This window comes from Pomacea canaliculata, linkage group LG6, assembly GCF_003073045.1.
Source record: "Pomacea canaliculata isolate SZHN2017 linkage group LG6, ASM307304v1, whole genome shotgun sequence".
NCBI classification, from domain to species: Eukaryota; Metazoa; Mollusca; class Gastropoda; order Architaenioglossa; family Ampullariidae; genus Pomacea; species Pomacea canaliculata.
Genome location: NC_037595.1, coordinates 2,143,686 through 2,266,238, shown reverse-complemented (window position 1 = coordinate 2,266,238; position 122,553 = coordinate 2,143,686). Strand labels below are relative to the sequence as shown.

General features: G+C 39.7%; 4 protein-coding genes and 1 long non-coding RNA gene across 7 annotated transcripts; 4 read left to right on the top strand and 1 right to left on the bottom strand.

The window, feature by feature from the left end:
- The first annotated feature begins 12,603 nt into the window (after positions 1-12,603).
- LOC112566577 lies at positions 12,604-56,701 on the top strand. 2 transcript variants are annotated; one of them, XR_003099648.1, is made up of 4 exons: positions 12,604-12,795; positions 14,656-14,775; positions 37,967-38,039; positions 39,010-39,670. It is a non-coding gene; the product is annotated as an uncharacterized LOC112566577 (long non-coding RNA). The 2 variants fall into 2 exon arrangements; XR_003099649.1 differs by lacking the exons at positions 37,967-38,039; positions 39,010-39,670 and adding an exon at positions 55,791-56,701.
- On the top strand, positions 44,195-46,053 carry LOC112566574. The gene has a single exon (XM_025242802.1). The coding sequence runs from the start codon at positions 44,266-44,268 to the stop codon at positions 45,322-45,324; it is 1,059 nt and encodes a 352-aa protein (XP_025098587.1). The 5' UTR covers positions 44,195-44,265; the 3' UTR covers positions 45,325-46,053.
- Positions 49,053-60,196, bottom strand: LOC112566575 (tetraspanin-33-like). The gene is made up of 7 exons (XM_025242803.1): positions 59,639-60,196; positions 56,713-56,933; positions 51,567-51,752; positions 50,994-51,170; positions 50,476-50,625; positions 49,873-49,989; positions 49,053-49,726 (listed from the first exon to the last, which is right to left on the bottom strand). Exons 2-7 carry the CDS (start codon positions 56,878-56,880, stop codon positions 49,658-49,660), a joined length of 867 nt encoding a protein of 288 aa, XP_025098588.1. The 5' UTR covers positions 56,881-56,933; positions 59,639-60,196; the 3' UTR covers positions 49,053-49,657.
- A 2,349-nt stretch (positions 60,197-62,545) lies between these two features.
- On the top strand, positions 62,546-64,957 carry LOC112565939 (neuromedin-U receptor 2-like). The gene is made up of 2 exons (XM_025241842.1): positions 62,546-62,630; positions 63,544-64,957. The coding sequence occupies exon 2, from the start codon at positions 63,689-63,691 to the stop codon at positions 64,955-64,957; it is 1,269 nt and encodes a 422-aa protein (XP_025097627.1). The 5' UTR covers positions 62,546-62,630; positions 63,544-63,688.
- Positions 64,958-67,467: 2,510 nt separating this feature from the next.
- Positions 67,468-100,876, top strand: LOC112566038 (phospholipase D1-like). Of its 2 annotated transcripts, XM_025241963.1 has the most exons (26): positions 67,468-67,750; positions 74,348-74,510; positions 77,567-77,698; positions 78,743-78,854; positions 79,437-79,502; positions 80,212-80,369; positions 80,708-80,860; positions 81,147-81,296; positions 81,650-81,733; positions 84,462-84,543; positions 84,978-85,085; positions 85,323-85,465; positions 85,687-85,780; positions 86,004-86,890; positions 87,154-87,171; positions 89,281-89,407; positions 89,722-89,813; positions 90,017-90,180; positions 91,728-91,846; positions 92,606-92,827; positions 93,236-93,333; positions 93,682-93,848; positions 94,337-94,404; positions 94,552-94,769; positions 97,194-97,314; positions 97,647-100,876. In XM_025241963.1, exons 1-26 carry the CDS (start codon positions 67,582-67,584, stop codon positions 97,869-97,871), a joined length of 4,140 nt encoding a protein of 1,379 aa, XP_025097748.1. In that variant the 5' UTR covers positions 67,468-67,581; the 3' UTR covers positions 97,872-100,876. The 2 variants fall into 2 exon arrangements, with proteins under 2 accessions (XP_025097748.1, XP_025097749.1); XM_025241964.1 differs by lacking the exon at positions 87,154-87,171 and having other exon boundaries at positions 67,469-67,750.
- Positions 100,877-122,553: the final 21,677 nt, after the last annotated feature.

Sequence of the window (122,553 nt, the reverse complement as noted above, 5' to 3'; positions counted from 1 at the left end):
CGACTAAAGGTTTTTTGATATAAGAATTCTCCCTTTTCTCATATTGTGACATAGATACTCAGTCAATGTGAAGAGAGTTCGCGAAAGCCTTAAAACTTTGTTCCTAATCGAGATTATTTTGGTGGTTATATAATCGACAAAGAACTGGTATATATTATGCAACAAGTGGTTTTTACTGTGAATACCTGTATTGTATGTACACAAACGCTCATTTCACAAGATTTGATCTTCCACATCAACTGGTTCTGTGGATAGTGGATTTTTTTACTTGCAGACAGCAGAGGGTGTATGTAAATAGTAATTACTTTGATATTGTTGTTACAAGCACTGGGTCACCACAAGGCTGTTGTCTATCACCCATGTTGTTTATCATGTACACTGAAGCTGTAGAAGTACATAGGACAATAGCCCAGCCTATAAGATCTTTGGAATTTAAGTGAAAGAATTAAGTGAAAGAACTTTGTTTACAGAGGTGTGATTGTCTGACTGCGTGCGCGCGTGCATCCATGTGGATGACGTGCATATATGTGTGTACGTTTGTGGAATAAGAGGCTGGCATATGGTTGTACCTCACATACAAGTCGCAAAGACTCGCTGGTAGGTATATTGGTGCACACGATAAGGTCTGTCGTACGACATTCCGGAGTAGGCATCGCTCAATAATGTAAGTAAATTCTACTAATTTTATATGTTCAATGCCCGCTTGCATCTGCAAGGACCTGAGTATTGATCCTTCAATTAACCTGAAATCTCTGCAGCCAAGAATTTTCATTTTTGTTTTTTTTTTTATTTTATGCTTGGTAAAAATAAGCTAATACTTTTTTTTATTCAGGTTTACTATTATTATGAAAACTAAAACAATAGACATACTAATGGGAACTCTTTTTCTCAAAGATATTAACCATTTTAGAATTTTGCAAACTTCTGAAAACAACTTTATCAACTAAAGTACGAAGACCTATCTGCTCATCGTATCGTCAGGTATGACTGATATTTTGAAGAAAGACCGTGAGACCTCTTACAAATTTTGTGATTGTGCGAGCGAGCGTATCAATGTTTACAATTATAGTGGAGCAGAACCTGGAGATTGATGTCTGTACCTTTCAAATAGTAAAAGAATTTTTTTCTCTATAAGCAGAACATGTAGGTAAGGGGTATGTGATGAATTGGTATGTGTGAAAGACATAACACAAGATTACAAATTGACTGTAATCTCTGTTTATTGCAAACAAAGGTTTGTATTCTTTCCCAATGCACTTCAGTAAATCAAAGGTCAGATACTCCAAATCCTTTTTACCAGAACTGCCATGGTTATGATAACGAACGATACAGTCATCGAGATTTACTTACTGCCACCTATAACCAGCCATTTGTGTATGCAAACTGCCCTCGTTTGACGATCAAAATATTTTCTAGTATACCATACTTTTTTCTCTCCTAATATTAAGGACTGATTAATTTCTATGTCTGTACATGTGTGCAGCGCAGGACTGTACTTGTGTACTTTAAAGAGCACGTGTGTGTGTGTGTGTGTGGGTTGTGGTGTGTGTGGTGGTGGGTAGGTGGGTGGGTGTCTGTGTGGGTGAGTGTCGGGTGTATGTGGCTGGGTGGGCGTGGGTGTGGCGTGCGCGAGTGCTCGCGCCAAATAAAGTTACCTTCATTTGCAAAAATGTTTCTATTTGATATTTAAAAGATAAATCTGACACACGCACGTTTGCTGTAGTCCAGTGGTCCGTGTGTGCACGCAGTCCGTCTTTGCGTGGAATATATTCTCGCTTAATGAGCTCAATCTAAAAGTTATTATTGATTACTTGACTACAGACACTAAAACAAAACCAGGATTACTTGACAAAAGTAGGTTTTGTTTCACACAAAAATATTTTACTTCACAAAATACTTTTTTAAATAAGTAAATAAAATTGTTAACATTTTGTAAATTACTATAAGTTTTTACTTTTATATGAAAATTCTTTTCAGTGAAAACTAATCAAAGATGATCAAATAAGGGATGGTTAAAAAAAACTTTTTTGAAAATTGGATATCAGTTTTATAGAATAAAATGCGATGACATTTGTCGATCGACTATTCCGTAAAACTATAAAATCTTAAATCTCAAAGAACTACCACTCTAGCATCCTTTCAACAACAATAATGACCGGAAACTTCAGCTTGTCTTATTCTGACAGCGAAGTTAAGGTTTTCTTGCCATGGAACAGTCCGTACTATCTCATCAGTTATGACACGTTTAAACCAGTGAATCTGGTACTACAGTGTTTTGCTAAACCGCTCTTTACACTGGTGGGCATTCCGTCCAACATAGTCAACTGTGTGGTCTTCTGGCGCCAGGGTCTGAGAGACCGGATGAACTTCTGTCTCTTCTGTCTGGCACTAGCAGACATGTATTTTTTAATTTGTGTTCTTTGTGTATCACAGATTGGTTCGTTCGTCGAACTTGCAGACGAAGTGCTAGGAAAAGAAATTTATTACAAGTCTAACAGCAAAGGCTTGGCAATAACCGAGCAAGCGAGGACCATGACCAGTTGTATCAACCTCGTCATCTCCATCGAACGATGTGTGTGCGTTTATCTGCCCCTTCATGCAAATTCCTTCATGAAAACTAGCAGCATGGGGCTGCTTCTTGCTTCTGTCTTCATCATCACCCAGTTGGGCTTTGTCTACAATTTCTTTCATTACGAAGCAGTCTTCAAACAAAACAACATTACAAACCAAACAACATTTTTCGGTGGAGAAGTGTCAAAGACTTTCAAAGATAATTATTTGTTATTCCGAGGACTAGACGTTTTCTTTTTGACATTTTTACCTTTATGCATTATTGTAAGTATTTTGATTGCAACAATAGCGACTGTCGTAAAGCTACGGTCTGCCATAGCGTGGCGCCGAGAGACAAGTTCCAGCGGAAGTGACAGTCAGGGCCAACAGAGGGCGCTCATCAAGATGCTTGTGTTTGTGTCGTGTGTGTATATTATAACCTCATTACCGTATGTCGCGTATATTTTGACCCCAGTTTTCTTACACGACTTCGACATTGGAGGTAAATACCAGAACAGCTTTTTGATCATGGCTACTGTCGCGAGGATATGTACAGAGATTAACTGTTCTTTCAACTTTATTATCTATTATCGACACTCATCACGCTATAGACTAGAAATTAAAACCCTCTTCTGCTGTGAAAGTGCCAAACACAACAGCAAGTGAGAACGATGTAGTTTGTAAATTGTCAGTAGATTGAAGACGAGGCTTTGAGCTGTAGTATACATACTTCTCCGTTGTACAGAACCAGGTAATAAGTAACCTTTGATAAGAGAAACATCCCCTTCCACTCGCTTAATACACACACTCACATACTTAGTTTCGGCATCCAACAAAAAAAAAACAACAACATTTGTGTGTGTGCAGAAAGTGGATTTGCATTGGAAAAAATATAGATTTACAGAAAGGTATCATTTTCTCAGGTTCTGCGATTCTTTATTTAGCAACATTATTTAGTATTTGTGTGCAGACGGTACAAGTTAGCTTTGTTTTACATTTTTCCTTTTAAGACAAACAAGTGTTTCCCGTTCATGTATCTTCCATAAATGTTAGTTATTCAATTTTTTCCTCTAAATATTTTGCGTCCACTTTTCGATGGTTTTAAGGATAGATGGCTAGAGAAGGAAAGGAGGATTGAGAAGGTCCGCCATTCTACGATCTGTTTACACTTGTTTGCCAGCAATTTATTTCTTTTACGGCCTTTGTTACGGGGACCCTAAAGTATTATAGTAGAAGAAATTGTGTAGACACGTCTGCGCAATCTAAAGAACAGGCGGCTTCTTCTACTGAATGGGCGATACGTCTGTTAGTGTCAGGACAACCTGCTCTTGAAAGTTTGGCAATGGCTATTGTAAGCTCTCCATCTCGACTACAACTGGCTCAATCAAATTTCGTGTCGACCATCAGATTCGCGTTGTCGGTGAAGCCATTATCCACCAGATTTCTTTGCACTTTGAAGCGACGCCACAAGTGAATATCCAGCAAATTACTTACCTCCATCACTGAAACTAACGAGCAAACATAAGAAAACGAAAATCGCATTATTGCTTTCCAAGTGAAGAGATAAAGAAACGGCTGTAGGAGACTACAGGTACAATCGACTACCAGAAAGCAGTATCAGGTCAAAATACTGTTTAAAAAAAAAGAGAAAAGCCAGGAAAGGAATGTTGTATGTGCAGAAAATGTGGTCGGACTTCTAAATTGTCTGTTAGTATTCATAATGGCACACCGATGACACTAAGCGTGCACATCGCCCCAGGACCAGATGTTTCGCGTCCATGGCCTTTGATTGTGAGGTTTGAAAGATGGTGTCGTAGTCTTGTAGGTTATTAACTCAAAAGTTCCATCATAAACTCACTAATCCAGCAGCCAATCAAGTTTAAAAGAAAAATCCTTTCATCTATGGAAATACGTAGCTTTCGGAAAGATAAAGGCTTTATAAAATCTTAAAATGCATGCGTGCACGGGTACATACGTGTTTGTGTAGTCTAGTCAGCGAATATCTTTGTTCATAATCTAATTCAAGAACAGTTTTTGCAAAAGATATTTTTAGCAAGTTTGGGAGCTGTAATTCTTTCCACCTTAAGAGCTTTGCACAAGAGCATCACATCAGAAGAATCATGTAACCAAACCTAATTTTTCTGCTGGTGTCCGTATGTGAGGTCGTTGTCGCTGACGGCGTCGTGTCCAACAGCAACATGTTTGAACAAAAAAGCAACAACAACACAACACATACAAAAGCACAGAAAGAAATGGATGGAGGGAGGAGAACAGGAATGAAAAAGGGGCCACTAGTTAATGCAGCTACTGTTGAATGTGCAGTTAAATATAAAGTACTTGTGTTATCATTGTCTATTGATTTAAAGGGAGGATGCATCAAATGTTTTCTTGCTGACCCCTGATGTCTTATTGCGGCAAATGTTTCAGTAACCAAATCACACCCAGCAGGGTACCTCGCAGTCCTCAGAGTCAGTGTGTGGTGATTATGCTGGATGTGCGAAAGGAATGCTTTGTAGGCGTGCTTTGTCCCCTGATGTCTGTAATACATGTGTTTTGAACGAGGGCCAGTGTTCATCGGAGCTGTCATCATCATCTAAGTTTAATGTAAGCAAGCAAAAAAGAAAACGAGCAGGGACTGTACATAATGCAAAGGATATACATGAAGACATGGCTTATTTTGTCAAAGATGCTGAAAAATTATTATTTGAAGTAGCTACTGAAGAAGAAGGATCCGATGAAAAAAGTAGTTATCAAGAAAATGTCATATTGTAGAAGCCTGCATCACTCATTACGATTGATGTGCCTCATCCTACATAATACTTCAGTCAATTGTTCAGATTTTATTTAATTGAGAAGTACTGTAAAAGGCTAGGTAAAAGTAACTTAAATTGATATGACTTGCATATCAAATAACTTGGAAAAACACATCTATGGAATGATTGCCTATTCTATATAATGTGCCAAAAATGGTGCTTTCATAGCCTTAGCAGTTGAATCTTTTGATGCACAGTAAAAATGTAACTTGGCAAAAAAAGACCTAGATATTTATCAGTATTAACTACACTCATCCGGCCCTATGCTCCTCAAGGAGCAACAAAGAATAAACTAAACTACTAACCACATTCATCTGTACACTTTCATAGATCCACCTCTCATTTGTTGCTGAAAGTGCACCTTTTTCTAACAAAAACAATGTGACTTTTACTTAAATTCTTAAATTAACATTTAGTCAGACAGTGCAATATGTCATATAATCCTTTAATTTTGTAGTTCTATTACAGTTTGTGACATGAATACAATATCTTCTGCAAATAACAAGATAAATATTTTATGTGCAAAAGTTGCCACATCTTTTCCATTGTTTGTATTTTCTAAGGCCTGTTCATGAATAAGAATCAAGAAAATTATAAACACCAAATGTTTAATCCTGTTTTACACCTTTTGTACAATCAGAGTCTCCACATTTGACATGGACTCTAACTGTTTTTCATCACTGTGAATAATATTTATTTATTTCTACTTGATGTGTGATAATTTAAATCTACTGCCTGCAGAACATGGTTAGTAGGGATTGACAGACTAGAAACCTTTCTTTATAACATGCTTTATACTTATTTTAAGCCAATGGATGTGAGTGTGTGCCTGTGTGGATAAATGCCCATGAAATTGCAGGTTTTTATAGTAGCTATATATAACTGGCCGGTAAACACAGCTAAAAATGTTGATGATAATGATAAAATTTAAGCACAGATAAAACAATGAGACATAGGTTATCCACTGGTCATACATAAATTATGTGAGTTCCTTTCTACCATTGCTGTAGTTCTGTCACTAATAAAGAAACTGAGTAATCATGACCATGAAATTGGAATTAGCATTATAAACAAATAAGATATTTTTATCTCTTAGCACAGACTGCACTATAAGCAAATATACTAAGCTATATCTTGTATATAATGTGTGCTTATAGGTGTATAGTATATATCATACATAATCGTCTAATCTTTATCTGACAAATAATCTATGTCCTCTCTCCAGGTAGCCATAATGGCTGTTACCTGGTTTTAGCTGTTGTTACTATTTCCATGGAGACGACTTCCATATATGGAATACAGTCATGGTGGTGTCGCGGGAGCTGTCCCTCATGTGTTAACGGTTAACGTCGGTTAAATGCGGTTAACGGCGAATGCTAATAACTGGCAAAGTCTGGCGCTGATTCTGCTTCTGTCATGCTCGTGTGCGAAGCCCTTTAGTCTGTGTGACACTATATTCAGCTTCACAAGTCGTCAACTACTTGCTTTTGTCCTTCTATCTGATCGTAGATGTAATCTGATTTATGTGCCACATACGGCACAACACAATAGAGTCCTCAAGAAACAGTAATTCCATTAGCTGTCAGACATTTATTATTGATTTACATAGTAACCCATTGTTATTTTTATTTGTTTTTTAACATTGTGAAATGTTTATATTTGTTTGCAGTTGATAGATTACACGTTTTTGGACCCTTACGCATAATCATAAACAAGAAAAATACTAAAACAAAACATTTGCTACGTCCAACGTGAAAATCCTGAAAATTTTAACTTAAAGAAGAAATCTGTCGCAGGATGATAGACACAGTTTGAGCCTCTTTAATGAAATTTTGTATCGCATTGATTCATTAGTTTTCAGATGACCTTGAAGACACAGATTCCTGATCTTGCAGCCGCTGAATCGGGAAAGCATGTTGTATGGTCATTTTAATAATTGTAGTTTTAATCAAAACTTAAATGTCAATGGCTTATCGAAACGCAGGAAATTTCTTATTTTAAACAACCTGAATTTTTTTTAAACACATGATAATTTTTGCTTTTAGAACGGATGTTAGAAAAGCTTCGACTACAGGTCGCCGACTTGTATTTGAATAATGCAAAACAGTTCAACCGTTTAAACTTGAGATAACTCGTCCTTACTCCACATCCGATGGTGAGACCTCATGACACGGATCCTGATGTGCCAATCTGTCTGAGGATGTTGTCTTGCCTGACAATTGAGAAAACTTGACCGGTGTAGTAATTCGGTTGGGCAAGCTTACAGTTAAAAAGTGGAAGAAGGCAACACTGCCTCAAAGCTTATCTAAAAGATTTCGCATTACACTCGAGACAAGTTGCCCTAAAGATCACCGAGGTAGTCCATTACGCTTGTAACATTTCTAGGATGGTTCGGGTATTCTGTAGTTGTTTAGGGGAAGTGCAAACAAAATGTTTTAACTAAAAAGACCATTTCCTGTTGTATATAATGTGTCACCTACACTGCCTGTAGCGCTACAAGCCTGGATACTCAATTAACCTATAGTGGCACAGACAGCTAAACGCTCCTGTCGACGGTTAACGACGGGTGAAGTTAGTGAAACTCGACTGACAGAAACTCGAGAACAGCTGGTGAATAGATTATCGTAGCATTTATGTCACAGAAAGGTGATATGAGGCTAACAGCCCGCACATTGATGGTGACTGAGTCGTACCTGTCACATTACTAACATACTTATTTTCAGATAGTAGAATAAGAACGGGAGAAGACGATTTAAATTAACTGTTGCCGGCCATCACTTCACTTCCCAAGTAGACACGACAAGTGCCGGGAAACTACGTGTAGGGGAGTGAATGCTGCGTCTTCCAAGAGAAATGTGTTCGTATTTGTGTGCATCTAGGGTTGTGTTATGAATGTGGAATTTCTCATGTAGTTCTTTTTAAATATAAGGATATGTATGAGTAACTAGTCGGGATTTGTTGTAACCGCTATAGGCGGAGTTTATTGGTATCCTGGAGTATTTGCCCCATGAAAGTTGAGGTCACTCAAAAGAAAGCGCGTTAGTACAGCGTCTGATCTCACGAGGGAGCGTTTGAGATATAAGAAGGTGAGGTCACTCGTCCCTAGAGACAGCGTCATATAGTGTAGTGAGGTCACACGTCCCTAGAGACGGCGTCATATTGTGTAGTGAGGTCACACGTCCCTAGAGACAGCGTCATATAGTGAAGTGATGTCACACGTCCCTAGAGACGGCGTCATATTGTGTAGTGAGGTCACTCGTCCCTAGAGACAGCGTCATATAGTGTAGTGAGGTCACACGTCCCTAGAGACGGCGTCATATTGTGTAGTGAGGTCACACGTCCATAGAGACAGCGTCATATTGTGTAGTGAGGTCACACGTCCATAGAGACAGCGTCATATTGTGTAGTGAGGTCAATTAGTTCCCACCCACAGGATGAATGACCTTTGGCAAGAGAATGCAATGAAAAGATTATCAGCAGGAAAATTTTCTATGATTTGTATTGGTTAAATTTGGTGCATTATTTGTTATTGGCAGTTGTATGTGTTGTGTCGGTGAAATAGTTTTAAATAAAAGTATAAAATTTTTCAAATATATATTAAAGGCTTGAAAAACTTAATCAATATGTTTTGTTTACACTATGTCTAATTGTTTAAGATTATTTTATATTTTATGATCTAATACAAGCTGACGTTCTTGCCTTATCTTTCAATTTACATATGTCTTTATTTTGGTTTGCATGCCAGATAACACACATAAAAAATTAGACTATGCTTATTATTAAACAGCAACAATCGGACACAGTTCGAATGGTTTGAGAATATAATGGTTTGTCTAAAGATCGAGCAACGGACCGTCTGTAGATCGTGCCGACATTAAAGATAAGTAGGTCCCTGTCGACTGAGCTACTTCAACTATATCTAACGGCAAAAGCTCAACACACAGTGAAAATAGATGTGTCTTGACTGAATTAGCAAAATAAACACTTACCTTTGTTAAAAACTTGCATTCCTTTAGCGATTGATGTAGACGATAAAAATCTTTCCATCGTATTATGTTCGGAATAACTCGCCTATTTCGGAAAGTTTCTGCCCGAGTTGTGCCCCTTATAAAAGAAAGAAAATAGAACTGCTCTTCCAGGGGCAAAACAGTTTGCTGCTGGAGACGACGCCAACAACCTCACAACATTGTTTCTAGTATAATACTTTAGGATTACCCTGACGAAGGCCGGTAAAGAAATAAATTACTGGCAAACTTACAAGTGTAAACAAATCGTCGAATGGCGGACCTTCTCACTTTGTCTCCTTCCGTTCTTGAGCCATCTGTCATTAAAGCCATCTTTAAAAAAATAGATGCAAATGTAATTAGAGAAAACAATTAAATAACTAACATTTATGGAAGATATATGAACAGGAAACAATTGTTTGTCTGAAAAGGATAAATGTAAAACAAAGCAAATTTGTACCGACTGCACAAAAACAAGTGCCCTGCCTGCTGTTAGCACTGTAACAAACAACCCCTCTGGCATTACGGTACTAAATAATTTTGCTACATAAGTATCGCAAAACCTTAGAAAATGATACCTTTCTGTAAATCTGTATTTTTTCTCATCCAAATCAAGTTCCTGCCCCCACCAAAAAATGATTGTTGGATCAGAAAAGTAAGAATGTGTGTGTGCATGGTTTTTTTTTTAAATGTGCAGCTGTATCAAAGGTTACTTATCACGTGGTGTAATTTTTGGTACAGTGGGGGACTTTCTAGCTCAAAGCCTCGTCTTCAAACTACTGGCAGTTTACAACCTACATCGTTCTCACTTGCTGTTATGCTTGGCACTTTCACAGCTGAAGAGGGTTTTAATTTCTAGTCTATAGCGTGACGAGTGTAGATAATAGATAATAAAGTTGAAAGAACAGTTAATCTCTGTACATATCCTCGCGACAGTAGCCATGATCAAAAAGCTGTTCTGGTATTTACCGCCCACTTCGAATTCGTGTAAGAAAACTGGGGTCAAAATATAAGCAACATACGGTAATGAGGTTATAATATACACACACGACACAATCACGAGCATCTTGATGAGCGCCCTCTGTTGGCCCTGACTGACACTTCCGCTGGAACTTGTCTCTCGGCGCCACGCTATGGCAGACCGTAGTTTCACTACAGTCGCTATTGTTGCAATAAAAATACTTACAATAATGCATAAAGGTAAAAAAGTTAAAAAGAAAACATCAAGTCCTCTGAATAACAAATAATTATCTTTAAAGGTCTTTGACACTTCTCCTCCCCAGAAGATTGTTTGGTTTGTAATGTTGTTGTGTTTGAAGATTACTTCGTAATGAAAGAAATTGTAGACAAAGCCCAACTGGGTGATGATAAAGACAGAAGCAAGCAGCAACCCCATGCTGCTTGTTTTCATGAAGGAATTTGCATGAAGGGGCAGATAAACGCACACACATCGTTCGATGGAGATGACGAGGTTGATACAGCTGGTCATCGTCCTCGCTTGCTCGGTTATTGCCAAGCCTTTGCTGTTAGACTTGTAATAAATTTCTTTTCCCAACATTTCGTCTGCAAGCTCAACGAACGAACCGATCTGTGATACGCAAAGTACAGAAATTAAAAAAACCATGTCTGCTAGTGCCAGACAGAAGAGACAGAAGTTCATCCGGTCTCTCAGACCCTGGCGCCAGAAGACCACACAGTTGACTATGTTGGACGGAATGCCCACCAGTGTAAAGAGCGGTTTAGCAAAACACTGTAGTACCAGATTCACTGGTTTAAACGTGTCATAACTGATGAGATAGTACGGATTGTTCCATGGCAAGAAAACCTTATCTTCGCTGTCAGAAAAAGACAAGCTGAAGTTTCCGGTCATTATTGTTGTTGAAAAGATGTTAAACTGTTAGCTCTGTGAGCTTTAAGATTTTATAGTTTTATGGAACAGAGCAACAGAGAAACGTTTTAAGTCAGTTCATTTTATTCAATAAAGCTGAAATCCAATTTTTCCAGTTTTTTTTTTACTAGCCCTTATTTGATCATCTTTGATTAGTTTTAACTAGAAGATTTGTCATAAAAGTATAAACTTTTTTTTCTAATTTACAAAAATTTAAAAACTTTTATTTATTTAAAAAAGCATTTTGAGCAGTAATAATATTTTTGTGTGAAAATAAAGGTTACTTCTGTCAAGTAATTAGGGTTTTGTTTTAGTATCTGTAGTCAAGAAGTCAATAATAACTTTTAGATTGAGCTCATTAAGCGAGAATATATTCCACGCACAAACGGACTGCGTACACACACGGACCACTGGACTAAGGCAAACGTGCGTGTGTCGGATTAATCTTTTAAAAATCAAATAAAAATATTTTTGCAAATGAAGATAATATTTTTGGTACATGATTTATTAATTTACAGGGACACACACTCACCACACACCACTATACAACCTTACCCCACGCACACACACACACACACACACAGAGTTACATAGAGACATAATATGTGCTCTTTAAAGTACACAAGTACATTCCCGCGATATACACATGTACAGACACAGAAATCAATTAGTTATATTAGGAGAGAAAGAAGCGTGGTATACAAGTAAATCTCAGTTTGATCGTCAAACGAGGGCGGTTTGCGTACACGAATAATTGGTTACAGGAAAAAATCTATTATTATGAAATATATGCTTTGGGTTTCATAAATCTGTAATAAAATCTTAAATAAGTAGTAGTTTCATTCTTCTAACCATATGTTAACCGTATTTCGTGTGCGAGCATGCATGTATGCTCTCACTTCCTCGATCAGAATCAAAATTTTACTGCTTTTCCAAGCAGGACCAGCCGCTACACTTGTATACACTAAATGTTTGTAAACCCTGGTTCAGCTACATGTTAAACTTAATCAGGCATTGGACCTATGAAATTATAACAACACATTAATCATACACAAGGTAATAGGAATGTACCCGTGGTGAGCGTGTACGTTTGAGTGTGCGAGATTATTTGCTCTCATCTGCTCAAGACAGGACCGGGTGGAAAATTCTGTCTGTTGCTGCTGCCGGACGGTCCCCCCTACGCCCGGACCGGGCATGGGACTGACCTGACCTATTTTTCTTAATGATCTTCAGACATATGTTGTGCACGTGAAAAGCACTTGAACACACAGAGAAAGACAAGCTCTGATATTGCATTTGCAAAAAAACAAAAAACAAACCTGCAATTATCCTCTTTTAAGTTTGTCAAGAATGCAGTTGAGGTGCGTATACCAGTGAAAAGCGCGGGAGTCGAGATAAACATTAGCCAAGGGGAGCTCACTCTAGAGAAAAGTAGAAGACGCAGACGACATCGGTTGACATGACAATGGAAGGAAGCAGAAGGGTGTGTTTAGAGAAGTTCAGAAGTCAGCGTTTAGGAAGTAATTCATGTCTAGTCAAGGTAACTTTCGTAAACCTATTCGTTACTGAGTGTGTTCGGTTTTATTTCTGGCCTTGCTAAATGTGTGAATCGGTAAATAATAGTTGGCTGATCTAACTGGTGCGCGAGAGATAGTTGTGTTGAGCGAATGAGAAGGATATACATGTAGTATGTATAGAGAGTATAGTATTAAAGAGTATTAATTTGTTAGAAATTATTTAGGGGGAAGAATAACTAGATACTGCAACCTAAGCGTGGTAGACCTTGTGAGAGACGATGAAACCGTCTGAGGTGAACAACAGTAGATCAAGGCGTTGTCCTTAACCCTGGCAATACTGTCTGTCATGTTAACCATCATGTAGACTCCATCTTACACTGTTTATAGTATCTATATTCCTTCCTACCTTCATCCATCGCTTTACCTTCTACTCTTGTACCTCATCTTTATGTTGTTCAGTGTGTCTATAGCACCTCACTGTCCACTGGCTGTTATCTTTCATTTATTATTATTGGTCTGCGTATAGAGTGCGATATATCTTGGTTGTGATGATGTTCATTCTAAGTTCTCATTATTATTATTAAATACAACCTTGTAATATCTGACCGAATATATTTTAAGGTCTTTTACTTTTTTAACGTGTGGACCGTTTATAATAATGGTGCGTGTTTTTAAATAAGGTAAAAAGAGACTTAGGGGAGGTAATACGTCTACAGTGACAGATGGAGATTTCAGGTTGTTTCCCTTGCTTTTATTTTATAAAATGTGTACATATTGTGTTTTCTATGGAAATCAAGCCACATAAAATTACGACATGCTCAAGTCGGATGGCTGGCTGGTTGTTTGAATTTTATGCCGTGTCAGCAACCAAGGCTATATCACGGCGAGAGATAGTTATAGTACACAGAAAAGTTAAAAAAGACACCCAGATATACAATAGCAACACCACACAATATAAACAAATAAAAGAGGAATAGGGAAAGTAGTGTGTTGCGGTCTAATAGGTCATCCTTAAACCACAAGCTGTAAGTAAAACTAAATACTTAAATCCATTGGTTAAAGCCCAACCATTAAAAAAAAAAAAAGAAAAAAAAGAAAAAACAGCTGCCGGTGAGGTGGAACTAAAGAAAAACCAAAGAGCAAGTTGCGAAACGTGCTGGCAGACATTCTAGATGTCAGGACAAGTAATTAGAGCATAATGCAGCAATAAAATGTCCCTAACACCAGGAACAAACAGATCGCCTAGTAAAAGGTCGGGAAAAATGGATACTATCCTTTGTCTGCTGACTACCACATCCCGCCGGTAAGTGTATTGACGGATAAAAGCTAAAATTCGAATAAAGATTTCGTAGCGAAAGGCAACACTATATGCACACACACACACACACACACACACACACACACACACACACACACACACACCACACACACACACACACACACACACACACACAGAGAGAGAGAGAGAGACACACACACACACAGAGGAATATTAATGATTTGGAAGTGTGCGAGCGTGATCAAATACTTGAATAAATACTTGAATAAAGGGGGGTAAGTATTATATTTTTCATAACTATTTTTTTCTCTTATGCTAAAACCATTTAAAGAAATTCAGCCAATATTTAGTCACATAGTCTCAAAACGTAAAAGGAGAAGAACGAGGTGGAGCACTTTTCTGCAATATTTATAACCGCTCATTTCTTTTTGACATTGTATTAGTGTGTGTTTAGTGCACCCGATTGTGGTAAAGGTCATTTGTTAGAGAGCTCTGTCCAGTTGCTGAAAAACTTTTCTTTCTTTTATGCTAAAAACATTTAAAGTAATTCAGCGTTCAATTTATAGTGTAACAGCAAGAGTTCTCTTCTCCCTGTCCTACACAGCCAATCTGCCGGCCTCCAGATGCCGTCAGCGGAGACTACAGAAATTATTGATTGTGGACTCATAGGAAGATTCGAGTGGAGTATCAGGTACCAAGGTGTTGCTCCAGCGGACTACCTTCGGTGAGTAAGAGTCAGGACGGAAGGATACTCCTCTGGTGTAAACAAAGCTTAAGGGGGAAGTAACCCTAAGTAGTAAGATATTTTTTTAATTTTTCATGGGGACCTCTAGGCTGAATTAGGGGAGATAGATAACTTCTGCTCTAGGACTAGAGAAATATCCTAGTCCATCTGACGAAGATTCCAAAAGCCGCAGGAAACTTCTGTGAACTGGGTTCTAGGTCAACACTAAAACCTCGGATTCTTCTGCAGTTGGGGGCTACTCTGTTGCATAACTCTCATCCATCCTCATTCATGCAGCCAGGGGGGGGGACAACTCATGCAAACCCTAACACAGTCGGGGGAAATAATATTGCATGTGGTGTATCATCACCGTGCATAATAGGTACACATATTAAAAAGGAAAATTTTGATTTGTATGATTACAGAGTATAGTGTTCTTATTAAAGTTTTAACGCATTTTCTCGCTCACTCACTCGCTTTCTCTCATACGCGAAGACAAACTTGGTTAAAAACATGCAAAAAACTTATTTAATATATTACAAATTTAGCAAACCAGAAGCATCAGTTTACCTTTCATATAATAATAGAAAATGTAGGTCATTTTATTTGATGCATTGTCAAAGACTGGCATATCACAAAATTATAAATTGACTGTAATCTCTGTATTGGGATTTCCTGCAAAAAGGGGGGTTTGTATTCATTTCCAAGAATCTTCGGTAGACCTTGGGTCAGATACTCCAACTCCTCTTTACAAGAACTGCCATGCTTATGATGACGAGCGATACCGACATCACTATTGTTTCTTTTACTTACCGCCATCTCTAACCAGTTATTTGTGTATGTAAACCGCCCTCGTTTAACGATCGAACTGGTATTTACTTGTATACCACCCTTCTTTCTCCCCTAAAAAAAAACCTCATTATTTCTGTCTGTACATGTGTGTATCGCGTGAATGTACTTGTGCACTTTAAAGAGCACATATGTCTCTATGTGACTGCGTAAGTGTGTGTGTTTGTGCATGCGTGCGTTCGCTTGTGTGTTTATCGCGAGAACGTGTGTATGTCAAAGCGCTCATATGTAATTATGTGACTTCTTGGGCACATATGCTTCTTTGTCTCCTGATATAACGGACTGATTGATTTCTATGTCTGTACATGTGTGCAACGTGCGCATGTGTTTGTGTACATTAAAGCTCACATATCTCTCTAAGAGACTTCGTGTGGGTGTGTGTGTGCACGGGCGCGCACATCTGCGTGTATATCTGTCCTCAAGCATATATGTGATAATGAATAAATATAATCGTAAATTCGTGTCCCTGTGAAATAATATTTCATGCGCGTAGACCAAACGTCTTTATTTCCAAATACAATTATAATTGTTATCTAAAGTTTAAATCCGACACACGCACCTTTACTCTACTCCTATGGTCCGTGTGTGAAAGCAGTCCGTCTGTAGGTGGAATATCTTCTCGCTTAATAAGCTCAATCTAAAACTTATTATTGATTTCTTAACTATACACACTAAAACAAAAACCTAATAACTCGACAAAAGTAGGCTTTCTTTCACACAAAAAAAATTATTACAGCACAAAATACATTTTTAAATAAGTAAAGGAAGAAATTTTACTTTTGTAAATGATTATCAAGAAAATTTTACTTTAATATAAAAATTCTTTCCAAAAAACTTATCAAAGATAATTAAAGACTTATCGAAGAGAAAATGTTGTATAAAATTGGATTTTTGGTAGAAATAATAAAATAAAATGTATGTAAAACATTTATCGGTCGCTGTGTTCCATAAGACTATAAAATCTTAAACCTCACAGAGCTAACAGTTTAGCATCCTTTCAACAACAATAATGACCGGAAATTTTAGCTTATCTTTTTCTGACAGCGAAGATAAGGTTTTCTTGCCATGGAACAGTCCGTACTATCTCATCAGTTATGACACGTTTAAACCAGTGAATCTGGTACTACAGTGTTTTGCTAAACCGCTCTTTACACTGGTGGGCATTCCGTCCAACATAGTCAACTGTGTGGTCTTCTGGCGCCAGGGTCTCAGAGACCGGATGAACTTCTGTCTCTTCTGTCTGGCACTAGCAGACATGTATTTTTTAATTTCCGTCCTTTGCGTATCACAGATCGGTTCGTTCGTCGAACTTGCAGATGAGTTGTTAGGAAAAGAAATTTATGGCAAGTCCAACAGCAAAGGCTTGGCAATAACCGAGCAAGCGAGGACGATGACCAGCTGTATCAACCTCATCATCTCCATCGAACGATGTGTGTGCGTTCATCGGCCCCTTCATGCAAATTCCTTCATGAAAACTAGCAGCATGGGGCTGCTTCTTGCTTCTGTCTTCATCATCACCCAGTTGGGCTTTGTCTACAATTTCTTTCATTACGAAGTAATCTTCAAACAGAACAACATTACAAACCAAACAATCTTCTGGGGAGGAGGAGTGTCTAAGACCTTTAAAGATAATTATTTGTTATTCCGAGGACTCGATGTTTTCTTTTTGATCTGTTTACCTTTATGCATTATTGTAAGTATTTTTATTGCAACAATAGCGACTGTAGTGAAACTACGGTCTGCCATAGCGTGGCGCCGAGAGACAAGTTCCAGCGGAAGTGACAGTCAGGGCCAACAGAGGGCGCTCATCAAGATGCTTGTGTTTGTGTCGTGTGTGTATATTATAACCTCATTACCGTATGTCGCGTATATTTTGATCCCAGTTTTCTTACACGACTTCGACATGGGCGGTAAATACCAGTACAGCTTTTTGATCATGGCTACTGTCGCGAGGATATGTACAGAGATTAACTGTTCTTTCAACTTTATTATCTATTATCGACACTCATCACGCTATAGACTAGAAATTAAAACCCTCTTTAGCTGTTCAAACGCTAAACATAACAGCAAGTGAGACCCGTGTGTTTTATAAATTGTCAGTAAATTGAAGAGAGAGCCTTGAGCTAGAAATTCCCCAATTGTACTGAAAATTACACCGGGTGATAAGTAACCTGTGCTCCATGACACATACACAAGCACATGCAACACGCGCGCACGCACACACACACACACTCTTTGTTTCTCATTCAGCAATAAAACTGTAAATAGTATCTGTGTCCAGGCACTTGGTCTGCTAAGGAGAAAGAAAAGATATTTGCAGATGTGTACAATTTTCTCAAGTTCTGCGATACTTATTTAGTGACATTATTTAGTCTTCGTGGACATCGTGCAGATGGTGTACCTTAAGGTCATAACATTAATGTCCAAAGACAGGACAGGATTGTCGTTTTATTAAACCATGTTATCAACTTTGACTGACGTGATAGTTTACTTCAATGAAGCTCATGTGCATCGTTTGGCAGCACTATGGTGTAACAAATCATGGAGAGAGAAATTTAAAGTAAACTTGCCATCCGGGGATCTGTGAGGGAATTACACAAAATTTATGTCGTCAGTAATTACTTCTGTTACTTGTCTGAAAATTGACCTGACACATTTCTTCACAGTTTGTGCGTCGGCTACACCTACTGAATAGTGCACTGTTCGCCCAAACAGAGTTTATTTTGGTACAGAGCTACACATTAACCAGTGCACTTGTTTGTGTACAGTCTTTGTGGACTTGTGTGCATTTATGTGGCGTACAGCCTTGGCGGCCGCTGCCTTGCAACCTTTCGAAGACATCGAGTCTCTTATCTACCAACTCTCTACTCCTGTCTGTCTTCACAATCCTGAAATTCAAGATAACAGGAGGAAGTCGTTGTCTGGTGGATTTCAATCATCGCAGAATGTTACTTCGTCCGATCAGCTATTCCAGCGCTCTAAGGATTCACTCTCCGTCTGCTTGGAAATTGTCTACCATTGTCTTAGTTCCGCAGAAAGCGTCAGCTCAGCATTTCAGTGACTTAGGAGCTTAACATCGTTGGTCATTAAGGTATTCGAGACAATTATCAAAGCATTGATTTTAAAAGCCACTAACAATTGTCTTGACCCATAGCAATTTGCATACCAGTCCAAACGAAGTGTTGATGATGCTAAACTGTTTTGCTCCACGTTTTTCTCAAACACATAAAGAATCCACATGCCCATGTACGACTGTTGTTTGCTGACTTTTCATCGGCCTTCAACACCATTTAACCAGATATCCTAGCTACAAGACTCCTTGAATAGTGTTCCTTTGACCATAAACTAGTGTCATGGATCATTCACTTTTTGGTTGACAGGCAGCAACGAGTACTTGTCTCCTCACCTCAAGGCTGTGTTTGATCTCTGCTTCTATTTATTCTGTACACCAATGGTTGTCGCAGTAACCATGAGGGTCAATGTCTCATCAAATTCTCTGATAACACTGCACTGCTGTCTCTCCTTAGCGGGCCAGTAGATACACACGGTGTTCTTCGAACTTAATGTAAGACCAAAGACATCGTCTTTGATTTCCTTCGGAATTCTCCACCGTCCAGTAAATGCTATTAACGACAACGAGGTGGAAATCGTTCCTGCTTTTAAATATCTGGGCATTATCTTCGACAGGTGACTTGGCTGGGATGTCAATACTCAAACTGTCGTGAAGAGGGCTCAACGGCGCCCCTTCTTTCTCTGAAAGCTGAAGTTTTTCTTTGTCTTCCAACAATTTCTTCGGCTATTTTATATATCCCACATAGAGAGCATGCTGTCCTTCTCATTTGTCTATTTTGGGGGTGCCCAGAGTGCTCTTCAGACTCTATATAACAGGCAGACACTTCTGAAGGTGTCTGAAATCCTTTGTGGTGACAGGCATGTCCTTTCGAGAAAATATTTTCAACTCCCATCGGGCCGCCGATTTTGTGTACCTGCGTGCAGGACCAACAGGATGTCCTTCGTTGTTTCGGCCGTGCATCTTTTGAATGGGGCTTAGTGCGAATGAATAAAATATGAATGAAAAAGTCTGTTTCGTGCATATGAATGTGTTGTTGCGTTCTTCTTATCGAGCTGCCTCCTAATTGCTCTCTGGGACAAAGATAGTGTTCTCTTATCTTCTCTAATTCGGATGAATGTTGATACCATAACTTCTCTGTGAATCTTAGACTATCTGACTTCAGTTTATAAGAATTTCTAGTTTTATCATTTTTTAAACTTGGTACACCAATGCTGCCACTAGAGCAACATATGACCAAAAGAGTTTTAGTTACTGTGCAGGGGAACAATGGAACTCGCTCTCTTTCTATATCCGCCACCTACCCACTATTGAATCCTTTAAATTTCCACTGAAAACGCACCTCTTCCTTGGGTATAACTCCTAACAACAGTCCACACAATGCTCGTCCTTTCTCACACCCTTCCCCCCTTTTCGGCTTATTTTAACTTCCCTAACAGTCTTCTTTTTTTCAAAATAACTATACTGTCAGTCCTTGTTATTTGGTTCCTCTTTGCGTTTTTTTATATTTGTCTTTTATTCGTCAATATTGTTGTTTATCCTTCCGTCTTATATATGTTGCTTGCTTGTTCTGCTGTCCCTTGTATGTTGTCCATGTCCAGTTCTTGTTCTTAAGCGCTAAGAACATGCTTCGTATGACTCCAAGGGACTGTACGCGCTCCTCTCTAGACACTGAAACGATAAATGTCCTATAGTTAAATTTGCACCCGACACCATACTTACAGGATTGATTTCGTCGGGTGCGTTGTCTAATCTATAACTCGCCTTGTGTTTTTCCCCACTTACTATACACCCGAACTTAGCCAACTTTGGAATCCACAAAAGACCCTGCTTTTTCAAGCAGGACCAGTCATCTTTGGGAAACGGTGCAAGCACTGCATGTCGCCTGTTATTTGTACTAAAATGACTGGGTACCACGTCACCCGCTGTGGTGTCGTCTGCCTCGTGCTCCGCCCCTCGCGCGACCAAGTATCGGGATGGAGCGGGTGCGGGGTGGATGCAACAAGCACTGTCAGCGGTACACGCTGCACTAAACAGGTACTCCCGCTACAGTTACGAGACAACAAAAACTGCTGCTAACCTGCTAAAGAGAAAATTTCCTATTGTGTATAGAGTGTCACTGAAAAGCACTGGCTGTGTCGCGTTACAAGCCTGGACACTGGATACATGTAGTGGCACAGATAGCTAAGTGCTCCTGTCGACAGTTAATGACAAGTGGGGTTAGTGAAACGTGACTGACAGAAACTCCCGAACAGCTGGTGAATTGATTATCGTTGTATGTAATAGCTGGTAACAGCTGTAGATAAAAATGGAGGTATTGTGTCAAGATATCTGCTCTACAAGCCGTCGTTCTGCACACGTGACTTGCACCCGACTTGTCACGTCCTCGAAATGTCTGACCATCTGTCAAAAAGGTACCACTTGTTATGATCCTCGCACCCGACAAGAGGATTCCAGCTCATACGGCATGTGGCCAGTCTCAACGTGTCTGACAAAATGTATGAATACAGACTTTACTGAAACCTGGTACACGGGGTGTATAACAGTGGACGGCATATAGACTTAGGATATACGAGTACATTCAATCAAGTGCTGCAGGTAATAAGTACAGGCACAAGCTTATAGTCATCGTGTCCTACAGGACAGGTGGTATATATTTGGTCAATCAACATATAAACGATGTCTCCTGACCCAGCCTTTTGGGAATTCACGAAATATGAAGCGGAGAGGGTGGCGATGTCACACTCCGGTATGGATGCCCATTCAGTGCCTTGCACACGAAAGAAGACTTACGATGGATAGTTTTCTATGCGACAAACAAACAAAACTTCATCCAAGTCCTGCCCGTGGCAAACATTAACAAAGTGCATAGATGAAGAAAAAGAATTGAGCAAGGAGTGGGAGATTCGCTGAATTTAAAAACAATTTCTTAAAGGGTGAAAATGAGAGCTTCCAAAGTAGATGTTGTCCAGAGAGACACATGCAGGGAATACCACTTGGAATAACGGTGGTGCAAAAAGGGCAAAAGGCATGTTGCCAAATTTTTGTAATCTAACATGTGGCATATCGAATAGCTCATGAATATTTTTCGGAAAAGCAGAGTGTGTATTTTCAACATTCTTTTGCATAATTAACAAATAAAGCAAAAATAAAAGATTCAAATAAGAGAAATATCTTGAATTGGTTATGGTTTTGAAAATGCACCTGCTTTCGACATGTGAACGGCCGTTTTAAAGTTAGGTGAAACAGAAATATGATTTTTAAAATATTTTTTCTGACAGTATGCATTTGAAAGACAGCATGTTGTATCAGATTTTTTTAGAAATATATGTCTGCAAACTTTCTGGTGAGTTTGGTCAGCCAATCAGTCAGGTCCGTCCAGTCTAGGTCAGTCAGCCAATCTAAAAAATAAGCAAAAGTGAAGTAGGCATAAGATGAACTAATTTCCAATTAGAAAAGTTTTCGTGCATGTCAATATACCTTGGTACAACTGGGCTACAAGTGATCTCATGTTAATTGAGAGATCGATACTCAAAGGCGTGCCTTATAGATACAACAGGGCGGTAAACAGATAAATTAAATAGATTTTGCTACATGGGAAATGGGAACAGATGTACAAACACAGGGCATCCTGCTATTCCACAGGCACACGCACATTTACATGCATGCAAGGGCGTGCCCACGTGTAAACAAGGTTCTTGCACTTTATGGGTATGTGTATGCATGGCTCTGTTTTATCCAATAGTCACGAGTCTTACTATTCCCCTGGCTAAGCACTGAAAATGAAAACGATCTGCAGGTCACCCCAAAACTATCCCTTATCAAGCCGTAACAAAAATTATTTTTCATATGAGGAACTTGTCATGCTTCCTCTGTCATGCAGCACTACAAAATGTCACACTATGTTACAAACCTTCATGCTGACTGACACACAGTCGTGACATCTCAGAATTGCATGATGTCGGCCTCACTAGTTTCATGCCACTTTATGAAATCTTGGCTTAATGTGACAATAAATCCTATATTTTGTGACACGTGTTGACTTTCTCGTCTACTATCAAAATACACTTTCTTACAGATTCATCATGCCATTACTAAATCGTAATTACTCAAACGGCGATAATTCAACATCATATCTGTTGCTAGAACGGAGAAGGTCGAAGAAGAAGAATATACAGTATATGAACTCATATCTATATATAGCATTATATTTAAACACACGTGCATGCACAGGCTAAGACTTCATGAAGATTTCCCCATCAGTTCTCTTCTGTCTCTATAAAGCAAAGGCTATGCAAATGAATTTACACACACACACAGATCTGTCGCCTAATGATGAGTAATTAGAGGACAGAAAATACAGTTCTATGAAAGACGAAATCTCCCAAACTTTCATACAACAAATACCATCGATATACGGTAATTTTCTTCTTTCATTCCATGCAAAACGTAGGCAAAGAGTGGTGGAGGGGGTGTATGACTTACAGTTTTACCCTTTTATGATGTTACTGTGTAACTACATACTGAGTTGAATTACAAAATAAATAAAATGATAGAAAAATTTAATTACTAAAATGTTTTAAGCACAACATAAAACAAATTCTGAAAATAATAGTTCTGTTCACATTTGATTTACTCAAGTGTTTGACCACGCACAGGCTGAAAATTTATCAGTAATTATGGATGCATGCGTGTGTGTGTGTGTGTGTGTGGGGGGGGTGCTGGGTAAACACATTTCAATGTGCTATGTGGCTCTGCTATTTAGTGGTGTCTTTAAAACTTCAGTTTTATATTTTATCAGTCGATATACTAACCTTTGTTTTCTCTCGTGTACTAAAATAGCCTCATTTTAATAGATTTTTAAATTACTCTGCGGTCCTTCTTCAAGTGAAATATAAATTTAATTTACCACAGAATATCTGAGCGAGAAATAGCTTTAAAACTTAATAACCTTAACGAAAATTTAATGACATGCTAGTTTAAATACAAAATTATTTTCGTAAAAGCTAATCGAAGACGATTAACTACTTGCTACTGACAGCAGCAAGAAAAGTTTTTAAAGTTTGAAGTGAAATTCGGAAGACTATAAAGGCTTGTGGGTTTACCACAGTTCAACGCTGATTGGCCGGTTGGTTCAGAACGGAGAGCATAAGCTCCTTTGAAAGTAATTAAACCCATGACGATGAACGGTATTTCTAACATATCCGCTGCTGGCAACAAAGATGAAATTATGTTACCATGGAACAATCCGTACGATCTTATCAGTTACGAAACATATCAACGATTCAATTTAATACTACAGTGTGTTTTCAAGCCTGTCCTGACACTGGTGGGCATTGCCTCCAACATCGTCAACCTTGTAGTGTTCAGGCGCCAGGGTCTCAAGGACCGGATGAACTTCTGTCTCTTCTGTCTGGCACTAGCAGATCTGTTTTATTTACTTTCCGTTCTTTGCTTGACACAGATTGGTCCATTTGTTGAACTTGTAGATTTGATGCTGGGAAAAGAAATTTATTTCAAGTCCCAGACATATGGCTTAGCGATTGGCGACCAGTCCCGGACAATGACTAGTTGTATCAACCTCGTTATCAGCATTGAACGATGTGTGTGCGTTTATCTTCCCCTTCGTGCAGCTACCCTGATGAAAACTAGCACCATGGGGGCGCTGCTTGCTTTCATCTTCGTCTTCACACAGCTGGGGTTTGTGTACAATTTTTTGCATTACGAATTAGTATCGAAACGGAACAATATTACAAACCAGACAGTCTTCTATGGTTCGGAAGTGTCAAAGACTTTCAAAGATAATTATTTCTTATTTCGAGCGTTTGATGTTATATTTCTGACAATTTTACCTGTATGCATATTCGTATGCATTTTCGTTGCATCGTTAGCGACTGTCGTGAAACTACGGTCTGCCATTGCTTGGCGTCAGGAAACAAGTTCCAGTAAAAGTGACCGACAGGGCCAACAGAGGGCGCTCATCAAGATGCTTGTGCTTGTTTCTTGTGTATATATTACAACCTCATTGCCGTACGTCACTTATATTTTGATTTCAGTCTTTTTATCTGACTTTGATGTTGGCGGTAAATACCAGAACAGCTTTTTAATCATGGCTACTATAGCGAGAATATGTACAGAGGTGAACTGTTCTTTTAACTTTATTATCTATTATCGACATTCATCACGCTATAGATTAGAAATAAAAGCCCTCGTCTGCTGGACGAGGTTAAAAGTCAAGTGACGTGACAGCGATGTGTTTCGGCAGCCAGTTTCAAGAAAAGAGCTTTAAATGACTCAGCCGCTGAAGCCTAGAAAGAAAGAACATGAGCTCTAATTTGCATTGTGAAACTGCACTTAAAAGACTTACCTTTAAGGTGTGGTGTGGTGTGTGTGACACTGGCAGTCTAAAATCTGGGGGTCGTGGGATGCAATTAGATGTCAGATAAAAATTTTAAGACTAACTTCTGAACGCAGACTGGAGCTGATTCAGACTGTACAGACTAGTTCAGTACTCGGCGGAAAGAAACCTTTATATTTCCAAACCTTGCAAAATGATCGTCCATAAAAGCAGTCGGTAAACATGATTACAAATGTTCTACAAACATGATGGTGTAAACCATTTTTCTAGCGTTACGATGGTCACCTATCATTTTCTCATGTTTAAAAGTTTTTCTTTAAGAAAAGAGTATCCACTTCTCACTACGTCTATAACCCGGACTGATCCGCTCTGCATGCCTTAAGAGAAAATCCTTCAGCCAGATTAATGGTTAATGGCACTTCCTAGCGCCAGGCAGTGCGTTTGTCTTTGTGATTCTATGGAAGAAACAACAGTTCCCAAGCTCTAAGTATCTCGTATGGAATGTGCTATCAGTCTATTTTTCCTACTTTCAAAGTTTTTCCCACTTGCAATGTCCACACAAGACCAGCTTTAGCCAAGAAGCGTTCTTTTCGGTGAGTTGCTCACCACTAAGGAAGGCTTTTCAGTATGGCCACGTGTGTTCTGTGCTTCACAGCTGCTCTGTTTCTGGACTTTAACTGGACCACCTTCTGAACGACATGAGTTTCGTTCCCCAAGGAATGATGTTCACTATACTTATTTATCAAGGAGCAAACGCACACTTACACGTATTTGTACAAAGAGATCTGGAAAATCGCCGAAGATTTTCATAATTTTCACCTACATGCTAGTAATATACTAATACCTTTAGCCTACCCTGCTAATGCCTAACACATAATCTACTAATATCTTTATCGTTCTTTTCTAAATACACTGTACTAACAACTAAGAGAAAGAGAGATGTTTTCGAAATCCATGAGCCGCTTTCCAGCCAATCAGACCACCTTGTGGCGGCATGAGAATCAGACATCTTGCAGAGAACTGGCCTATGGCAAAGGGGATGCTTTCCTCCCTCTCTTCTTTCTTTCCTGGCGTGAAAACGGGTAAGTCCCACAACTCTACAGAATCGCTTTTTCGACAGTGCGTTGTGATGTATCCTAGCAGTATTAACAATAATCCATATTGCAGTTGAGTTTTGTCACATCTTTGGGAAAACATTGTGAAAGATGACAGCTTCAAACTGCAAGGAAACTATCAACCAGTTTTGTTGTTACATGACTTTGTTCAGAAGTATTTGGTATGTTATCATTGGTTTTTTAGCGAATCATTCTTCTTAAAATCTGCTTAAAAATACCGTTGCACACGTGTCTAGTGGAAAAAGGAGTAGTATGAATGGTACACGTTTACAGTACCGTCAGGACATAATTTACCTGTCACCGTGCCCAGAAACACATTACTGAAAATAACAAGTACAAAGTATTAATCTTGCAAGTACAAAATAACAGACCTAGAGTTTGTTAGGCGCCTTTTTTAATTGGCTCGTGCTCCTTGTCCATAAACTTACATTTATTACGGATGTAAAAATAGGAACTGCGCATGCGCATGCAAACTGAGAGCGATTCAGTGTGCATGTAAATTATGACCAACTCCAAACTGGAGAGATTCATTGTCTACTTTAAAGAAGGATGTAAAAATGTGTCTGGATGCTGAAATGATACTGGATACTGAATTTCCGCTTCCTTCGTGGACGTTTTCAGGTAATATAATTTATAGGCATTGTATGTATATCTATATACAATTTAAACGCTTTCTTTTTAGCACTAGACCACCTAAATTTTGTTGTCTGCAAAAAGTGCCAAAAGTCTGGACTGCAGACACCCGGGTTATATGCTACACTGGGTACTTTACAGCATTCATCCGTCTAATACTTTGATACGCAGCTAAGCATCCTGCAATGCACTGGTTACTTTTCTCAGACTAGAAAACACGTCTGGGTAAATACTTGAGTTTCGTTTTCCTACTTCTTTTTTCAGCTCGTCATTATCATCGTCACCTTCATCCGATCTTTGCTAAAGATGTCATGACTGCTAGTCTCTAGTTTGTCTTTCCGTAAACACTCGTCATTCATTACATGTTACAAGCATTTACGATCACAGAAGTTGCTACATTCATTACATTTCACAGAGGCTCACCGCCTTTGTCTTTGTTTTAGTTCATTTTGCTTTTATCCCCTTACTTCTACTACTCCTGGGGGCTCTTAGTCTGAGCGGATGCAGCAAGCATTGTTCCGGCATGAAGAGTTCTGGCCCCAGACTGTTCTTCCGGTCCGGACCTCGTCCGTGACCTCCGTCAGTGGAGTCTTCAGGGTGGTCTTCGGATGTTGTGCCAGGCAAAATGGACTAATGGCCGTGATTTGGATTTTCCTGTCTTGAATACCTGGATTCCTTTTTTTAACGTTGATATTCTCCAATGATATTAAACCATGATAACGATTACAAAAAGTTATTAAGTGGCTGTACAGCTAGCAAGATTATGCTATTCGAGAATGAATCTGTTCAGGAATCCTTTTCAGTAATAAAATTTTTAGAAACAAATAACAATAAATTTTAAAAGTCAATTAAATCACTGTGTAAGTTACCGAATAAAGCAATTAGAGTGGTTACTGTGTTTTGGGTATAAGATCAGCATTGAAAATAATTTCTAATTGCACAAGTTATCTGGGTATTTCAAGCTGTAAATATAGTGCAGCGTATAATATATCTGGAGTTGGTTTCTTGGTATTATTATTAATAGTAGTATTATTAGAGCAATATTGCCTTGATCTGCTACGATTGTGGAGATAAGGATAAAACGTTAATCAGCTTGGGATGCAGCGTTTGAAAAACAGTTTGTTTATAGAATGAAGACACTAATAAAGACTATGTATGCGCGCGCGTGTGTGTGTGATAGCGAGAGAGAGAAAGAGAGAACTATTGGGTACTTAAATTTTGGGTTCTCCGACTAATACTTAGGGTGGCGAAGTAAAGAGGAATTTTTCATAAACTACCTTTACAGCAATTAAAGAAATTTTATATACTGATAAAAAAAAAATATCTCAGCGCGAAACGCAGTGAAAGTCAAGAACAATTTCATTATCATTATTTTATTAGCTTTGTTTTGAAAATAGTTGTTACACAAACGACTTCAAACGTCACCAGGCGAAAAGGATGCGATCATAGTTTTAAGTTTATTTTTAAGTTTTCTTAAGGCCTTCTTCAATAAATGCCTACACTGACACCATATCTGTGCCATTATCCTATGGTTTAGCCTTAAAGAGTAGATGATCCCGATATAATATGTTACATTTGTACGCTTGTACACAAAGTTACCTCATCAAACACATTTGAAATATGAATCTGTAATAATATATAGCATGTAATAATAAATAGAATATATATTATGCTTAATATTGAAGATCTTGTTTTGTATTATGTATTTTTTTCGTCGTTAAGAAATAAAATCACCTGGCGGAGTTGTAGCGAAAATTAGTCATACAATGTTAAGCCTATGAAAACGTTTGCTGAACGACTATCTTATGGATTATTGGTTCCTCGTCTAAAATAAAAATATCGCTGAAAATAATAAAATGCTGTGTAATTCAGCGAAATCATTAACAACATCGCGATTATTTTACTTAACTAATTGCCCACTAATATACATGTGCGGTTTTCTGAAGCTCCGTCTGTCAGGCTCTCTCACAAGCTCTACGCTCGAAACAGACCTACCTAATCCTGTCTTCTCAGGGTGCATCCACTAATAAAGTCACTTTTCTTGCCACGTAACTACAGACAGCGCCACTACGGCAACGACACACAGTGACAGAGTAGCGCGATAACACCATCACAGACATCTTTATTCCTTATTGTTCTTCTCGACATTTGCTTCACAGATACAGACAATTCTTTTATATGAAACATAAGTACGGGCTGTTAGTATTGACAGCAATATTATAGAAAAGGTTCATTCGTTTGCTTTGAGCGTTTGTTATAAACCAGCCCACACTGTGTGCCATTTTGATATGCGTATATGATTTCTTAATGCCCTGTGCACAAATCTCATTCTATTTAAAACCTTTTTCCAATAATCTGATGTAAGCATCCTATAAATGTATGATCTATACATAAATAATTCATTACTAAACTCAGTAACAACCTTCTTTGTAAGAGGAGAGATTTCAAACGTTTAACAAATACAGTATTTAAGTATATTGTTTACGTCACAACAATCATAGCATCTTCATCCCCAGTTAGTCGCATGAGCAGCGTTGAGTTTCACGGTGAAAGCTGCAGCGACTGAATAAAACAAAGGGGAGACAATAGCCCTTGCCTTTACCGCAAGCACTTCAGCTTATGCTCTCTTGGCTGTAGGCGACCAACACTTGAAATGAGAAGGGTAGTGAGTCGTTTAAAAGTCAGACCTAGACCACACTTCTAGAGAGACTTGTATATAGATAGATATACGGGTCTTAGAATTATTGATTCCCATGACAAAATATTTCTATAGTCTTTGTTTTCTGTTAACACTTCAGCGGGGTTGGGGTGTGAACACGAGGTGCTCACATTTTAAGTCAGATCCCAAGATTTTTCATAGGTGTCCTTAGCAAAGTTAGCAAGCACTTTCTTTCTTCATATCAACCAGACTCTTAATGAATCACATTATATTTAGTTACCTTTGCTATGATTATAGCCATGAAAGTGACATCAAAGTTTATTCTTTACCTGAGGTTTTTCCAATAATTGGTGGTCATCCCCACTATGGGAACTATTGTCGACTGAGATGTTTTGTTTTACCAGAGTACAACATCCTTTTCTCAGTCAACTACCTGACTATTCGTTAGAATGTCTGTGCGTATATGCACGTAAATGTCTATGATAAAAATGCATGCGCTGTTTGTCCAGGTGCATACGCGTACGTTTACGTGTCCTTATCAATGACTCTGTACCTGTCTCTCAGACTTCGTGTACAAATATAACTGAATATGTACCTTTACCAAACATGCAATTTAAGCCTTTACATCAAATGTCTTTAGAGCACATTTAACATTTTGAGAAAAAACGATCTGCCCTCTTCAGATAATAGACCCTAAATATTCTTTATTTGCTTAATTTTAAGCATTTAGCAAACATTATTAGTCTACACACTTTAAACTTTATTAAAGTCTTTTCATAGATAAAAATGACTACTACACAAGATATCAAAAATAAAACTAGTTTTAACGTTGGAAGAAATTTTCCCCAGAACGGGTTCATTTCGGTTTTGTTTGGTTTTTTTTTTTTTTTTTTTTTTTTTTTTTTTTTTGTTAGCGAGAACATCAATTACATGTAAGTCGAAAACAAATATCAGTGCACGCGCGCGTGTAAACGTTTCCTAAATGATTAGGGCGTGGAGGCTTAATGAGTCCTAAGCTAATCATCAGATAACAGGTCTTATTTGTTTTTAGTTAGTTTTCTTTACTTCCTAGCCTCTTACGCTCAAAATTATACACTAAACTGTTTGTACCGATAAATGCAAAGTATTAACTTTTAAAAATATGAACCAACAACAGATTGAAACGTTTAATGAATTTGGCTGAAAAAAAGTCTTCAGCTTTTGTATATTTTCCTCACTAAAACTGATTTTGATCTTTTTTCATTGACAGTAGTAGGGGGAATTATTTTTTATCTAAAAATAAAAAGGGTTTTGTGCCTTATATCTTTGCTAGATACTAATGTTTGATTTTCTGGCTTCCTTTCGAATAGAGAAAAGTGTTTCAAACTTTAAAATGAAAAGACTTTGAACAAGTATCATGAACACAAGTTTCTCTTTTTTGAAAAGCGAGGTTGTGTTGCCATGGAACAATGTGTACGATCTCATCAGTTATGAAACGTACCAACGGTTAAATTTACTACTGCAGTGTGTTGTTAAGCCGATCATGTCCGTGGTGGGCATTCCGTCCAACATAGTCAACTGTGTGGTCTTCTGGCGCCAGGGTCTGAGAGACCGGATGAACTTCTGTCTCTTCTGTCTGTCACTAGCAGACCTGTTGTACTTACTCTCCTTGCTTTGCGTGACACAGATCGGCCCCTTGATTGAGCTTGTAGATGAAATGCTAGGCAAAGAAATTTATTTCAAGTCCAACAGGTACGGCTTAGCTATCCGAGATCAGACCAGGACCATGGCCAGCTGTATCAACCTCGTCATCTCCATCGAACGGTGTGTGTGCGTTTATCTGCCCCTTCGTGCATCTTCTCTTATGAAGACATGCACCATGGTGAAGCTCATTGCTTCCATCTTCGTCATCACACAAGTAGGGTTTGTCTACAATTTCTTTCATTACGAAGTATTCTCTAGACAAAGTAACGTGACAAACAAGACAATCAATTGGGGAACGGAAGCCTCGAAGACATTCAAAGACTATTACTTTTTATTTCGAGGAGTAGAAGTTTTTCTTTTGACTTTTCTGCCTCTATGCATTTTTATTACTATTTTCATCACAACTCTGGCGACAGTCGTGAAACTGAAAGCTGCTCTCTCGTGGCGGGAAAAGACAAGTTCCAGCGGAAGTGACAAACAGACACAACAGAGGGGCTTGATTAAGATGCTTGTGATTGTTTCGTGTGTATACATCGTAACATCAACACCGTATGTTGGGCACATCTTGATTACGGTATTTTTGCCCGGATTTGACATGGGCAGTCGTTACCAGAACAGCTTTTTGACTCTGGCTATGATAGCCACTATATGTACAGAGGTTCACTGTGCTTTTAACTTTGTTATCTATTATCGGAATTCTTCACGATACAGATCAGAACTGAAAGCCTTCTTCTCCTGCACAACGGCTAAAGTTACATAAAGTTATAATATTGTTTTATACGGTCTGAGTAGCCAAAGTGAATAAATCGACCTTTATCTATACCATTTTGCAAAACGATATATCAGGTCTAAATTGGCCTTTTGTCCATACAACAATGTCAAAATAAAATATTATCCACATTTCTTTGAAGCTCCCATCGCAAACCTACTAATATAGTCACTAAAAGCTGATGTAAGAATGGCACTTTCTAATGAGTAAATATTTCTTGTACATGAAAAGGAAAAGGTTTAAGTGAAAAATAAACCTCCCTCTTTGCAGATATAAGTGGTGAACCAAATGTCCTGAAGAAACTATTTTGGAAATACATTGATCATGGTTTGGCTATGAATTATGTTTCAAGAATGTGTTGTAACAGTTGCTGTGAATGAAGTAACTTTTACAAGTTACAGGTTACTTTAAAAAATATAGTAAATTCCACACCTTCCACCCACCTCCAATTATTAGTTTCTCAGAACCATTGGATGGTGGATGTTTCTAATGTCTTTTCAGTCCATCTCCGACTGTGAAGAATGAACTTCGTTCTTGAGATCGGGGTGGGTAGCGTGCTGCTTCGAATGCTCAACAGCAAATAACTGATTTCTTTCTGGAGTTTCCTTATGCCAGTGCCACTGTAGGAATGTATGAAATAATTCTGTAGGCAATAAGGTAAAAACGCTTAGAAAATGTAACTGGAGAATTGATTCATATGCTGGACTTAAGATGAGGTTTAAATGATGTTCCAAGTCAGTATTCATTCATTTCTAATGCCCAAAACTAGCTTCGTGCGACAGGTTTTTTGTGGTGATTGTTACTTCACATCCTCCACTCTGTTTGACATATTTCAGTTATTTGAAAGCCTTTACTAGATTCAACAGGTAATGGAGAGTTCTGTTCGAGTTGAGTTCATTTGCAAAGTTTGTCAGATATTATGAACGAAATACTGAGTTCTATGAAAATGTCTTAATAAAGTTTTGTGTGATGGAGACATCTGTGTGGATGTCAAAGCAAAAGTCCAATATTTCTCCAGACTCATGCGTTGGGTAATTTTTACGCACAAAATCTGCATTTTGATATATATATATATATCTGATTGATTTTGCTGTCCACAAACAAAATTCCTCGGTTACGAGATACTGCTCGTAGACAAAACGCTTATATTTTGACATGTATAACAATACTTTGTTATCCCTCAATACTTTGCTATGCAGCAATACTTTGTTATAGCAATACTTTTCTAGATAGCAATGTTTTATGAAGCCTTTTTTTCCAATGTCATCGACTTTGGTGTCCTTCTTTTGTGTCTACTTTTGTCATCATCCTTATAATCCTTACATATTTCGTCGTTTCTGAAATCGTCCAGGAAGCTTTACCGACGACCGTTTACATATCTATTCTTCAATTAATAAATGTTACAGACCCTTACATACAGAACAATGTCTGAATAATGTCGCCATAAGCTAATTGCAGGTGACAGTGTCTTTAAATCACTAACCACAATCAACACATAAGTACATCTCTTTTAAGTTCAGGAAGACTAACAAGATTTCGATTGTGAGTCCTTTCTGCTTTCTTTTTCGGTTAAAAACAATCAGGCAGAAAGTGAAATACATTGATCAAATCTCGATGCATATATCCTAAATGTGTAAAATTGTACATTATAAAATATAAAGTATTTAAAAGGTGCAAATATTGGAGTGAGTAAGGCAGTTTAGTGGCAAATGAAAAAAAATATTCTCTCAATTTTACTCTATTTTATTTCTTTCGTCCGTCGATCGAGGCAGTAGGCATCTTCTGGGGAACTGCAAGAGTGTAACTAAAGCTTTCAGACCGATGTCGTTCAGTGATTGCGGCCAGTATTTTCTAGAGGGTAAGTACCATCACTTCTCCATCTTAATGATTTATTTTGCCCAACCCTGTTTGGCGACAGACACCCCTTCCCGACATCTGGGTCGACTGGGAACTCGTCCCTTTGAGTTTGGACTCTAGTGTTCTAACCACTCGGTTACAAGCGTTCGCAACATAAGACACGAGTAGCTCAAGCATCGCTTAGCATGTCGAATGACTTTCTTCCTCACTAGCTATAGACTTCCGATGGTTAGTTTTGGTTGGCTTGTGTAGTAGGAAAGTGCTTCCACATTGCGGTGATTGCCCACTAGGGGGGTAAAGGGGGAGGGGAACCGGAGTACCCAGACAAAACCCTCGGTGCCTAGCCGTGTGGACAGATGTCACATAGAGTGTCACAGTGGTGACAAGCGAGTGTTTTAACTACACTGCCGAACGCCCCACAAGACTACCAAACCGCTTGGTCAGTTCCTTCATTTGTTCGTTAATTGAGGTTAACTTTCTCAGTGTTCGAGGTGTCGCGCCTTAATGGGCCTAAGGACCTCACTCTCTGTTCTATATGTGACATTATTGCATTACTCAAAAACTGTAGCAAGTAGCGTTACATCTCCTTATTGTGTAGGGATGTCGGAGTTGTCACTCGTTTCTCCTCAATTTTCACCTGTAGGCTGCAGCTGCAATTGTCATGAACTGTGGAGGGCCCAGCCATCTTGTCACTTATTTCTTGTTGGTGTTCTTTGTAGGGTACTGTAGTCCATTTTCGATGTCCTCCATTGACTGGGCAGGCAACTCTGACCACGCGTACAAGTGGCAGTCCACAGACATAATCACACAAGATGATGTTGACATGACATTCAAAGGTTTGATGCAGACTGAATATCAGCTGGACAGTTTTCATTCATCCTTAATTTAGTATTTCACCACTCCATGAACACTACTCACTCTCGTGCCTTTATGTCAAAAGTTTAGACATTATTTTCTTTTTTTTTTTCTCTTTTTTTTTTTTGTCTGTTTGGCCAAGAGTGTTGATGCACAAAAAATTATTTTTAACTACAAAAATTCTAAATTTAAATAATCATTATGTTAAAATTAAAATAATACAAGATATGTAAGTTGCAAAGTCTTTCAGTGGATTAGTAGCAACAACCTCTACCGACAGGACGCCAGATATGACTCCACTTCATGATTTGAGAAATCTGTTTGACCAGACGGTTAAACAAAGAAAGTAATAAATGAGATTGAAGTGTGTCACAAAGCTGCTGCGCTATATTTTTTAATGTTTGTTTTTAAGCTAGGAAGGAGACAGGGAAAAGTAACTGAAAGGGGGAGGTTGAAAGACAGTAATTACTGCGGCTGTCGGGGTCAACAGTCTGAGGCGTGCGCGCCACACAGGGATGGCCGGCCGGACTTTGTTTTTTGTTTTTTTTTTAAAATCAACTGGTGTTGATAGGTTGTTTTGTTCGAAGAACAAAGGAAAGAGTGTTTGAGTGTTTGGGATGTTGTTGTGTGAGTTTTTCCTTGACGGGTGCGGGGAGAAGTAACAGTCTCCTCGGTGTCATAAGTGTGTCTGGACGTTTTGTTTGCAACAAGTCTTGAACCGACTTGGTGACCAGATTTGTGTTATTTAACAAGTCCTGAACAGAATTGGAAGTTAGCCTTGACTGGACTGGGCACATCCTGACCAGATTTGTATCTGTTGAGGTGAGTGTGTATCTTTGTTGATTGTTCGGTGAGCGTGTGTTTAATGTTTGAAGAATGTTAGTTAAGTTTTGAACTTGCCATTTAGCTAAAGACTTTTTTTCTCCAGGTTTTTGTGGGGTTTTTTTTTTTCTCACTTTTGTTGTTTGATCTTCGCTTATTCATCGTATCCGTCTCGGGCTCACCAACCAGCGCTGAATTAGAAATAACTTCAGGAAGAGCATCGGTGTCAGTGAAAACTTTGTGTTACTTTCAAGTGGACATATTTGTGTTACCTAGAAGTGGAAACTTTGTGTTATATTCAAGTGGAGACTTGGTGTCATTTTCAATTGGAGATTTTTTTTAGGGGGGAGGGGGAATTGAATGGTCGGAAGGAACATTAGATGTGTTGTGACAGTGGAAGTGTTCGGACTGTGGGTTGGGAAATTTGGGATTTGGTTTTTGGTGCATGGACCAGCTGTGGAATGTGGCAAACAAATCTCACATAAAATATAATAGAGAAGTCCGACATATTTTTGCCAAACACATCAACTTATCTATTGTAATTTAACAGCATTAATGCTAGAAAGCTCTGACAAAATCAACTTTTTAAAAATATGTAACAATTTAACATCTACATGTCAGTCCAAATTTTTAAATGACAGCATGAGGAAGACGATGTCGTCTATCTTATAGTTTACTTATTTTATGAAAAAGTAATGTATATTTAAAACAAACTTTACCACATAGACAGTCACAATAATGTCTGGTTTTACTGTCATGTACCTTGCTGTATGTAGGTGTTAAATAATTTACTGTGTCATGTGACAGTTTGACACTAATGACCCAGCGTGTCTCGTCACACCAGCGAGAATCTGTTTCAATACAATTTGCTATAATTTAAATCTGATATCTGATATCTGGCATCAACATTCTCTCGAGATACCGTTTTATTGTGAACTATACGTTTGTCTTTTCTTGGAGGTGTTTCTCAAATGTAAGTTTTATTCACTCCTTAAAGATTATCCTTTTCTCTTGTTCTGTTTCTCTCTCGCACGTGCGCACACAGATGAGGGTCCCGCTCTACAGTCTGACAGAAGCGGGGGGGGGGGGCGAGGGCAAACTGCTCGCTGGTTTCCTCCGACAATGGACGAATAAGCTGCGGTAACCTAGTCAATGATTGCCAACTGGTGTGTGAAGGCGCCATCACTTTCATGCTACTTCCGGCGTGTCATTTTCCCGCGCACCACTTCTCTTTTGCCAGGGGAGGCTATTGAGGATGTTTGAGGCTGGGTGGGTGCACGGGAGTGGTACATCGGGGGACTCGGACCCGAGGTCGGCGGCGTTCGACGAGCTGCTGCAACTTTTGACGCCGCACAACAGCCCGACGTCAGGTCTGGTGCACGGGCGCCCCCTCGCGGCACGAGACTGACCGCCTCATTAGGCGCACCGTGTCGCCACGCGTCGCACGTGCACGGGCGCGGTCCTCGCGCGGCACACTTGTTTGACTTGCGGTCCGCCCGCGGCCCACTGGGCCAAGGTGCAAGGTTCGGCAGCTAATCGCCGGCACTCCCCGACCTAATTGGTAACCGAACCCCTACCCCCTTCCGCTGATTGCTGCGCGCGCGTCTGATAGGTCACGTGGTGTGTCGACTGGTAAATCACCAATTTCTTCACGTTCTCAACTGGCGCTCCGATTGAACGCCGCATATTTTACGACCGGGTAGGTCGCCAGGCCCGTCAGCACGGTCACGTGACTACCCTCGGGCAATCAAAATTTAGCATTCTAATGTGATGCAAGCCAAGACTGCATCGATATTAGCCAACTCTAAAATGTCTGGATCATCACTTCATCTGAGTTAGTGTCACTGACATTGTTCATTTAACGTATTTTTATTTTTTATCCAGTTTTTCTTTCATTTTAAATGGAATTTTTTATGTTAGGATAATGCAAAAGTAAATGTATTAGTGACCCCTTAGAATAAGGGTAGACTCCGTGTTCTGGAAGTTACTGCATATGGTCACTGGTTTGTGGCCTGTGGATAGGATTCTGCTTCCCTACCCCACCCTCACTCTCCATCATGCTCATTCTTTTCAGTAAAAATAAAAGTGGCTACCTGATTTATAAGGAGCTATTTAAAGCTTACAGATGTAAATGTGGCGAAGGGAAAGCTTTGATTCCTCTTTCTACGGGACGTACTTTAGACATGATGAGCCACTTCGGCCAGTAGGCTACAGGAGTCCATGCCAATAAACTACTTCGCTCATTTATTCATGTTTATCTGTTCACCCTGGCCATGCCAAGCATTATGCTAGCACATAGCTAGCTTGTTTGTTTGTCTGTTCATCCTGGCCATGCCAAGCATTATGCTAGCACATAGCTAGCTTGTTTACGAGTGCTTGCGTTGCTCAGTACAAACTCAAGCCAAAGGCATGATAAACTAGCTGCTTGACTAGCCACTGTGTTTCCACATGTAATGTTCCATCAGGTAGTGCTTGTAAGCATAAAGCCAGCCATCTGTTCATGTGTTTGATGTGCATCCAGATGGCCGCCTACAAGTGACCTCAGTAACAAGTGACCCCCCGACTGGGGGACCAGGAGAGATGCCGACAACTAGGTAAGGTACCCGATACAAGCCGGTCGACAAGTACCAAAGGTCAGGAAGCAGGTGGGTGGTAGGTAACCGAAGCCATGTGGTTGGGAGATATGTAAAGTATTTATCAGGGACCGAGGGCCGCACGTTTTTATGACCTGTTGTTGTCAATCACGGATTCAGGATAAAAGATGAGACACGATCAAGCTCCGTGCACACGACTCGCCTGGCTGTGAACATGCTGACAGAGGGAGCAAGACAAGGTGGTAGAGGAGAGGTGGGGTAGGAGGGAAAACGGGGGATGTAAGATCAAGGGAGAGAGAGAACGAAGAGAGAGAACGAATGTTGGGTGAATAAAAAAAAAATCTTAAGCAACCAGTTCCTTAGTGCACTAACCTCAAAGCAAGGTTCATTTAAGCTTCCCTACTACAGTTTGTTGATCTCTTACCTCCTCAGGCTACCACACGGCCACGTGATAAAGTGCCGATCGTAAATTCACGATTACCACAAGCAGACGGTGATAACAAGTACGCAAAATTATTCTAAAAAATAAATAAATAATTAACAGTTAGTCTGGGGCGCCCATCAGACCAAGAGTTCGTTCATAGGGAGCTATTTATCTGCCTGACATACACGGCACAACGAGTTTTCTCAGTTGAAAAGACAACATGGCTGGCGCGCTGGACGGCCGCTCATTAAGAACTCGTTGAAAGCCTCAAGAAACGGTACCCGCAGTCTGCCAAGTGTGGATAGAGATGATTGCGGTTGAAAGGTCATGGTGAACTCCTGAGGCAGTAAGGAAGGGGATAGGGAGCAGAGAGGGAAAGAGGCGGGATAGCAGACTGGAGGTTGGCATGCGATGAGCCACGTCCCTGTTGATGTGTTTAATGTCACTACAGACAGTTCACTGAACTTTGGTTTATACACAATGTTCACACAGGAATACCTGTATTCACCTGAATTCACGAAGGGAGTGCTGATCATTTTTCTCCAGGTAGCTCCGGCTGTCCAGCTGTTCTCTAACCGATGTTCACACCTGTCCTATGGGCTGGCAGCAGGCGCCATTTCAGTGGAAGGTCGAGCTGACCAGCAACAGTCTACACATACAGTCTTTGAGAAGTTGAACTGTGCACATAAAGTCTGTAACATATAATATTACACAATAAATTACAATTTATTACAAGCGTTATAACAGAAATGCAGTTAATTTGTGCATTTGTGCGTGCGTGCACTCGTGCGTTTGTAGGTGTGTATTAAAGGGAGTGGAAGGGGGACAAGGGGTGGAAAGAGTGGAGAGTCAGAGAGAGGCTATGGCTGAATTTGGTTAAAGAGAGGACGCAGCAAGCTTCGTTAATCAAACCGACATGATTTTTGAAGAACCTACTCCTGGCCACACCACACTGTCGCACGCAGCAGGTCAGCTTGCCGCGGTTGCTGGTGATCCCACAGGGACCCACGGGGCCCTCGCTGCTCATTTGTCACTCCGATCACGTGACCCACCCGCCACGCTCCGCCTCGCACCGTTGCGTTAACAACCCTTGTGCGCATGCCCGACCTCACCCAGCTTTGTTGAGCGGGTGGCAGGGCCATCGAATAACCATTACTGATCATTACCCATAATTTGTCACCAAGAGGCTAGCCGGGTGGGAGTACGGAAAACAAGGTAATAAAAAAAAAGGTGTGTTGGGGGTGGGATCTGATCTCACGGCTACCGACAACTTACTTATAACTTCAAAGAAAGTCCTTTCCTTGTTGTCCTAACGATGGCGCCGTCAAATATACTCGGTTTAGAAAAAATCCCGAGACTAACCTAAACATTTGTGTTTGTCTCACCTACCGGTTGCTCGAGAAAGGAAAGGGTGCTGTACTTTGAAACATTGTCTGACGGGGAAACAGTTCAAGTCTTGACCTTGGCAGTTCCCCTTCCTCTCAGATTTTATCTCATCGAATGTCTCGCTTCAACAAAGGCTTCATGACCAATTTCCGGTAAGTGGATTATGACAGTGCTAGCTGAGGAAATAACGATGATGATACATTGAGTGGGCTAACTGTGAGTGGTTTACTGGCTCTAGGCTCCTAGAAGAGCTTTTTCTTGTCACTGGGCCAAGCGAACTTGGAAGTGAGAGCTGCTATGAAGTAGTAAGCACAAGGCTTTATATCAGTTTCATAAGGCTTGATACAATTATTATCAGCTGCTGGTAATTCTTTTCCTAACTGAAAAGGACGACATGAATGTCTCTGCCCTGTGACTTATATGTCCTGCATGTGTCCTTTACAAACATTTCGGAACATCTGACTGCAAAAGTTCGACAGCCACAAAGAAATCGCAAACGTCTAACTTTCGAAGTGGCGAACCATCTGTGATATCATTTGTTTTAAATCGGAGAGGGAATCAACACCACGATGCCCAAACAATAAAGAAAGTGGAGAAGAGAAGACAGAAGAAGAGGAAAGATACAGGGAGGAGGATACATGGAAAGTGTGGACAGCGCTGGTGTGATTAACTCCCCATGGGGCTTTGAGGAACCGTGAAAAATGGACAGAACTGGTGGCGAGGTCACCGTTGGTCAACGAGCATGAAAGCTGGGGGTGACATGACAGTGATTTGTCACTGGCCACCTTACAAACTCCAGCTTCATCTCCATGTTCCGGTGAGATGGTGGAGGAACTCGGGAAAATGTGCTTCTGGGGAAGAGATGGAGATGAGAAATGATGTTACAAAACCAGATGAACCAGATGCGTAGGTAGAAATAGTAGGTTGCCATGAGAACGCTGCGGTAGGTAGAAGTGGTATTCGAATATTAACGTCTCTGTGGTAGGCCTGTAAGTCCAGATGTAACTGTGCTTTCAACATGATCATAGACTTACAAAATAGTGGAAGCAGCACACACACACACACACAAACCCACTTATCTTTTTAGTCTTCTTTGTCCTCCTAGTGCCGCAACCATACCACCCCAGCGGATCCGGTTCTGGGCCGAGGATCGATCTCCTCCTGGTCTGTCTCCGAACCCTGCGTTTCATCTGTGGGTTTAAGTGCAGAACTTGTCTCGTTAAACTCGGTGTCAAATTGCAATAAAATCAAATTGTCAACCGTACACTGCAGTCTATGCAAAAACTTATTAAATACATTTTTTACTAAAACAAGGATATCGGCCGGCAGCTCTTCCTTGCGATGTAAGTGTAGAAGCAGGACTGAAGTATCGTTGGAAGTCAGAGAAACATTGCAGTGTACTGCTGACGTCAAGCAATGTCTGTAAGACACAATAACAAACACGTTAATGTTTGTACAAAGCCAGGATAGTGTGTTTTCACGAGCAAACCGTCGATGTCGCAGTTGAAGATGTTAAATATTTTCACGGGTGAGTCGCGTGCTGTGTCCTGGTGACCGTTAGCACGGACACCTCGTGTCGCGTAGTCACTGGGTCAGTGGAACTTATTCTCTCCCTTGTCTTGCTTGTGTCTTGCCGTCCACACAAAGTCCTCGACATTATGGGATAGCAATTGTCATGAACTGTGCAGGGCCCGGCCATCTTGTCACTTATTTCTTGTTGGTGTTCTTTGTAGGGTACTGTTGTCCGTTTTCGATGTCCTCCATTGACTGGGCAGACAACTCTGACCACGCGTACAATGATGTCTGGAGGGGACAGGAACGGGTAGGTTGTTGCCGTCTGTCACTCCGATCTTGTTCACTCCATTGAGTATGACGTGTGTGTTCCTGGCAGTTGGAGGTACCTAGGGGGACAGTAGCAGGGTGTTCGTGGTCCGTCGTGCACTAGTCATCTTCGTTAACAGCAGCCTCGTTGTCGATGACGTCACCTGGGGCGTGTGCGTCTCGCTTCAACGGATTTGTTCATTGTTGTAAACGGCGCTAGGGGGACAGTAGCAGGGTGTTCGTGGTCCGTCGTGCACTAGTCATCTTCGTTAACAGCAGCCTCGTTGTCGATGACGTCACCTGGGGCGTGTGCGTCTCGCTTCAACGGATTTGTTCATTGTTGTAAACGGCGAAGTTGACTTTTTCACGAACTTTAGACACGTTAGTTGCTAACGGCTGTATAGCCTGGTGGTTAGAGACCAGGTCTGAAGACTGAAAGGTGGTGTGTTCAAATCTGACAGTGACAAATAAAAAGAGTGAGTGAGTGAGTGAGTGAGTGAGTGAGTGAGTGAGTGAGTGAGTGAGTGAGTGAGTGAGTGAGTTGTAGTCGACAGAGTTCGCCGACTCAGTTTTGTCCAGATTTACCATTTCTTGCAAGCTGTCAATGACATTGTCGCGTTCCGCATTATCTCCCTTGCCGAAGCTTGCCATAGCATCTCTGTGGAGAGCGAGAGAGCGTCGCTCCACTGTGTCCAGCAGGACAAAAGCCAGTATGCCAGCCACCATCTGCACCACGAACAGCGCTACCACGGCGACGACATACTGCGACAGACCAGCACATCATCATCAAACTCCTCGCACGCGCTCCAGTCTCACAAACGCCTACACTCCAGTGTCTTCACGTGCTAAGTGTCTATCTAAGAGTGCAAAACAAAACATTGATCGGAGGAAGTTAGGGAGCTGCATGGCAGTAGCATATGTATTTGGACTTTCGCATGTATACGTACCTACACTGCTAGTTTTAATTTGATTTGCAAGGAATAAAATTTCAAGAGAACAGGTCTTCAAAAACTATTTTCGAACAGCATAAAAGTTTTCACAAATAAGTGCCCGCGAAGTGCAAAACGACGCATCCTAAGAAGATTTGCATGCTTAAAATGGAAATTGGTGAGTAAAGAACACGATTGTTTGAGACTAAAAATGACAATGTATCTCACAATTTTTAGTAGGATAAGCTGTTCTCTGAGAGCGCCGAGGCAAGCGAAGAAGCAGACGACCAAGGCGACAGCGCCGATGACTATCAGCAGGATTGACAGATCCACGGTGAAGTCACTGAAGGCGGCGAGCGAGGCACCGCGCACCCTGGACCACACGCCCAGACCAATCAGAACTCCGCCTGCCAGCTTCCACAACACAAAGCAGACTGTCCTTAGCAAATTTAGCAAGCACTTTCTTCCTTCATACCAACCAGACTCTTAATGAATCACATTATATTTAGTTACCTTGGCTATGCGTCAGACCATGAGACACAAAGGCTTATTCTTTCACAGTGTGAGTTTTTGCCAATAATTGGTGGTCGTCACACCTATGTGAATCGTTGTCCACTGAGCTGTTCCCAGAGTACAACATTTCTTTCTCTGTCAACTAGCCGACTATTCGTTAGAATGTCTGTGCGTGTCTGCACGTAAATGTCTATGATTAAAATGCATTCACCTGTTTGTCCAGGTGCATACGCGTACGTTTACGTGTCTTTATCAATGACTGTGTACCTGTCTCTCAGACTTCGTGTACAAATATAACTGAATATATACCTTTACCAAACATGCAATTTAACCCTTTACATCAAATGTCTTTAGAGCGCGTTTAATGTTTTTGAGAAAAATGTTTTCTCTATTCAGATAATAGTCCCTAAATATTTGTTTTTTATTTGCTTGTTTTTTAAACATTTAGCAACTATTATTAGTCTACGCACTTTAAAATTATACAACAAAATCTTTTCACAGATAAATATCAATGATTACTACACAAAATATCTAAACTAAAAATACTTTTAACAATAATTAATTTTCACCCAGAACGAGTTCATTTCGCCGTGGTCTTCTTTTCTTTTTTGTTTTTGTTTTTGTTTTGTTTTTTTTTTTTTTTTTTTTTGTTTTTTCGTTTTAGTTCACGAAAACATCAATTACATGTAAGTCGAAAGCAATTTTTGAGTTCACGCGCCCGCGTATACGTTTGGTAAATTATTAGGCGTGCAGGCTTAATGAGTCCTAACCTACAATCTATCGTCCCTCGTCAGATAACAGGTCCTACATTTTATTAGTTTTTTTACGTCATAGCCTCGTAAGCTTAGAATTATACACTGAGCTGTTTGTGCCCATAAATGCAAATATTAACTTTTTAAAAATTATGAATCAACAATAGATTTAAACATTTAATAAATTTGGCTCAAAAAAGTCTTCAGTTTTTGTATTTTTCCTCTCGACTAAAACTGATTTCAATTCTTCTATTGACAGTATTTCGGGGAATTATTTAAACTCAGAATAAAAAGGTTTTGTTCCTTGTGCCTTTTCTAGCTACTAATGTTTGATTGTCTGCCTTGCTTGAACAAAGATTATGTTTTCAACTCTTAAATATAAAAGACTTTGAACAAGTATCATGAACACAAGTTTCTCTGAATATGTTGCTGGCAAAAAAGCCGAGGTCGTGTTGCCATGGAACAATGTGTACGATCTCATCAGTTATGAAACGTACCAACGGTTAAATTTAATACTGCAGTGTGTTGTTAAGCCGATCTTGTCCGTGGTGGGCATTCCGTCCAACATAGTCAACTGTGTGGTCTTCTGGCGCCAGGGTCTGAGAGACCGGATGAACTTCTGTCTCTTCTGTCTGGCCCTGGCAGACCTGTTGTACTTACTCTCCTTGCTTTGCGTGACACAGATCGGCCCCTTGATTGAGCTTGTAGATGAAATGCTAGGCAAAGAAATTTATTTCAAGTCCAACAGGTATGGCTTAGCTATCCGAGATCAGACCAGGACCATGGCCAGCTGTATCAACCTCGTCATCTCCATCGAACGGTGTGTGTGCGTTTATCTGCCCCTTCGTGCATCTTCTCTTATGAAGAAAGGCACCATGGTCAAGCTCCTTGCTTCCATCTTCGTCATCACACAAGTAGGGTTTGTCTACAATTTCTTTCATTATGAAGTAGTCTCTAGACAAAGTAACGTGACAAACAAGACAATCTATTGGGTAGCAGAAGCCTCAAAGACATTCAAAGACTATTACTTTTTATTTCAAGGAGTAGAAGTTTTTCTTTTGACTTTTCTGCCTCTATGCATTTTTATTACTATTTTCATCACAACTCTGGCGACAGTCGTGAAACTGAAAGCTGCTCTCTCGTGGAGGGAAAAGGCAAGTTCCAGCGGAAGTGACAAACAGACCCAACAGAGGGGCTTGATTAAGATGCTTGTGATTGTTTCGTGTGTATACATCATAACATCAACACCGTATGTTGGTCATATCTTGATTACGGTATTTTTGCCCGGATTTGACATGGGCAGTCGTTACCAGAACAGCTTTTTGACTCTGGCTATGATAGCCACTATATGTACAGAGGTTCACTGTGCTTTTAACTTTGTTATCTATTATCGGAATTCTTCACGATACAGATCAGAACTGAAAGCCTTCTTCTCCTGCACAGCTTCTAAAGTTACATAAAGTTAAAATATTGTTTTATACGGTCTGAGTAGCCAAAGTGAATAAATCGACCTTTAGCAATACCATTTTGCACAACGAAAGTAAATATTTCTTTTTCATGAAAAGGAAAAGGTTTAACCAAATGTCCTGAAGAAACTTTTTGGGAAATACATTGATCATGGTTTGGCTATGAATTATGTTTCAAGAATTTGTTGTTACAGTTGCTGTGAATGAAGTAACCTTTACAAGTTACAGGTTACTTTGAAAAATATAGTAAATTCCACACCTCCCACCCACCTCCAAGTATTAGTTTCTCAGAACCATTGGATGGTGGATGTTTCTAATGTCTTTTCAGTCCATCTCCGACTGTGAAGAATGAACTTCGTTCTTGAGATCGGGGTGGGTAGCGTGCTGCTTCGAATGCTCAACAGCAAATAACTGATTTCTTTCTGGAGTTTCCTTATGCCAGTGCCACTGTAGGAATGTATGAAATAATTCTGTAGGCAATAAGGTAAAAACGCTTAGAAAATGTAACTGGAGAATTGATTCATATGCTGGACTTAAGATGAGGTTTAAATGATGTTCCAAGTCAGTATTCATTCATTTCTAATGCCCAAAACTAGCTTCGTGCGACAGGTTTTTTGTGGCGATTATTACTGCACATCTAGAAATGGAAATACTCTTTCCTCCCCTCTGTTTGACATATTTCAGTTATTTGAAAACCTTTACTAGATTCAACAGGTAATCGAGAGTTCTGTTCGAGTTTAGTTCATTTGCAAAGTTTGTCAGATATTACGAACGAAATACTGAGTTCTGTGAGAATGTCAAAATAAAGTTTTGTGTGATGGAGACATCTGTGTGGATGTCAAAGCAAAAGTCCAATATTTCTCCAGACTCATGCGTTGGGTAATTTTTACGCACAAAATGTGCATTTGATATATATATATCTGATTTATTTTGTTGTCCACAAACCCAAAATTCCTCGGTTACGAGATACTGCTCGTAGACAAAACGCTATATTTTGACATGTATAACAATACTTTGTTATCCCTCAATACTTTGCTATGCAGCATTACTTTGTTATAGCAATACCTTTCTAGATAGCAATGTTTTATGAAGCATTTTTTTCAAATGTCATTGACTTTGGTGTCCTTCTTTTGTGTCTACTTTTGTCATCATCCTTATAATCCTTACATACTTCGTCGTTTCTGAAATCGTCCAGGAAGCTTTACCGATGACCGTTTACATATCTATTCTTCAATTAATAAATGTTACAGACCCTTACATACAGAACAATGTCTGAATAATGTCGGCATAAGCTAATTGCAGGTGACATTGTCTTTAAATCACTAACCACAATCAACACATAAGTACATTTCTTTTAAGTTCAGGAAGACTAACAAGATTTCGATTGTGCGTCCTTTCTGCTTTCTTTTTCGGTTAAAAACAATCAGGCAGAAAGTGAAATACATTGATCAAATCTCGATGCATATATCCTAAATGTGTAAAATTGTACATTATAAAATATAAAGTATTTAAAAGGTGCAAATATTGGAGTGAGTAAGGCAGTTTAGTGGCAAATGAAAAAAAAAATATTCTCTCAATTTTAGTCTATTTTATTTCTTTCGTCCGTCGATCGAGGCAGTAGGCATCTTCTGGGGAACTGCAAGAGTGTAACTAAAGCTTTCAGACCGATGTCGTTCAGAGATTGCGGCCAATGATTTACTTTTCCCAACCCTGTTTGTCGACAGACACCCCTTCCCAACATCTGGGTCGACTGGGAACCCGTCCCTTTGAGTTTGGACTCTAGTGTTCTAACCACTCGGTTACAAGCGTTCGCAACATAAGACACGAGTAGCTCAAGCATAGCTTAGCATGTCGAATGACTTTCTTCCTCACTAGCTATAGACTTCCGATGGTTAGTTTTGGTTGGTTTGTGTAGTAGGAAAGTGCTTCCACATTGCGGCGATTGCCCACTAGGGGGGTAAAGGGGGAGGGGAACCGGAGTACCCAGACAAAACCCTCGGTGCCTAGCCGTGTGGACAGATGTCACATAGAGTGTCCCAGTGGTGACAAGCGAGTGTTTTAACTACACTGCCGAACGCCCCACAAGACTACCGAACCGCTTGGTCAGTTCCTTCATTGGTTGGTTAATTGAGGTTAACTTTCTCAGTGTTCGAGGTGTCGCGCCTTAATGGGCCTATCTAAGGACCTCATTGTCTGTTCTATATGTGACATTATTGCATTACTCAAAAACTGTAGCAAGTAGCGTTACATCTCCTTATTGTGTAGGGATGTCGGAGTTGTCACTCGTTTCTCCTCCATCTTCACCTGTAGGTTGCAGCTGCAATCCGCGCTATTTGGCCTCGGGGACTGTGCTGTGAGAAAATGAAAATGGTGTTTGGCTGTATGCTATGACAGTACGAGTGTCTTTCCATTCTAAACTGTAATAAAGAAGGCAGCATCTATCGCATCACTTTATCCAAGGTTTTCTGTGTGAAATTCTGAATCATCATTGAAACAGAAACTATGCCTTCTAAATAAAGCAGTAATGCAAGATTTGGTAAATGATCAACTTTAAAAAAGTTGTACGAAAAAATGAGTTGCTAACGACTTCAGTATCTGTTTCTTTTTAATGAATGTCGGTAACAGCAGTTGCTCTCGGGATTGCTGTGTGTAGTGTGGTTCACGGTTTTCTTACCTGTCGATGTTCTTAGGTAAGTTGAACTGACAGCACAGATAAGTAAATACTTAGGTCAATACTCAAGAATGGGCGTGGAGTGCATGAAATTAAATAGAATCTTGCCGCTGATTACAAGGTGCTTGCAGAAGGAGTGTCGAAGTAGGTTTTTATGTCTCGGCACTAATGCGCGACCCTGGCAGTGTACATAGGTGTTGGTACAGACATGCTTGCGCGCGTGCTTGTAACTGCAAACATCGAATCCAATTTGCACGATTACATGAGCAAGCATGTGATTAGTAATATGATTGTAGTGTGTAGTAGGGGTGGAAGGGCGTGGTGCCGCATACATTCATGTATTCGTGCATGTGTGTGTGTGTGTGAGAGAGAGAGGGGAAAGACATTAATTTTGTCTCCTTTTGGGAAAGAATGTCCGAATTATCGTGGTCAGCTTTGATTTCACAGCATTACACACAAGATTACAAAAGGTTATTAAATGGCTGTACAGCTACCAAATTATGCTATGCGAGAATGAATCTGTTTAGGAATTCTTCTCAAAAATAACATTTTTAAAAATAAAAAGTAATCAATTTTCAAAACCAATTAAATCTCTGTGTACGCTATTCAATAAATCAATTTTCTTTGAGTGGTTACTGTGTTTTGGGTATAATCTCAGCATTGGAGGTAATTTCTAATTGCGCAAATTATCTTTGTATTTCAAGTTTCTTTGTATCAATATTAGTAGTATTATTATAAGAGTGCCATTATCTTATGGCAGCCTTGTGTGGATGATCCCGATGTTCTATATTACATTTGTAAGCTTGTACCTGTCTGTGCCTTCCTTTAAATAACAAGAGAGTAGATGCTTGTGGGATGATTTAATATCAGCAGTGTTCATCGGCTGTTAGCTTTAAGAGGTTCTTTATTTGCTCCATGACTGTCACCTCCCGTGTTATCTCCCTTGAAAATACTTGTGATGGTGTCTTTGAGGAGGCCAAGAGAGGGTAACTACAGACAGCGCCACTACGGCAACGACACACAGTGACAGAGTAGCGCGATAACACCATCACAGACATCCTTCTTTATTCCTTATTGTTCTTTTCGACATTTGCTTCACAGACACAGCAAATTCTTTTATATGAAACATAAGTACATGCTGTTAGATCTATGAATAAACAATTCATTATTAAACTCATTAACAACCTCCTTGCTTACAGGAGCTGTTTCAAACGTTTAACAAATACAGTATTTAAGTATATTGTTTACGTCAGAACAATCACAACAGCTGCTTTCCCCAGTCAGTCACATGAGCAGCGTTGAGTTTCACGGTGAAAGCTGCAGCGTCTAGAAACAAGAAAGGGGAGACAATAGCCCTTGCCTTTACCGCAAGCACTTCAGCTTATGCTCTCTTGGCTGTAGGCGACCAACCCTTGAAATGAGAAGGGTAGTGAATCCTTTAAAAGTCAGACCTAGACCACACTTCTAGAGAGACTTGTATATATATATATGTTTCTTAGAATTATTGTTTCCCTTGATAATATATGTATGTATAGTGTTTTTGCTTTCTGCTAACACTCCAGGGGGTTGGGGTGTGGAACAGGAGCTGCTCACATTTTAAGTCAGATCCTAAGATTTTTCATAGGGGAAGTTAACCACACAAACCGCACAGGATTCTCATAAGCTGAACTTCATGCCCATGGATAGGTATCTCATAAAACAGTGAGCCAGCAGAAGGGAAAATATCTGAAACATTGAAAAAGCATTTGACGAAACGTAAATAAAACCACTTTTAATACTGTGTCTCACATAACATACTACCTCACACAGTTAAATACCGACAATATTCATATTAAATAGAACTTTCGGTGCAAAAGGTTAGAACTGCGTACCTGCAGGAAACCAACGGCAAAAGTGATGAGGCCAGTAATGATGAGGTTATCCTTGAACACGTTCATGAGCGCTCCTATGCAGCCGCGGGTGTAGATAACTTGTTCTGCGTAGGTCTCCTACAGAAACATGCAGATAAGACTTCAGTTAACCTCGTTGTTGTCAGTCTTCCCCCTCGAACATTAGGATTAACCTTTCTCTGTCCAAACTTTGACCTCTTGAATTACACGCAGCAGCAATACCTTACAGATCACATTTTTGTCATTGCTGGTTGTTTTCCAATTACTCTAATAAAGTCATTTATCTATTTGTCACTGCTGGTTATTTTGATTAATTACATTAACAAAATCATTTATCAATGTTGCCTACTCCTTACTCGGTTTGTCATTCTACTACTACTCTGACGTGGTAACCCAAACCACATCGTCGCCACAATCATCGTCGTTGCTCTTATCGCCGTCGTTATCGTTCTCTTCGTCGCCAGTGTGATCGTCGTTGTCACCCTCATTGGTGTTGTTATACCCGTTGCTACCACGAAACTTTCCTTGCCCTGTTCATTACTACTACTGCTACGTGTAGCTGTCAACATGGTGTGGGTAACAAACCGTGTAGCGTCTGGTGTAGCGGCCACACTTCACAGAGTGGTGGAGGCAGCAAGAATCCGGCACGCCGCACGCGCTGTCCACGCTGGTGGAGCAGTTGTAGAGGGCGCTCACATCCCAGTCCTGGTACGATGTCCCTCCGCAGCAGTAATACTGAATCACGTAATAAAACATAGTGCAAACAATGGGTCTACTAACCCTTCCCTGTCACTCTTTTCACAAATCCGTATAATATTTATCTGCTCGAGGTTTCTTTTCCTTTCCAGATACTGTCAAGTAGCTTTACTATCACGGAATACTTTATTGTATTACGTTCCTTTGTTTCGTAGACAAACTCCAGTAAGCTACAATGGAATTCATGACAAGTCAGAAATATACACCATATAAATAAAAATTAAGGTTACTGAAAGGAAATGAATATATTGTCGTGTGTTCAATCAGACAAAATTACGGATACAAAGAGCCTCTTGATATGTCTTGTAGTCGACAGAGTTCGCCGACTCAGTTTTGTCCAGATTTACCATTTCTTGCAAGCTGTCAATGACATTGTCGCGTTCTGCGTGATCTCCCTTGCCGAAGCTTGCCATAGCATCTCTGAGGAGAGCGAGAGAGCGTCGCTCCACTGTGTCCAGCAGGACAAAAGCCAGTATGCCAGCCACCATCTGCACCACGAACAGCGCCACCACGGCGACGACATACTGCGACAAACCAGCACATCATCATCAAACTCCTCGCACGCGCTCCAGTCTCACAAACGCCTACACTCCAGTGTCTTCACGTGCTAAGTGTCTATGTAGCAGGGCAAAACAAAACAGTGATCACAGGGAGTTCGGGAGCTGCATGTCTCTAGCATATGTATTTGGAAGTTCGCATGTATACGTACCTACACTGCTAGTTTTAATTTGATTTGCAAGGAACAAAATTTTCAAGAGAACAGGTCTTCCAAAACTATTTTCGAACAGCATAAAAGTTTTCACAAATAAGTGCCCACGAAGCTCAAGACGACGCATCCTAAGAAGGTTTGCATGCTGAAAATGGAAATTGGTGAGTAGAAAACGGGATTGTTTGAGACTAAAAATGACAATGTATCTCACAATTTTTAGTAGTATAAGCTGTTCTCTGAGAGCGCCGAGGCAAGCGAAGAAGCAGACGACCAAGGCGACAGCGCCGATGACTATCAGCAGGATTGACAGATCCACGGTGAAGTCACTGAAGGCGGCGAGCGAGGCACCTCGCACCCTGGACCACACGCCCAGACCAATCAGAACTCCGCCTGCCAGCTTCCACAACACAAAGCAGACTGTCCTTAGCAAATTTAGCAAACACTTTCTTTCTTGATACCAATAAGACTCTTAATAAATCACATAATATTTAGTTACTTTGGCTATGCGTAAGACCATAAGACACAAAGGCTTATTCTTTCACAGAGTGTGAGTTTTTGCCAATAATTGGTGGTCGTTGCACCTTTGTGAATCGTTGTCGACTGAGCTATTCCCAGAGTACAACATTTTTTTCTCTGTCAACTAGCCGACTATTCGTTAGAATGTGTGTGCGTGTCTGCACGTAAATGTCTATGATAAAAAAGCATTCGCCTGTTTGTCCAGGTGCATACGCGTACGTTTACGTGTCTGTATCAATGACTGTGTACCTGTCTCGCAGACTTCGTGTACAAATATAACTGAATATGTACCTTTACCAAACATGCAATTTAAGCCTTTACATCAAATGTCTTTAGAGCGCATTTAATGTTTTTGAGAAAAAAGTTTTCTCTTTTCAGATAATAGACCCTAAATATTTGTTTTTTATTTGCTTGTTTTTTAGCAACTATTATTAGTCTACGCACTTTAAAATTATACAACAAAGTCTTTTCACAGATAAATATCAATGATTACTACACAAAATATCTAAACTAAAACTACTTTTAACAATAATTAATTTTCACCCAGAAAGGGTTCATTTCGGCGTGGTCTTCTTCTTCTTCTTTTTTTTTTTTTGTTCACGAAAACATCAATTACATGTAAGTCGAAAGCAATTTTTGAGTTCACGCGCGCGCGTATACGTTTGGTAAATTATTAGGCGTGCAGGCTTAATGAGTCCTAACCTACAATCTATCGTCCCTCGTCAGACAACAGGTCCTACATTTTATTAGTTTTTTTTACGTCGTAGCCTCGTAAGCTCAAAATTATACACGGAGCTGTTTGTGCCGATAAATGCAAATATTAACTTTTAAATATAAACCAACAATAGATTTAAACATTTAATAAATTTGGCTGAAAAACGTCTTCAGCTTTTGTATTTTTTTCCGCACTTAAACTGATTTTAATTTTTCTATTGACAGTCGTGCGGTGAATTATTGTAATCTCAGAATAAAAAGGTTTTGTGCCTTGTGCCTTACCTAGCTACTAATGTTTGATTGTCTAGCTGCCTCAGAACAGAGATCATGTTTTGAACCTTTAAATTTAAAAGACTTTGAACAAGTATCATGAACACAAGTTTCTCTGAATATGTTGCTGGCAAAAAAGCCGAGGTTGTGTTGCCATGGAACAATGTGTACGATCTCATCAGTTATGAAACGTACCAACGGTTAAATTTAATACTGCAGTGTGTTGTTAAGCCGATCATGTCCGTGGTGGGCATTCCGTCCAACATAGTCAACTGTGTGGTCTTCTGGCGCCAGGGTCTGAGAGACCGGATGAACTTCTGTCTCTTCTGTCTGGCCCTGGCAGACCTGTTGTACTTACTCTCATTGCTTTGCGTGACACAGATCGGCCCCTTGATTGAGCTTGCAGATGAAATGCTAGGCAAAGAAATTTATTTCAAATCCAACAGGTATGGCTTAGCTATCCGAGATCAGACCAGGACCATGGCCAGCTGTATCAATCTCGTCATCTCCATCGAACGGTGTGTGTGCGTTTATCTGCCCCTTCGTGCATCTTCTCTTATGAAGAAAGGCACCATGGTGAAGCTCCTTGCTTCCATCTTCGTCATCACACAAGTAGGGTTTGTCTACAATTTCTTTCATTACGAAGTAGTCTCTAGACAAAGTAACGTGACAAACAAGACAATCAATTGGGGAACAGAAGCCTCGAAGACATTCAAAGACTATTACTTTTTATTTCAACAAATAGAAGTTTTTCTTTTGACTTTTCTACCTCTATGCATTTTTATTACTATTTTCATCACAACTCTGGCGACAGTCGTGAAACTGAAAGCTGCTCTCTCGTGGCGGGAAAAGACAAGTTTCAGCGGAAGTGACAAACAGACACAACAGAGGGGCTTGATTAAGATGCTTGTGATTGTTTCGTGTGTATACATCGTAACATCAACACCGTATGTTGGTCATATCTTGATTACGGTATTTTTGCCCGGATTCGACATGGGCAGTCGTTACCAGAACAGCTTTTTGACTCTGGCTATGATAGCCACTATATGTACAGAGGTTCACTGTGCTTTTAACTTTGTTATCTATTATCGGAATTCTTCACGATACAGATCAGAACTGAAAGCCTTCTTCTCCTGCACAGCTGCTAAAGTTACATAAAGTTATAATATTGTTTTATACGGTTTTGAGTAGCCAAAGTGAATAAATCGACCTTTATCTATACCATTTTGCACAACGATATATCAGGTTAAAATTAGCTTATAAAATATTATCCACATTTCTTTAAAGCTCCCATCGCAAACCTACTAATATAGTCACTAAAAGCTGATGTATGAATGGCAATTTCTAATGAGTAAATATTTCTTCTACATCAAAATGAAAAGGTTTAAGAGAAAATTAAACCTCTCTGTTTTGCAGATATAAGTGGTGAACCAAATGTCCTGAAGAAACTTTTTTGGAAATACATTGATCATGGTTTGGCTATGAATTATGTTTCAAGAATGTGTTGTAACAGTTGTTGTGAATGAAGTAACCTTTACAAGTTACAGGTTACTTTAAAAAATATAGTGAATTCCACACCTTCCATCCACCTCCAATTATTAGTTTCTCAGAACCATTGGATGGTGGATGTTTCTAATGTTTTTCAGTCCATCTCCGACTGTGAAGAATGAACTTCGTTCTTGAGATCGGTGTGGGTAGCGTGCTGCTTCGAATGCTCAACAGCAAATAAGTGATTTCTTTCTGAGTTTCCTCATGCCAGTGCCACTGTAGGTAATGGGGAATGAGGTAAAAACGCTTCGCAGTTGTAATTGGAGAATTGATTCATGTGTTGGACTTAAGACGTGGTTTGTATAATTTTCCCAGTCAATATTCATTCATTTCTAATGCCCAAAACTGGCTTCATGCGACAGGTTTTTTGACGATTATTATACACTGCACGGCTAGAAATGGAAATACTCTTTCCTCCCATCTTTTTAGCATATTTCAATTCGTTGGAAACCTTTATTAGGCTCAACAGGTAATTGATAGTTCTGTTCGACTGGAGTTCGTTTGCAAAGTTTGTCACAGATATTATGAACGAAATACTGAGTGCTATGAAAATGTCAAAATAAAGATTTGTAGAGTTTCGTCTAATGGAGACATCTGTGTGGATGTCAATGCAAAAGTCCAATATTTCTCCAGACTCAGGCGTTTGGTAATTTTTACGCACAAAATCTGCATTTTGATATATATATATATCTGATTGATTTTGTTGTCCACAAACCCAAAATTTCTCGGTTACAAGATACTGATCGTAGACAAAACGCTTATATTTTGCCATGTATAACAATACTTTTATACCTCTATACTTTGCTATGCAGCAATACTTTGTTATAGCAATACTTTTCTAGATAGCAGTGTTTTATTATGCACCTAAATATCAGATGTATTTTTGGTTTAAATGTCATCGACTTTGGTGTCCTTTTGTGTCGTCTCTACTGTTTGTCATCATCCTTATGATCCTTACATACTTCGTCGTTTCTTAAATCGTCCAGAAAGCTTTTCCGACCAGCATTTTCATAAATATTCTTCATTCAATGCACTTTACGAACCTTTACCTTCCGAGCAATGTTTGAATAATGTTGGCATAAGCTAATTGCAGGTGATATTGTCTCTCACCATAAGCAACACAAAAGTTCAGGACGACTAACAAGATTTCGATCTATTGTCATTCTGCCTACTTGTTTGGTTGAAAACCAATCAGGCAAAACGTGAAAAGCATTTTATCAAATTTCGATATATAAATATACACACACGTATCACAAATGTGTAAAATTGTACATTATAAAATATAAAGTATTTAAAAGGTGAAATATTGGAGTAAGGCAGTTTAGTGGCAAAGGAAAAAAATATTGTCAATTTATGTCTAATATATTTCTTTCGTTCGTCCATCCAGGCAGTGAGCATCTTCTGAGGAACTGCAAGAGTGTAACTAAAGCTTTCAGACCGATGTCTGTGTATTGTTGAAATGGCAATGATGAGAACATTCCTGTTCAGCTAAACAGGTGCAACGGTATTCAGGGACAAATAAACCACAGTCGAGGTAAAACAAAATCGGAGATTTGCAAGAATGTGTTTCAGTGACTGGACTGAAAATTCGTTTCTAAATACTGATGATGAGGAGGAGAAGTGCAACGAAGAATAGGAGAAAGAGAAGGTTTAGACAGAAGAGGAAAAACGAAATAACTTGAATTTACCCAGTTTAAGATGAGGATTTTGTTTAAAGCAGGGTATATAGTATATGAGTAGCTCAAGCATATCTTAGCATTTCTAATGAGCTTCTTCGTCACTAGCTATAAGACTTCCGATGGTTAGTTTTGTTGGCTTATGTAGTAGGAAAGTGCTTCCACCTTGCGGCTATTTAGCACTATAGGGGAAGAGTACCCAGAGAAACCCGCGATACCTAGCCCTGTAGACAGATGTCACATAGAGTGTCCCGAGACGAGATATGAACTGCAGTGGTGACAAGCGAGTGTTTTAACTACACTGCCGAACGCCCCACAAGACTACCGAACCGCGTGGTCAGTTCCTTCATTTGTTCGTTAATTGAGGTTAACTTTCTCGAGGTGTCGCGCATTAATGGTCTTATCTAAGGACCTCATCGGCTGTTCTACATGTGACATTATTGCATTACTCAAAAAAACTGTAGCAAGGTGCAATACAAAGCGATTATTTAACCAAGTCTTACCTGATATAAGTCATTTTCTCATTTTCTTTTTACGTATAGTGCCAAAATGAACTTGTAACTACTGATAATAAACAAAAGGTCAACAGCTCAAGTCTAAACAAATAATGATTACAAAGAGAACAGGACTTACAAACAGGACAAAGTTGAGGGTAAACAGAGTGTACTTCGTCAGAAGAACCCGCGTGCAGCATTTACGCTGCGGGGTGAAGGACGGCACGTGATCGGAACTTCCGTAGTTGCTGATGTCCATCTCCTTAGTGGGTAGGTATGTCGGAGTTGTCACTCGTTTTTCCTCCATTTTCACCTGTAGGCTGCAGCTGCAATCCGCGCTATTTGGCCTCGGGGACTGTGCTGTGAGAAAATCAAAATGGTGTTTGGCTGTATGCTACGACAGTACGAGTGTCTTTCCATGGTAAACCGTAATAAAGAAGGCAGCATCTATCGCTTCACTCTGTCCCAGGTTTTCTGTGTGAAATTCTGAATCATCATTCAAATAGGAACCATGCTTTCAAAATAAAAAACTTTATAAATAAACAAAGCAAGATTTGTCAAATGATCAGCTTAAGAAATGTATCAGAAAACATCACTTCTATTCGCAGTTTGCTACCCACTTATGACTGTTGTACGTGATGTCAACGTTTCAGAAATAAAGCTAATCTACAGTCCGGTCCAGCTGAGAAATCTTGTATCCCGTCAAGATTGAGAGTAGCACATTATCACATCATCACATCATCTCACAGACACAAGTGTTTGAGGAGGCCAAGCTGTTCTCACTTACCAATTCACATACTATGTGAACTCGCGAAAAAGAATCCCCATGCATATTTTGCAACAATTTAAGTCACAAATATCAAATCACTCATAAATGCTACGTGATCCTTTCAATCTCAGAATGACACTCAATATGGCCATCTATTATAGACAGGCTGCCTGCTGTCCGCCTAACAATGTCATCCAAACTAATGAGTTGCTAAGGACTTGAGTATCTGTTTCTTTTTAATGAATGTCGTTAGCAGCAGTTGCTATCGGGATTGCTGTGTATTGTGTGGTTCACGGGTTTGGTTTTCTTACCTGTCAATGTTCTTAGGTAAGTTGAACTGACAGCACAGATAAGTAAATACTTAGGTCAATACTCAAGAATGGGCGTGGAGTGCATGAAATTAAATAGAATCTTGCCGCTGATTACAAGGTGCTTGCAGAAGGAGTGTCGAAGTAGGTTTTTATGTCTCGGCACCAATGCCACCCTGGCAGTGTACATAGGTGTTGGTACAGACATGCTTGCGCTCGTGCTTGTAACTGCAAACATCGAATCCAATTTGCACGATTACATGAGCAAGCATGTGATTAGTAATATGATTGTAGTGTGTAGTAGGGGTGGAGGGGCGTGGTGCCGCAAACATTCGTGTATCCGTGCATGTGTGTGTGTGTGAGAGAGAGAGAGGGGAAAGAAATTAATTTTGTCTCCTTTGGGAAAGAATGTCCGAATTATCGTGGTCAGCTTCGATTTCACAGGATCCATACATTCTTTCCCGCTTAGTTACATTAAGCATGTTGCTATGCAAGCGGCACCACCCTTGCAAGTATAAGGTTTAGAGAGTGACCAGTTAGTCATCTCTAGTCCCATCTAGCCACTCTCGGCTTCTTCCCACCTACCACACACACACACGTCTCCCCCTACACACACCCCTCAGTGAAACATCCACATAGAATAAACCAACACTAGTAACATTGAAATTTTAGAGATTTACTCATAGCTAGTAGCAGTAATTTACTACGAAGCTCTACCCGATATCTAATAAAAGGTATCTATGAAATTTGAGACTATATAAATCTGAATAGGTATTTGTTTACATATCTCTGGTTTACTAACTAGCAATCCAGCCTCATAACCTAGCCGCTCTACTAGAAACAAATTATCAGCTTGTCACGCCATGGAGTATCTCCCCCTTTGCCGAGCAATACCACATTAATCATGTCTCAGTTATGTCATAACTAGAGTTCTCGTCTAAATATTACCACAACATTACAAAAACAAATTATGAAAGTAACTTTATACATTATATGATTTTAATTTATATATGTACATTCAATATCAATAGATATTTCACTTTCCTCTATGAAAACTCTCATGTTATTCATTAGCTCATGAAATGTTTTAGATGAAAATTAAGAATCGAACATCACCCATGCATAAAATAATATTTATAGAATTAGAAAAATCCTGAGTAACTTTGAAGTTACAGCGCAATAAATTTTTCTTTTTTTTGAAATAATGATCCGAATAGGATTCCTGCCTCACTTTTGGGAAGTGCCTTTAAAAAAAACAACTTTCGTCTCATTGTTCCTAACCACAAGTTTCTTCTTTCAAACACATTTGACTGATCTGTTTCTCCAGGCAGGAAGTTTCTTCGAGCCGTCTGTACCTGCTGTTGTCCGATTCAAGTGAAAAATATTTACTCAGCTCTGACCCACGAAGAGCAAATTGACTCAACACCGCAGAATCCATGCGGCTGTGTGCCGGGTTCGAGATTCGCGTGTGCGAGAGAGCGATTGTAGGATGATGCTTTCGCCTTGATGCCTGTTTCCGACAAGCAAGAAGCCACATTAAACCACGAACCGTCCGTGATTAAACCTTGATGATGTGAGAGCCAACATGAATATCAAAACACATCGCTGGACCATATTTGAGTGAATAGCCACTTCACTTTATATATTCGCGAATAATTAAGACGATCAGTTTTTAAACACATCATTGCCAATGTGCGGGGATGTGTGTGTGTGCGCGCGCGCACGCCGGGTGCCGTGAACTCCACCTCTTCCTAGCTCTAGTTATTGTTATTAGGGCAGAAATTATAATGACCTCCTCAGGTAACAGGTCTGTCCTTCCGTGAAAAATTGATTTGTAATTAAAGTATATTATGGAGCTTACAAAATATAGTCTGCGGTGTGTTTGCTATTAATTGAGGCATATAATGAAGACTAAGGCACAGAGAGAAGCAGAAAAACAAAGATGGATAAATATACAGACATTTATAAACCACACAAGGGTCACTTACCTGACACTACAGTGAAATGAGGTTCTCCTCTGGTTGGGTCATCCACATAGTCCGATCAGACTGTCTGGACGAAACGTGTTAGAGGAACGTTGAAGGTTTAGGACGAAATCTGTGTCAATGGTTATGTGAGAGCCAGTCGGCAGGAATAAAAACTAACATCTCAGCCAACCAGCAACAATCTGGACAAAGACGAAGGGCAGTCGAGTGACGTCAGCTCCCACACGACAACAATGCAGCAGGTAAACAAGGTCAGCTGAAGAAGTCAGATGATGGAGACTTCAGATGATGATGCATGAGGCCACAAGGGGGAGTAAATCCCAACGCTCCGGACAAGGCGAGAGTAGCGGGTCGGTTCGATATCCGAGTCAGCTTGGGCGGGATCGCACGTCCATGTTCGAATGTTCGCGAATGTGTGTGGCAGGCACGCTTGGGTCAAGAGAAGGCAATCGATTGCTTGGGTCAGAGTCCCGCACACAAACATACAGTGCTCGCGAACTGAGCAGCCACCGCGACAAGATGCTCAACCTGCTACTGAAGCTGATGTTGGTTTGAATAAATGTTGAAAGCGCGAGCGAAGCACACCCCCCCCCCCCCCCGATGCCAACTATGTACACCCATACATTTGACATTCACTCATCTCTAACATGTCTATCACTCTCTCTCTCCACTCACTGGGTAACTCATGGTGTGTAATCGTTTTTTGTTTTATAAATTCGTGAAGTTTTAACTAGGAGTAGCATTCTCGAAACATGTTAACAGAAACATTTTAAAAGTACTCGTATTCTTTTCCCCAGCTCACTTGCTGGCTCACTCAAACTAACGGTTTCTCCGCTATAACTGACCTTTTCCCCTCATTTATTTACGTGCGGTCCGGTGCCGCAACAATTAACGCCTGTCACCAATCCAGTGAAGATTGGCTGTCCTGGGTTCAGCTCTCGTCTCGGGCACGCTGCTCTTTCTCTGCATACAGCATTTGCTTACATGGTTAGCTGCTTTGCCAGGATATAGTTGCTGGCTCGGTATAAAACACCAATTCCCTCCCATCACCTCATCGACTTATAGTTTCGAGTGCCTTTACCTTATAGACAGATGCTCTGCAATGTGGTCTTCAACTAAATACTGTGGCGAGAAAGGAAAGTTTCACATTTTGCAGCTCCAGACTACAAAAGCAAGCAAAACAAACAAACCAAGTAGCTGGTTGCAAGGGGATCTGATCGCCTGCTTTGTTTTGTTGACAAAGTGTAAAGAAACGTAAACAATGTCACGCTTGGGGCTGCCGGCAGGAAATGTTCTCATCTGTGGGCTGTGCTGCAGGATGTCGATGTGAAGGAAGATAACAAAGGTTTTCTTTATGGGAGAATGTAGGCGACATGCAATGCATAAAGACATGCACGTGTGATATCTAAGCATGCGCGCATGCGTGTACACAAACACACAGGAATGATGGAAAGTATTTGTCAAACGCTGTCCGCTTACCTGCCTTTACCTGTGCGTCTGTTCACATGCTGATATCAAAATAGACGCGTTTTGCTACAGAACTTCTTTAGCTTGCTTCTTCTGTTTTCAATCCATCCCTGACCGGATTTTCTTGTCTGTCATGTCTATTCGTGAGTCTCTCTTTCTCTCTTGTCTGTTCCTGGTTGCCTGCCTATCTGCCTGTCTCACTACACTGAAATACACATTAAACAGCTGTTAATATTGTAAAAGTATTGACATATTAACTGCTGACAGGCGGATCAATACGTGCCTCTGTGGATGCATGATACATCCTGGTGATAATCAGGTAGAATCACATAAAGCAAACATGTCCATGACCATTTTCTTGACCTGCTCTGTTTTATTGAAGTGTTTTGGTGGTGGCCATCAGCGTAAAAAATGAATAAAGGAAGAAAAAAAAAAGAAGGAAGTAAAGAAAGAAAATCAGAAACATGTACAGCTGCATCCATGATCTTACGGTCGTAGGAAAGTGAAGTGCTGAAGCCAGCTTTCACGATGATGGTGCCAATCTCCTCTACCTTGCTGCCTTGCCTTACCCCAACCCTTTACTGAGTCAGTTACCTGTCCAACAACCGGGTAGATCAGAGACGTATGCTGCGTCACACGGGTATCGAACCAGGTAGTGTTTGGACGCCTTTGCTTTAACTCACTCTTCCCAAACGATGTTCATCTTGACATCACGCACGTCAGTAGTTGTTAACAGAGAACTTTGTTTCTTCCACCTTTTTCGCACCTCCACTAGTTGGAAGAACTTCATATCAATAAGTTGATAATCTATATATAAACGAAAATGTGCCCGAGTTTTTACAAGAAACAAAATATCAATGGACCAAGAAACCGTCGCAGATTGGGGGAGCAGCGCAAAGATAAAATACATAAAAGAACAGAGACTGTATCAAACGATTGTTTTCAGAAAAAAAAATATTATCGGTGAACAGATTTCAACTAATTAAAAGAATGCGTTCCAAAATAAATGAAATAAAATTTTAAGAGTATCTTAAGACGAATCTGTCAGTGCCTTGGAGTTGATATTTATTTAAAAGGCGTTGCAAACTGTACTCATTAAAATAAATATGTTCAGGGCCAGAAAAATGTCAATTTTCACGTTGTTTCAAAACCTACAAACTATTTTTACAATAAACATCATTTCAATGTAATTTCAGATTGTTATTTTGGAAAATGTCACTGTGTATTGACACTTTGACTCAAGATAGGTCGACAAACACCTTATGCAGAATGGTCGAAAAATAAAATTGATAACTTTAAAAAAAAAACAGAATAATAAAATGTCATTTGTGTTTCTCAAGTGCGGGAGTCCTTTGTAAAAATTATTAAATTTCCGTCAGGTAAATATTGACATTTACACTGTGCATATATAGAGATCACGAGCGTCCGATAATGAAGGTATCTATAAACGTCATCTTCCTGCTGAGGGAACGTTCCTCTCTTCACGAACTGAGTGTTTGTTCCCTTTGGACTGTTATACCCTTAGAAGGTACGAACAGCAGCTTATTTTCATTTTGGGGCTGCAAGCTCAGGGACGAACTTAGTGGTGGTGGTGGTGATGGTGGTGGTGGTGGTGATGGTGGTGTTGGTGATGAGGGTCATATTGGTGGTGGCGACTACGATGACGACGACGATGATGATGACAACGACGACAGAGTAGTAAAGTTTAAGGACGCTCGATCCTAGTCCAAAAAGGTTTGTTTACACAACATTTATGTGCATGTCCTACACGAGGACCCTTTAGACGCGATTTGTAGCATTTCACAGCGCAAAAAAAATGCAATCAAGCAAACACGATCGATTTACTTCACCAGAATAAGTTTTATTTTTAGCACTGATGATTGAGAATTTTTTTTTTTTTTTTTTTTTTTTTTTTTTTTTGCTGCTAATAAGTTCTTCCCACCCAAAAGTCGATGTACCTCCCAAGAAAAAATAATTGTTCTTACAATATTAATTTTAAAAAGTCTTTGTTCTCCTGTTCCTTTTGCATTCATGAAAAAAAAATGGTTTAGTGTTCCAATGTTTCGATGCCGATCTTAGACACAGAAAAGGTACTTCATGCATGGGGGATGGTGTGGGAATTTGAGTTATTGCACATTTTATATATCTATCCCTTTGTATCAACAGACTGAATATCAACAAAGAGATTAGAAGAAGAAATTAACATTCTATATATATATATCTAAATAAGTGAACTACTACTGATGAAATCAATGAAATAATAAATAAATATTTCAGTTTTTTATTCTCCTGCACTTCAAATGGATTTAATAAAAGGTTTTGCACCTTCGATATGGATTCACAAACCCGAGTAAGACGATAAGGTTGACTGGAGAATGTGCTCCTTAAACAGTTGTATATTAATTCATTCATTAGAGTTTTCTTTTTATACCGCTTACCAGGTTTCAAGCTGCTGAGCTGTCTTCATGTTCACAGCCACAGATCATGTTTTCAAGTGGTTCAGCCTTGCTTGTAGCAATGTAGTTTAGCGAGCAGCTCATCTTCCAAGAAGATAGAGAACTGGTATTTGAAGGGCTTTAAAAGTAAATGTGGAAGAACAAATCCAGCGACGCTGTATGTTTCATAAACTTTGTCCCTTATCTTGCCGATGTAACGACATTGTCACTGACGACCATGAAAGAGGTTCAGAATAGTACATCTACATCTCCTCAACACCCCGTTGATTTCCTCCCATGGAGCGATCCTAGGAATATAGTTAGCTATCAAGCATACTTAGATACTTTGTTTTACTACAATAATATCTTTAAGCCCCTGGTGGTCACTGCTGGCATCGCCACAAACATCGTCAACTGCCTGGTGTTCAGACGTCAGGGACTGAAAGATCGCATGAACCTCTGCCTCTTTGTCCACGCGCTGGTAGACATGACTTATCTTGTTTCTTCTCTGGCTTTCAACGTGACCTATTGGATTAAACTTCTGCAGCCAGTCCCAGGAGAGGAGTTGTATCGGAAAACACATTGCTATGCAATGGGGGTGTGCGCGGGGTTCCGAGAAGCATCGGCCTGCATAAATGCAGTCATTGCTGTGGAACGTTGTGTGTGTGTGGTGTTCCCGCTGATGGCCAACTCCCTCATGAGCACTAAAGCCATGGGTATTATGTTAGTTGCCATAGTGATAGGGATGCAACTGGCGTTCGCCACTAATCCTATCAAGAGATACGTATATCCGGTGTACGACAACACGACGGGGATGACGATGTGGCAAATGGCTCGATCAGCTGCCTGGCAAGACAACGAGGCTCTGCTCCTGTATGACACGGTGGATGACACCATCATGATGATCATATTTCCGTTCGTCATCTTTGCCCTGGTGTCAGGTGTCACAACCATCACGGTGGTCAAGCTGAGAGCCGCCATGTCCTGGCGACGGAAGGCAAGTTCGAGAGGAAATCACGCTCAGCCCCAGCAGGTGGCGCTGACCAAGATGCTTGTCCTCGCTTCCTGCATCTTCGTTGCCTGCAAAGTTCCGGTAATCGCTTTCACTATGGGTCGCGTTGTTTATCCAGAGTTCTCCCCTTTCGGCAGCCAGCACAATGCATTCAGGATCGCAGACTTAATCGCCCCTTACTTCCCTTACGCCCACTGTGCTGTCAGCTTCTTCGTCTACTATTCGCTGTCTTCGCGGTTCAGGTCTGAGCTGCAGGGTCTCTGTGGATGCTCACGGGCAACCACAGTCCCAGAACGCTCTCCCGAAACGCCCGGTGCTTGGAAAATTCCTACAGAAAATGTTAATCAGAGTCTCAAAATATTGCCTTCCGAATTCTTTACTAAAACAATCACCTTTCTTTGGAAATAAAACTATTATTAACCACTTTATTGCAAATGACGAAACTAGGGATTAAAATGATCTGGTTTTTATTTTTATTTTTAAATAAATTAATTTATTAATTTATTTAATCTCGTCGATTTTTTAGTTCAGAGAACACGCGTTTATCATGAAATAAAAATTATATGGATGTTACATACAGTATTATCCGTTTAACTTATATTACGTATCCATATCTTTTTCCCTTCATAATAAATATCTTTTACAAACTAAAAATAAATAAGAACTTGAATCAGTCGACCATTTTATCTGATCGTGTGAACCTCTCTTTGACCATCGCTACTTTCGTGCATACAGTTAACTATGTTCTGGTGGAGATTTGCTTTAACACAGTTTTATGGAAAAGAAAATCTTGATTGTTCTAAATACTAGTCAGACCAAGTTCCGTATGTATCGCAGTTAATAACGTAGAAATTCAGTTCGCATTAAGCCAAAATAAAAATACAAGCCGGGCTTACAGGCGCACTTTATATTATTTACCTCAAGACTAAAATATGTCAGTGTTATGGATTAGAAAAATGAGCAAATTTTAACGCTTTTAACAAAGTCACTTCGTTAACACGAAAACTATATTGTTATTATTTTAGTTCATTATATTTTACATTTCCCGATTATATGATTTTTGCATATACGTATTGCTCTATTCAGTAGATGAAACATAGAATGGCGATTTCTGCAATATCGGCTTTCCTGGCAGCACTATAAGGCCGCTCCTATCACACAAACAAGTAGATTTGTGATACAGTATTTAAACAACGGAAACTTGCATATTTGTAGCCGGGAAGATCCGTTTTTCGTCACTAAACGCTGTTCGGTAAGTCGCTGCTTCTGAAACCCTCGCGCCAATGTCCATTCCTCTTTGTTGTTCTAGAAAAAAAGGTTCCCAAGGAAAATTCTAGCTTTTATACGACGACGAATTCCTAAACCCTCTCCGCTATCACCGATCACCTAATCTACTAATGCCTAATTCTGCCTACATTACCAAATACTAACGACTTAAGGGAAGGGAGGGGGTTTCAAAGCATGTGAGCAGCTGTTCATCGAACCAAAACACCTTAAATGGCTTTCCTCCCGCAAGCTAAGGTAAGTTAAGGCTTTACAGGTGTCCTGTTGTCCTCATATGATGTGCGGGTTCGAGATGCGCACCTTGCTCACAGAATCGGAGCGACAGAAGAAGAATCTAGCCGGCTTTTCTTTTTTTGGTCCACTATGCAAAAATTCTGGTGCTACGACACTGCGATTATCGCCTCGCTTACCGCTCAGCAGCCAGGGTGCGTGGTTGGGGATGCAGGTTGGAGGGAAGCACATTTGCAACAAATTTATTAGAACGCACTATTAATAAAGTTATGGACTGGGGAAACAGATGTGATATATATATTAAGTAATACACACTACAGGCTTGGAAACGAGCTAAATATGAGCAATAAATATTAGAGTTTAATATTAATACATTTTGTACAGTTTCACGCGAGGGTCATTGTACTACATTCCGTCCGTCTTCCAGGCCAGCTATCCACTTTTCCAGTCCGTCTCTCCTTGACTACAGAAACTCCTTTTGCGCCAAACACAGAGATTGCAGAGTAATGTGTGAAGCTCATGACTAACGTACTCCATCAATATCTTTTCTTGTTATATTGGCTTCCCGTCTCCCCCAAATGTTGCATACTGGCTACAATATGTGCTTTTATGTTATCATTTGTTCTCATGTGTGTATCAACGATACTCTACGTTGATCCTTTCAGGTTACAGTGCGATCTTTATCTGATTCTCAAATATGGTTCTCAGGGACATCAACAGCTCCTTCTCTTATCTTACCCCTGCAGTCTGTCTGCTAACGAAGACCACTACACAAAGTCCTTCCAATGCCATATCTCTCCACGTTGCTTACAATGTATATTATATGCATTAATTGCTGTTATATATAGTTTGCTGTGTCAGACGGTTTTCTGGTCGTTTGGTCTTGAATCAGAGTAATATCAGTACATTTCTGTGTCGGTGTTGTCGTGACATTTTTAGTGAGAGTAGTAGAAAGATTTTAACGTCTTTTTGTGTGTGTGTGTTTTATTAAAGCTGTTATATATTGTGATTATCGCGCGGGGTTCGTGGTGGTGGTTTAACCCTCACTTCTACAATATATCTACTTCGTGTACGCTGATCGAAATTATAAATGGCTTATTCCTGTGATCTTTTAATACTTTTACTTTATCCACCTATCTTCTTGACTGACTATGATCAAAATATTAATTTTTAATCGAGGCTTTATGAATGGGAGAATCAGTCATTATATAGTTCACATACCACGGTTTATAAACACAGTGTCGAAACGATTACCCAGAGGTGCCACAGATTCACACTCCAGAAAAACACATTTCTGCCAAGTTATTTTCTCTTTCTTTCCACAATCACGTCATATTTTTATGAAATGAGAGGAAGAAGACATGTCTTCAAGTCAACAATTTTGTAGCAGACGACCGAGAAGCCCTCCATTTTAATGACGTCACGTGAGAAGATGGCGGACCGAGCGACGTTCGGAAGTGCGATAAGTTAAGCTAACTTTATAAATATCGGTGTGAAACATGTAGCTCACCAGAAAAATGGCTCAGGCGGACGGAACGACTCCACATATAAGAGACACCACAGTTGAGTTTCTGAGGTCGTTTTCTGTTGTCGAATATGACTCGGAGGCGGAGGAGGACTTTGATGTACTGTCCCCCATACCAGATACGGTCGATGGCAACACTGTCCACAACAGCATTGAGCTCGGTAAGTGTAAACACAGGGATACAGCTTACACTCCTCAGCGATTGTAAAAGAATTTTTTTTTTCTTTTTTTTTTTTTTACTAATTTACTGCGTTTGTTTCTTAAGCATACGTAGACGGGCTGGACACTTCAATATAGCAAAACAGCTAGATCATTTTCGTCTAGCATTCGAAGTTTTGTTGTACACGTCGTATGATGAGAATTACAATAACTTGTTTTGATGGTGACAGATGGCATGGAAATGTAGTGTATTGTTTAGCAGATATATATTTTTATTTTGTCTTTATATTTTAAAAATAGCGAGAATGCAAAACAAATAAATGCGCACTTAACTCTTTCAGACATTGATTTTCAGGATATACGTATATTGCAGTCTTAAACAGCTAGTGATACAAGTGCGTTTTGTTAGCAGCAACTCAAAAATGAACAAATCATTCAGGCATACATGCCAATGACTGCACTTTCGTGCATATTGTTATGAAAACTGCTTAGTCATTCCACTCAATAACATCAGTGGTACTAAATCATACTGTATATCAACTTTAATAATGTACTGTAGCTGGACTGATCTGCTTTTAAATATTGTTAGAGTACCATTTCTGAACTGTAGATCTTTGCTAAACTTGATCGAAATGTATCCATGTTTGTGGGAGTGGGATTTAGAAGAATCTTAATACAACTTTATTTAATATCTAGAAACAATTCTTGTCAGAGGAGGTAGAATCAATAATGCATTTACCAATTTATTGCATTGCTTCTTTGATATGTAATAACTAAACATATATTTGCAGTAGGTCAGCCACAGAGATGAGGGTGCTTATCTGCCCCTTTTTTGATTATGTAAAGTGTAGAAAGTAGCATAAATATAGTGTATAAATTCTGTTCACATGTAGCAATAATAACTTGTATATATAAAGTGCACACCAGAAGTAACTGGAGAATTTTCTTCTCTCTCCCTCTCACTCTCTCGCCTCTCTTTCTCTCTGAGTCACACACACATATCATGCCAGAGCAAGACACTAAAATCTCAATTACACTTCGGAGGGATTACAGTCCTTGTAAAAGAATCTGATTCAATCAAACATTGCTCAAGTATTTCAGCATCAGAGAAATACACAGCTATAAAAGGTGGAAGTAATATCGAAAGAAGACGTATTACTGGAATTTGAGAGTGGAAGATATTTTTAATCAAATGAATGTAATTGTTCAAGTTCTGGTTCGAAAGCAGTACATAACTGGGTGCTTTAAAGAGGAGAATTTTTATATTTGGATCTAGTTTCATTATTTACCTTTTTTTAAAATCCCATTTTATGTTCTTGTCATATTGGCTGCTATCTTTCTGCTTATATGCCACATAATTTGCCATGTTCAGCTAAGTATATATGTTTTGTTACTACATATGTTTGAGCAGTCTGTAGAGAAATAAAAATAAATACAAAAGTATTCATTTTCTACTCCACCTTGCTCATGGGTGCTTTTTTTAAGATTGTGGTTAGTGTTGGTATAGAAAGCCTTGGGTATAAGTGACAATGTGTAAGAAATGTGTTGTATGAATAAATGGCTGATTGTGTCGAAATTGTTTTTAAAAATGTGTGAATTTGCAATTATATACATCAAAACTCAATAATTACAAGTCATTGTCATAATCATTATAATGCAGCATAGTCAGACGTTAAGGTGGTTCTCATACCAAAATTATAAAGAAACATATTTACCCAAATTTAGAGTATCATATTAAATCTGTCATAATATACTGAAATAAGGACCTGTAGCAATTGCTGCTACATTGTAACTGGGTCATTTTAAAGTTGTTTTTTTTAATTGGAAAATATTTTAGTCAATTGTTAAAGGGAAAAAAGTTGGTGCATTCAGATGCGGAATCAGTTTTCCATAAAGTTACATCCATCAAACTATATTTCATTTTGAAGGTAAATGTGAAAATAAGTGGTGGTGGGGGGGAACAAGCATATACTATTTCTAGCTTAGATGAGACTCCTTTGATAAGATCTTTATATGGTGAAAATGATGTACAGTCAAATCTCCCTACTATGCCACCCCTCTACTATGCCACTCTCGGTATTATGCCACTTTTGCTCGGTCCCGACTATAAATTCAATGTAAAAAAAAATTTACTATGCCACCCCAGACTCTCGCTACTATGCCACTTTTTTTGTGACTGTTAAAAGACACAAGTTGTGAAATTCCGCGCAGTGCTCGATTACTATACTGTACGGTAGTGTGGGACATCGCAGTTAGGTGGGATGGAACATAGCACGCACACAGGGAGGGTGGAGGCTGGCAATGGGGTGGTGGTGGTCGCTGGCCGGGTGACAGCCACGTGACAGAGGGAAGGTGTGAGGGGGTCGACTAGCGACAGGATGCAGGTGCGCGGATGTGGTTGGAAGGGGTGGAGGATGAAGAGGTGAGGGGGAGAATGAGAAGAGACAGCTAGCGAAGCCGACGATTCTTGAGAGCTTTGGACCAGACCTGGGCAAGGCCTCCTGTCTCTGACCGGCCCGCCCGCCAGTATATATACTATACATACAGTATTAGGTAAAACTGAGTTAACTATATTAGTCCGGCCCTCTAAAACCATCCCAATTTCTCATGCGGCCCCTTGGGAAAATTAATTGCCCACCCCTGCTTTGGACTGACGGGTAACTTGAACAAATAAAGCCGTTTTTAAGAACCCTCTCTACTATGCCACTCTCGCTACTATGCCACTTTTGCTCGGTCCCGGTAGGTGGCATAGTAGGGAGATTTGACTGTAATAACATTTAAAGATGATAACTATAATTATGTTTTATCTAAGAGCAATAATCAGTTTGAAACCAATAGTTGTATGCATTCTGAATTTTAGGTTTAGTTTGTCACAAAATAGTAATTTCTTAGACGGAGCAAATAACATTGCTCAGTTAATACAATGAAAGCCTTGTAACACTGCATTTCTTGTCTGCAGTTTGGTAAGCAGGTAGGACCTCATTTTCCAAAGTATTGCAAGGTTGTTCAATGGCAGTTTCTCCGTAGCACATGCATAACGCTTCATTGGTTGTGCCATTTAATATATGAAAAAATTTAGGTCATTTTGTCTGCTTTTCACCCCTACTCCCCAAAAAAATTTGTAAAACAATCACAATGCACTTAAAGAACTAAGATCAGTACCATATCTACTTATCTGTCAGCAACTCATTTTATGAATGGCTTGAGTCAAAAATTAAAAATATACATTAATTTTTACTTCAGTCATTAACTATAGTCAATGTGCAACCTTTTGTCATCTGTTGATGAAATGGTGATCAGTACAACAGTGTAACATTCCTTTGTTAAGAGATTGTTATTTTGGAAAATGGGTGGACTGCTTGGCACTAGTGTAAACAATTTTTCCTCTTGAAGAAATTAAATGCCCACTTTCAACTCTTATAAAGTGAAAAGAGGTCACAACAACAAAAAAAATACTAGGAGACTTGCACGATTTGGTCAAGTGGCTCAAAATGTAGTAAACCAACTATACTAGTTGCACTGTGCTACCCTTGTCTTCTTCATGCCTTTGCCGTACTCTGTGAAATGTTTAGACCTGAACAACCACAGTTCCCTTCTCTTATGATGACTGTACTCTTGTACTTCTTACAGCTGAGGGATTCTCATTTCCCCCCCTCCCCCTCTGTCATGTAACCCTGATTTCATGCACTTAAAAATCTTACTTATTTAGGATTAATACAAAGTCTTTGAAGCAGCAGCTTTCTCAAGGGTACATTCCATAAAAGTTTTTTTTTAACCATAAGGTATATGTGACAAACTTAACATTGACTGCCATCCACATTCATCAACTGAGAGCCCAAATAGGTAGTATCATAGATGTTTCCATGCATCTCATTGAATTTTTTAATTATTTTGACTGCTTTCTTTTGGTATCAGGCTGGAAGGCAAGGCTAGATGTTTCTACAGTAGCTTTGTTGTTTCCACAGTGGCTTTGTCCTTTTCAATAACTGGTGCGCGTTGCCATGAATGCACATGCATAGGTGTGTGTGTGTGTGTGCCAGAACCATGTTAATGTTTGTGAGAGAGCGGAAGAATGAGTGTGTTTGATGATGTCGGAAGTTTGTGGAGTAATGATGTTTTTATGTGCATCACTACTTTTTCTGTCCATGTTGTTTTGCAACCATAGCCACATTTGTCCACGCAGTTTGACAATAAATTTGTGAACCAATGTCAGCTTTGGTATATATCTGGCTTTATATTTATTTATATATAGATATCTGCTTTTCAGGGATGAAGATAGGAAAAAAGACAAAGTGAGAATATACCTCTGATAATTATAAGGTCCATTGACACTGTCATAAACAATAAAATCACAAACAATAAAATCACAAACAAACTCAAATTGTTGATTGCAAAAATAGGGAAGATTGGTCACCTGCCTGTATTGATTTTGCTCCAGGGCAAGGAAAGGCAAAAGCTGTAATACGTTTTATTTAGACAGGAAGGCACTGAAGCTGCAGAGAGTCAGTATTAGTGGATATGTGGAGCAATTTAATGTTGTTTATTGCTGTTTCTCTAGAGTGAAGAGCTTCAGAGAACAATAATTGAACAGAAGCAGATGATAAGGGATTTGTGCCAAACCATATGCAGTGTTTTGATTATTCTTTCAGCAATCAATGTGTACTACATTCTAGTAACCATTGTAACTGACACATCCTGTCATTGACAAATGGGGATTTTGGCCTTTTGAGCTGACATTACTTTGAGGAGGAAGTTGAATCCTACAGAATTTATAACATATAAGTGAGAGTCCTTGTATATCAGTGAATGCCTGCTTATATATTAGCTGATCGTGACTGAATGTAAATCTCTCCAGAATGTGCTAACAAAAGGCCATAGCAGATTGTCTCTTCTTCAATAAGACAACATATTTGAGAAAGTTAAAATTCTTTCTTATGAAAAAAAACCTGCTGGTAAAATTCTGTGAAGAATTTTTAACTCAATCCATTTTTGTTGATTGTCAGCTGCTCTAAAAATTATCTCCCATGCATTTCGTTTTCTTTTTTCAATTCCTTTTATGTTTTTAATTTGTTATTTATTTTTAATCTGTTTTATTGCATTTAGAACTGCTGCAAACTGTAGAAAGCTAGTGGTTAGGTTTTACAGTTAAAATGATCAAATTTTCACTTGAAAAATGTCTCTAGATTGTGAGGCAAGTAATGTGGACTATGGCATTATTTCATAATCCCCATCAGTTATGCCCTTCGCCCCTCCTGGTGCATAGGCCATCGACGACCGCCCTCCAACGCCTCCTGTCCTGGGCTACCGTCACCAGCTGACCCCATCCAAATCCGGTGAGCTTGGTGTCGGCGGCGAGGTCCCGTCTCCAGGTGTTTCTCGGCCTTCCTCGCTTTCTCTTTCCCTGGGGGTTCCACGTCAGCGACTGTCTTGTGACGTTTGATGTTGGTTTCCTTAGGGTGTGTCCTAGCCAACCCCATCTTCTCCGCAGGATTTCCTCTTCTATGGGCTGTTGTTTCGTTCTCTGCCACAGGTCGGTGTTGCTTATCCTCTCTGGCCAGTGAATTCTGAGGATCCTGCGCAGGCACTGGTTGACAAACGTTTGGATCTTCTTCGTTGTGCCCTTGGTCGTCCTCCATGTTTCTGCTCCGTATAGTAGGACTGACTTGACGTTGGAGTTGAAGAGACGGATCTTTGTCGTGTAGCCTATGCTCCCGGAGCTCCAGACCCTTCCAAGCTTTATGAAAGCGCCTCTTGCCTTGTTAATCCTTGTCTTTACATCCGCGTCTGTCCCTCCCTGTTTGTCCACCACACTCCCGAGGTAGGTAAAGGTGTCGACTTCTTCTAGCGGCTCCCCATCCAACCTGATTTGCTCTTCGCAGTCAGTGTTGACCTTCAGGATCTTGGTCTTGCCCTTATGGATGTGTAGCCCCACTTGTGCCGAGGCTGACTGGATCTCTGATGTCTTTTCTTGCATCTGTCGGTGGCTGTGGGACAGGAGTGCCAGATCGTCTGCAAAGTCAAGGTCGTCTAGTTGGTTCCACAGAGTCCACTGGATTCCATTTCGCCTTTCATTGGTGGCTTGCTTCATCACCCAGTCGATTGCGATCAGGAACAGCAACGGTGAAAGCAGGCAGCCTTGCCTGACCCCTGTCCTCACCTCGAAGCTTCTTGTTAGCTGTCTTTCATGCACTACTCGGCACGTCATTCCCTCATATGAGTTGCGGATCAGGTTGACGATCTTCCTCGGGATGCCATAGTGTCTCAGCAGTTTCCACAGCGTCTCTCGGTCCACAAAATCATAATCCCCATCAAGCAGCCGAAAATATAGTAAATACAAGAGAGCCTGTTAAGCTGCTGTCACTTGCATATCCCCTAGGAACACTGTTTATGAACAGGCAGGTGATGGATCAGAAATAACATTATTCATTGCCTAGCTTTGTGGGGTCTTGTTTAATATGATTTGCCTTACTTCATCTTTCTACATATGTGCATTTCATAAGAGGGAAATTTAAATGCTGGTTATCTTGATCCGTATACCATATTTAATGTGACCAAGAAATGTAACTTGTGATTGAAGATTGTGTTTAATTTGTTTGCAGAGAACAAAGAGCCCATCATTCCATTCAGGACTATATTTAAGCCAGCTGGCGCCTATGACAGCTATGACAGCACCAAAAAAGAGAATTTCTGGGTTTGTAATGCTCCCATCAATATTAACATTACATGCTTTGAACACGATGATCATGTCATCAACCCTTATAGGTAAGTACTTGTGGTTTTTATTTCAGTTACTTAATATAAGAATTATGATAATATGTAAATTCATTTCCTGTGGATAGGAGCACATTATGCTGCCCACAAAAAGACTACAAGCAAACCAAGTCAACCTTTCAAAAAACATAAGCAGATAACATGCAAATCTTAGAAATTAATTAAATTAAATAGTATTATTATTATCTTATAAATAATTTGTAACATTTGTAAAAGTATAAAAGCTAAACATGAGAAGTGAGGGGAGATTAATTTGTCACTCTGAGATTTTGATGACTATCCACATGATATAAGTTCTGTGTTTACGCTAAATGTCCATGTGTCCTGTGCCAAAACCTGCCAGCTGTACGGTCATCATTGATCAGTAGCAAGCACACATACACAAAAATACACTGTACAGGTACATGTGAGTCTGGTCCAGCACCAGTATTTTAACATCCCCTAGTGGTTCAAAACCAGTCAGATGAAATAACCTTCTTTTTATATAATAATAATAATACAGGGATTGTATATAATGCATTTCCCTACTTAGCAGAAAGCTCAGTATGCTTTACAAGAGAAAGGCTAATACACAAAGACATAATATGCATATAAAACACGTAGGGACACAACCTTATTTGTCAGCAAGAACATTCAGTTGCTGATGTTGCTGTATGTAGAATCCTTATGGATTACACAAAAACATGATACGTCTCATACCCTATTATGACTGAGTACATTATTTATGTCAAAACAGCTAAAGGGTGCTCAGATTGCTCGAAGCCCTACATCAGTATAGATGTCTACTGACATTATAAATTTTATAAAGTCACCTTTTCGATTGGTGTTTAGGAGAAATGATTTACCATATAAATGCTTTATTTTTCTTGATTGGTGGTAAACTGTCCTTTTGAGGTGGTGGACTGTGATAAGCATCTCAAGGATCAGGAGTAGGCAGTAGTATGGTGTTTTGTTGCAAGGATTGATTTTCTTTTGCTGGCTTGATATTTTTATTTTTCTGCCTACCTTGGTAGTCACACTTCTTGCTTGGTCATCTCATATCCTTGACTTTAAGCTTAACTTATAGCTACTTGACCAACAAAGATAGCAGTGAGATCTGGCGACTAGTCGAGCACACCCACCATCATAACAATATAGGCTATCTGACTGAAAATATGACTTACCATCTACACCTCAACACTTTCTTTTTGCATAAACAAATATTTTTCGGTGGTGTAAGCTACTTATTTTCAAAAGTAACATGCAAACATTTAATATTCCAGGTACCAAGAGAGCTTGCACAGTTTGGCTGTCAAGAACATTTATTTCCTATCTTAAGACTAGAGTAAGCAGGAATGACTTTTACCACAAATGTTTTATAATGTCAGCATAGTACTAATCACTTTATTAATGGTTTGCTTAATATTAAAACTAATGCATGACATATTCACATAATGCATATTCTTTGTTACTTGCCCATGTCATTGGTACATAAACATTCAAGGATAAAGAAAAGCTCAGATGACATAAATAAAAGCAAGAAAAGATATAGTTATCAGATGATGTATGCCACACTGGCTGTTGTATCCTGTAAAGAAAAGGCACCATTTTATGCTTCATATTTTTTCTGCCTTACCACTCACAAGCTGTTCATGTTCAGGATATTGATTCACTCCATGTCACAGCTGTTCACTGTATTTGCACAGTTTTTCTTGGCCTGATTGCTTTGTTTTGTTTAGAAATATTAGTGATGGGTCTAAACTGCTGGTCTTGTGTATATGTTAGCTTTACTATGACACCTTCTGTACATTTTCTTTCAATTTTGGTCGTGATAGGAAGAATGGTTTATTTCTGCCAGATTCTATTTAGATCAAACAGAAGCTTTATGTGCATAGTGGCATGTTTAAATGTTCTGCCTCCCTTCTTGCCCATGATGAATTCCTTTTGATATCTAGGTAGTGAATGGGACATGATGTGTAGGTAATGAATGATATATACATCCCTTCACCCAATGATTGTGTGATGTATCTCTTTATACTCCACATACATTCACACACACACAAACACATTCATACTTATATGAACTCATACACATGCACACACTTATGCTTCAAGACAAAAACATGTGCACCCTTACGTGCATGAGCATACATGTGTACGCTCATTCCTACGCTCTCTCTCCTGCTTACTTTTTCTGTCAGTCACACAGACATGCCTAAAACTTACACCCTTCTTCTATCTCATCAGTTCCTGCACTGTATGTGTACTACCAGCACCGGTAGCATTGGCAGAAAGAAAGAGAACTGCCCCAACCCAGCACACTCTCAAGAACATGAATAAAGCATCAGCCTTAACTCCCTTTGTTCATATTTTTTTCATTAAGATTATTGCTTATACCCTTTAGAAAATGTCATGCTTTCCCTGTTGGTGTGAGGTAAACAGCAGTGCTGGACTCGAATTCTTGCTTACTTGGAGGTGCATTTAGAATTTCAGTTTCAACAGAAACTTTGACAGATTTTTTTTACAAAAAACGTTTAACAAGCACAAACATTAAACCTACACTTTCAAAGAGAATAAAATTTTCTTTGGGAAAAGATAAACTTAATTTATGGCTAGTTCTTACATTAGTCCAAATTAATGTGACACAGTTTAGTTGTAGTCATTCATTGGCGGCCAAAATTTGTTAATTGAAAGATCTTTGCAGTGAGTGTATTCATAGAATGCTATGGTTGTAAATGTCACAGCATAACAGAAAATGTGTCTGCATAACTGCAGTTAAAAATTTATGAATTCAATGTAAAATTAAAATGTATCCATGTGCAAGTGGCTTTGTTTGTTGTCCAAAAATATGTAAACTTATTGCTAAGCTGGAATGAACCTTGCTTTACCTCTGTGTAGTGCTTGATCAGTGTGGTTACTGCTGTATGGCTGTTAAAGTAGGAATGAACCCCTCTTTTTTTTAAATTATAATTCTGTGTTTGTTCATATCCAGGTATGCCTTATTACCTAGTTGGTGTATGCAAGAATGAACATTTGTTAATCGTTGTGTTGTGTTTGTTCATAACTAGATACACCATTGTAGTCAAGCATGCTGAGCAGGAATGGACAGTGCATAAGCGATACAAACACTTCAGGCAGTTGCATGATGCACTAGCTCTGTTCCGAGCCAAGCACCGCATCCCTTTTCCACGAACTGGCGAGTATGCAGCAGATTATTATGATTACTTTTTAATTTGTATTTTAAACTATTCTTAAAATATTTTCAATTGAAAATTATTGGTTTGTTAAATTTATCAGTCAAATCAGGGAATTACTATATTTTTTTCTATTTGTGAAAGCCCTGTTATATGCATTGTCAGTCCCAAGCATAAGAAGAGGTCAGTGTGTAAATGGCTGTTTATGTGTAAATGGCTGAACATTCAAGGAGAGTCAACTGAAAACCTTAATTTTGTTTACCGAAAATAACTGTTGGCAAATTTGTCATTATTTAATTATACCTAATCTTCACAAACTCCAGAAAGTACAGAAGTCTGCTGCATGTCTGGTGCTTAGAGCCAGAAAACGGGACTATGTCACTCCTCTCCTTCATTTTCTGCACTGGCTACCCATCTGTTCTGGCATCCAGTAGAAACTGTCCGTGCTGTGTTTTAGTTTCTTTGCTGGCACCTGCCCTGATTATTTCTCTGAACTACTCTTCCCTTACTTCCCAGCTAGACAACGCCACTCAGCGTCTGATGATCGTCTCCTTACTCTTCCTGTCACCAAAACAACAACATATGGCCACAAGATTTTTGATTATTGTGCAGCGAAACAATGGAACTCTCTCCCTTTCCATGTCCGCCACCTACCCACTATTGAATCCTTTAAACGTGCACTGAGGTTAGATGATGGATATCATTAAGTGGACTGTTGTTAGGAGTAATGCTCATGAGAGATGTGTTTTTATTGCACATTTAAAGATTCAGTGGTGGATAGGTGGTGGATATGGAAAGAAAGAGATTTCCACTGTTTTGCTGCACAATAACTAAAATTCTGTGATTATGTATTGTTGTTCTGGTCACGGAAACAGATAAGAATAGAGTTGTCAGACAAGGAGTGGAGTTGTCTGGCTGGGATGACATACAAATCAAACTATTCTTTAAGCTTCATACTGGAGGATTAGACAGGCATCACAGTATTGAACAGTATTCAACAATTTAACAGATTTTATTTTTAAATTATTTGTTTATCATCTTTTTAAACAGGCGTCGGGAAAGACAGAAGACGCTAAGAAAAGAATTGCGAGACCAAGGGAGTGTTCGGTTCCCATTGCGACCAGATACATTAATCAAGAAGGAGAATATAAATGCACGAATGGTAGGATTGTTTTCTTTTAAGAGTCAAGAGAGTGTTCTTCTTAAGCTGCTTGATCAAATTTTGCTCTTATGGTTTACTTTCTACCATTATATGAAGCATAAGTAAACACAAATGGGCAGACTCGAACATTCCAGACCAGTTTTTAGTGAAGGCAGGGAAGTAAACAGCTGATCAGTTACCCTTAAGTTGTCCAAATCAGCCTCAAGCCAAATCAATACTGGTGTGTATAGTTATACTTCCCTTAGCTGACCCAACCAGGGAATGGTAAACTGGACTGCTAGGGGGTAAAATGCTGACCCTTTGAGACTGCAAACTCTTAATACCACAATTCCCAGTGACCAGGAGAATGCAGACTCTAATACCGCAGATCCCCTATGACAGAAATGTAAATGTCATTCTTACCTTTTATTTTTAAATCAGTAGTAGAAGCAGTTGTCATGTTAATATTGGTTCTGATCTTTGTATTTGAAATGTTTGACATGCTGTTTCCATATTACATGGATATATTTCATGTTCTTACTTTTTGACTAGCTCTGTGTAAGTGTCACGTCAGATCTCATGCATCTTTACCATATCTTGCAGAAACAGCTTGAATGTTATCTGCAAAACCTCCTTCAGTGCAAGTCATACAGAAATCACCCAGAAACTGTAAGTTGTTCATCCATCAGCATGGATTTATTCAAGTATTCTTATCATGCCGCATTCTCATCTTTATGAATAAACAGTCTAGAAGAATCTCATACTTGAACGGCATCAATAGTGCTGTTGCCATTGTGGCATTGCAAGTTGTGGAAGCATTTGCTGGTCTGAAGTTTGAATAAAAAAGCATGATATGTTTATGTCAGTATTGGCTACATTTATGAATTAGTCCAGGCCACAATATACAGCTGGCATGGCATGGTCCCAACTAGAAAGGGATGCCCAGGACCGGGTCCAATGGCGGCGTGTGGTTGCGGCCCTATGCTCCACTGGGGGCGAATAGGAACGAAGAAGAAGAAGACGACAACAATATATATGTTTATTGAACTTTTTTATCATTCTCTTTTTCTTGTGGTATTATCTTTTCTGTCATTAGTACATGTGTATGTGTATGAGGGATCTTCCACTCCAATGGATCCCTTGGTGGAGCATGCATTTGCGTGCTTCTCTCCATCCTGGGAAAACTAGGAGGGGAAAACAATCATGAAAACAAAATGCATAAACAGCCTGAAGAATCACTGTCAAGTCTGCATGGTCTGCTCTTGCTGAAAGCAAGTGAAATACTGAAGTCCAGGCAAAAACGGAACATTCCTTGTGCATGCATACATAGATGCAACCATTTAAACCATGCATATACTTATCATGTTTATAATTTCAGCTAAAGTTCTTTGAAGTAAGCCATCTGTCATTTGTGTCCCGTTTGGGGCCAAAGAACAAGGAAGGGATGGTCAAGAAATGTTCTGGAGGTCGACGAATCAGCATAGGGTGCTGTGGTTGTCTTCAGAAGGTTCATTTTGCTGGCACCTGGAACCGTAGGTCAGTTCACTTTGTCATATTGTAATCCTGAACTTGATTGACAAGGACAAAAGGTACAAGTTGTACAACAGTGATAATTTAATTGAGTTGCTTTATGCATAAAAGAAATGGTAATACCTTTGATGCATTTCAAGATTAAAAAAATTCTGTATTGTTTACTAATACACTTTTACATGGTTATTAAATGCTAGAAAATATTGCAGATACTCAAAGAGATTCACTGCTTGAGACAATTGATATGTTCAAGCAGATGACTAGTTTTAAATGCTCTTTTGCCTGCTTAAATATATTGCATAGATGGTGCCAAATCATTAGAAACATTGTGATCCACTGAACAGGTGGCTGGTTCTGAAGGACACATGCTTAGCCTATATTCGACCAGAAGATGGCGTAATCAGTGATGTGATGCTCATGGATGGAGACTTCAGGGTGGAGTCTGGAATGGCAGCAACAGGTGCTAAACATGGAGTTCTGATTTCCAACTTGAACAGGTAAAAATACCTTGTCATCTGTGAAAGAAAGTGTCCTGCAGTGTGAAATAACTTGCGAGCAAAATCTAGTTTCTGTCAGTTCGTGATCCCATTTGTATGATGAGAGTGCATAAACTAAGTTCTCAGAAGAATCTTAACAATATTAACCAAAGAAAAAACAGAAAAGAAATAAATCATAAAATTGTAAAGTGCCTCATATTGTGGTTCCCAACTTTTCAAATGCAGGAATATATAAATGAAGCTGTACTTGCCATTTTCACTTGTTAATGAATTACCATGATTACAGAAACCTCCTGATTAAGTGCTGGACTTCTCGAAAAGCAAGAGAATGGGCAGAAAGCATTAAAAGAACTGCTCATGAACATGCCAAAGATTTCACAGAGCCAAAACGTTTCAATTCCTTTGCACCTGTTAGAGAAGATTCTTATGCACGATGGTATGCAATTGATCAGAAATTATGAGAAATAGTATTGCTGGGTAGTCACTGAAGCTTATTTACCATTGCAAGAGTTAAATTAAAATGCAAAATTAATAAGGATGTGAGAAGTAGAAAGTATGTGCGTGCATGCTTTTGTTTTATTAACTTGCATCTGCTTATAGTAAATATTTTTTATTAAAATCTAACTGGATTTCTTTTTACTTATAAACTTGATGCATTGTAGTTTTTTCCCATGTGTCATCTCAAAATCACCTTTTGAAAAAAAAGTACTCTTCTAGACCTAGACACCTAACAGATTAAACTTTATTTATGCTGTGGTTGTTAATGAAAGTGACTATTTTTTCTTGCAGGTTTGTGGATGCAAAATCATACTTTGAGGCTGTAGCAGATGCATTAGAAAAGGCTAAAGAAGAAATCTACATTACTGATTGGTGGTATGTGGTATTTTTGTTGGTTGTTTAGTTCTTTACAGATAAAGGGGATTTCTGTGCTTTAATCAGTATCATATGAATATTTTGTAAACTATGAAAAATTCTAATGATTTTTTTATTAAAAGGTCTGTATATTTAAGATGTCAACAGTGAAGTTTGGGAAAAATCTTGGCAGGTATTGCAACAGTGTTGTAACATCATATTCCATACCACTACCTCTCATTTCCAGCTATTCTTCATGCCACCCATTTTGCTTAACATATTCTTTAGTTATTATTTTTGTTTTGTTCTCACCTCGCCCTTAAGTGGTTCTCGAGCACTTGAGCATAAGAACATTAACTAATGCTGCAATAGTCGTCAAGCAGTACATTTTTGTTCAAAAATGGTAACTTAAATCTCTCCATTAATGTTTAAAAAAAAACAACTGTTTTCTCCTCTTAGTTTCTTAAGAAAGGCCCCTTTTAACCCTCAAGCCTCGTCTCCCCAAAAAACATTTCAATGGATAACAATACTTTGAATATTGTTAAGTTTCCATCTTCACATTCATGTTCATTTCTCTGTGCTTATCATATCTTATCTTTTCTGTTGGAAGATGTTACTAATATACTGCTAGAATAAGAAGTACCTGTCTGATCATGTTACAGTGTAGCTGCATTTAATTCCAGACTTAATATTCTATAAATAATTAGTATAGATAACTTTTTTTAATTAGATTAAGTACATTGCTGTTGTCGTGCACTTAATGCAGTGTTAATAAATTGGACTTAAAGCTTGAATAAATGTTTGAATGTTCTTTCACATCATCTAAATGACCATTAATATACCTTTTCTCTTTAGTGCTTAAGTGAGCACCTACACTACTGGCACATTTAATGGTACATAGTTTTAATTTTGTTCTATTTATGAGTTGATTGTTCATTGCATGTTTTGCATTGGTGGAGTTCTTGGTTTAATTTCTGTTCTTTAACACAGTGAACCTGCTATCTCGCAAAAGTAATCTTGGCATCACTAATCAGTATAGATTTAATAAATTATCCATATTATTGCAGTGGTAAGCTAAAACAACCATAAATTAAACAGGTTATTTTAGAATGTCAGTCTGGCTTTTTTGTTTTAATATATTGCTTCCCTTTAATCATTCTTAGAAAGTCATTGTAATCAGAGTTAATTCCCAATCTAAGTCAGTTGGAGTGCATGCAAACAAAAGTGTCACCAATAATTTTAAAGAAAAAAGACACCTAGCAAGACATACTTTTTTATTAAAAAAAGAAAAAGAGTTTCTTAATAATTTTCATAATACACTCGTGTAAGTCAATTTTAACTCATTTATGCAGGAAGTTTCAATTTTTTAATTTGTGCATGAAATTCATGTGACCTACAGATATTCAAGGAGCAAGAATTTGAAGAGAAACAAATTTAGTTTGTTCCGATAATGGAACATGAGGCATAAACAGGTTAATAACAATATGGCTTTAGTAATGATTTCTATTGATTTGCCCATAATTTCAGCAGCAATTTTTGGAGCATTACTGCACATGCAGCAGCATTAACTTGTGCAGTAGAAACAAGTTTTATTAATTAAACTTTATAGTAGCTGTGTATAACTGGATTGCATACAACTGATTTGCTTTAGAAAAGTTTGAAACTTCAAAACAAAGAGGTTTCAACTAAATCTATACAAGCAAGTGAAATTTTATGATTGCATTTATTATGGTTAAAGACATGTATAACGTGTTTTATTATGGTCTTATAATTGTGCTCCTTTCCTATATGGATTAACAAATCCTAAGTCTCCTCTAAGATGCCATACCAACCTATCCTCAGGGCAATGGATATCAATAATCCTGTTCAAAAGAGTTTCTTTTAATTGGTTAATTTATTCTTTTGTTTATTGTTTAAGCATGTACATGTTTCAAAGTGAAAGCTTTGGTAAACTTTTATCTTTGCAATTGTTAGCACATAACCTATTGCATATACAATCTAGCAGTGAGACTGGATGGCTTCTATGTGGGAGCAGTGGGTGAGCTATCTGTGTATTACAGTTTGATTATCTCCCTTCATGCTCACTTCAGCAACAGAAATGGACGTATTTTATTACGTGATTAGAGTAGTGTCTTAGAACAATAAAATATCTTCACAGATGTCATACTTGTTCATTTAGGCATAAAGCTCATCTGTAACCGGGCATATGTGTGTGTATATATGTGTGTATGTAAATCATTACAAATCATTGCTTTGGCAATAAAAAAAGTATGTATTGGGGGACTATTAAGCAAAGATAATTTAGTATCATGTTATTTTACATTTTCCTTTATGCATGCCAAAGAAAATTTAGGTGACTGGAGGAGTGACGTACAGGGACAAAATGGTCTTGAAGAACATTTCAAACACTAAGCAACAGAGCTTTGATCTTTTATTTTGACATTAAACATTCTTCAGATAGGCTTAGAAAAATGAAAATACCAGAGCATTACAGATTTATACCACGATGACAAAATATTCTTGTTTTCTTTCATATGTGTGGTTTTTAATGTGAAGCACACATTGTAAAGGCAGCTGTTTTATCAGAATGAAACTTGAGATTTTGAGATAAAACCCTTTCTTAGCCTCTAGCAAATGCTGGTTATTTTTAATTTATGCTTCATACCAGATAAAAATTTGTCAACATGAAAGATGTCTGTTGAGGTACAATTTTGTTTATATGTCAAAATATTTCTTCTTCTTTCTCCAGGTTAAGTCCAGAGATATACATGAAAAGACCAATAGTAGATGGAGACCGCTGGAGGCTGGATAAAATTCTGAAGCGTAAAGCAGTGAGTGGCAAGATATCCGGCACTATATATGCATAGCCATGCATAGCCATGCAGTACAAGCTTTGCTTTGTTACATTCTTTGTCTCTGTGATCATCATTTTATAGCTGTGTTTTGTTTCTTTTTCCTCTATTTTTTTCTTTGTTTAGACTCGATAAAGGTAAAAAATGTTGGCCCTTTGCCATGAAGACACACATGAATCACTTTTGATTCTTCTAGCTGCACACCAAACTATGCTTTTATATGTTTACACATCAAAATATCCTTTTGGATATGTTTACACCAGAATATGCTTTTAGGTGCTTGTTTACATGTGAAGATGTTAACCTGTATCCCTCTGTATATATAAAGGAAGGAACCATGCACAGGATTTATACAAGGATGTGCCTTAGAATGGAGATGTATAGTATCTTCTTATTCACTTTGTTGTATACAGGAAGAAGGTGTCATGGTATTTATTCTGCTTTACAAGGAGGTGGAGGCAGCTCTCATGATTAAGAGTATCTACAGCAAGCAGATCTTGATGCAGCACCCGAACATCAAGGTACAGTTTACTGACCTTTTGCTTATCTTCACACATGAGACTTTAAGCAGATTCTCTTGTCTCCATATTTTTTATTTCATCTTTGAATCTTTTGTTTTAATGTGTGATTCTTTCATTTTCTGCCTTTTTTTGCATGTTTATGTGCTACTCATTTCTAAATCCTTCACTGGCACACTATATAGCCATGCTTATCACAAAATGAGAATGTTGTACAAAATTTTCTGGACTGAATGGCAGGTCCTTCGACACCCAGATCACATTCCTGGTAAAGGAGTTTTGCTGTGGGCACACCATGAGAAACTTGTTGCAGTTGATCAGCAGATTGCCTTCCTTGGTGGCATTGATCTTTGCTATGGGCGATGGGATGATGCACAGCACAGGTGAATTGTTGAGAATGAACAGTAATCATTTTTACATCAGGAGATTGTTACTACAAAAAAAAAAAGCTTTAAGTGCAAAAAAAATGACAAAGTATGTACATGTTCTGGAGAGTGGAAATAGTGTCAGATTGCATGTATGCAGTTAAATATCCTAGTCTGCATGATTTGCATTTGTCTGAACTAATCAGCTAAACCCTTTAATGCCATTTGTATGTTGACAGACTGACTGACTTGGGCTCTATCATCCTCAAAGCCCAATCCTCAGTCTCAGTTAGCACAAAAGCAGAACATTCCATTGTGACAGACATGACTGAGGTAGGTTAATGTGGTTATTTCTTGATCAATATTCATAGCATCGATTATAAGCTGTCGCTGCTCTTTGTTGCATGTTAATTACTGCAATTCATATATAATCTTGAGCTGTTCTATGTGTGGTGAGGAGGAGGTATATTGGGGAGGGGTGTATGTGTGCTTGTATATGTGTGTGTTACTGAATGGTTTGTGTTGGTAAAACATGTCATTTACTTTTTTCCACTAGATAGCAGATGAACACAAAAGTTGTGACACTCCTGTTTCCCAACGTATGCCTTCTGGGAAAACTTCTTCAAAAAAGTCTTTACAGGCAGTGGCTGATCATCACGATGTAGATGTTGTCATGCCGTTGTCACAACCACAACAGACTGAGGACTCTTCTGAAAACTTACCAACAAAGACAGAGAGAGAAACAAGTTCGCAAGCAAAGGATTCTGTTGATGTAAATGCTAAACCTTCCACAGAACATGTATTTGCCAGTGTGGTAGTGCATGAGAGAAGGCAAACAACAGATTCACATTCACAGTCCACCCAAGATGAGGATTATCAAGAGAAGGCTGCTAGTGTTACTACTGCATCTAAGGGTGATGCATCAGATGGAACAGATTCAGCATTAGGCAGCAGGTCAGCATCTGCTGATTCTAAGTCCTCAGTAGCTAGTACTGGCAAGAAACATCTTTGGGCTCGGGCTAATGGCAGACCTGACCTGAGACTGCAGATTCCTAAGCAAGGCACCTCCCAACTTGCTTTTGATTCTTTGGAAGTTGATGGAATGGACAGTTTTGATGCGAATAAGAAAATGGAACCTTCCTGTGTTTCAAATGGTACAAACTTAGAGGACACCAGACTTAGGTCCTGCAGCAGCACATCTGAAGCTTCTAAAACCTCAGATTCTGTGTTGATTGACAGAATAGAACGGGAAAAGGTAGAAAATACTTCTGCTGCAATGAATGGTGCATCAGGTCATGACACCGTGGACTTTGTAAAAGCAGCCAGGGTTATGAAAGTATTTAACAAACTGAATCACAACAAAGAGGAGCAAAATAACAACGAAGGCCATTCTGATTCTGGCCACGGAGATGCACTTCATGCTGATGGAAACCAGGCGCGAAGGTACTGCATTATTGACTGTTGTTTATTTTTTTTATTTTACCATTTAATTTCATAATTATTGTGGATGACTTAGAGATATATACTTGTGCCCTATGTTGAATAATAAACGTAACATTTGTACTTTTCTTAATTGAGAATAGGTCGTACAGAGGAGAGAAAGGTTTACAAAATATTTACTGGGCTTCCTTCAAGGTATATTGTATCGGTGTTCCTTTTCCCTTCATTATTTTAATAACTAACCAATATTAAAATCTCTGTCACAGGTTTTCAGATTCACCATGGTATAATCATCTTATTTCAACAATGTTACCTTTAGTCACTTTGCCTTGACACTTTTATATCACAGTCTGGAGGTGAAGAGCCTTAACAAAACACGTTCCATTGATACAATCATGAGGAGTAGATAAGACTTTCTGTTGATCTGAACCTTGCATTGTGTGTGTGTGTGCATGCATGCATGGCAGTTTAAAATAGAAATACCACATAAATTCAGTTAAGCTATTAAGATTCATTCAACGATTTTTTCACCAGTTCTTTGAACATTTCATTTCAATTTCTTTAAATAAAACAATTTGATTTAATTGTTAATTATTACTTAAGCTTCACAAGTTATATACCTACATACCTTAAGAAACAGATGTACATTCATGAAACATTAACAGTATAAGTTTTGTTTTGTTTTGTTTTGTTTTGTTTTGTTTTGTTTTGTTTTGTTTTGTTTTTTTCACTCAAATGTCTTTAATGTAGGTAGTGTATTCATGTATTTAATGATTTCCGATTTTTAGCCTAAACATTTTGTAAAATATTGTTTCGCTTTTTGAAAAGCATGCAGAGAGAGAAACTAAACAATAGAGTTATTGAAAATAAAGGCAACATAACCTTTCTTGCTTTAGCAAAACTGTTAGAAGATGATAAAACTATTGAACTGGATATGCAGAAATATATACAGGTGTTAAATGATGGTTACCATATAAAGTAACCTTGCACCCAGAGTCAAGCACTCCAAATCAGCAGGTGCATGGAATGGATTTACGTGCTTTGCATAATTTAAATATGCACATAGTTGGTAGACTAGCCTCCGGTGCACTGCAGTAAAGTCACCATCTCAATGCATGCAGCACGAAATTGTTGATCACAATATATTCAGACTGGATTAGCAGACCAAACAGCTATAGATACTTTAAGTTTGATAAGTATTGGATATACTTTAAGGCAAGACAGAAGTATTCCAGCTTTTAAAATGATTATTTTAAATCTTATGAGTACTGCCTGCTCAGACAGGAAGAGAGTGAAATTCAGAATTACATGAATTTAGTCTGTATGAACATTTCTTGTGGATAATTTTATAAGGACAAAAGGTACATCAGTCATCGATACATGTTTTACGAAAAATTGAATATAAAAGCTGGGCTTATGTTGATGTACAAATGATTGAGAGCAACTGTTTTGCACAAGCAAACATGTAATACAGTATATGTAATAAATGTGCACCTTGTTCAAGAAGGGGGATGGGGGGAGAGACCACAAATGCATGCAGGAAAATAAGTGCAAATATGAGATGTAGAGAAAATGCCAATGGTTGAGATTGGGAGAAAGAGAGAGATTGTAGAATGTTTTGGAGCAGACGTTCATATTCTAAATTTCTATTGACTGATTACTAAGCAATCTTGCAATCTTGTCTTTATGGTGCAAAAGACATGGCAACAAAATTATAAGTACATTGTTTTTAACCAGACTTTGTAGATGAAGGTGTCATCGAGAGAGATATATATCTTTAGTTTTTCAGCATGCTATCTTGTTCGTCTCCCTCTTTTGTAAGTTACAAATCATAAACGTTTGTCAAATGCTTGAGTTCTGACTTTCTCATGATCATAATCTGTTTTTATTTCTATTTGTTCATTTGTATGGATTATGCATACATTCTCATAAATCTTGGTAAGTGCACTGCAGTGTTAACAAAAGGTAGAAGTGTGAAATTTGTAGCTGAAATACTGATGACTAATATGTCCGTACTTTCTGTCCTCAAGCTGCTTTGGTCAGGCACATCCATATGCTTATAATCTCAGAGATTTTAGAGTATTTTAAAATTTAACAGCACTTTGTAGTGCATGCATGCTGTTTGTTTTTAGCAAAGCTCAGTAGATGAATGTGTAGTGATTTATATTTTAGCTATAATTATAGCATGCTGTTCTGTTTCTCTTTTTTTTTTTTCATAATAATTTAAAGGACAGATGAGAAGCTTCTGTCAGACTTCTGTGTTCAGATTTTCTTTTAATTGTATTAATTAAGCACAACAACTTGTCAATGTTAATCTAACTTTTTCAGATGTAAGCACACCCTTTTATTATTTCTACTTATTCGTAAATAATTATGGTCTTTTCTGTTTGAAGGCGATGGAAGTTGGTTATCAATGTTCAGAAATTTGAATCTGTTGCTCGGCATACTCAAATACCAGAAAATATTCCTGCAGAACTTTTGACTCCAAGGCCACCAAGTTCTGCGAAGGAAGCGAAACATGTAAGTTTATATATTGAAATGTCAACCACTATTAAAGTACAACATAGTCATATCAAAATTACTATGTTTCTTATAAATAAAAATATCAAAGTAATACATATATGGAATTCTTCAGTTGACATAAACTGATGTTGATGCTTTTGATTGTATTGTGAACTTGTGGCACAGGTTCATGCTGAAAGTGAGTATTGTGTGTCTGTCTGAAGACACTGCAATAAGTCTTTATCGGTAACTTGTGTTTGTATTTTGTCATGCTTTTGAATTATAAATCACAATCAAAATTATAAGCATTTTTTTTTTTAATTTCCTTGTAGTGGATACCACATTCTTTTCGTCAGAAGGTACATAACAGATTCAAGAGTGAACGTAAAAGTGACTATGAACTAAGTGGAATTGACTCCATGAAGTAAGTCATCAATTTTTGTGTGTGTTGACATGTTACTGATGGCCACTCCACATCTTATATGCATGCGCACATACAAATGCAGTTTATGTATCTGTGTAAGCATGTATGCACACATGGCTGTGCGCATACATTCTTATAGTTAGTGCATAAGTTGTTGTGGTGTGAAAAGTGTGTAACTAGCTTTTGCGCTTGTCCTTCCCAAGCAATGAACATGAAGACAAAGAGCTATGGGGGGTGATGCGTCGAACCCACAGTGAACAGGACATCTTAGAACGGGGACTTGAGGGCTCAACAAAACTGTGGATTGGCAAAGATTATGTCAACTTTATCTACAAAGACTTTGTCCAACTTCACCAGCCTTTTGAAGGTATTAAAACTAAGCCCTGACTCCAATATTTTTATAATTTATATGCCATTTTTCTATGAAAAATGGTGAGATAATTCCAGTTTGTTTATTCTTTATGCTTACACCCAGAGGTATATATAAATGGAGAAGATGTGTCCAATTTGTTTATTGACATGCTAACTCCGATATCTATGTATATAATGTGATTACTGCAACTCCTTGCTTTCTGTTTGCCCTGAATACCTTCTTCACAAATTCCAGAAAGTACAGAACTCTGCTGCATGTCTGGGGCTTAGAGCCAGGAAATGTGACACTCCTCTCCTTCATTTTCTACCCTTTCCCATCAGTTCTCGCATCTAGTGCAAACTGTCCGTGCTGTTTTAGTTTCTTTGCTGGCACCTTCCCTGATTATTTCTCTGAACTGCTCCTCCCTTACATCCCAGCTAGACAGCTCCGCTCCTCGTCTGATGATCGTCTCCTTACTCTTCCTGTCACCCAAACAACATAAGGCCACAGGATTTTCAATTATTGTGCAGCAAAACAATGGAACTCTCTCCCTTTCCATATCCGCCACCTACCCATTATTGAATCCTTTAAATGTGCACTGAAAACACACCTCTTCCATAAACATGACTCCTAACAACCTTTCCCATAATGCTAGTCCTTTTTCACACCCTTCCTTTTGCAAATCTTGCTACTCTCAGCTCTTGTTCTTGTTATTTGGTTTCTCTTTGTGTTTTCTGTATTTGATTTTATTCTTTGTGTAGTACAGTTGTTTATTCTTTTATAGCTCATATGTTATTTGTTTTTTTCCTGTCGCTGGTATGCTGTTCATGTTCTTGTTTGTAAAAGTATAGTTAAGGCTGTGACAGCAATGATAAGGCAGTGGCATGCTGTGTGATGTCAGCGAGGGAGAAGAAGGGTCGGTGATTGTAGAGATTTGAACTCAAGTGATTGGAGGTGTTTTGTTAGTTGGATTAGTAATATATATTAGTGATAACAATGAAGATGGCTGTGAGCAATGTCCAACTATATCGTTGCATCAGCTCACACTGGGATTATGTTGACATCATCAAAGGATAAAAGAGTCTTGTGTAATTTCTCTTATTAAACACATCATCATCATCATATAAAACATTCAACTTTTTCCATGTGAACAGACACGAAAATAGATAAGATTCAAACTGATCCAACTCATTACGAGATTCTAAGCAGTTTTATTTTGCCTTTGCAATCCCTGTAAGCCCCAAGAGCATACTCCTTAGGAGTGTGAGTATGCGCTTTATAAATTTTACATTTATTATTATTATTTTTATACTTATGAGAAATAAAAAAATATTTAAATAATGTACTATTTCTGCAGATAAAAAGGTTGAGAAGGAAGAATCAACCAAATTGTTTTGCACCCTCTTTAACACACCATATACATACATCCATGCACACACATACCAGTCGAAGCAATTTTGTCAAGGGATTGAGAATTGATATTGAAATGTGTATATAACCTTAAGGACCACAGACACTTTTGTGATTATTTCATTCTTATTGCTTCTGTTCACTTTTTTCAGATTTTATAGATCGAAGAAAATGCCCCAGAATGCCATGGCATGATATTGGTGCAGTAGTGTATGGGAAAGCCGCCAGAGATGTTGCAAGACATTTTATTGGTCGCTGGAATTTTACGAAGGTGTGATTATGGGAGGCAAATTTGTTTTACATTTTTGCATTAGGAGAGAAAGGCAAACATTCTTCCCTTTTCTCTTCAAGCTGTGTCATCATTTGATGCCTTTGAATCTGGCCTCAAAGCTCATCTGTTTAAGAAATAATTTTTACATAGTTCTGCCCACTCCTCAATTCACGCACTTTTATTTTTCCATGAGGTTAACTGTTTGCTAATGCTTATGCTTATTTTATCATTGACTATCAGTTCATTTGTACTCTAATGCGTGCAATGCATTGAGCTTTTATTCATGCAGAAATGCGCTCTTCAGATTCAATCATTATTATTATTAACTAGCATGTATGATGTGTATTCATACAATTTAGAGGTGAATTAGCTTGAGTGTCTTATCTTCACTGTGTTAACTTTTGTAACCTTTGACATCCAAGATTCTAGACTCTGGAATGCTGCTTAGATCAATCCAAATGCTTATAATAAATAATAGATTGCATATAGAAAGAGAGATGTCTTTTGTTGGTTGTATCAAATAATTGATGAGAGTAGCATTTATCGAAAACAGCTAATTTTAGAACTGATCCAAGTGGAATGATAAAGTGAAACTTGTTGGTTATTGTGACTGCAATCTGCTGCCATTCAAGAACTCTGTCTCTCTTATTTCTGTGTTCCTGAGAGTGCCGTAAATAAAATGAATGCTTTGTTATTTTACATTTCATGCATTCTTGGAGAACTCAAAGCAATCCTGATTTTCATTTTCATCTGTTGCAGCTGAAAAAGTATAAACGCAATGTAAACTTTCCCCTCCTGCTGCCCAAGCAGCATTCAAAGATGAATGTATCACAGGGCATCAAGGATATAACTTACCCCGTTAGATGTCAGATCCTACGCAGCATCTGTGGGTGGTCCGGTGGCATTGAGCATGTGGAGACATCAATCCATGAAGCATACGAGTTTTGCATCGAAAATGCTAAACACTACATCTACATAGAGGTGAGTGGGTGCTTGAGAAGCAGTTTGTGTGAGGATTCGCATACATTAGATTTCCTTTAAGTTCTAGATACTGGGTAGAGTAGCATAGGGTTGGTTTTTAACTTGAAAAAATACCATTTGTTTACATTAAAGAAAAGACAGACTGGTGCATATTTCTTTTGCCAGTTCACTAGCAAATATTAAGTTTGCCAACAACTTTGCTTGGTAGTTTGTTCACAAGTTTATAAAGCGCATCTTTTGTATTCTTCTACTCAGACACTCGTTATGCATGATTAGGGTCATAGTGAAGTCATCATTCTAAAAAGATGCTTCTTTAGTTTAGACTTAAAGGTGTTAAAAGAATCAGAGTATCAAAGGCTGATGGGTAATCCATTATTTATATAACACCACATGATTTATCACTTGCAGAATCAGTTCTTTATAACCCAAGTTGAAGCCAGCGACTATTCTGATGTATCAAATCACATCGGTACAGCTCTGTACAAACGTATTCTGCGAGCTCATCGGTATCCTCATTTTTAACTTATTTGTGCAGCTTTCCATGAAAGACAATCTATGGATACAAAATTCCATTCTAGCTTATAATTACTTATGAAAAGCAACGTAACTGTTGGCATGATCTAACGATATTGCAACTGAGTTAAAAACGTTTGTACAATTAAACAAGTCAGTTGTGATGATTTTGTTTTTAAAACTAACAGAAAAATAGAAACGTGTTCTTACTACAGTATTACTACAATTGTGATATTCAAGAGATTCATGAAAAATACAATCAGTGGCCATGAATTTATTCTAAACAAAATGCTGTAATGGTAGGTGAAAAAACCCAAAGCTCTAGTGGTTTATATTCCTAGGAATAAAGAAGATTTCAAGGTATACGTCATGATGCCGTTGATGCCAGCATTTGAAGGGGAGTTTGGAACACCAACTGGTGTTGCACTGCAGGCAGTAACTCATTGGAACTATGCCTCAATCTGTCGTGGAAGTAACTCCCTATTCGAAAAGTTATCCACTGGTGAAGGTAAAGTTGAGCCCTCAATAAATTAGGAATACTATAAGTAAAAGATTTTGTATTAATGTTTTTCCCTTTGTTAGTTAAGTGAAGAAGTGTACATAGAGTTCAGTTGCAAAAGGAACAATGAAAGTTGGAAATATTTCCTAATGTTTCTGTGACATAGCTAGATCACATGAACTGGCTGTAGGTCCCTGGCACTACTTGTGTAAGGTATTTCCTATATGTTCCTTCAGATATTGTGAAGGGAAAGAAGTGAGTGTTGTGACTAACTTCCAAGAATGTCAGCATTTATGACTAGTGTGCTGGAGATCTTTTTTAATTAACAGTGCCAACATTAATTTATATTCTTAACGATCCATAGTTGATTCAGTGTAGGACATGAACTCATGAGCAGATTGGAGTTAAAATTGTTTGAAAGATATTTTGTCAGATTGATTCTACCCAAGTTGTCATGACACAATCATGTTTCAGAGAAGTGTGTTATTTTTGTGTAGTGCCTGAACCAAACAAGTACATTGTGTTTTGTGGACTTCGTAAGTGGGATCAGCTCAATGGAAAACTGGTCAGTGTTTATGCACAAAGATTTGGCACATGTACACTACACATGCACTTGTGTGCACATATGCTGTTGCATGCCTATTTGCATTCACATGGACCTTTAGACTGAGTAGAGAACTTGGTCTCAAACAATATTTCTTTCTCTTTGTAGGTGACAGAGCTCATCTATGTGCACAGCAAGGTCATGATTATTGATGACAACACTGTCATCATTGGTTCTGCCAACATCAATGATCGCAGCATGCTTGGAAAGAGAGACTCGGAACTGGCTGTCATGATCGAAGATACAGTACGGGAAAGGGTTATACACAAAGGTCGTGTTCTGGAGCCTGGTCGATTTGGTTCCTCTCTCCGACACACAATTTTCAGGTAGAATAAGAGTGGAGTCTCTGTAAAAATATGCAGTTTAATGGTTGGATGGAAGTAAACTGGTGTGCTAAAAGACAAAGTGTCACATTGTGAAAATATGAAACGTTTGCCTCGAGAAACTGGTGACAATTATGGCGTAACCCAGACCACCCATATCAACATTATCCTGCAGGGAAATGTTACAATTTTCACTCATCAATCACTTAAAATCTTGCCACACAGCTTTTGAGCCCCCACCCCCTGCTCATCCCTGAACAACAGAATCAATGATGTCCAAAGCAAAGTACAACACGACAGAATTTATACAAGTGGTGTAAAATGCATACAACATGGCTCGTCTAAAAGGGGCCCCAACACCATGTTATCCATGCTTTCAGGCTACAGTGCATTTAACTTGCATTATAGCCACTCTGGCATACATATGCATGTTGTTAGCTTTGGCAATCATTGCTGTAGCTCTTATACTGAAAATTCTCCTTATGTCTTAGTCTTTTCACATTGTTACGTTTGTGATTAGGTAAGCACTATGTCTGAAGCCTACAGTCATGGCACACTAGTGACTATACTCTCATGGTGCCCTGTCAAACAGTTCATAATCACTTCCTCACTTGCTTCGCCAACGACATCAGAGAGGGATGACTGGTGACACTGATACCCAGTCCTGGGGCGTTATGTGGCTCCTCATTGACTTCTTCTTCGCCCAGCTACACTGTTATACAACACACAGTGGTACTTACCAGGCCACGTACAGCCACCAAACAAACACCACCCCAAGTGATATATTCCCAGTTCCGGTGTTATAGAATGCAGGCAAATGCCCAGACATTCTCTTTTCCTTAGAGCAGCATCTTCTTCTACAGCCTTTGTGTTGAACTTCTGCCTCTCACAGATAGCTGAAGTTTTGGTTGTATAGTTCTTGATGCTTTCATTATGACAGCTGGCAATCCTGACGTTCCATTATCACTACTGGCCCTTTTATCAAGGTTCTCTGACCCAAGTGTTCTTTCTTCCATGTCTTTTCCTTCCTGGATCACTTCTCAGTTTTGAAGGAAAGTTCAGTCATCCCTTGATCAATACTTGTTGTGGGGATCACATGGATAGACCTGACGACTTTCCTCCCTTCAGACTGTGTACTGATCTTTTGACTTCTTGTAGGACTGGTATGTCTTCAGTTTCACTGTTTCTAGTCTACTTGTTTTGAAGGATGTTGGCATCAGTCTTCAACAAGAAATTGTACAGATCTTTGCAGTATTCAGTCCATAGGTTGAGTACAGCATTGCTTTCTGTGAGAAGAAGGCCATTGCTGTCTTCAGTGACTGAGGTCTTGTGCTTAGTGAGGGTCCCTAGTATCTGGTAAGGCTTTTTGCTGTCACCTCATTCCATTCCATCCTCTATGTCCCAGCATTGGCTCTCAGTCCAGTTCTCCCTAGCTGCTTTCATCACGTCTTGATGGCACAGTCACACTTCTTTGTATTTGAAAGCTGCTTCAGGTTTTCTTGTCTTTTTTTTTTCTCTTCAGGGCCCTCCTTTGGTCACAGTGATCTGGATGTCATTCATGATCCATGGCTGTTTTTCATTCCATTGTTGCTTTAGAGCCTTCTGGGCTGTTGACAGTAGCACTTCTTCCTTGACATTGAAAGCTGAAGACATGTTGACTGTTGCCCAAGTGCTCCGTTCACCCTGACAACATGCTGAACAGTGTTTAAGAAATTCTTGTTCCGTTACTTAAACTTTATAACTAACCCATGACATACAACCAGGGATACCATTGGACAAAAACATACAACCAGGCATTTGTTAACCATCCCTCAACTAGCTAGCATGAACAGTAATGAAAACCACATTCCACTGACCAGGTCCCTGCCTCAGATGACTTTTCATGCTTGGCTGTCTCTGGCCAAAGTCTGTCTACCCTTATATAATTGCCCTCTAAAAACCTACACCCATAGAACCTAAGCCTCTGGCTGTGGATGTATGGTCATTTTTAGGCTAGATTTAATTGTCAGCAATTTTCATCGCTCTTTCCTGATTTTGGAGACTCAGTGAAGTGTAGTCAGTGCCAGGCAGTCTGGAAATGTACACGCTGCAAAAGTGTTAATACGCTGTGGGGAAACTACAGCTGTACCAAATGAAATAGGCTAATTTTTAAGTTAATTATTTTGTATGGCCTGCAAATGATGTTAAAAATATTAAAATGGCCCTTGGCAGAAAAAAGTCTCTCCACCCCTGCAGTTAGAAATAAGGTCTTTCTGTTGTTGATGCCTTTAACTAGCCAGAATAACATGCCGACAAAGTGTCGATTTCACCAGATAGTCTTGACATTTGGATTTGATCAGTAGTATGTGTAAGCACAGCTTGTTCATGTTCCCATGAGATGAAACTAATGTAACTGCCCTGCACTCATTTGCTTTTTTTTCACTTCAGAGAGCATCTTGGCCTTTCTGAGAATGACACAGAAGTAGATCTGATGGATTTGACTTCTGACTCCTTCTTCAAAGAAGTGTGGTTTAGCCAGGCAGAGAATAATACGTCAATTTTTGAGAAGGTTCTTATTTTTTACTTAAAAGTCTCTTTTACATGTCTGGAAAAAACACCTCCTTTCTGTGTAATTAAACACGTGCTAAACTGACAGTTATGCATGAAAAAGAAAAATTAATTGTGTATTTGTAGACATCTTGCATGCTTTTATTTACTTATGCAAAATACAAATATCAGTAGTAGGCATGCATTAGCAGTGGTGGTAATATGTGGTAATATGTAAACAAATATTTGGCATTTTCTTTTAAATATTAATTCAAGTGAAAAGAACTAAAAGATTCTCTCCTTGTTTGATATATATATTTGTTCATAAATTTGCATTGACTAAAAATTTTGCAGGTTTTCCGATGTCTTCCAACGGACCAAGTCCAAAATTTTCAAAAGTTGAAGCAGTACACTTCAGAAGTTAATCTTGCAACTTCTGACCCTAAAGAAGCCATGGCACAGTTGTCAAGGGTGAAAGGTCATATTGTACGTCTACCTTTAAAGTTTTTGTGTGATGAGAACTTGACCCCAAAAGTTGGTCAAAAAGAAGCCCTTTTGCCATCATACTTGTGGACCTAAACAGATCTGTTTCAGTTGAAAATTATCTTTTGTACAGCGAAGAAAATGAAAGGGAACTGCTGAAGAAAGCAGTCAGCTTTCATTGAACTTTGAGGAAATACATTCCATTTTACATTTGACACTGAAGGGTTGATGCAGTTGTGTTGTGGGCATAGTCACAAATATTTCAGTGATGGCTTCTTTTGCTTAGAAGCAGCAAAAGTCCTGAAAAGCACAAAGGTGGTTGGCATCAATTTTGTTCACTGAATGGTTGTTGAAAAGGCATAATGGTTTTTGGCAGTGACAGATATTTGAAAGGCATTCAAATCTTGATGTAAATGTATGGTGTGGACATTTGTGATCAGTGTAAATGTATGGTGTGGACATTTGTGATCAGAGCAAGAAGAAAACTTTGAGAAGTGGTTGCAGCTGCTGTATTTACAAAGTCTTCTTCACAATGGCATTGTGTTTCTAACAAAAATACTCTGCTGCTACTAAGTTTCTTGCAGTTATGTTCTGCCAGTTGGAATTTTTATGTCATAACCTTTTATTAACAGATTGTATGAACACACTAGAGAATTTTACATAACATTTTTTAAGATTTGTAGAGTTTAGTATAATGGAGTGGGGACTGTGTTGTCCGCTTAAGCATGCTGCTTTTTCTGTTAGACTTAAAACCTGATGTCTCATTTGTGAAATGTAAAGGTTATAGAAATATGTGCTTGTCAGCAACTGCTGGAAATCACTCATTTTCTTTCATACTGCTTGAGATGTCACATTGTGTGCTATGCAGGACATGTGCACAAAGTAAGGACAGTGTCACACTTACCAGCTGCTTTGAAGTTATGCTCTTCATCTTCCTTTGAATCTTGTTGAATGATTTCCAATGCAATGATGTACGCTTCCCCATTTTCATTCTGAGTGGCAGAATAAGTTATGTTTATCCTCATGTATATCCTCATGTTACCCTTAGGTTTAGGTACACATTCCAGTGATGGTTTCTCTTGATTTAGCTGAAAGATAATATAACCAGTGCACACTTTTTTTTAAAAGAATGTGGTTTTTACTTCTTTAGATTCATGTCATGCTCAGATTATATTGTAATATATACAGATCTACTTTAAGCATGCAAACAACATTTACCTTCTTTTTAAAGAAAGGGGGGTGTTGAAATTGCTGTCAGTTTGTTGTTAATTAGTTGCTTTGGTTACAAAGACAGTGCATCACTGATAAACATTTCTGTTTCAATGTTGACACAAAATGAGGTTTTCTGCTTCCTTTGCTGGTAAACTTAATTTTTTGTCAACATTTGATATAAATACCTTTTTATGGTGTTCAGAAAAAATAATGGTGTAAAGTTTGATTCAGTTATTTTGGTTGTGTATCAGACCACACACGTTTATTCCATGGATCTTAATCACGTGAAAAATACAGATCTTATGATACGAAGTGTATCAATACATTTTTGTGTTTGTACCACAGAATCTTTTATCCCTCCATACATCTACATTGGTTTGTGTATCCTTACTGTTATGTCTTGCAACTGTAGCATTATATCCATAAGGCAAAATTTGAACAGCAACATTTATGTAATCTGAATTTTAAAACATTGTCAATATCATTCAAACCAGTCTGAGATATTTTTAATCCTACCATGAGATTTTCTGTACTCAACTGCAGAGAAAATTGTATTTAGATATGCCTTAGATTTTAAAAAAAATTTTTTAAGTTCAAGATGTTTAACCTCTCATGTACATAATGTTTTAAATTGTGTTTTTGTGCTTGTGTGGGTGTATGCACATGCATACAGGTGTCACAGTAATGGCATTCACAGAAATACTTCATGTTAGCTGTTCTTCTTGAAAGTTGAAAAATTATTAATTGCAGTCATATGTCACATGTTTGAAGTGAGAAATTTGTTTTAATTGGAGGTTGAATTTTCCATGTTTCTGTCCTAAATTGTAGTAATGTTTCTCTTAAAGTTTCTCTTTGTTCGAAAAATAAAGTATTCGTTGTTTTGCTTTCAGTGTACCATTCTACTATATGTATATAATTGAGAAGTTGTACATTCTTTAAAAGTAAGCTACTCTGATTGATCTGTTATAATCTCAAACTTCCTACAATGTACGAGGAAGTAATTCTTTTAAATAACGATTTATTAAAATCTCAAACTTCCTACAATGTACAAGGAAGTAATTCTTTTGAATAGTGCTCATTAGTCTGGAAGTTCTATTTTTCTATTCAGCTTTTTCAGAAATTTGTCCGTGATAAACTTGAAAGAGTATTGTGTTGATGAAATGCATTTTAATTTCTTAAACAACTTTTCTCCCATTAAGAGGGAGTAACGAGAGATTATATGTGGAATGAGTTATGTATTTTTACCCATTTTTTTATTTTTTTGCTGATCTTCCAAGGAAATGTAAAAGTCTTGGGAGTGTGTGTGCAGCTGAGTCTCTTTTGTGTGAACTGATGCACTCAGCAAGATCACAGCTTGTCAGTGCCCTTGGAAGTTTGTGATGTTTAGTTCTTTAAGTTGTGCAAGACAAATGTCAATTTCCCTTTCAACACTTTGTGTCTCTGAGGATGGAAGTGGCTGCGTCCTGCTGCTATTACACTTGATACCATTAATATCATTGACATCATTATGACATTGGGGAGATTCAAGTATAATAGGAACAGAGCAAAGCAGAATATCGAAACTAACGTGTAATAATGAACATTTTCATTCTGTTGTAATCCAGAAATATATCTGGGACCATCAGGTACCAAAACGTTATTTAAGGCCATCATGCATTTATATTCTGACTGGAAGTACATTGTACTGTCTCTTAACAATGCAGACATATTATGATCACATATCTTGTGTAATACGGTAAAGCCTTCCGCTAAAGTCGGTGGCTAACTGAGAGGAGTGGTATTGTAGGGAAATCAACCAGTCTGCTTTCATTCCATGAGCCATCACTTCAGACATTTATACATTCTCGTTCATTTATTTGAATGTGGAAATAAAGTTCTTAAAAACCACATCATGCTGCATTCCTTTGTCCTTTTCGTTTTTGTTCGGTTGTGCTTGCTTCTTGTGCCGTGGATGCGCTTGACTGAAGAATTTATTGGGGAACTAACTCCAGACAAGAACAACTGATCAACACACGTGTGGCGTGACAAAGACAGTCTCTTAAAATTCACTGGATATTATTGAAAGCGTTTTCTGCAAAAGGTGACAATAAAAACACAATCGGTCACAAGAATCTTGCCTTTATGATACGTAATTTCTGCAAAAACACAATCTACTGATGTTCGCTGGCAAGTAAATGGCGGGGGGGGGGGGGGGTAGTAAATGTCTTAATAAGATCCTCCACATTAAAAAATAATGACGGTAAAGGGTTTTTTTAAAACTTGATTTAGGAGCAAAAAGCGTTAATGTGCCATTGTGAGATTTTGAGATTATGTTATCTGCAAACTTGATTAACGACAGGGCACAACTGCAAAGATCTGTCGGGACTTCACTGGTGTAAACAGAGAATAGTACTGGGGACAAAACACATCCTTGTGGGATTCTTGTATTAATGGCACAGTGTTCGAGAGTGTGTCTCCGCAGGTGACCCTCTGTGGTCTGTCCCGGAGAAATTCTCTCAACCACAGAGCTAGTAAGGCGTTGACCTCTAGTGCCAGGAGGTGTGATAGCAGGTATCGTTGAAATGTACTGAAGGCGGATGGAAAGTCTATGAACACGATACGAGTGCATGTACCAGTCGAGAGGGTCAAGCAGGAATCACCCACTCCTCTCTGCACACCACCCTCTCCATGTTCTTAACAAGAAAAGGGATCAAATCCACTGGTCTTGAAGTCATTCAGTTCTTTGGCATGTGACCTTTATGGAACTTGAATAATGATGGCGGTCCTCCATAGCTTAGGGAAGAATTTAAATGCCGCATTCTCATCCCCTAACACATTGCCTGGTGACAGGGAAGAACAAAGCTCTTCACATTCACGACTTAATACAAACCTTCAAACTAAAACATAATGACGAGAATGGCCTTACAAAAAAATAATTCAAGAAAAAAATCGCGTTTATGCTCAAAATTGTATATATTCTATGCGCATAACTATTTGTAAGATGTGCCGTGAGGTTCTTAGCATCTTTCTTTCCCTCCAGCTTCACCCTCATCCTACGCACGCCGACGAGTACTCGGGAACGTGATTAAAGGGAAAGAACTGGAAAATTTGTGTCGAACTGAAGAAAAGAGTTTCTTCCCTTTACTCACAGGCTAGTCTATTTCGCCTTCCTCTCTCTTGCTAACAACTATACTTTTCAAGGATGTCTCTAAACTTCAAATTTATCTAATAAAGAGGAGTTGAAATAAAAACCCTATTTGAAACTGGATCCATCGCAATATGGTTCATTATCTACAATGTGTAAATTATGAGCACCAACGCAAATCTCACGAACTTGAAAAACCTTGCAGAGGTTTCGTTGATTTTTGTTTTACTAAGCAATCAGATCACAAGATAGTCGACACTGATTGATCACAGACTGAATGTAGGTCATGTAATAATTGAATTATTTTATTACATAAGTGGAATACTTAATTATTAATTTTTTGTCATAAAATAAAGTGCTGGATCACAATTACAACAAAATATACATCACTGAATGTATCATCCATGTAGACCATTTTATAACTGACACTGATCACAATGTGTAAGTAGATTAGAGTATAATAGACATTGATTACACAGTATAACCAGCATTGCTTGATCACATCGGGTAATTAATTATATCACAGGATAACCGACAGTGTTTGATCATTTCAGGGTAGTCAATCACAGAATAACTGACCTGATGACATTCTGTGAGTATGTTACATTATAATAGACATTGTTTGATCACATCCGGCAAAGAAATCGCCCTTTAACCTGCATTGCGAGTCCCTTCCTTGTCCAGGAGAGGCGACGTTTGGAGTGGCCTGCATGTGACAGCGCATCCTGCCTCCGTTCGGCGGGTGGCAGGTATAGAGACACACCTGAGTCAACAAAAATTTCGTTAGTTCATCTACAGTTCCGTATCCGACCTAAAAAATGGTCCCATGCTCAAGCGTTTTTACTGTCCGTCACTCGCACATTCACAGCCTGTCTCAATGTAAAGAAGTATGATAAGGACACGTAATATAATGCGACCATACCTTTGTTTATACGCATAACCTGTGTAACATCACTTGTATCTACTAGGAGTCTAGCGATGGAAACAAAAGTTCAGAATAAATTTATATCTTTGTCCAATCAAGATTTTGTAAGAACACTTTTCGTGGCCTCTGGCCAGTGCAGTGGCTCAGGCCCGCATTTTGGGCGAGCGCAGCATCGCACGCACATAGGCCAGAGCGCAGCTGCGTCTACAGCACGTACAAGATGGAGAGGAGCTCGCGGGGTGATGAGGTGACTACTCGCCGCGTGGTGACCCCTACACCAACGTGCGCGCCACCACACTGAACGTGAGCGAGGGTTCCGTTTCCGCCACCATTTTGAGTCGGTACCGTACAGTTGCTTCTGGCTTTGACACCAGCATCGTCTGATTGCGATTTTCCGTGACGCCTGCAGGTGCTAGCATGTCAGCAACCGTTTTCTTCGTTGTAAGAAATATCGAAGAATAATGTTGTAGCTGATCCGATAAACAAAACCGTGGCAGTCGAGAACAGACTGTCGGACGATGAAAGGAAGTGTGGGAAAGGAAAAAATATATCATCATCATCATTTTTTTTCTCGCCACCTAGTTATAACTGTTTAAAGGTTTTGAATACTTGAGACTTGTTTAATTTACCAATGAAAGTTGTGATTATAAAGATATACATAGGACGTGCTGTTGCCGTTGGTTCGCAACTGCGTCACGAAATAACAATAAAGTAAACAATATTTGACATTAAACACGTTTTAGACATTATTAGCTGTAGTTCAGACAAAATTGGAAACAATAACGGTGTATGATAATGGAACTGATGGAAGACACACATGACAAATATAAGGGACAGAAAAATCAAGAAAATGCTCGCTTATCGCGATTTTTAGCACAAATTTTACCCTGGAATATTATATTGGTATGGCTTGACAGTTCAGCCGCATGGCGAGGCGAAAACGCGACCCCAAGTCACCCGATGCTGAACTCGACATGCGCAGTATGGACACATCCGGGACCCTAGCTGCCTCGTTAATTGCCATTGCTGTCTAATTGAAATTCAAGCCCAGAACCTCTTAACCTGACCAGACCAGCCGCTCTATATGTAGCAGTCAGCTTCTTTTGACTTACGCCTTCACAAAAGTTGACACTTTTTTCCCCCTTCCCGACATCCTCGCGTTAGCGCGACAGCCGCCTGAATCGTCAGTGAATCGCGCTCATCACAGCGAAGAAGCTTCTCTCCTCGCTTGGAGTGCGAGGGCCTGTGCCAATGAAAGCCGTTAATGCAAACAATCTTGAACGCTGCACTAAAATCAAGCCTGCTTTCTCATAAAACATGGACACCCAGCCACATTTACTCAGGCCTCTGTCGCTACTTCGAGGAGGCTAACGACGCGACCCAGTGCAAGGGAGGCCACCCTGAATTCAAAGGAAAGGGAGAGAATGACAGAAGAGCTTGTTATAGATTTAGGCAAACAAGAGAAGTGATTGAGCTCCGTGTAGAAGTGATGTTATTTGATCATCTATTCTGATATGTTTGTTAGAAATCCAACGTCCTGCAGTCTTTTTATTTTCTGTCGAGCTTTAAGGAGCTGGAAGAGGGCGGCGGCGTGCACGACAGCAAACAAACGGACTTACGTATCGCAGCAGATGCTTCTCACACCAGGTGCCGATGGGACGGCTTGTGTCGCTGAATATTAAACAGGTTTTGCGTCCTAAACTGGACAACATTTTCACAGCTGTAAATAAAAGGCTGAGAGGAAATGCATTACATTTACATGCAGCACAACTGCGTTTATCATTTTGGATGGCTGTGGCCGTTACCACTAGCCGACATTATTAAGATGGCGGTCAGCTTATTTCATGCTGGTCCACGGCTTCTCTACTCCCGCGAGCTCTTGCTCCGTCTTCGTTCATCTCCCTCTGTTACCCGGAGTTTTCGGGCGCTGCAAGTCGACATCGCACGGCTCCCTCCACTTCGCAGATCAAGAAGGAGAGGACGCAGAGGCGGTGTGAAGCGGAGACTCAAGCAGTTTCGTCTGGACGATCGACGCAGATCTCCACCTCTTCCTTCTATCCTGCTCTCCAATGTCCAGTCGATTCGTGGCAAGATTGATGAGCTTGAGGTGTGGATACACAACTTTTGATTGCACAGGGATACTTGTTTGTTGGCGTTTACAGAAACATGGCTACACGACGGTGACGCTGATCTAGACATCGCTGGCTTCTCTGGCCCGTTTAGATCTGATAGATCTGCTGCAGTTACTGGCAAGGCGCGTGGCGGCGGAGTGTGTTTCTATGTCAACAACAGGTACTGTAAAACGGTTATTCTTCGTGAAAAGATGTGTACTTGTGACCTTGAACTTCTCACAATTTCGCTTCGCCCATTTTACCTCCCGAGAGAATTCCCCCAGCTGTTTTTCACGCTTGTGTATATTCATCCCAGGGCGAATGTTTCCAATGCGTTACAGTGCATTGCAGAGGTGACTCACGATCTCGACTCGCTTTGCCCTGATGCTCCAAAATTTATTTTGGGAGATTTTAACCACTGTGATCTGACATCAGTTCTCCCTAACTACGACCAGTATGTGACATGTCATACTACACTGAGTCAGACAACACTCGACCTTGTGTACGGATCTGTACCACATTTTATTTTTGCTGGGATCACCGCGCATTGAGCGCATCTTTGTGATGCGGATACTGGCGCGCTATAAAACTACATCATCATCATCATCATCACAACTGCAAACTATTCAAGAGAACCCACGCGCCTGCTCGTGTTGTATAAACGATGTGAGCACCGTTCACTTCTTCCTGAAAACTGATTGACTATGATGTACTGCTTGCTAGTGCGCTTGTATGCGTGAGTGCGTGTGTGTATGTGTGAATTGGGGGTGAAGTGGTCGTGTTTGGGTGGTATGCCATGAAGGGTAGACGGGTGTGGATGAGTTTTCTGATTCAAAAGCTGACCGCTTCGCATTGACAAGTAAGTGAAGGGAGAATGAGACCGCACTTCAGGGAGACAAAACAGCCAGATGTCTGGCAGTCACTTTACTCCAACACCCTGCAGCTAGATGACAAGAGCCAGCTTTTTTCCCCCACCTCGAGAAAAATGAAAGCCATCATCATTATGTGTCGATAGCCGGGCCGGACAGCTACTGACCCTCTCTTTGTATAGCTCCCCAAATGTTCGGCCCTCCTCATTTGATTTGGTGGTGAACGAGTGGCACCACGACTGTTGTCATTCTTCAGTCCCAATGCCTTTGCCTCGAAAAGCGGCGATTTTTCATTGTATGAAGAGGAAGGACACTGCTTTGGCTAATTCAGGAAGCTTTTTGCTCGACCCCACACCGAGAGTTGATGGAAGATTTGGAAATATTTTCTTCAGTTAGCAACTGTCTTTAAAATGGCATCAATGCTGACAAGGTAATTACAGACATTTTCAGATGGCCTTCAAACAATAAGTCTATTGATTTACTGAATGGCTATTATTTTTTTATCTTTATTTGTTTATTGTTTCTTGTACGTTCTTTTCGTCATGAGTTCAGATGAATAGATGAGACTGGGTGTACAACTACTTACTCAGCGTGCTTTGGTCTGTCTGTGACGGGTTTCGAAAGCCGTGATAGCGATGAGATAGTTTATTAGACTTTTTTTTTCTTTTGCTTCCAGCCTTAATGCCCACACAGCAAACATTCCAGCAGGAACAAAGTCCAAAAAAAACAAAATTAATACAAGCAGTGGAGCATTAGTGTGATGTCTACAAAATATGTCATAATTAACTCGCTTTGAGGGAAAATATCATCGTAATTACAGCTCTGTTGGAAAACATCTTTAGAATCTGGAAAGTTCTGTTGCAACGGGCCCTGCCTTTAGGGTGTATTCACACGAATTTCTTTGCTTGAGGCTCGTTCACACGACTATCATTTATGTTCGTTCTTGACTTTTTTCAGCGAATAACTATATTCTGCTTTGCATAATCCTAGATAGGCTAAGAATGATATTGTAAATGAGTATCTGGTCACTTCCTCTTTTTTTCCCCATCTCATTCTCTCTCCTCTCCACACACACACATATATATCACATAAAGATCTCACACTTTCAACCTCCCACACACAGCCCCACCTCCATCCAGGTGGGACCAATGGATGAAGCTTAGATAAACTTGTATACCTCATCTATCTATCCCACTCTGTTTCTATTTATATATTATATACAATAATGTTGGTTTTTGGTCTCTCGTACTTTGGTCTCCAACAGACCTATTCCCTCTGTTGCTTTCTTTCAGTCTCTCGTTCTGTCAGTCTCTTTCACTCACTCTCACTCACTGTCAGTCTCATTGTTTCACTGTCTTGGTCTCTGTGTGTAGTCGTAGTAGTCATACGTAGCGAGATCATCCCCTCCCACACTCACACCACCACCTTCCCCCACATCGAGCGGAGCGATGTCAGGTGAATGAAGCTCAGACACCTGCTTCGTCATTTCACAACAGGAGTGAGAAATCAGGTCCCCGCCGCACGACTGCCATTTGGTAACTAAAAATTCCGATTCTGCGAAAGGTCACTCGCAACCACCGCACGCTTCCTGCTGAAGACTTGTGAAGAGAAATCCATGACCGATGGCATTAACAGAGGTGTCGTCAGGTAGAAAACTCTGAGAAACATGATCTCCATGCCTTTGCGACTTGTGATAAATTACCTCCCTTTTGGGCGTAGCTGCAGGTGAGCGCGTGGATGCGTGTGGGACGACGACACGACCTGATGGACCCTTTACACGACCTGATGGACCCTTTACACGACCTGATGGACCCTTTACACGACCTGATGGACCCTTTACACGACCTGATGGACCCTTTACTTTTCTTGCTTAACCTGTTACAACTCTTGATGATGGTTCCGTTACACCTTATGATTGACGTGGTACACCTCCTGATGGACCCTTTTCTCCTCGTGACGGACGTGTTACACCTGATGGACCCTTTATTCTTCCTGTGGGACTATTTAAGACTCCTGGTGGACGTGTTGAAACTCCTGATGGTCAATTTACGCCTCCTGATGGACCGGTTACACTTTATGATGGACCCGTTACACCCCCTGTTGGATCCGTTATACGGCCTGATTGACCTGTTACACCTCCTGATGGAGTCCTTAGAACCCCTGATTGACATGTTTGTTTACCTTATTGATCCGATACCCCTCCTGGTGGACTCGTTACACGACAGGCCAACGACCTGAATCTCTCTTTACACATCAAACTGACGATCTGGTGCATTCCTTGTTCTTCAAACTGACAACCTGATGAACCCCGTCACATGTCAAGCAGACGACCTGATTCACTATTTACACTTCAGCCCGGAGACCTGATGCATTTCTTACACGACAAGGTGAACATGAATGTTATAATACCTGTGTTTTCATTGCGCCGGTTGTGAGAAGTGTCGGACAGAAGGTTGATTTGCTGTGGCCTAACGCTGCCTAACAACAATTAATGTAGACTTATCCCTGTGGCATTACTTGCTGCTCTGCCAAATGACAATTTGCTTGTCGGCATTACGACGGTTGGTGTAACGTCACCTTAACGGCTCGTGTAACGTCACCTTCACGTCTCGGGACTAACATCCTCTGCCTAATGATATGCTGATCCAGTTCAGTCTGCCCTACTTTTGGGCAACGTGACCTTTAACTCGTCTGCACGTGTGGGTCGACATGGTGTAATTTCGTGTCACGTGACATGAAAGTCAGGGACTTCAGAGAATTCAAACAGAACATACCAGAAGTCTGAAATTTCTTCTTTTTTGTAAAATTCGTGCTTATGCAATGATATCTGTAAATATTTCTAGTCAAAGAATATCTTCAGAATTTAGGACATCGATCCGCTTTCTTGGTTTTGTGCAAAAGGCATTGAAATGTGTAAAAGTTCATTCGTCTGTCTGTCTGGCTGGCTGGATGGCTGGCTGGCAGACGAGGTAAATGTCTCTCGTCTGCCAATAAAACTCATTTTTGTCAACTTTTGTCAATCGTCAATTTTTTTTATTTTGTGTTCAGAGAGTTGAATAGAATCAAAGAAAAAGAAAATTTAATGTCATAAATCTGGAGTTAAAAGTATATGTCTTAAATTTAAAATATTATAAATAGCAATGGGCTTTACCTCCTTCTACATTTATTTTTCTCCCCCCCCCCCCGCCTCTCTTTCTTTCTCTCTCACACACACACAACACGAACAAATAAATAATTTCTTTGATGTCATGATGCATGAGATGTGTTAGACGCTTTATTGACTAGAAACACAAATAAGTTTTAATGTCAGGTTCGACATTCGACAACGCGGAACGTTGCTTCAGAACATCACTGAGGCAAAATAAAATATAAAAAAAAGTTGGCATTTTATTTTCTATGCTCAACAAATTTAGGGAACCTATTGCAGCAAGTTCAATACACCCGGGGCTGCCAAGCACACCAGAGGTCCTGTCTCCATGTGCTCGCCCACAGTCTGTATCTAACAAGAAAAACTTTACATTTTATTTTATTTTCTATAATGAACATTTTAGAAAACCTCCTGCAGCAATATCCTTTTAGTTGGACGTTTAATTTATAATTAGTGTTAGTAATTTATAATTAGTGTTTGTAATTTATAATTAGTGTTAGTAATTTATAATTAGTGTTTGTAATTTATAATTAGTGTTAGCAATTTACAGGCCTTCTGAGTGCCAAGGAAGGAGTGTGTCATCTACTGAGCAACACTTTTTAACATCGTCTAGGATTTATTCTAGCGTATTCGCTGATGTCTCCAATGAAATCGAGTCGATCCACGTGTGATTTAAAAAAAAATGAAAATTCACAACACATTCTTGTACCAAAGTAATAATTTCTGTATGTTATGCTAATCTGGCAACAGCTTTGAGTTCAGTTTCATGTTTGGCTCAAGTAAATTATGTAAGCTAAAGTTTGTTTAATCTCCTATATAAGCTAAAGTTTGTTTAATGACATATATGAGCTAAAGTTTGTTTAATGACATATATGAGCTAAAGTTTGTTTAATCTCATATGTAAACTAACGTTGATTGAATCTTTGCCGACTTCGTCTGCAAGCAAAAGGAATTTCATGCCCCGCAGGCATTCCACCATTAATGTATTGGTACCCCCATGCTTACAGACCTACAGGTATCGGGTGGATTGTGGATGATTATTCAGAATTATGATGACACATGTGGGGACAATTACGGGCTTGCTCCAACAGGTAGCTTCAAACCACAATAGCCCGACATTTATTTACTATTACTTTTCTATACCGACACTAATATTTTGTCAAGCTTGGACATCCCGATCTCCGAGACATGAGACTCGAGCTTCAAGAAACATCTGGCTGAGATGATGCTTCTCTTTGGCAGCCTACATCGAGATTACTTGTTTATGTTCCCCAGAAGATTTGTGTACATTCTACCTCATGGTCATGATTACTGGTTGCCTCCAAGACAGGAAAATAATGTTTACCTCCGCCAAGACAAAGACGCCGACATTAATGTGTCACTTCATGGACCGCCGAGACCTGACAGCGGCGATGAAGACTGACATCTACGACAAACATCACACACAAACATGGTTCTAATGGCAACCACTTGTCAACTACCTGTACATAAAATCAAACAACTGTGGTGGGAAGATGTAGGACAGCTAAAGAAAGAACATTATCAATAGATGATGCACCGAGGAGATCAAAGATGGCGCGGCGTCTGGGCAAACGCTAAGTCACAAGCGGCAAAGACTACAATCACGAGGATCGAAGTCGATTGTTCTGCACGAGAGCAGCACGTGCTCGCGGTCTCGCGTCGTAACAGCACACCGAGATATTTTTTGGCAAACAAGTTATCATTCCTCGAGCTTCCAGCCACTGCAAACACGCGGCTTGGTGGCCGCCATTTTAACTACGGACACTGATGGTCTTGTTCCACTTTCCTTAAACTCGAATTTTCACACATGCTATATCTTCTATAGCCACTAATGACGCCAAACTATGCTATTTAACACACACACATACACACTAACACACACACACAGAAACACACTAACACTAACACACGCACGCGCGCAAGCATCCACACACATTGTGGTCAAAATGCAGTTTAAGATATTCAAAGCAAAATGAAGATCTTTTATTCTGCATGTCCGAAAGTCTGAATGTTCACAAAAGGTCAGTACTTAGTGATGATGCTTCTACTTCTGCTGCCAACATCTAGAAATAGAACAGCCGCTTGAAGCACAGGGTGGTGGAAATCAGGGAGGGGCTAAAAAAGGAAAAGAAAAGACAAAGAGAGATCGAGAGAAAAAAAACAACAAAGAAATCTTGATAGGCCTGGTACACAAACTTAAAGCATGCGCATGTGTTTACCGGAAATGACATGTTGGGATTTCCACCTTCTTATCCTAACGAGCCAGACAAGGTCAGGCAAAGAGCAAGAAAAGATGAAATTGCAGTCTTTTGACTCAAGGGAAATAATTTCTTTATTGACCAGCCTTGCCGGAGAGGAAGTCTATATTTGCACGTGTAATGCAAGTGGTTTTTGAAAGGTAGTTATTAACACAGGGAAGGAATAGTGTCATTAGGTGACACAGACTCGGTAAATGTCCCGCAAGTCAGTCCATGAGTGAAGTGGGATGCGGCATGGAGACGAGCAGACCTTGGTGCCAGACATTTCTGGAACAGACATCTCAGTCACACTTTCTTTACAAATATCCAGGGTCTACCCACCAGTCTTTTCTCAGTCTTTCTGGCATCTTGATTCTCTGACCCAAGACAATACCATTCTTGAGAGTTGTCTCATGTCTTCGTGGGAATGAAACAAACCCTTTAGGACGAATGAAGACAGATTGATGAATAAGCAAGTACAGTGTTTGAATTTCAAAAATGAAATTTGGCTGCCAGGGCTTTTGCTTATCTCCATATATATATGTGTGTGTGTGCACGTGGGCTTGTTTGCCTGAGCTGTGCACCTAGTGTGGTCAGATCAAAGCCAACAACTTCTTTCAAAACATTTCTGCTCCAAGCATCACCCGAGACAGAAGTGTATGTTTATCGCCGTTTGAAAAGCCAAAGCAAACGCAAGCCGCAGCCAATGCCTTGTGCAAATTAACGACAAATCGAACTTCTTCAGGCAATTATCCCAGCCTCTCGCCAGGGCGTGGCTGAGGAAAACCAAGGGAGAAAATCATCAGAGTGGTGACAACGGTAGCGTCCCTTTTGGCGACAGGGGCTGATTCGGTTTGATGAGCGATGGCAGCCACAAGAAAAGCAGCGCTGCGTACTCTTATTATAGACGAACAAAGATTCTCCGGAAATTCAGATAACTGTTTTCAGGAGTCTTTTTTTCTTTCTTTTGTAATAGTTCGTGTACAGTTCCTCCCCTTACCCCCCGCCATCAATTTTTGCCTTTGGTTGAAATTGATTTTAAAATGGCGGTGTGAGAAGAAAGACAATGAGCTGAGACATAATAATCAGATGTATCTTGGCGTTTGTAAGACTTTCGCTTTCAAAGCATCGAATTAATCTCGGCACCCACCCGCAGTCGCTTCAATGATAACAAAAGGGTTAAAAATCGTATACAGGTGTGTTCTTATCGGTCCAGGTAACTCTTTCTGCTAGTTGGTGATGACTGAGGCATGTTTGTGTTAAAGGGATCACGGAACCACAATGTTGCTCGATGGAAATTTTTATTTTGTGATAAAAGTAATGAAACAATGATTAGGGTGGCGCTGCGTGTACACCGACCGGGAAACACAGGAGATAAGCGATGCAAGGTGTTGAGCAGGAGGTGTAAGGTATGATAGTCGGGATATGATAGTGTCATCAAAACACAAGCTAAAATGTGTAAACAAATCCCAGGGACACACACACACACACCTGCAAAAACCTTTCCTCTTACCTGCCTTTACCTGTGCGTCTGTTCACATGCTGTGTAAGATAGCAGGATGGATACTCGGGTAGATAGTCTGCCACAGAACCTCTGTAGTTTTCCTCCTCTGTTCTTCCTCCATCCTGTCTGTATTGTCTTGACTTGTCCTGTCTGCCATGTCTGTCCTTGCCTCTCTCTCTCGTCGTCGTCGTAGAAGTAGTAGTACAGTAGTAGTAGTAACCAAGTAAAAACTTGAGTGTTAAAATTTTTCGTGAATGGTAGGTGAAGTTGTGGGTGAGCAGAGTTCATTTTTGCTAACCACAAAAAGCAGAAATCATTAATACTAAAATAGCTTGGCCACGATAAAGATCTTGTAGCACGAAGGCAAGTCTATAACCGTAAGTGACTACAATCAAATGATGCTGATGCTACTGCTACTGATGATGATGATGACGACGACGACGGTGACGACTTTTAGTTTACTGTTCTACTTCGTTAAAAATCTCAGAGTAATTGTCCAGAGGAGGCCGCAAAGGACGGTGTCGATCGTTGATACGAATGTCGACTTCGATGAGTGACGAACTATGTGGGCTGCCCGAGTGAATTACGCCCCCTTCTGGAGCAGCTTGTACTAACGGCTCTCGGACTATCGGCTCAAGTTATCTGCCCTTCACGATCGAAGACAACCTGGCTCGACAATATCTCCCCTTGCGCTCGTCGGTCACGCTTCGCTGATGTTCATGACAGATTGCAAACATTATCTTTTTCAAAAATCACAGACATCTTTGGGAGTCTGGGAGTCCGGCCTTTGCCCTTTTTGTGCGTGTTTCCGTGGGAGCGTGTTTCTGCTAGCGTGACATACAAAGAAGGGGTTAAAGGTCAGAGACAGGAGAAAAAGGAAGGGACGGCAAAATAATATACTGTGATTACGTCAATGAAGATGGCGATAAGTTGGATTATGAGGAGAGACAATATAATAACCCAACCACTCAGTTATACAGAAACAATCTCTCTCTCTCACATACATCTTGTGTTGAAATAAATTTTCCCGAAACTATCAGCGGTATTTTTTTTTTCTTTTACCTGGTTTCATGGTGAGATTCGGAAGTCAGATGATGAAATAGTAGAACTTTATCCGGGTGCATGTACCTTGTCAAGTCAGGGTACACTGGGACAAGTCACACAGACAGACATAGTCACTAACTCGCGTTCTCTCGTTCAACACACAATAAACATCTACCTGTGGACTTCCAGGTATGATATTGACAGTGGATTCTTTCTGGCTTAGCGCCTCTTTCGTGGAATATTCTTTTAGCATTTTTTTCTTTTGATCTTTTCTTTACAGTCAATACTATGATGACAGTACAATCCGCATTTTCGTGTTGACAGCAGGGTGCTCGCACTACCCGTATGACGAGTCCAATCGAGGAGCGTGGGTTGGCGGGTAGTCATCCGCTTGTGTGATGTCGCAACACACGACCCTCCGGGGAACCTCTTCCTTCTCCACAAAACACTAGAAAAATTTTCTTCCTTGATCGTCGATGATCCCCTGTTAGTTCCTCCGGTACTTTTCGCTTTCAGCAACTGGGTCCACGGACTACATGCTGACGGGGAAGAAGCCCTGTGGTTGTGATGTGATGTAGTAACACAAGGAAGTTGTTGACAGATGACTAGAGTGCAACTTGATGGCTTGCCAGGGAGTAACTTCCCTTCTCCTCTAAGTAATTCCTACAGAGGTAAAAGTTAGCTAAAAAAAAACGAAGGCTAAAATCAATTCTCGAAAATAAAGACTACAGGAAAAAAAATTCTTATCGGTAAATAATACCTAATGATAAATATTTTTAGTGTTCCTGACAAAACATCGCGTGTTTCAAGTAAGTAGATTCAAAATGTATTTCTTGTAGACATAACATCAGTTAAGCAATAGTCAGTCAAAGTTACAGTGACCACGTGACTGTTACGCCGACCCGACCCTCGCCGCCTCATACACACCTAATCGAAACACACACACACATACACTACACACACACACGCACACACACACGAACACAAGTACACACACAGCGATGTCGCCAGTTAAATGTTCCTTCTGAGAGAAATTCATTGTCTCTGCCATTTAAACAAATATGGCGATCGGATTGTCCAGGGGCTCAGCCGAGTGAGTATCGATATCTGCGAGTTGATTGACTTTGTGGCGGGTAACATTCGATCATTGAATTACCCGCCTTGTGCCAAAGCTAACAGAAATTTGTTGCCGGCCTCTTTGCTTTTCAAACTCTGCACACCCGCGCCACCCAGCACGCCCACGGCGCTCTCTGGCGACCGCCGCAAGAGCAAGGGCAGGAAACTGCGGCCTTCCTCCCATCATCGCCATCTTTGTTTTCCGACATGGGAACGCACTCCCTCTGCCTTCGATTATCTACGAGCAGATAACTCCGTGTGTTCACCCGCGCCTGCATATTCATGACTTTTGATTCGGTTTGTGTGTGTGCGTGTGTGTGTGTGTTCGTACACATTGTGTGTGTGTGTGTGTGGTCGACATTTTGTGTGTGGATTAATCAGTTTAGATGACAGTTATGAAGCGAGGATAAGTCGTTGCCCTTGAGTAAGATGAGGGAAATCAAGGGAGATAACGTGTTTCCGTAGTTACAAAGTGATGTCCAGATCCTGCGGACACTGTTGTACCCCAGGGGCTGTATAAAGCAGTGGCAAAGATACCCTGGGGTAAAGTAACATCAAGCAATATTTGGGAGTCTGGACACTTATCTGTAACTGCGGAGACAAGTCGTTTGCTACTAATTTCCCATCTTGTCTTGAATGACTGACTTGAATGAGCATCGAACCTGCGACCTTCTGATCTTAAAGCCAACAAATCAACCACGAGACCGTTGCGCCTAGCCAAGTGTTTTTATAATTCCGGAAATAACATCCAAAGGACTTCTTTATGGTTGCAACTGGCTAGAACTGCACCTCGTTATGGTAATAACTAGTAATAAATCAGTAAGGTGTTTTTTTTTCACCCTCACCTCGTTTACCGTTGGCGTCTAGATTTACGTGTGTGGAGCAGAGCGACATTGCCTGAGGGTGAAAATCTACCCGACTGGCGGGACGATACAACAAAAGCAAGCGGAAGCCTTTTCACCGAACAAAACGACTTGCGATGTGAGGGGCGTTGTGACAGATAACAGCGAGGACTGGGGGCCCGCCAGAGGTGCAGCCATCACACTTTCAAGTGCAGGCGGATGCTCGCACAGAGCTCTCTAGACTGTTGATGCTTCACAAAGGAAGTACATGGGAGACGATGACATCTGTACAACCCACCGCAATCCACCATCTAGACAGAGTTCATCCATATCCCATCATTCACACCAAGACTTCATCAAACGACAGCAAAGTCTTTTATTTTTTTTTTTATAAAAAATTTCAATGAATGGAGACAAAAAGTGTGTTCTTACAAAATCAAATGTTGTAATTCATTGATTATTTTTGTTAGGTGAATTTTTTTTTCGTTTAGAAGAAAAGAAAAGAGTTGTCTCCCCAACATACATCATTAACACGTCAACCCAGTAATGGCTGCTGGTTTCCTCTGGCTGAAAGTGATTTTTTACAGGCTCGCCACCGAAATTCGGTGGCCATTTTCCCTGTCAGTTTGATTTTTCCGCCGCGAGTGGTCGGCCTTTGGTAACGGCTGACAAGCGACGCGAGCAGTCTTGCCGAACAATGGCGCCGGTTCTCTCCCTTTTAAAAAGAAAATGGCTTTCGTGATAGAAGCCTTCATTTATTAAATCAACAATTTTTAGTCGGGCATTGTAGGCTGTGTCTTTGCCATTCCGCGCTTTGTTGGACCGGCCAGGAGGATCGGAGCCAGAAATGAGAGAGCGACACACTAATTTGTCGATTGGTGCCCGAGGTGACAGGGTAGTCTCCCCGCAAGTAGGATGCTTAAAATGGCGATCGATCCTGAGGCGGGAGTAATTGTTACTGTCGAAACTTTGTCGTGGGGCTTAGAAAATCACTTTTGGCGAAATGATTCCATCAAAAAAATTGGCGAAAAAGTTCTCACAAGCCATCGAGCCTCACAGTCGATGATCTCTTGTTGTTCAAGACTTTGTTTGGTGGGTGAGTAATGAAGGTAATGGGCAAGTGTGTTGGAGGGCGTGCTTGTGGGCGTTTGTATACTGTCCTATATATGTATTTGTATTTGTCTATCTGAGGATGACTATGACAGTCTGTGTATGTGTGTGAAAATTACATACAGTGACAAGGAGACATTTTCAAAGATATATCGCATTACCTACACCGTTCTTATGTGTGCATACAGATAATAATGCTTTGGGTTTCAGAAGAAATCGGTACTCAGGAAGAGATGTCTTGTTTACCTTCACATATTCTATATCCCTGTTATCTCATTCGCTCCAAGCAAAGCGGGGTAAAAGGTAGGAAGAGATATTCGTCTTATCGCCACTTCAATCAAATGACACCTCCGATCGCCTGGGTTTTGAAAATAAATATTTTAAAAAAATCTTTCACGTCGGCCATTTGTGCACACACTGAAGCAACAGGTAAGGAGGCAGGGAAGTGTGCCACAAAGAATCCATTTACCGGCCTGCACTGCACGTGGCGACCTGTCAGTGGCAAGCGGGTAACTCTAACCTCAGTCAAACAAACCACGTGTTCGCCGAACGTGCTGTTGGTCGTAATCTGGCGCTCGGCGGCGGCAACGACTTTCTCTCTATCACTGACCTTAACACTTTAGCCTTGGCGCTTACGCAGCGACACCTGGCGGCCACGGCACCGAGCGGGGAGATAACCGCGTTAGCTTTAACCTGTTGGCGGCCAGGGATGACGAGAGATTTTGTGCAGTAAAAAGTCACCGACACTAAACAAACTGAGCTCGGGGATGGTACACAACAGTCAACATACCCGGCAGGCAGTACCCCGGGTAGCACATGACCTCGTGATGTCCTCACCATCGTCTTGTCTAACTGTGTAGACTGTCAGTGGGGACGACGGGTAGAGATGTTATAATATTATAAATTGGGTTTTCTCCAAGAAAATCAACCCACACTTTCTTTGTTTTATATGAAAGCAACTAACCTCCCCTCCACACACACACCACTACCACCACCACAACCACTCCATAAATTATAATTATATTTTAAACAAATAATCTTGTTTCAATCGTCTATGCAAATTTATTTCATTATATGTATGTTCAATCTTGAATGGCTGTTTAAAAAAAAATAACTTGATTCGAGACAACTTTTACTGGGACATTAATGATGGAAAACAGAATAAACATAAGTTGACCCCCTCCCTTTTTTTGTCTTTTTTTTCCTTTTTTTTTTAATGAGACAGATGCTGATAAATGTTGTGTATTGGTTTCTTAGAAGATATAATCAAATTTAAGCTTTAGATACATCAACTCATTTCATAACTATGGCAGATGAATTTCAGAACTAACATCAAACACAAAAAAAAGAAAAAAATACTGATAAAATGAAATTAACATAAACAAAACAACTTTAATAAACAAACCAAATCAGTCAAACACATTTGAGTGTCAATAAATATTATCTTCTTCATTAAGCTAATAATTTTAAACTTCAATCAGTCAGATTACTTTTATATTTTTAATTTTTCCCAACCAAATGACATTCAGCGGTTCATCGGGAAAGGTGAAGTGCATGACCTCGGGTATGTGAGATGACGATTGATGACGTAGGAAGTGTGAGCAAGAAGAGATAACTCCAATCAAACTCTCTCTCACACATACACACCCCGCCCTGCGTCCACCCTCCACCCCACTTGCTTTCCCTCCAAGCCAACTGCTCCCCACAATCCGTACTTCAAAAGCCGCTTCGTCTCTCGCCCGAAGCTAACAACTGCCAACTTGTCCGGGTATTTAGTTTGTTTCAGGTTTCACCTGCGCTGAGCGGGTAGACACGACCTTCTTTTGTCCTCGTCGCAGACTCGTCAGCCACCCCGAAAAATACCCGTTTAAAAGTTGAAGCTATCCGCCCTCGCCTGCGAGGGAGCCTGCCCGCGGCTTTCTAATGTCCCCGAGGAGTTGAAATCTCTGACACCCAGCCCCGCAGCACGCTTTCGTGTTCTTCGGCCCTCCTGTATCTCCTCCCTCTCGCAATCTCCCCTTTCCACTTCGCTGCCCTTCCCTCCCACCACCACCACCACTACTACCACCACCTCACCCGGAATGAAAGCAGGTAAACGGGCTTCTGGAGACCGGGCGAGCCTCACCTGTGTTGTACGTTGAGATGCTAGAATGGGGTGGCTGTCTACTGTCTAGTGAGTGTCTACTGTCTGCTGCACTGACCTCAACTGCTGAGTGATCCGAGCGAGAAGAAATCACTAAAAGAAAGGACAGGAGTGAACGAACAGACAACTTTGTAAACTTAGTGACAGTCAGTCCCACTTCTTCCTGGCTGTCATGATTCCACACTTGTTGGCAATCTAACTGTTGATCAAAATGTTACACGGCACATTCCCAGTACATTGATATTGTTGTAAATTTTATTTATGCCGACTGGCGTTTAAAATGTACTTTACTCCTTGATATGAGAACATTGCTAAGCGGTTAAGATGTGCGTTTGAAGTAAACTCATCCTTACAACGAAAGTTTCAATATAAGCAAATAAAGCAAAACTGGCAGCGGTGGGATTCGAACCCACGCCTCCGAGGAGACTGGTGCCTAAAACCAGCGCCTTAGACCGCTGCAGACGGCGAGGGCGGTGGCTGGTTTTCATCATCAGGCGATGATGCAGGACTTCTCAGGTATTTTGTGTAATGACAATCTACATAATCGTGTCTGTAAGTAAAAATGTGGGCATGAGTGAGAGAGGGACAGGGTGGGTGTGAGTGGGAGAGAGAAGAAGTTTGTCAGAATGCATGAGATTATAAATCACAATCATGATGAACCTTGTGACAACAAGATGTTGAAATGATGATAAAACTGCTAGAAGAAAAATGATCCAAGATACATTTTTAGCAACTGCGATTAAACATATATATGTAGGTATAATTAATAAATTATGCAATGGAACTAAAGACGATTGCGAACAGTTATTATAAACATCAATATTGTGAAATGATGGAATGTAGTAGATCGGAGTATCAAATATAATTAATGAAACAACTGTTAATGTCATTACAGCTCGAATTGTAAGCAAATTTGTCAGCTTCCCTCGTACACTGTATAATTGAATGAAGAACGAAGAATCATTTCTATATGAAGAACATAACTTAAAAAGCTAAGATAGATATAAATATATATACTCAACAAACGAGAAACACAACTAAGGCACATTAAAGACATTGAATGCCGAAGTACAGACATTAGTAGTAGCCGGACATCACAAACACATGTTGTACTTAATTAATTAAAGGGCAGACTACTGCTGAGTCGTCTGCTTGTAGGGGATGAGGGGGGCAGGCGCCCTGACTTTGAGAAGGTGTTTGGTCATTAGACGAGGGCATTGAATGCTTCTTGGGTAACACGAGGAGGATCTTGCTCAGGTTCCTCTTCCCAGCTCTGACATGGCGCTGACTTTCAACATCCGGGTTAGTAGATGACGTTGTTTGCTGCTTTATGAGCACAGCTGCTGTGTGTGGTAATTAATAAACAGCCGCTTGTGACGGTGCAGAGATGGAGGAAAGTCTCACAGGCCAAGAAAAGACCACAAGTGGTGGCGACACATACACGGAGTGAGAGAAAAGGAGGAATAAAATGAGTGGAAGTGACCGCCAGCACAGGTCCCTCTCCCAGTCCCTACGTGGCATGAATGTGCGAGCAGACCGGGAGGCAGGGTGCGAACAAACTCTTGTTCCGTTTTCCTTCAGCTGCGGCAAAACTCTCGTCAGCTCTCGAGTGTGTGCTTAAACTTCCTTCTGTCAGTTTTCATGTGAAAGCAGGGAGAGAAAAAAAAGAGAAAGGGACTAAAAAGGAAAGGCAAAGACGGGAAAATGTATCTTTTTCATGGCAGTTGTACTGCGACCCTTCTCTCTCTCTACCCCCTACCTCCCTTTCTTCATTCTTTTCCCTTTCTTACTTTCTCCCCCCTCATCCCTTCTCTCTCTTCCCACCTCCCTCTCTCCTTTCTTTGTAGATAGCTAGAGAAGGCTGGGCACACAAAGACTACAACCGAATCTTCAGTACACGTGATGTTTACTTTATCTGGCTTCTATAGCGGGGAGGCTTGCAAAAAAGCAGAAAAAAAAGTTTCTTATTTACCACGCTGGCGGCGAGGGTTCTATGGCTGTCAGAACGTCAACGCAAAAAGGTGAAACTTTCAGAGGCTGTGTCAACAGGGTACACGAGAGGCGGGTGAAGCAGCGGGCCTGCCAAGGGATCTGTCCATGCCACTGTGCCGAGGAGTCAGAGATGCCGGGGTGGACAGAGCAAACACTCATTATACCACGCTGAAAGCCTTTCGCACCTTTCCTGTCTATTAAAAATGAAATTCAATTAAGCGAGAGCGCTAGCCCAGAATAAGGCTGTTATGTACACTCACCCACAGGCACGACAGAAGGAGATAGAGTGAGAGAGAAGGGTGGTGGTGGTGGTGGTGGTGGTGGTGGTGGTGGTGTGGTGGTGGTGGTGGTGGTGGTGGTGGTGGTGGTAGGGTGGTGGTGGTGGTGGACTGCCTTTTCTAAGCAGCGTGGAGATGAACGAAGATCAAGCCAAGGCAAAAGAGACTGCGGCTACCCGTGCACAGACCCTCGGTTCACTTTCTGTCGGGTGCATTCACAGCCAGTGAACACCGCTCCCAACAGTCGTCAAAGGTAAAAAGGCTTACACTCTACACTTTTCCTAGTATAAACAAACAAACAAACAAACAAACAAACAAACCCATGATTATGATAGACCTAAAAAAAGGGATAAGGGGTATGACTTATTTTACAACAATACTGAAGGTACCCGAGTTGGAAATCACTGACAATCGGAACATTGTGTTAATTACGAGGATTACAGTTAATTATGAAAACAGGTAAAAAAATATTTTTAGGGTTAGTATTTAATTATACTATATTTTCTGAGTAAGAATTTAATTAAAATTTATTGTTAGTGCAGGCATTTAATTAGAATATATTGTAAGAATGTATTTATGTGTCGGTTTGTCTGTATACTTGCTGATGTGTGTGTGTGTGTCGCCCAGGTAGAGAAACATGCCTGTAGGCTCTCTCTCACCAGTGTTTCACCCTCTTTACACGTGATTTCAGGACCGAAGGGGTCTGCCTTGTGTGTGGAGAGTTAATTTCCGCTTTTGTTCCTGGCGCGCTGCAGCGTTTTCAATACCCTTTCAGTCGCTGAGAGAAAGAAGAGAAAGGAAAGTCATGAGCGCGAGGTGTATGCGCTGAAGAAGAACAAAAATATAGATTTCAATGAGCGTTTTGTCTACCACAAGGTACGAGTGTTTTTTAATTTCAAGACTAGCTACGCCTGCGATGAAGGAGGCCTGTGTAGTGTTTGCCCAAGGGGAATGACTCTTGTCAACTTCCTGCGCAGACTTTATGAACACCTTGGACATTCAGTTTTTTGTGAAGCGTTGATGACGTTCTTGCGCAAATATTTCAGACACAGCGGAGTAATTTCACAGCCCGGCAGGGGAGTTTTAAAGAGTGGAGTGGTCC

Bases quoted from the DNA above. Each gene is read 5' to 3' on its own strand.
- LOC112566574 (XM_025242802.1), top strand. From the start codon at position 44,266: ATGAACACAAGTTTCTCTGAATATGTTGCTGGCAAAAAAGCCGAGGTC.
- LOC112566575 (XM_025242803.1), bottom strand. From the start codon at position 56,880: ATGGAGGAAAAACGAGTGACAACTCCGACATACCTACCCACTAAGGAG. The intron at 50,626-50,993 runs GTAAATCTGGAC...TACGTGATTCAG, and splicing joins TTGACAGCTTGCAAGAAATG to TATTACTGCTGCGGAGGGAC. The intron at 49,727-49,872 runs GTACGCAGTTCT...TCAATGTTTCAG, and splicing joins TTGCCGTTGGTTTCCTGCAG to ATATTTTCCCTTCTGCTGGC.
- LOC112565939 (XM_025241842.1), top strand. From the start codon at position 63,689: ATGTGGAAGAACAAATCCAGCGACGCTGTATGTTTCATAAACTTTGTC.
- LOC112566038 (XM_025241963.1), top strand. From the start codon at position 67,582: ATGGCTCAGGCGGACGGAACGACTCCACATATAAGAGACACCACAGTT. The intron at 91,847-92,605 runs GTGTGATTATGG...CATCTGTTGCAG, and splicing joins GTCGCTGGAATTTTACGAAG to CTGAAAAAGTATAAACGCAA. The intron at 92,828-93,235 runs GTGAGTGGGTGC...TATCACTTGCAG, and splicing joins AACACTACATCTACATAGAG to AATCAGTTCTTTATAACCCA.